This window comes from Pezoporus occidentalis, unplaced genomic scaffold (genome assembly GCF_034315485.1).
Source record: "Pezoporus occidentalis ecotype Australia unplaced genomic scaffold, CSIRO_AGI_Poc_V1 ctg173, whole genome shotgun sequence".
NCBI classification, from domain to species: domain Eukaryota; kingdom Metazoa; phylum Chordata; class Aves; order Psittaciformes; family Psittacidae; genus Pezoporus; species Pezoporus occidentalis.
In genome coordinates this window covers 370,572-505,995 of record NW_026913565.1, presented here as the reverse complement: position 1 = coordinate 505,995, position 135,424 = coordinate 370,572, and the positions used below count along the sequence as shown (strand labels likewise).

Below are 135,424 nucleotides of genomic sequence, written 5' to 3'. Positions count from 1 at the left end.
AAGTGTTGACTATTGGGAAATAAAGTGTTTTGATTTTTTTTTCCAGAAGTTTTGTGAAAAATCTCCTTTAATAGTCTTATGTTTTATTTATAGTAACAAAAAAAATGTTGTATCTCAAAGGTTACTATTGAGTGAAGAATATTTTAGACTTTTGATCTTGGTAAAGAACAGTTTTAGCTTGGGTTTGGATGCTTTGAATTTGAATGATATTTTGGAGAAAGGATTGAGGTGGTAAAATGTAGCTCCTCTTCTGATGCTAAAACCCTAATTATTTTTACAACTGTGTCCCTTAGCATCTAAGTTACAGTTAAGATTCTCCTGTACATGGCTGGTTGTCAGGATACAATTGCGTGGATGATGACTCATTGGTGCACTGCAACTCATGTTTCCCTCTGGGATCAACAAAGAGGCTAGCTAGGAAGAGAAATAGGATTAATAAACATTTTGATTTGTAATGCAAATATTGCAGTACTGTGCTATTGTTTCCTTGTAATTTTGTACATATTCCATTGTAAATTATGTTTAAGTCCTATATAAAAAAGTGTTTGCAATCTAGACATTCTAGGCCAAATCACTGGTAAACAAAAGGTACCTCACAAGCTAATGATACAATCTACAAAGTGTATCCAGGGCTTGGTTTGTTTTGTTCTTCCTTGTAATACTAAAAAGCATTTTTGTTCTATCTTGGGACTTTTTCAAGAGTAGAAACATGTATGAAATTATATTTTTATTTGCATAAAGATTTGAAATGTACTTCTCTCAGAGTCTTAATATATATAATATGTGTATTTTTATATATGAAAAACATTTGGTTAAGTTTTAGTGTTGCTTTGGTTTCTTAACACAAAAGGGAAGTGAATAATCATGAGTTTTTGAATCATGATCTCAAAAAGTAATACTTGTCTAGCTGTGTATAGTTTGTAGAATTGCACAGAATACTCTTTAATTAACACTGAGACAATATATAGTGGGTAAAAGAATGCTGTCTTGTGATGAAATCAAAGAACTTGATTTAAAACTCCTGTGTTAGATATCTGACTCTGACTCTTTGTTAGACCTAGGACAAGCTATGTAAGTTCTCGCTGCCAAAGTCAGAGCATGTCTGAAAGCTACTAGCTTTCATAAATTAACACTTTTGATAGCCAGGTAAAAGCACGCATATGAAATAGAGTGTAGGAGGCTCGGTGACACAGAATAGCTGAGTAATAAGGGAGACTTTAAATTGTCTGGCTTTTTTATAATGGCTAACATGCACAGTATTACTTTAACTGCCCTGGTGATCCATTGCTATAAGAGGTACTGTCTCAAACAGATGCAATTAAATATTATCTAGAAACCAGCTCACTACATATTTTCCATGACTTTGTTTCAAATATGTTTCTATTTTTGCTGAAATGTTGTTGTTCTTGATTATGAGTTAAAGGCGCACTCCACTAGGCAGCTAAATTCACTTTGGCAATATGAACTTTTAAAAAGCTAAAAACTGTAATAAAAGCTTACTAGTAGAGCACAACCCAAGCTCAAAGAATGTCTGGAATTAACATTATAAGCCAGAAGAACTTGCCTTTTCAAAAAAAAAAACAAAAACAAAACCCAACTTTGGCTATAAAGGAAATTATACCCAATTGTAATGCCCCACACTGCACAAAAAAAGTATTATGTACAGAGTAGTTATTTCTGAGTAAAAGTTTTTTCCTCTTTTACCAGTTCTAAAACATGGTAACTTTTCTATACCCAAGTCCACCCGAAATCCCTTTGGTAGTTTTTTAGGGGAAGGAAAAAACAAAAACCACAAGGCAAAAAAGCAACAACCACTGAACCAATCCCATATGAAACCTTGACTCACTGGAGCCTGAGGCATAGTTTAGGATCCAGGTTTTTGGAAAGACAAGTTCTTCCTGTTGCTGGGGAAGGGAGGGGAGAGATGAAAGTCTGTGTCACGGATTTCAGATGCAACTTGATTTGCAACATTGAGAGTTGTTTGCAGTTCTGTGTACTTTCAAGAGTGGTTTTAAGTGCTGGGTTGGTTTGTTATTTTTTTTTCCTTAGGTTATGAACTTCTGATATGTCTCAAAGTGGGTGAATTTTGAGAAATTGCTATCAGTTCAAATCAGAAAGACCTTTCCTAAAATTTCTCTCAAATAATTGGGGACAAAGGAAAAACATAAGTCACCTGGGTTCACTTTTACCTGACCTAACTTCAGACACCTACCTTGTAAACTACTCCCACTATGTTCTTTTATATCAATGAATACATATTGGCATGCTCATGGTGCAGTGATAGTCTTTGAAAGCCAAATTAAACTCTGAAAGTGTGTGTTGCTTTCCATTGTGTACAACTACTGTCTTGTAGGGTAACTAACATGCAAGACTCTGCTGCTCAGTCAATTTTATTCTCTCTGTGCCATTTCAGTCCACAGCTCTTGTAGCATTAGCTGTGTCTTGAGATAAACAGTGTCCGTTGTTACTGTCACTGTCCCAGCTTTATTCCGAGTCTTGTATTTTTTCACTAAAATCCTGCATTGAATGATAATCTCACTTTCATTTAAAGAAATGACCTCAAAACACTATAAGCATTGAGAAAGTTTATTCTTGTGATCTGTAATCTAATGCCCCAGTAATTTACTGAAAATGAACTTGTACTTTTTGTGCTTTTTGGTCAGCCACACTGCTGGTCAATTTAAACTAAATTCCTATTTGTTTTAGTTCAGTTCCTCCCAGGGAGAGGTTGCACCTGTCCATCAGGGTTTAGCTGTTGCTGTGTCTCATAGCTAATTTCATTTCCACTGTCAGATGGAGAAAACTAAGAAGCAGGTCTTTGAAGTGTAAAGATGTCATGATCAGGGGACTGGAGCACCTCCCATAAGATGATAGGCTGAGAAAGTTGGGGCTGTTCAGCCTGGAGAAGAGAAGGCTGCGTGGAGACCTCATAGCAGCCTTCCAGTATCTGAAGGGGGCCTGTAGGGATGCTGGAGAGGGACTCTTCATTAGGGACTGTAGTGACAGGACAAGGGGTAACAGGTTAAAACTTAAGCATGGGAAGTTTAGATTGGATATAAGGAGGAAGTTTTTTACTGTTAGGGTGGTGAGGCACTGGAATGGGTTGCCCAGGGAGGTTGTGAGTGCTCCATCGCTGGCGGTGTTCAATGCCAGGTTGGACAGAGCCTTGGGCGAGATGGTTTAGTGTGAGGTGTCCCTGCCCATGGCAGGGGGGTTGGAACTTGATGATCTTAAGGTCCTTTCCAACCCTAACTATTCTATTATTCTATGATTCTATGACTGTATGGTTGAGTAGGTTTCGAGTAGTACAGAACAGTCGCTATCAGCCTGTACATCCTCAATCCTTATAAAGTTTCCAGCATTATGTTGAGCAGGACCCAACTGTATCACAGATAAGTGAACAGTATGGGTTGTGCATTATATGTTGCAAGAAAAGCAACGTAACAAAGAAAAGTAAAAAATAATATTCCTATTAACTCTGTAAAAATATTCCTAATAACCCTGCAAATTGTCTGGAAGATGATTTTTGTAAAGAAACCTGCATGAGATTTCTGAAGCTTGTACAGTTGTGATAATGATGAGGTAGTTAGCATATGACATGCATAAATTCTCAGTGTACAGGTTAGTAATGTTATTGCAGTATTGAAAATTGTGATACGTGAAAAAACAGAAGGGTTTTTATGAAACCTAATTAACCCAATTAAAAAAAAAAAAAAGAAAATAAATATTTGCCAGCAGCAGTAAAATATCCAGTAAAATAACCCTTGGTGTTGTGTTCACTATCACTAGGACTGATACTCACTGATCCTTCTAGATTACGTAACTACCCATTTCCTAGTGCTTTGCAGCAGCTGTGTGAATACCTTTAAAAATCCAGACATGCCGCAACTAGGAAATGATTGGGAATTTCTAAGAAACTCTGGTTTAGGATCCTCTGGCCAGATTGCAGTAGAAGAGATTTGTCAAAAGTAATTTGGTATGTAACTGTAACTAATGATGGAATCCTAATCAATGTGAAGACAAAACTCTCATGGATAACTGAGGTCAGTCTGAATTCAAGGTTGATGGGATTCCCTTTTCTTTCAATCCAGAATTTTCTCACAACGTCACAAAAAGCAAAGTTCACATACAAAAATCCCCAGAAAATACCAGGTCAAGTGTAAGCAATTAAACCTAAACAATTAAAACCTAAGCACTTTAGGAGGTCAAGGATGTCTGACCCAGCAAAAAGGCCAGCCAATGGGTAATGTGAGAGGTCTGTCTCCATCTTGGCAGAGCACTGCATAAAATGTAGGAGTAAGGACTGTGAGGGGTCTGTTTTCAAAAGGTGCTGACAAACAGAAATTCTCTCTAAGCTTTTCCTGCCCTACCAACATAGTCAGTCTCAAACATAATTAATTGTAATAGTTTGGTTGGAAAATACCTACATTTTTTCTCAAGTTCTTGAAGGGAAAATATAAAAGAAATCCTGTTCTACTGCTCCTCTTTTAAAGTATGTTTTTTCTTGCTGGAAGGTAGATAGAGAAACAAATAAAGATGTGGTGTATATCCATTATATGCTATTTATTGTGTACAAAGGTGAAGATGAATTTGCTTCAATTTAAAAAGAAAAAAAAAGAATCGATAAAGAAAATTACATGAAGAAGAGAATCTGGCCTGAATTCCAGTTTAAAGGAATCAGAAAGTTTCTCATCATTAGCTACCCTTGCAATGTATAGTGAACTTATTACAAGATTTATTTATTTTTTTTTCCCAAGCATCCACTTTTGGTTATGATTCTTTGATAATTTTAACTTCAATTTGAAAGAGTACATTTCTGTTTCTCAAATGTGATTTGTGTGTTGGTGTTAGTTTTCTCCTGCGTACTGTTCTGCTCAAAGAATATACCAGTTAACCAGTGCATTAGGCAAACGGCAAGGAGTCTGACTCATGGCAGTACACCAGGGGTTCTGCTCTCTGAACTAATTTGATTGTTTGTTATTTTATGAGCCCCAAGAAGCAGCTCTGATGTATTTGAAGCTGTTGATGGTAGATTGCTCAAACTGTTTTTGCCAAGCCCATAGGGGAATATAATTAGCTTGATGTTTTTATTGGTTCAGAAATTAAGTCATTGCAGGATTTTGTCATACTTCTTTATGTCAGTACAGTTGTGGAAAACTTGTGTTTCTTTTAGAAAGAAGGAAGGATTCAGACATCCTGTGCCATGTGCTTCATCACGGTTTCTGAATTTTAATTTAAATAAATGTGGTCTACAGTGATGAATCTGCCAGTTGTCTATCTAATGGTAGGACATAATGCATTATCAGCAAAAACAGTAAACATTATTTCTCTGAGTTCTTATAGTACTAGGTCTTTACTAAAGTAGGAGCCTGATAAAGGACCCAAGCATTGCAAGGCCCCCAAGATAAGTAAAATTACTGGATAAAACTTGAAACAGCACCCAGTAACATGGATTAAAGGATTTGTCTCTACCATTTTAGGAGAAGAGGGATTGGCAGTTGCAAAAGCACCAGCTGAGGTGTGCCTTTCATAGTGGAACTTGAGTTTTTCCTTTCATTGCTGGGAGCGGAATGCAGTACATGGATACAGTCCCACACAGGTAGATTTTGGTGGAGTATCTCTCCACTCATTTCCTTTCCTGGGTACTTTCAGAATTGTAAATGTACAGTGAAAAAAAATCATAGAGTAATGATACTTCTCTAGCAATGGTCCCATAGGCTTCTTGTATCTAATAAACCCCACACTCATTTAGGTTACATAACGTAATTTTATTTGCAATATATTTTTCACTCACTAGATGTCTTGGTGGTCTGTAATGGTCTGGATATGGTATAATTCTTGGTAAACCGAGCTTTGAAAAAGAACCTGAGAGATAACTAAATTATTGGAAGTTTTTGAAGCCATACTTGTTAGCACAGGTCCCACTCATTTGAGAACATTTTCTGGATTTTAGTATCTAGAATATGCATTTCTCATTGCCTGCTGTGACATGAGGTTAGGATTACACAATTTTACCATATGGCACCAGTTTTGCTTTCTTAAGAATGAATGAGTACTTTTTCAATTTGAAAACAATTCTGTCAAACCAAACAATCCTTGTATCAAAGAAAGGTCTGCAATGTTTGTCCAGTTCTTAATCCAGAGGAAAATTAACATTAGCCTTAGTTTTTTATAATATGTAATTGTTCAACTTGGTTTAAATGATAAAAAGACTGCAAAGCAAATAAATCAAAGAATAGATCAGTTAATCAGTGCATTAGGCAAATGGCAAGGAGTCTGACTCAAAAGACATTTTAAATCTATTCTGTTTAGATGGAAATGCTGATAGAAATGAGTGGGGTTTTTCTTTCATCTAATTGAACTCTAGGTTCTGATGTATCTCTGGGTTCACTTGTTGGAAGCTTATTCTCATCAACTGCTTTGAAAAGCAAGTGTTTTAGGACACAGCACATTGCTTGTTTTCCAGGCCTTCTGTCATGGAGTTGACTTCTTAACCCCCTAACCATTATTATTTGTTTTTTAATCTCTTAATTCTCCTCCTTGAAGTAAGTCTTGATAGCACAGGCAGGTTACGGGAAGGTTACGGGAATCTTTTCTCCTTGCATTGCCAAACCAACATAAGGAAGGGGTACGACAGTTAATGTACAGTCAGTCATGAGATATGAACTATTTTGGCCTGGTTTTAACTACATATATAACTAATACAACTATGGGTTTCCTTTTGATTTATTCAGGGAGGTACTGTGCTTCTTGAAGATGTTATATATAATTTTTTATGTTGTTATATGTGCTTTCAACAAAAAAAGAACTAATCTGCACATGGGTTCCAAAAACTAAAAGCAGTTGAGCAAAGCAGTTCAATATCTGGCAAAGAATCTGGCTGTATTTTCCAAAGTATATCTCACATATATGATATACATGTGAAATATGAGAACCTGTATTCTATGCATTAGATCTATGTGATTAAGATAAAATGTCACATTCCACATTTAAGTTTTTACATGTGTCATTAGATTACAAATGTTCAGGTTCCGGCTTGTCAAAATACATTAACATAGGTGTTATTAGTTCAACCTGTTTTTAAAATGTAAAAACCTCATCTTGCATTGGCATCATTTGGAAGGTTGCTTGCTATATCTAAGAATGAAAGTCACGCTGTGGAGTTAGGTACCTTATCTCTGGTGCACATGTTCAGGTAGCAGAGGGTAGGAGACTTTAATACCAAACAGGATTTTTAGGGTTAGATAATGCCCTGCAACATCCTCTGCTAGTATAGCTGTATGGTGGAGCTCCCTGGAAGAGCTCAATGGTTGTGATGCTCAGAAAACCCAGGTTAACGGAAACATTTGGAAATGTTCTTTGGGTGCTTGTTTACTTGGCAGAACAAGCAAGAGTGAGCTATGAACATGTAGCTTTTTTGTGCTTCCCAAATTCTTGGGATGCTGTCAGCCCTCAGCATTTCCTGTGCCTTGCTTTGGGCTTTTCTCACTCTCTTTTCCAAATGTTGTCATGAGCTAGTTACAAAAATCCATCAAAGAGCATGCTATTACTAAGAAGATTAATTATGAGAGTGAAAGGAAGGTTTTTCATCTTCAACATCTATGCTGTCAGCACATCTTTATATTTGATATACAAAGAATTAAAGTGCATTTCTGAGATCCAAGTACCTCAGTGAAAGAGCAACTTTTGTAAGGGACTGCAGGAATCTTTCTGTCAGTCTGCATTATAGGGAAACCAGATGCTCTGCAATGGGTTCTTTCATTGCAGTTCTGCATTGAAGGTTCCCACTTGGGCCTGTTCTTGACAAGCTGATTAAAATGTTACAGGGAAAAGTAGCCTCATTCTGGGTGCTTTGGGTTTGAACAGCCAGACAATTCTACCAATCTATGTGAAAACAGGCATACTAGTGGAACAAAAGTAAGCCACCTGTGGAAGAAGAGGACTGAGGTACTATTGTACATATGAGCCAATATTATTCCAGCATAGTTTCTTTAATCTCAAAGCTGTCTTCAAATACAGTTAACAAAGCCACATGCTGACATAATATCATGCGTTTCTGTTCTGGGAAGTGCTGTATCTATTAGAAAAAAGCATAACTGCTGCCCAGTTTCAGGAAGTGTTTCTTGACCAGGTTAAGCCTGAGTTGTCTTTACTTCCCTGACCCATCTTATTTAGTGACACCCCATCCTGGAGAAGTATAAAGGTAGCGCGTTTTGTTTGTTGATAAGGTATATTGTATGACTCTGAACTGCATTATTATTAATTTTCATTCACAGGATACTGATATAATTAAAATTATTATGAAGAGTGGCACTATTATTTTTGCCCTGTAGCACGTATGAAAGTATCAGATGAACAGACGGAAATTTTTCCAAATCTTCCTCTTTCTGTGATGGAAGACAGACAGATTTTTGAGACAGGAAACTAAGATTATTTTTAGAAAGAGGGCAAAGTATACAAAAGAAACAAAATCTTTTGCTGAAATCAGAAATTGCAGCTTCTAAAATCTTGTGTAGATAACAGTTCAAGTTCTGGACTAAGACCCCTTTGCTCAAGCTATGAATTAAACCTGAATGTTAAGAATTAAGGTTAAGCAGAGCTGTCGTGTGTTGTTATGCTTTGTACTTCATCAGGACTCAGAAGGGAGCAAATGATACAGCACAATGGAGCTATGTCATTTATGAAGATGGGGATCTTAGTAGCAGTTCAGTTTCCTCTTGCTGTTTGTACAAGTGTTGGAGAATAGCTCTGTGGTTTGATGGAAGGGAAGAGGAAGCAGATGAAGAGGCGTTTTTGGAAAGATCAGGATCATCCTTCATTTCATAGGACTGGGTAAATGTCAGAGCTGGATGATTTCTGTCTTGATCACATTAAATAATTGGACTTTTTAATATAATGATTGACTTCATAAGAAAGATATTGCAATAACTGTTCTTTTTTTGTTGTTGCTGTTACAAAGTTGCATTTCTGCAAAACAGCATTTTGCAGTGTTAATATCAAAAGCATTATGAACGCTGCCAGCAGAAGATACAGTTCAAGATGGTGGAATGACAGATCGGTACTTTCGTTATCTGGGGTCAGCCTGCTGTAAGTCCTTCTTGTATGTCCATCTTGTAACTTTCTTGTGTGAGTCACTGATAGCTCTGTGCATTCATCTTCTCTCTTGAGGTTGCAACAAACAGAAGAAAGAAATCAGTGTTCTGGACAGGTGATACTGGAACACAAAACGAAAACACAGAAGCATCCCTGTTAACAGTTAGAAGTATCCAGTTTACTAACTTCCATGGATTTTAAATAAGGTCCTACAAAGAAGGTATGTCTTTATTGTGATCCCGATTTCTGAGACCTGTAGGAAGTTGTGGTTTATAATTTTAACCCCTTCTCTACAGTTCAGTTTCAGTGGTCTCCGCTCATGCCCAGTGATTCTGGTCAGATGAAAGTTTGGGTTCTGCCCAGCAATATTTCTGGCAGGAGTTCACCTGAAGGATGTAATACAGTGAAGTATGATCCTGTGCCAAAATCAACTGTTGTAACAGTTCATCCTCTGGTCACTCAACCCTATCTGTGTACAGCAAGTGCTTCCATCTTTGTGATTGAATTCTTCATGCATTAAGAGACATTTGACTGCTCTCCTTTCCTCTGTGGTCTGGCTACCACATATGTTATGGGCCACAGAAATGGTCAGAGGGCTGGAGCACGTCTTCTACGAGGACAAGCTGATAGAGTTGGGGTTGTTCAGCCTTGAGAAGAGAAGACTCTGGGGAGACCTTATTGGAGCCTTTCAGTACCTAAAAGGGGCCTGTAAGAAAGACAAGGAGAGACTTTTTAGCAGGGACTGTTGCGATAGGATGAGGCGTGATGGTTTTAAACTAAAAGAGTGGAGATTTGGGCTGAATGTGAGGAAGAAATTATTTACAATGAGGGGGGTGAAACACTGGCACAGATTGCCCAGAAAGGTGGTGGATGTGCCATCCCTGGGGACATTCAAGGCCAGGGCTCTATGCAGTTCTGAGCAACCTGGTCCAGTTGAAGATGACCCTGCTCATGAACTTTGAAGGTTCCTTCAACCCAAACTATTCTATGATTCTATGATCTCATCTTTACTGTCAACATTTTTATTTCAGATAGCTACCTATGACGCAGAGCAAGGCAAATTGCATACAGTATCTTTTACCTATTGATTTGCCCACCTCTGCCAGGCAGCTTCTGCTGCAAGTCCTGTAAGCAGAAGCATGGATATGCAGATATACTCAAGATCTAGAAGGAGAGATAAAACTATCTTACATAGTGCTTGTGATGTTTTTCTCTTTATTCATATGAAACTTTTTTGGTATGCTTAAAAAGAAAATGTTGTCTGTGTTGCTGCCAGCAGTAGAAGGACTTTCAACTAGAATGGGATCAGGAATTTACTCTATGTGTGTAGCATAAAGGCTGTAAGTAGCAGAAGCAGTGCTATTTGGCAGCTAAGTTTACTCTTCTGACTGGGTGCCTGTCTGGAAGGCGAAGGGCCAAGTTTTCCCTGCAGGGTAGAAAGCATGACTGTAGATTGAGGAGTCTCTAACATAATCCTGTTCATTTACAATGAAAGTAGGACAATCAGTTGCCCTGAAAACAGACTAGGAATAATAACAAAAGGTTTCCCTTTTTATTCTCACTACCAAGACTTCAGCACCTCCCTAGATGTCATCTTCTTTGATGCATTTGCCCTTTTTCCTTTCCTGATGTCACAGCTGCACATCCTGTTAAAAATATTTCCCAGGAAACATTAATTCCCTCTTAATTCCTGAGCAAACCCAAATATGCTTTCTTTGGGGTGTAGGTGACCTGTCCGTGGTTTGCTTTTGTGTCTGGCCACCTCAATCATTTGGGTTGGATAGAGGGCAGAGTTTACAGTCGCGGTTTGTACAGAGATTTAACTCAGCTCCTAACAGTAACAGATACTGAACAACCTGACTGACTGTATATGTAACTTGGGTAGTCCTGGCTGTTAGCCCCACACTGCCATGGCTTGCTTGCCATAAGTTTCTATTTATTGATGTATCTATGTACTGATGTGTTTATTGGTGTTTATCTTCACAAAGATTACTATTTCTTGTCATTAAGTATCCTGGTAGTATTATGGCCTGCATATGGATGTATTTGAAGGGCTCCACTCATCTTTGTCAGCAGTAACTTAATGTGTATTTTAAATTACTGGGATTTCATATGCTGAGTTTCTACAGGGATAATCTAAGTGCAATTATCACTTGAGTTAAGGGCTGGGTACAGATCTGAACAAGCTGATAACATCTGTGTAAGAAAGGTCTTGTTGAAGCTGTCTTGCCTGTATACTTTAAATGAAAGTTTTTGAACTGCTAGTTTCAGGCCAACCAGAATAACTTCAAATTAAAAAATGTTTAGGACATAAAATCTGCTAGAGCACCTTCCTGCAACCATTAAATTGCCTGCTGAACTGATTTTGACCATATAAGCTAATAAAGTTCAACTGTGACATTTTTTAAGTTTATTCCAAAAAATGAAGTCATTTCTGGCATCTGAAGCAAATCCTTGAAGCTTTAAAGTCATGGCTCTGTAAACTGGGTTCTATTGCATTACAAATAAACTAGTAGTATGCACCATTTCAGACGTGAGTATGGGCTGTTTTGCTTCAACCCATATGCACAGTTCAGAAGGTCAGGCATGACCACAGTATCTCTCCTGTTATTTTAGGGCTCTCGTGTGTTATGGTTGGCCCTGATCATATGGCATTTGGTTTCAGTTATTTTTCCATGGGTTTGGCTTTTAAGAATAGACACATTTCAAGAAAAATCCAACAAATTGTAAAGTTCACAAAGGCTGAGGACTGTGACTGCTTTTAAACTGGAGCAGTAGGAAGGAGATAAGCATCATGTTCTCAGGACTGTGACTGTTTAATCTAAATATGGTGTATCTAAGTTACAAGTAATGGAGAGCAAAACTTGGTGTGGGTTTTGGGGAAAGGCAGAGGCAAAAAGAAAATAGAGGCAGTTAGTGTTATAGTAGCTCTTAGCAGGTTTCTTAGACTGACAGTTGCTAAATTACTTGAAATTTAGAGGCAAACAGAGCCAAAAGTGGAGAAGCAGTCCTCTTTATTGAAGTAAAGTCCAGTAATTTAGTTTGATAAATAATACAAGGAGTGGAACAGGAATTCCCTTCTAGTGAAAATGCTGACCCTTTGATCCCCAGCTGTGGCTCATCATTTAAACTGGTGTGTTTCTTGTTTCTGTGGCTTTTACTGTAAGAAGTTTTTCCTAACCTCCGTGTAAAGACCTATATAGCAAATGTAGGCACCTTTTGTTTAAAGAGTGCCTGGGGGCTAGAGTAAAAATTCCAAGGACTGCATTTCAAAATGTATGTGGCTGTTTACATGATCAAATACTGGTAGAATTAAAAAGAGTGTGTCTCCTCTGCTGTCTCAGTACTGAAAATTTGCCTCAGGGCTTATAGACTGACCCTCTAAACGATGTGGTAAGATTTTCAAAACCAGGAGCTGCATAATACTTCAGAAAATTTGTTTGACTCCTTCCTAAAAATGCTTTTGAAAATAGAATGAAATAGGAGTGTGAAAGAAGTGCATTTTGTTTAGCTGTGGATTGGTAAAGACAGACTGCTGATGCAGAAGTATTAGAAGGCAAGGGAGACCTGACGGAATGTGTGCTTAGATCTTTCAGTCATCAAGAATAATGTAATATACATCTAAACCCAAAGAACATGCAGTGTGTAAGGAACTGAGGATGTGGAATCCTGAAAGACTGGTAAACATGGCAGGGTTCATTTAAGTTTTTCAAACGGTAAACAAACCACTCAGCAGAAGTTTGGTGCCGTGATCCCAACACTTGTGGTTGGTTTGTACCTCACAGGAACATGCCCGAAGGTTGATGAAAGTTCTTTTCATAAGAAGCTACAGAATTAGATGATAGGAAAGATTTCTCTCTCCGCTATCTCCCACACCTCCTAGGCTGCTTGTTGCTCATACTACAGGAGAGGTGTGTTCTTAACTCACTTTGACTGTTTTGGTGTAACTGATTTTGTTTAAATACATGAGACAATATCAAGAGCTGAGATTTGGGTTTGTTGCAAAATCTACCTCTTTTGTCACTTACTCTAATCCAAGTTAAAATTTAATTCAGGAATGCATTATTTTGGTAATGTAGAGTTATCGTCCTTGCAAGAGTGTGAAGTTGGGGTTTACATTACTAATAACATAAGTTTTTGAAGACGTCTGACATCTTCTATATCTTTTCTATGTACTTGTCTTAAAATTGCTAGAGTATATAACTTCTACTCCATAGAAGATCATGACAGAGATGAAGTAATGCATCTACTGTAGTATCTCTGGCTTCCCTCATTGCAGCATCAGGCTGTCTTCCCTCATTGCAGCATCATCTCAGTTTTAAGAGCTGCTCTCTCGACTTGTGTCACCATCAGAGGGAATTATTGAGTGAAAATCAGAAGCATACATTGGAGAGTTTAGTGGAGAACCAGGACCTCATCTCCTGTGGCACTGCCTTAAAACTGTGTTCACTGCTATTTAATGAACAGTAGCTGCACTATTTGAATAGTCCTGGTTAGCTCTACAATGAAGTGAGGATTAAAACTGGAAACATAACTCTTTCCTTGCCTTCTAAGGAAAAGAAAGTAAGAACCAAGACTCCAAAAAAGAAACAAGAATGTCTTTTTCTAATTATTTTTATTTCTGTATAGTGTTGCCTAGTTCAACAAGGACTCAGTTGATGGATTTAACTGAGGCCCCATTAAAATGGGTTTCACTCTGGGTCATCAAGAGTTTAAGAAATTCAGGAAGAGAGCAGAAGAAATATTTTTCCGTGTGCTTTCAGCATGCTTCTGCAGGGGCTCTGCAGCAAATGAACTATCGTGTGTGAAGGGCCAGATCTCTTGGACAGACCCAGTTAAACTAGGAGGGGGGAGGTGAACCATGTTGTTAGTGGCAGGAAACCTATTATGTTTTATCAGCCAAAACTAAAAAGTATGTACAAATCTACAGAGACAACAGGGATGTAAAAGTAGCATCGCGTTTGTTACGAAGTATCTATATGCTTCTTTCCTGCTTAAACAGTATGGAAGTACTAAGACACTTTCTCTTGTTTTCTCCAGTGTATTTTGCTAACCCACACAGCTTCCAAATGATTTTTTTTCCCCTCTTTCCTCATAATTCTTCTTCATCTTAAGAAAACACCACTAAAAAATCAAGCAAAAAAAGACACAAGGAAAAAAGAAATATCACCCTATCTTCTTACAGCCTTCTTCAGTTTCTGCAAGAATATGTCCCTGTGTAACTAGCTTCCTTAAACTGGAGGGAACTTCTATTTTTTAGTGCATATTTGCAGTGGATGAGGAGTCTGGCTACATGTCTCCAAAATGAAATAAAATGAATAAAAGCAACTTGAAGTCATTGAAGTCATTGAGTTTTAGACTTCATTCTTGTCTGGGATCCAATTGGACTGAGACGTTGTCCTTTTTAATATGGTTGAGGTACAAGGTTTTTTGATGGAGGTTTTAGTTAAGCTTCAGTAAGGCAGTGAGTTTACCCAAACTGAAATAAGCATTGGTCACAATTATACAGCACCAGCTGATCTTGGAAAATCTGGGATTTGAATAACTAATAGATATTCTCAGCTCTGATTTCCTTCAGGATGGTGGTTGTAGATATTGCTGGAGAGATGGAATGTGTGAAATACTTGAATATTGGTGATTTTAAAGTTCTCTTTTGCTGTAGGTATTGAATCGAAAGTTTCAGGTTTTCAAGCATTCAAGATTGTAGCTGTTTTAAGATCTAGTGTGAGGTGTTCTATAGACACAATCATCTTGATTTGTGTTCAGAAGAGAGTTTTCCCTTTTCTCTGTACTAGAGAAAAAAAAAACCATTAGGGCTAAATATAATCAGCCAGATTATGAAATAAGTTTAAACTTCTGGTGCCCCGGGATTCTCAGGTTAACAAGGGGCCAGGAGGCACAATGCCTTCTGGAGTAACTTTCAAATGTCTCTGAAATATGCTGAAAAAGGACAAGTTCAGTGTTAACATTTGGAATGACTCATTTCTATAAATTGCTCAAATGGGGTTACTTTGAGGATTTGTCTAGTATTAGAACTGGTGCTCAGAGTGATCACCTTACATGACTCAAGCTTTGTTTAGGTCTAGTATGGCAAAGGATATAAAAATGCTACAGCAGAGCACGGTGCCTGCCAGCCTTGAACCGAGTCCCCTGTGCTAGAAATAGACTCATGGGAATGACTGTTGTTTTATTCTTTTGTCTCATATGAACCATGGACTGTTGCTGGTCAGAAGTTCTCTGAAATTATGAGTCAATTCACTGAAGGGGAATAGTTGCCAAAAAAGATTCAGCTAGCTGCGCCTCCTGCTTAGAGGATTTTTGGGTTAAAAAAAAACAACAGGGTCCTTTGACATTTCCATTCTGACATTTTTCTCTTTTTTCTATTCCACTGTTGAAATGCTGCTATCGCTCAGATAAAGGTGGTCAAAATCTGAAGGAATGTTTTAGAAGCATGGAAAGCAAAGCTGCTCTCTCCAGCCAATCTGATCTTCTGCATAAGCTTAGTCTGTGCACATTTTCCCCTCCAAATTTTCAAGTCCTTTTGTGGTAAGGAAAAATGTTTGAGTTCTTCAATGCTGACAGGTTAGGAAAATTGTTTCCCTTGCTGCTCCCCCTGTAACTGTGCAGTCCTTGTTTGGGGGCTGATCACACTGGGACCACAGCCAGGACCGAGGCAATTCACTGGGGCTCTAGCTGGCAGCAGTGCTGACAAAGGAGCTGCTCTGAGATGCCTTTGTTTTGTTGTCATCAGTGTCCCGTTGTTTACCAAGATAATTGTCCAGTGAATCCTAACCAGTAGGATAATTATATAAAGCTCATGTCCGGTGTGAACATACACTTTCCTAACCTTTGCTAGGCATGCAGTTCTCTCAACTCCTATCAGCCTTCCAAGATTGGCCTTTAATTGTTTACTGCCAGGCAATACAGGGTAACAAATTAACATCAGGGACATGGGATCATAGACTAATCTCCTTTATTACTCAGGTGAAATCCCTGGGTTTAGGGTTTAATTTTACTGGATGTAATGATTACTCCTAGTTAGACTGTGTCCGGCACCTATAGTCGTCCAGCTGGTTTTTCAAGTAATCCTGAAAATTCATGCTTTAACAAACTTTTTCTCAATTCCAATAGTAGTTCTGCTACTGTGAAAAGTTAAAATGTAGTTGTTTTAATACCCACAGTAAAAAGGACAATTACTAAGTAGTAATACAACTTACTGTATAAAAATCTCACTGTAACTGTAGCACATTCTTGAACACTTGCTTTAATAATGATTTTAAACCAATCGCTTAACTGATTCCAATTGTGAGAAGCAATTGTATCTCATGGTAGCTGAAAAATCATGTTCAGTTTTTCTCCTATTTTAACCCTTGAGATTTAGGAACAGGTTTTGCTGTGTCCTCATGTTGAATATTGGAGCCTTGCAGCACGACTGGGAACGTTTGCTTCAGTGGGACTGTTTGTACTGGTGAGCACACCAACATGTGGCTTGTAATAATAACTGTTTCAACAGTTACTGTGTGCATGCTGGTACAATACTGGGAAAAAGTTGGACTGGGAAGACAAACAAGTCTCACTTCTGATTTCAAAGTCATGAGTAGTACAGAACAGCATGAGTACGTATTGTACGGTCAGATACTGGCCTAAATCTTATGAGCTGAGGGGATGCAGCGAATGATGCCTGTGTTGCTTTCTTGTTGCCAGTTGCTTTGCTCCATAAAACCTCCTGTATTTCCTAGGCTTGCTAACCCCCAGGTAACCATGCTGGAATTCCTAGTGGTAAATCAGGCTCTGGATAACATTTCACCACTGGGCTTTATAGCCTTGAGCAGCAGACCCTTGCATATTCTGATTTAGGTGCTTGTAGTATGCACAAGGTCACTTGATACTTTACTTCAGTTCTTCCACTGCAGAAGTAGGTAAGCTTTGTGGTAGGTGGAACTGAGGCAATGGTGGAAGTGGCAGGAACATTCCCTATGGTAGCCCGAGGGGACCATCTTAATTTTCTTGTACTTCCCAATTATGCTAATGGAAAACGCACATCAAAAATAGCTGAACAAAAGGCAGTTTTAAAGGGTTCAGTGAAACTTCATGAATGACCTGGTATGTTAGGAAAGACTGTTGTGAACAGTGTAAAAATGGATCCCTTTGACCTGAAACACCGTTTCCCTTCCAGGTGGCATCTTGTGGGTCCATAGAGAGTACTCCACTATTTTAACATTTATTAGTTCTGATTTTTGTTAACAGTGTCATCCCCTGTTTTATCTGAACCCCTAGCTGGAAGTTCGGCATGCTGTTTCATACAGCGCAGCTTGTTTGTTCATGTAAATCTTTCACTTCACAAAATTCCAGAAGTGCTTCCAAGAGAATCAGTAAGTCTGCATTCTTCTTCCTCATGGCATTCTGGGAAAGAACAAGTAATTTCTGAAGACCCTGTTTAGGGCTTCTCAACGAGAACAAAGATACTAGCTCTGGCCAGGGAACCAGTAGAGATGTTGACCAATATCCTGGGCTACGTCCAGCACTTCCTGCCAGTTGGGGTAGGTCTGAATTTGCATCCCCTGGCACTGTGTTCGCCCCTACACAGCACAATGATACAGCACAAAAACCAGCTTTGCGTTTTCTGTTGTGGATGGCTTTCAAACTTGTCTCAATAGATGCCTCCTAGAGCATGTATTGTGGAGCCTTATAAATAGAGCTAGATTGTGTCTGACTGTGGACATCGCTGGAGTTTTTGACTGCCCATTGCTGATGGAGTTGCTTCCTCAGTGCAATAGGTTAAGGCTTGTTTTCCATGCTGGTGTTTTTCAGTTCAAGCTCACAAATAAAAGTCAGGCATCACACGTTTGAGAGGAAGGAAGGACCTGTTGCATTAGTGCTGTAATTGCATGCAGAAGATGTAGGTTCAAATTCTGGCTTTATTGCAGATTTTCTATGTGACCCTGCACAAATATCCTGGTGTGTCAGTTGCCGTAGCAAAGCAGAGATATTGTTTCCTTCCTTCCACTGCCTGTCTCCCACACAAGCTTTTGAGAGCAAACACTTTTACTTAGGATTTTACAGAGCAGTGCTTGATGCAGTACAAACCTGACTTTTGGCTGGGGCCATTAGCTCCCTCCATGTGACCAATAACAAATGAAAACAAAGCAGCCTTGTTCTGTAGCGATGACAGCACTGGACTGCTGTCCAGGCAAGCCTGATCAGAAGCATATGCACTGTTTAAAAAGTATTTTATCTCTTATTACAAATTCCCTGGTTCATGTAGCCTTCCAGCTATTCTCCTCTAAAGAGACAGCCAGTGCCAAAAGCCAACAAGTGAAGCTGTAGCTTCCTCCCTTCACTTCTTGAACGGGACACGGAGAAGTAGCAGCTGCTCCTCATGTTCTGGCATCATGTTGATGCCTAGAGTTCCCCTAGTGGGAGTGGTCCCCAAGGGGTGTGAGCGGGACCAGAAGGCAGACCTCTTCCCTCAGTGTGTGTTAACAGATGTGACAGGAGGTTCATCCTGACCTGTGTCTCCGGTGGAAGATGCACAGAACCAGCCACATGCTGGGGGCCATCTGTGAGGCAGGGACTAGGAATGGGATCATCGCATGATGCTGCCCTGAACGCTGCTTTGGGCATCAGCCCCAAGTGCATTTCCCAGGAGGCAGGTGTCAGAGTTTGTAATGTTTTAAACTGCTGCAGGAAAACAGTTTTAACAATATGATCGTGTATTTATCCAGAAAAGAGCTTTAAAAACAGGTTTGTTATGGGCAAGTCTCTCCAGCCACCAGTCTCTGAGAGTAGAAAGTGGCGACTGACCCATTAGTCCAAATAAGTAGCTTTGGCCTGGAAGTGGATGAAGATGCCCCCCAGTCTGAGGAAACTCTGTAGAAACAACTTAAGAAACAAGTTAGCAATGTCTATACTGGGCGTGGGCTCTCTTGTTAACCTGCTCACTTCTATATGAGACTGCAGGAGTCTCTGGGCCTTCTGTGGTGTGTAATGCCAAGCTTTGAGAGATCTATAGTAGTTGGGGAGTAGAAAGGGAGTAGTTATGGTGGTTTGGTGATGCTTTGGCAAATAGGCTCCATTGTAAACAAGCCCTAGGACAACTACCACTACTATCAGAGTGGTGTCTCGTGATGGCATGGTGGGATGCAAACAGAACAGTAATTCACAGGGAGGAGTGCTCTCTACAAAATTATAATGTCTCCGTTTTAAGCTCCTGGTATGTTTCTGGAGGTTTTCATCAGCCAGACATTGGCACAACACTGTTTATCCTAACTGAGGAGACCACAGCTTGAAGTGATTGTAGGCCATTAGAGTTATAGCAAAGGGGAGTATTTTAGGCACATTTGAGGACTTTAAGAAATATATCAACTAAGGAGGCAGCACTTTGATCAGGTTCCAAGAACAGCATGTAAAACTGCCTTTTTAATTAAAATGAATTTCAATTCTGCAGTAAGGTGATAAAGGGAGGAAAAAAATGCTTACTAAAGTAGTTCTTGCTAGATATCTCTACTTCCTCCCCAACCTGCCCATTTCCTTGTGTTTTCCAATAGGTAAAAGGTATTTTGCCCCTGTTGCCTGCCTGTGAACTCATCATGTCAGTGACATTCCCTCTAAACTTTCACCTATTTTCCTCCATTTTCAGTCCTTGCCTTCCTTTTTCTTTCTGGTTGCTCTGTTTCTTGTCCCTGCCTGCCTCACCCTCTATATCCATCATCACATTGTTTATCTTTTATTCTCTTTTCCCAAATGCAGGGGAATTCTTTGCACTCTGGTTATTTTGAAGCTGTGTATGAATGAGTGGTGCTCTCTTAAAGGAGGAAAAGTGTCTTCTGTGCTGTCATTGCTTCTGTTACTTAGGGTTTCTGTAAAGGTCAGTTCAGTGTCTGAATATCTGTGACTTTTGTACAATAGGTTCTCAATTGGTCAAGCTCATATGACTCTAAAAAATGTGTTGTTAAAGGTCTTTCTAGGATACCTGTGGACTCCATGTCAAATATATGCTTTCCACAATCAGATCCCATGTTCTGTTCAAGAAGTGAAGGAAGGAAGCTATCGCTTCACTTGTTGGCTTTTGGCACTGGCTGTTTCTTAGAGGAGTATAGCTGGAAGGCTACATGAACCAGGGAACTGGTAATAAGAGATAAAGTATCTTTTACACAGCACATATGTTTCTGATCAGCCTTGCTTGGACAGCATTCCAGCGCTGTCATTGCTGCAGAACAAGGCTGCTTTGTTTTTATTTGTTATTGGTCACATGGAGGCAGCTAATGGCCCCAGATCTTAGAGCTGTGGTTGTCAAACATGCCAAAGAGCAAGTGCACAAGGCCAGATCTCTGACGGTCTGTTTAGCTGTCTAACCATCTCTGAAGTTGGAGTTTGCCCTCAGTGCTTGTTGCCTTGCAGTGCAGTTGAGTTTGTTTGCCTAGTTTTTCCAAGTTCTGTTGAGAACCTCTGCTTCTGTGTTTGTTGCAGAATCCAAGCTTTACTATGCATTAATGTGGAGGCCAGAAAATGCAGGAAAAGCAGATAAGAATGTAGTCACATGATAGCAAAGCAGGAAGGTAGTGTGTGCAACTTGGTTCTTAGTTGATCTTGACCATCAGCCAACCATATGGGTTGTCTGGGGCTATTCCATCGTCTTTCATGAGCAGAAGCTGAGTTTGTGTTTGAATGGTAGATAAATAATTGGAGGAGAATATGCACATTTGTGTGTCCTAATAAATGCTAACCAGCTTCCTGAGAAAGAGGTCTTGCACCTGAACAAACACCAAGGACAGCTTTCCTTATTCCCAAGAAAAGATGTTTAACAATAAATTGATATTTACAAGATGGTAATCACTCTGAAGTGAAAACAATTATATTTGTTGCCCATTCACGGGAGGATATTTTTCAGCTTTGCATGTGTTTTGCTATAAGATGAAATATATTTTTAACAAGAAAAGTTGTCAGTTAACACTGGATCAGTGGTAATTTTACTAGCCCCAGAATCATCCAGTGTGTTTGGAAGAATCTGCTTCATTTTCTATATACACATCTGCGTAGCAGCTGCAGGCACATACTTCCCAGGGGCTCCGTCTAATCTGTAGTATTGCAGGGATTGTGCCTGGCTAGAGAAAAGGTCTGTTAGTGTTGCTCATGTTGAAAATTTAGGTTTAATGCCTTCCACATGTTTGTTTTGATTTGTTTTGTTTTTTTCTAGGCCTGTAATTAACCCTTTGGAGAAATTTCTCTTAAAACAAGCTAACTATAGTGTTGTCTAAATCCTGATTAACTGTTTTCAGGAGGCCACGGGATTGTTTTGTGTCCTCTCTGAGTTCTAACAACAACGTCAGATGAACCGTGAAGCCAGTTAGATTTTTTTTTCTCTCTTTCTCTCTCTTTTAATTGCATACAGAAATCAATTTCTCCATTCCTGGAAAGCAGCCACTCTCACACAAATAGCAGTTGACGGAGGATGTATGTACAAAGCATGCAGAGAAGAAAGTATCAGCCAAATTAAACCTTGAAGATACTTTTGGATGGCAGGGTAACGTTGACCAGATTTGAATTTGGTCAAAATGCCAAACACAAGGCTTTACTACAATATTTACCCACCTCAAGCAGCTGCCTGCACCTCCTGCTGCAGCAGGGCACAAGGCTGTATTCTCTGACCACAGTAAATCAGTAGTGGCGGGTCAGTTCTGTAGACAGCTCTGTGCAGATGGAATTCTTGCATGTCTATTTTAGTCCAGCTGAAATCTACCATATGTTTATACTCTGCAAGTGAAAAGCATCAGGAAAAAAACCCAACACTTTTCCATTTCTGAACCTTTGGACAATATATCTGCTGTCTGGGGTCTGACTGACCAGGACTTCTTGCCAGACTGGAACCTCATAGAGAAAAGTGCCACCTACTGAATAACAACTACCACATCCTGCCCTCTTCCTTTATTGTCTGCTTTCTAAACACTGCAACAACTCAGCTCATCCACTCCAACAAAACTGACAGCTTCATGTGAGACACATTCTGTGCTTGGAGCAGCTTTCAAGCTGAATTTTCAAGTGGGAAAATCATTGCCCTTTTGTTTGAGCTGGGGGGTATTGCTCTGTTGTCTTGTGGAAAGTGAAATGAAGTGGTTTTAAAACTATTTTGCTGAAGTTTTGGATTTGTTACTGGAAAAGAAATTGCAGCTGAGAAGAAGAGGCACATACTTTTTGTCAGGCTAGCTCTGAAAACATCAATTTGTAAACCTAAGCCATTTCTTTTCCTTTTAGATTTGCTTCTCATTGATCTCTGTTGAGCTCTGTTGTCATCTTCACAGTGCCTTGTTTCATTTCTGCTGCTGCAGGGCCTGGGCTCACTGGAAGAGCCAGGTCTTTCATGCCAGATTATGGCCACACAACACACTTTGCATCACAGAAATCCTATCACAATGGAAGGCTTAGTCTGTGGAGAAGTTTGGCACAAAGTAAAAAGAAGTGTGATTCAGGCAGACTTCATGAGATGTGAAAACTGATTGGAAAACAGACCAAAGAAAAGATTTTAACATTTCCCAGTGTTTTGGGTGGTAAATGTCTTTGCAGGGAATAAATCCCAGTATTTTAATAGTTCTTCTTTTGTTTGAAAAGTTAATAGTATATGTATTCTTTACCCACAAGATCAGATTTATAACATCTGAAAGCTGCCTATATGGATAGGTTATTGAATGGAGTATTGTAAGGAGGCCATTTAAAGTACGTTGTCCTTAGGTGTTAACTCTGTTGAAGGGAAAAAGGTGTTAAGGCATAGGATCAGCAGGTAAACATTGTTGAACTTAGTATTATATCCAGCTCTTTGGTTACCATTCCCCATACAGGATCGCTTCCTGTAATGAATACAGCAAAATCTGTGTGTTTTGTAGTTAAAAGGAACTTTGTAACCTTTAAATCTACCTAACCTGACTCTTGGTCCATATTTTCATATCCCCTGCATTACTTTTGCTTTCATTCTTGAACCACATGGACATACTCATAAAAGATTTAACGATTTTATTTTAATATCATTGATCTTGTGGTAACCATTTGAAGAGATAACTACTCAATCCCAGCAATTTGTTTCTGGCATGATCATAGAAACTTTTAATGAAGGAAGGACGAAGCTATTTTTTTTTTTTATTTTAGCAGAAAATTAATTATTTCCAGTCAGTTTTCTACTCAATGTGCTATAGCTAGTGAATTGTTCAAGAGATTATTAAGATGATTTACCTTCTTTTTGTATTGGAACAGGGTTTATAATTTGATAGTCTAAGCAATTTGATAATGATTTCTAAGTACAATCTAAGGCAATTTCAGGATAAGTACTGTTCATTAACTGTATGTGGACTACTGATACCTGATGTTCATCTGAAATCTGTTGTGTGAGATCCAAGTGCACTTTAGCCGCAATTACCATACTTATCCTGTTGAAATAATTGATTAAGCCCCCATAATCTTCAGTGGAGCCAAGAATTCATCCTTGCTTGAGGCCTTTAAGCTATCTTTCTCTCTTTAACATCTGCCCTCTCCCTTTCTCTCAGCCTAAATTCCCCAATCTATGTTTATGGGCTTGGGCTTACTACCGCCATCATTAAAATGCAGCTATTCCTGTTCAGCAGCTTGCAGCTGTGTTACATAAACAAATGAACAGAACCATAGGAGTGGGGTATCAAATATCGTAGGCAGCCTAGAAACTTTGTTTTTAACGTTTAAAATACTATTAGACCATATTTTGACATTTCAAACCACACCACTTTGTCTTTGCATTTGCTCTTTCTTCATTTCTGACAAATTGGGCTAATTCTGTAAGAATTGCTCAAGTGCTTGAAAGCACATATTGGCAGGTGCAGCTAGAAGCTTGCCACAACATAAGGAGGCACATACAGTGGATTCAAGACTTTCTTGCCTTCAGTTAAGGATAGTTTTACCATTGATTTAGGCAACAAAAATATCAGGTCCGGTGAAATAAATGACAGATGACTAATCACATTTTCCCATTTGTTGTTTACCTTTCATTCATCATCTGTTCTTTAACAGCGAGCTCATTATTTTATATTTCTTCAGCTAATCTCTGCAAAAGAAATATATTCTTATATGCTGTATAATCACCTGTTTGCTCTGGCAAGTTACAGAGTTTTGCCTTTCAGGAGTCTGCCACGATGTTATGCAAACAGGTCTGCTCATTTGCAGCACCAGCTCGGTGACCTCTTTGGCCGTGTTCTCTGTTCCAGCTTTCACATGTATATTTCTTACTGTGTAATGCCCAGACTTAAGCCAACTCCATCACTATTTGGAGAGCTTCAAAACTAAAGGAAAAGATTAATGGTCATTTAATAACCTGTAAGCAAAATTCTCTGCTTTGGTTGTCTTCATTGTTTAACATTAGTTGATGTATGTGCAAAAGAAAAAAGTTAACTAATGGGAGCGAACTTGACTAAGTCAGGAGGTGTTTGGAAGTCAGATGCATTTTTAGCTTAGTGAAAGCCTGAAAAAAGCAGCAGCTCTGTGGGAAGCATGTAAAAATGTGCATTAAAGCAAAGTGAGTCTGAATTGGTTGGCTTCATTGCTAGACTGTGCCATACTACTATTGTGGTCTGAAAACCAAACAAACATTGGGTCACATTCTTAGTACACGCCTGTGAGCATAGGTCCTTGAAGTCAATGAGGTTATGCCAGTATATTTTAGCTACAATCTGTCCCTGCATGCAAATAAAACCAGTGATGATAGGCCATTTTTTATGACTGCATAGGTCAAATTCAGGTTCCTGAAAGCTGTGCTCTCACTAATAAGTACAACAGACTGTATAAAGGAATACAGGTTGCATATATTATTAAGCTATGGATATTTTTTCCTACTATCATATTGATAGTAATATTGCTTAGCTTTTTTTTCCTGTTTTCTTTTTTCTTTTTGTTTTTTTTTTTTTTTTTCCCTGCTAACAGCAAACTAGATAAATTGATGGCTTCTGGTAGGCTGGAACTGCTGCACAACTCTGCTCCTGGAATGGACTGCCCCGATCCCAGCGGTGAGTGTGAGTACTGTTTCTCGAACTCTCTCCAGCAATGGGATCTGTAAGAATGTTAGCAAGGCAAAGTACTATCACTCTTAGGCATACAACAGAAATTGAAGAAAAGGTTACTGGCTGTCTTTGTGCCAACACAGCGCAAACTACTGTAGTACTTCAAGATGCTTTTAAGGAAGTTATCTTTTTCTAGCTGATTTTGAAAGCAGAATGTTTAGGAGCTTAAGGCTCGCTGGGGCAAATTTTTTGTTGGCCACATTCCTAGCGTAACCCAGGAAAAACTCAACTGAAGAAAACAGGGCCATAGTAGGAAGTACTTCAAGTTTTGTTTTTGCAATATCATATGTGCTAATATAAAACACATACTTAAATTTTACAGTAGCTTTACTTCTATTAAGAAGTATTAGAACATGAATTTTCCATGGTTTCTTTTTTGAGTACTTTACTGTAGGGCAATCCATAAAGTTTCTCAAACTGCAAAAGTGCTCAGGGAATTCTAACAAGCCCCACTGGATGGCTATACCAGTATGCTGGGGAAGGAGTAAGAGCACCTGCATTTGAGGTAAACATTTATGACATCAGGAAACGTTAGTTGAAAATTCTGTCAAGTTATTTAAACTGCATGGCCTCATGAACTAAATGTAGTTGAAGAAATGAGAACTAAAAAGAAGAATATAGTGTGCTGGGGGAAAGTACTGATAGGCATTTGGGTTTTTTTAACACTGGATCAAGATATTCCCTTTTTGTTGTCACTGATGAGTCCAGACCTGGAATGCTATTGTCTCACCAGTGGGCTTCAGAAAAATGCTTGTAATTCAAAGGAAATGCAGGCAAAACCAACATGTTTTATTTCAAAAGGAAAGTCCTCCTCTTGTAAATGCAGTAGGAAGTCTGTATTAATATTTTGGCTAAAACACAGTTAATGCTTTCCAGGTACCTGTGCACATATATATATATCAGGGAGAGTGACTGTTTATTTTTGTCTTGTTCATAATTATTTCCCTTTACATTCTCCCAGACAGAGGACAGTTTCTGCAAACTATCAAGAAACTGATATTAAAGTTTCTTGCTTAGGATGGTGTCTCCTCATGGATTTAGATATGGTCAGTCTTGTGTTCCTTGCAGTTCTTGCAGTTCCTGAGACAGTTGTTAGGCAAACGTTGCCCTCCACTGGGAGATGGATAGATAACTTTAGCAAAAAGCTCTCCAGTTCTCTGCTCTGCATGTCCTAAAGCAGTTCCTCCCTTATGAGGAATTTTGGGAAGCCCAGGGATCTTGACACCCCTCTGGAGGGCAACCCTCCAGGTTGTTCCTAGGAGGTTTTGTGCTTGTTTGGTACAAAAGAGGCCGTAAGTCTGTTCTTAAAAACAAAGCAATCTCTCAGTCGCTGCATGCAATTTGTTCGCAAATCGCTATGCCACCAGGACAAATTTGCTGCAATCGGCGTGCAAAGCTCCATGGCAAATCTCCAGACTTACTGAAAGTTTCCTTCTCATGTAATTCACAGCAATTCTTGAAATCTTCCCTACTTTTTCCTATGTTGCTGTTTTTATTTTGAATGGGAAGGGGGGAAAGAGCATATGAGCAGTACCAGATGTAGACACCTTTAATGTGAAATTATATTCTGCTGTTTTAAGAGCACACAGAGCTGGATTCATGATATGCGCTGGCATCAATACATGGTCTGCATTCACAAGCACTTTGTGAAATTGATTCCAAAGCAAACATTGCTCTTTCATCTGGGAGAAAATGCCTTAGCTAACTGCCTATGTACAGACTGCATGTTTAGAATAATGATGGCATTGCCTTGCCTGGCATGTTCACTTCCAAAAACTAAGATCAGTTCCTATGTTTCTTAAACCCATTTTGGGAAGCAGCAGTTCTTGTGTCTTCAAGAATTCGCGCTAGCAGGGAACTTCATTGGCTCATTAGAAAGACTAATTTGGCAAATCAGATAATAATGTTTTATCCAAGCTTTACAGTTTAATTTAATTCTGAGTAATTTTCAAGACACTTGGGATGCCAGCTGTGAGCAAGGATGTTGTGAATGGCAGCTCCAGATGTGCTGGGGAGCTGGCTGCACCGCAAGCAAAGGGTTTGGGGATGCTTCTTCCTCCATTGTTTGTGGAACAGCAAGTGGAGTCCAGAGGCTAGTGGATAAGTCCTTCTCCAGAGAAAGACTCTTCAGTAGCAAAGTATGCAACTCCTTTATGATAGCTGGATACAAGGGCTCTCCAAATAGTATGAGAACACCTTAAACAGGTGAAGGTGATTGCTTAATTGTTGACATGTTGACACAAATGCTCTCCTTTCCCTTTACAGCTCACCCTGAGTTGAGACTGGGTGTTTTGTAATTTAAATTGTAGGTATTTACTGACTATAACCGCACCGTCCTTTGAGAAGTGTACAGTGAACCCTGTTGTTTCAGACACTTACAACTATCAGTTTCTAAACCATTTAAAATAACAAGATTGAGACTTCAGTGTTTGTCATAGACAGTGGAGTTGAAGTTAATGAGTATGCCTGGTTTGAGTGGTTTCCAAATATGCCATTTAGCTTATATGCTACTGTATTCATCGCTTACCATCACTTACCTAAATTGTAACTACCTTTGTACCTGTTACATTTACACACATGCACACATATGCACACACTGAGTCATTCTCTGTTGTGTAAGCCAAGAGCTTGTGTGTTTCTATCTGTTCCAAACTCTTACGAGTCTAAAGCACTTGTTAGTTAAAAGATACTTAGAAATTCTTGATTCTTAGACTCTTTCTCTCTCCCCCTGTTTTCTTGGAGGGATATTTCTACATTACATGCCATGTTGGCCCAGGAGTGCTCCAGTGACATAAATGATGTGGAAAGTCTGTTTCAAAGTAACTCTATTACAGCTTAGTTAATATTGGAGTTTTAGTTAACAGGCAAGATAACAAAAGAATGGTGGTCACGCAGAGCAAAAGAAATAATGGTTTTATTTAGTTTAATTTTTTTCTTGAGGAAAAAGTTTCAAAACCAGAGCTGGCAGATTAAGAGCAGGAGGTGCAAAGCCTGAGCTTGCAAAACTGGTGGTGTCCTTTAAGGGTACACATATCCTCTCCAGAAGACTATGCTGTGAATACTTGTTTCCCTCTTGGGATGATGGGAGGAGGAAGACACACTCCACCTCAGCTTTTCAAGGTATAGGAACACATGATGCAGGTGCGTGTCATTTTTCCGCTCCTAGTTTCTTACTTGATGGTGATGCCACCTTCCCACTGTGGGCTCAAGGCTTTTGCTGCATTTGCAAAGCATGAGAAGTGATTCCAAAGAATAGACTACTTCTCTAATTAGAAGACGTATATCCACATGGCTTTTCAGCTAATTCCTGTTCAGTCATGTGGTTCTTAAGAGCTTTTATTGACTTACTACGTGATAACTCCCATGTGAGCAAGCTCAGTCTGCTTGATGGTACAATACAGTATCACAATGACCCTGTTATATTATCAAAACCAAACATAGGCATTGGCAATTATGCAGCTACTGATTTAACAAAGGAGCTAGACATAAAAAAGCACATCATTCAGCTTTATGAGGGGAGAGGGGAACATAGCAGGCTCCATTTAGTACCTGGCCATTGTAATGCATCTAGCTCCTGGTTGCACAGATTGTGTATGATGTATTTGCTCTAATCAGCACAGGATTTTGGGGGAGTTTAGGTCTACATGCGCTCAAGGCACTTGGTTTTCTTCTATAAGCCAGATAACAATCTCCAATGGGGGGGCATTGAGCTTCAGCAAAAGAAAAGCAGGCAATTTGAGATGCAGGATCACTCAGACAGAGGGAGATGGAGTGCAGGCACTACAGAGCCCTGGGCAGGTTTCATCAATCAGAAAGTTTACACCAACATGGAGGAGGAGACATTCACTCCTGAAGTTCTTCAGTACATGTGTTAGAAAGAATGTAGTAAGATCTGAGGAAAATGATGAGTGATGTGGGCATGGCAAGTTTGTGGCTTGATACTGGGTCCTGCCTAAGGTCAATATTTAGTTAGGTGAATAGAGCATTTGTATATATGCAGCTTCCTCATCCCAAATGCTACATGTGTTTGTAAAGAACTGGGAAAGGATATTTAAAGTACTTAGAGTTATTCAGTTATTCACAAGTCCCTGCAATAACAAGTAGTTTGCATCTACAATTACCATGTGGAGGTGAACCAAAGACTAAGCAAGGCTTTCCTCACCTGTAAAGGTTTGTGATTGTACTTCCTTCTTATTTTAACAGGATTTTATATAGTAGATGGTGCGTGCACTGTGTATTTTGGAAAAAGCAATGCTTTAATAAATATTCAGCAGAGTGTGATTGCTTCAGCCCACCTGCAGCTGATTTTTTTACATCCATAAAATACTCTGATCACCTGCAGGAAGAGCAAAACAAAGACCCAGCAGGAAAAGCCTATGTCTAAATAAGCCCATGCAACTAAGACTATCCAAAGAAGGCTGTGTGACGTAACAGAAATGGGAAGGTCCAATGCTAGGTTAGCCTCAGGAAAGTTACTGGAGTTTACAAGTTGATTTAGATCCAATATGCTCTTTGTTAACAACCTGCTCCAGGATTCTCAGCGGTAAGAAAAGTAGCCTCCTAATTGCATATGGGACTAGATGCCATGCTATCTGTTTCATTAACCCTGATCTGAGTGGAGTCAGGATTTCATCCTTGTAACAATATGCAGATCCCAGAATTTTAGCCATTTTGATCTCACCACGTCTTCTCCTTTTTTCGTTCTCTAGTATTGCAACTTTGAAACAACTTATGTGTCTCTAAAGTAATGGCTTGTGCAGCAGCCTCTGAAATAGGTGACTGTGTGGTCCCATACAAATCGAGAAACTGCAATTTGCCTGCTCTGTAACGTTTCCTGGGCTAAAGAAGGAACACCTCAAACAGCGTGGGAAGGTGGTCCATATTGTTTTTGCCAATCTATGTGTTTCTTCAGAATTTACATTTGCATCTCACTACATAGATCTACAATGGTACCCACTATGCTGCTAATGATGGCGTTTCCCTTTAGGACTATGTGATTAACTTATTGCATAAAATAGTGTTGCTAGGGCAGTCTGAGCCATACTCATAGCTAGCAAAAGCCTTATTTTACTCTTCCTATGTGGTTTTGGTTCTTCTTTAAATCATACGTTTCAATTTGCATGTCTTTTCACTGCGATGTTGCCAAAGCTTAGAATAGGTATTTATGCACTGATTTAGTCTGCTCTCGCAAAAGGTCTGCACTTAACTTTGATTCAGCATTTGTTAGTTTTATGCACGCTATTGTCTACACATCCCTAAAGCTACCCTAAAGTTTAGATGAGTTTAAATTTAAGAAGAATTTTACAGGACATGTCCAGTTTGTACAAAATAGGAGCTTGGTATTAGCTAGCCTTTCTTACTAACAAACAGCTAGTTCAAATATAATTTGAAGTCATAAAGCAAAATTTATTCATTACATTCTGAATGGTAGTTGCTACTCAAATAATGTGGGTCTGCTTGGTCGTAGTCAGTAGTCTCTTACCTGGAAACATAGGTTGCTGTCTTACTATAGAGCACCTCTTCAAGCTTCATGACCTAGCTAGCAGTGTTGCCATATTTTTCTTAGACTTTGTCTGCTGTTTTGTTGCTCTGTTAAACATGTGGGAAGCTGTCTTCCTTTTCAGACTGCTCAGACATGCTGCAGTGCAACCTCCCTTGCTGTAACAGCAGCTCAGAGGTCCAGAAGACCTATGTATTCCTACACTGTTATTGCCATGTGGTCATACATAAGGAACAATATTGTTCCGGCATGGTGCTCAATGATTTTTGAAAGAAGAAGGAAGTCTTTTTTTCTGTGGTGTCTTTACTTTCAGTATGTCTTGGACAATATAGTTGAACTGGAAGCCTTATTTGTATATCTACGTGCAGGGAGAGACACTTCTCTTCCTATAAGCAGTCAATGTTTGAGAGCCGTGCTGCTCAAGTGGTAAGCCAGGCACAAACCAAGACTGTCCTAAGTCACAGGAAGCTCAACAACAGGCTGAGACTGGCACCCCAACACTTTTCGGTTTTCTTTGTTTTCTCTCACATGGCTTGCAAAAGCCACTGTGCCAGCATGTTCCATTCAAAATCCGAAGCACCAAGTCACGGCTTTCTAAGTGGCAACATCCCTGCTCGCTCCCTGAAATGCCTGTACACCAGTGCACGCAGCATGGGGAATAAACAGGAGGAGTTAGAAGTCTGTGTGCGGTCTAAAGGTTATGACCTGGTGGCAGTTACAGAGACATGGTGGGACAGCTCACATGACTGGAATGTGGTTATGGATGGCTATGTCCTTTTTAGGAAAGATAGATCAGCAAAGCCAGGTGGTGGAGTTGCTCTTTATGTGAAAGAGCGACTAGAATGTATTGAGTTCTGTCCAGGGGCAGATGAGGACCAAGTGGAAAGTCTGTGGGTGCGAATTAAGGGACAGGCTGGTACGGGTGGCACAGTTGTGGGGGTCTATTGTAGACCTCCTGGTCAGGACGAAGGAGTTGATGAGGCTTTCTACAGGCAATTGAAAGGAGCCTCACGACTACATGCCTTGGTCCTTATGGGGGATTTTAACTACCCCGATATCTGCTGGAAGACTTACACAGCCAATCATTCACAGTCTAGGAGGTTCCTCCAGTGCATTGATGATAACTCCTTAATGCAAATGGTGGATGAACCAACTAGGAGAGGAGCGCTGCTGGATCTGGTACTCACCAACAAGGAGGGTCTGGTTGAGGTAGGGACGGCCAATGGCAGCCTGGGCTGCAGTGACCATGAGATGGTGGAGTTTAGGATCTTGTGTGGGAGGAATAGAATACCTAGCAAGGCCACATTTCAGGATTTCCGAAGGGCAAACTTTGGCTTCTTCAATCAATTGCTAAGGGAAGTATCATGGCAAAGGCTACTAGGTGGTAAAGGGGCTCAAGATAGTTGGTCAGCATTCAAGGACCACTTCTTCAAAGCTCAGGATCAGAGTGTCCCAATGAGTAGGAAGTCAAGTAGGGGAGCCAGGAGACCAGCATGGTTAAACAAGGAACTGCTGGGCAAACTCATACGGAAAAAGAGAATCTATGGATTATGGAAGGAGGGGCTGGCCACTTGGGAGGAATATAGGACAGCTGTTAGAGGATGTAGGGAAACAGTTAGGACAGCTAAGGCCTCCTTGGAACTTAATCTGGCAAGTTGGGTCAAGGACAATAGAAAGGGCTTCTTCAAATACATAGCGAATAAAACTAACACAAGAAGCAGTGTAGGCCCACTGCTGAATGAGGTGGGTGCCTTGGAGACAGAGGATATAAAGAAGGCAGAGGTGTTGAATGCCTTCTTTGCCTCTGTCTTTACTCCTGCAGACTCTCCCTGGGGGACCCAGATTCCTATAGCCCCGGAAGGAGTCAGGATAAAGGAGGTGTTTGCTTTGGTAGATGAGGATTGGGTTAGGGATCAGTTAAGTAATCTGGGCATCTATAAATCGATGGGTCTGGATGGAATACACCCGCGGGTGCTGAGGGAGCTGGCGGAGGTCATTGCTGAGCCACTCTCCATCATCTTTGGTAAGTCGTGGGAAACAGGTGAGGTGCCTGAGGATTGGAGAATGGCAAATGTCATGCCCGTCTATAAGAAGGGCAAGAAGGAGGACCTGGGTAATTATAGACCAGTCAGCCTTACCTCCATCCCTGGAAAGGTGATGGAACAACTTATCCTTGACACCATCTCTGGACATATCAAGGATGAGGGGGTCATTAAGAGCAGCCAACATGGCTTTACTAAGGGGAAGTCATGTTTGACCAACCTTATAGCCTCCTATGAGCAAGTAACTAGGTGGATGGATGATGGTAGAATGGTAGATGTGTTTTTTCTTGATTTCAGTAAGGCATTTGATACTGTCTCCCACAGCATCCTCACAGATAAGCTAAGGAAGTGTGGGCTTGATGATCAGGTAGTGAGGTGGATCAAGAACTGGTTGAAAGGAAGAAGGCAGAGAGTTGTGGTCAATGGGGCAGAATCTAGCTGGAGGTCTGTGACTAGTGGAGTCCCTCAGGGGTCGGTGCTGGGACCAGTGCTGTTTAATATTTTTATCAACGACCTGGATGAGGGAACTGAATGTACCCTCAGCAAGTTTGCTGATGACACTAAACAGGGAGGAGTGGCTGACACACCAGAGGGCTGTGTTGCCATTCAGCGAGACCTGGACAGGCTGGAGAGTTGGGCGCAGAGGAACTTGATGAAATTCAACAAGGGCAAGTGTAGAGTCTTGCATCTGGGGAAGAACAACCCCATGTACCAGTACAGGTTGGGGGCTGACCTGCTGGACAGTAGTGAAGGGGAAAGGGACCTGGGGTCCTGGTGGATAGGAGGATGACCATGAGCCAGCAATGTGCCCTTGTGGCCAAGAAGGCCAACGGCATCCTAGGGTGCATTAGAAAGGGTGTGGTTAGTAGGTCAAGAGAGGTTCTCCTCCCCCTCTACTCTGCCTTGGTGAGGCTGCATCTGGAATATTGTGTCCAGTTCTGGGCCCCACAGTTCAAGAAGGACAGGGACCTGCTGGAGAGAGTCCAGCACAGAGCTACAAAGATGATTAAGGGAATGGAACTCTTATGAGGAAAGACTGAGGGAGCTGGGACTCTTTAGCTTGGAGAAAAGGAGACTGAGGGGTGACCTCATCAATGTTTACAAATATGTAAAGGGTGAGTGTCAGGATGATGGAGCTAGGTTTTTTCAGTGATGTCCAGTGACAGGACAAGGGGCAATGGGTGTAAACTGGAGCATAGGAGGTTCCATGTGAACATCAGGAAAAGCTTCTTTACTGTGAGAGTGACAGATCACTGGAACAGGTTGCCCAGGGGTGTTGGGGAGTCTCCCATGTTGGAGATATTCAAGGCCCGCCTGGACAAGATCCTGTGTGATGTACTCTAGGTTACCCTGCTCTTACAGGAGGGTTGGACTAGATGATCTTTTGAGGTCCCTTCCAACCCTTAGGATTCTGTGATTCTGTGATCCCTTAGCACCTCCATTCTAGCCACAAGCATAAAATTGAGACCCCTGGTAGATTCCAGTACTTGATCACATGAATCAGTGAGCTGCCAAACCAAGACGTAATGTGTGTATGATCCATCATATCATTTTCTCCCAGTGCCCAACATGTTACATAAACACTGATCACTTTATCACTAAAGCAAGGGCTTCAGCAAAAGATGGGAAGCCATAACTGCGTAGGGTCATAAAAAAAGACTGCAGGATGGATCAAAAACCATGGTTTTCTTGGAGCATCTTAGGTCCATGGGTATTTGCTCATCATATCTGAGAGTGGGAGTTGGGGCCTCATGCCCTCTCTGATATGGAGGAAAAATTTTACATGAGCCTGGATTTGGTGCTCAGTAAAGCTTTGTACTGTGCTGTAGAGCACACTGTGTACTGGTTGTGTGTACTTTAAGCAAAAAAATACTGAGCTTATTTAACAAGCAAGAAGGGGTTAATATTTAGTAGCACACATTCTTTGGGGAAAAAAATGTAGGGAGGAGAGTCTTGGTACCTGATTTGTTTATTTTTGCAGCTGAGGTTTTTTCCTCTTAGGATGCCAGCGTGTTGGAGCAGTGCTCCGTATACAGAAGGCTCATTTACAGTGGCAGGCAGGCAGCTGCTCAAAGTTCTATTTAGTTTATGTTGTGGTGGATGACTTGAGTGGGAGATGTGAGGAGTGAATTAACAGCTTTAGTAAAAACACATTATTTGTTTTCTCCTTGACTTTCCACTTCACATTACCTTGCTGTCTTCCCTCCTTTGGTTTGCTGTTCTTGTCTGTCTTGCTCACTCCTTGTGTCTCCTGTCTTTCAGGACTGCTTTCCTGCCTTGGTTTTGTTGCTGGGTTTGTTTTTTTTTCTTTCCTTTTCTTCTCCCAGGCTAGTTTGCTGAAGAAATTATAAATCATTGCTTCTGCTGCTTGTGGGTGGAGGCCTGCTTCCCAGCCAGGACACTGTTCTCAGTGTGAAGACCTCAGGAATCCAGTAATGCCCTGTTGATGAATAATTCATATCTGGAGGAAAAGATGCCTTCAAACACCTTTTCCAGCTGTGTTTGTCCTAAAAGGTGGCTGAAGGAGGCTGCCAGTTGCTGCTTCTTGCTTTCCAGTGAGAACTGGTTTAGCTCACTGGTCACAGAAATGGTTTAGGATGTCCTTACCAAGCCCCACTCCAACTTACAGCCAGCCACCAAAATATGCCAGTGGAGTTGAGGCAAGGCAGACCTGTCTCTGTAGGAGATAGTTTTGAAGGGGAGTTGAGGTAGTCAAGCTGTTAGGATTGTCTCCAGGAATTTGGAGGGCCAATATGAAGGCTTTTTATTCTTTTTGTGGTGGCTTACCACTGCAGCAGAAAAATGTCACTGTTCTACAAAGAAATGTCCTGTTGGGTTTTGTATCTGCCTTTTTGTTTCCTTGCATACCTAGACATCCACTATCCAACTCAGTGCATAAGAAGGTGAATTATATCACCCCTAACTTGAGATTTACAGAACTAGAAGTTTTGAGTTCTTGTTTTGTCTTTGGTTTGTTTTGGGTTTCTTGTTCAAATGTTGAATGCCACAGAAAGACAAGGCTAAATGGGACCTTGACAGATCCTGTAATTTCTTCCCCAATGCAAGGCCAGACAGTCCATGTTTATGAAAGTCCCCACAGATGTTTTCCCGCTTATCCTCAGACATCTGCAATGATGAACAGTGTAGTCTGATACATTCTTGACTTCTATAAGACTTTTTTTTTTCTCAATTTTCTTAATTCTTGAGTTCTCTGTGATGAAATATAATCCCCATGACTTTCATTCATCACACATCTTGAGAATAGATTTCCTTTCCTTCCTGAAGCATCCTTTATTTAGTATTTTACCCACTTCCTGAACTCTCATCTACAAGCTAAGCAGTCCAAGTTATGCCCTCATTCTCATCCAACTTTCATCTAGTTCCAGTAACTCCTCTTCTTTGCTGAAATTCAGCATCCTGAAATTAGGCATTAAGCTCTGAGTAGGCTGGAAGTGACACTTCCCACCTGAGCCCAATGGATTGTATACTGATTATACATCCCAGTGTGACATTCACCTCTCCCAGGGGATGGCCCACTGACTCAGGCTGGTGGCATTACTGTGTCCCTTTATCCAGCCCATAGTTGTTATTAATAAAACCATTTATTCCCATGGACAGATAGTACCTTGCACTTGTCCTTATGGAGCAGCATCCTCTTCTTTACAGTCTGCCCTCCAACTTTTTGGATGACCCTCCTTATCTATCTTCATGTCATTTATCAGTTAATAACCTCATTCTTCCACTGTCCTGACTCTTGGCTATGTGCTCCTAATCATATAGTCACATGTATAGCAATCCCTGGCAGAATCCTAGTTTACACTTACATTAAACTTTGAGAAGTAATCTCTTTTCCTACCAGTTTGTACCTGACCTATTACATTTTAATCTGGGAAAGACATGGTTGGTTGGTGTAATTACAAGAAAATACTAAAAGTAGTACTACAGTACAACTGTGTGATTATTCTCTTATGTGTACCCACAAGACCTGGTACCATACCAAACTAGAATAGTTTGGTATTATTTGCTCTTAGCATAGCTTCATGCTGACTGCCACTCATGCAGCTCTTTTCAGTGCTTGCAAATAGATTGTTTAATTATACATGCCGTTGGTTTCTTTGGTAAATGAAGTATTCTCTCAGGCCTGCAAATTCTCAGCTGCTGAGGTTTTTTTGATCCTTTGTGAGAATAATCACCATTTTCACCCTTCTGCAGTTTTCTGGTATGTTATTAACCTTTCTTAGATTTCCATAGATAAACAATTTCTAGGGGACTCTGAGATTTCCCAAGTCTTCCTCAGGTTTCTGTGTATCTTATCCTGAGTTAAGTGTTTAACTTGCCTAAGTACTCTCTAACCTGTTCTTTCCATGTTCTTGCCTCTTAGTATTATCTACATTTGCTATTTAATTGTGTTTTTTCTTTTGAATTTTAGTGTATAAAAAAGCTTTAAATACTTTGGTCTTCTCTCAACATATCTTTATTGGTTTAGTAGAAAAGCATCTTTCTTATAATTTCTTAGGCTACTTTTGTACTTAATGTGATGTGCAATGCTGCTTTATAGTGATTCCTTTGCATCCTTTAGGATAGGAAAATATTGCTTTTTCTTATTGAAAGTTGAATTAATAATGTATTTAGGAGCCAAGCCTTAAAATATCAAATATCAGTAAGCATGAGGAAAAAAAAAGAGATAATTTGTAGCATCTTCCACATGATATGGGAAAGTAGCTAAATATGTGTAGGCCAACTTAATATCTGGGAAACTATTGTGTAGCAGCACACTATTTGCTTATTGTCCTTCATTCAGTGATTGTGGGTGACTGTGTCATATTGTATTACTTAGAAAATCTGTATGGTGAGCCAGTTTTGAAATCTAGTGGGATTCAATTCCCCTAAGTAAGATTTAGGCTGAAGCAGAGGTGGACTTTGATATTGTTAATTTCTTGGGTAGACATCGACTTGCAGTACAGAATACTAGAAGATGAGAATAGCAGTGAATCATATCCTTTGCCACCAGGCATAAGAGTGTATCTGAGACTATAGCCAATGAAACATTGGTTAAATTTTATTCTTGCCTAGTGGGGCTTTCGTGTCAATTTAATAATGATGCACTGAACTAAATAGAAGCGACGAGTAATATCTGTGGGGGGAAAGTACAGCCCCTGAATGTTCCATGACTACTCTTGTGTTTTATTGAATCATTTTTGCTTCAGTTATGTGATGTGCCTCTACATGCACATGAAGTTAGGCTGGAAAGAGCAAATACATCATTAACAGACCTGAACCGAGAAGATTACTTTTGGCAGTAACCTGTGGAGTGACCAATTCTGATGATGGCGTCACCTTGCATATGCAAGATGAGTCAAAATAGTAGTTGAAATGTATGTATATTAGGAATGAACTGGTTTTCTTCGATTTTTTTTTTTTTTAATGATAAATCTCATGTGAGACAATAGTCAAATTAATTCAGAGTTAGTTCTACCATTTTCAAATTAACTGGAGTTAAGGCAAAAAGATATTTAGAGATGAAGTTTTGGGTCATGCTTTTTTTTTGCCAGTTTTTAAGAAGCAGAATAGATAGATGGTTTATATTTATAACAGATTACATGGCTGATTCATGCTCAGCTGGTGATCTGTTACAACCTCCAAGATCTGTTTGAAAAAACCCTGGCTAACCACCCTGTTTTGAGTTTGTGCAGCTAATTAATTCTACCTAAGTGCAGTACCTTTGCTCTGCCAAGAGAGACTTTGGGTGCATTTTCCAGCCTGGCAGAGGGTTGAGGTAGGGAAAAATGAAATCTCTTAGACAAGATCACACAGGGAGTTTGGGGAAGAGCCAGGAATTGTTTCTGACTGACCTCTGGAGGCCTCATCTGCAGTCTCTCCTCCCTGGCTTTAGTGAAAAATCGTTGAATTGAACACTGAAAACATGGCAGGCTCTAATAAAATTTCCGTCTGACTCATTTTCACTCACTGTCTTTATGGCCCTCACTAATGAGACCCAACAAGACGAATCTTTGCTAGCTGCCTATCAGAATTCCCTGCATGCTCTCTCTACACGTGGCATTATTTATAACTTCATGCTAACAGCAAAAATTGTTAATGTGCAACATGTAAATGATGTATGAATTAGTAGCTTTTGCAGGCAGACAGACTGCCAGCCTATTGGACAGCAGCAGCTTTGTTTTTCATCTTCCCCTCAGAATAAGAGCTGTTCCACTCTATTTTTCTTAATGAGAAAATCAGACAGGCACGTAGAGCCAGCCATTGGTATTCATCATGCTCCTCTCCAGCTACGTACTGAAGAAAAGATAAGAAAGGTGGGAATACCATGAAACAGCTAAATTGCCTCTTCTTTAACAATGCTGATTAGGCACAGAATGTTCAGATTTAATTTTCTCAAATGATATTTCAGAAGGAGTTATCTGATGTTAGCTTCAGAAGAGCTGGCTTTTTCACTGAGTACTCTAATAAGAACAAAATCCTTTAGGTAATCTGAGCAGTTATCTAAATGTGAGTTGCTGAGTGATTTTAAAAATAGTGTTTAAAACAAAAGTTTAAAACAAGTAGAAGGTGCTGGTAACAAGAAAGTTGGTGTGGCAACTGACAAGGTGGGCATAAAGCACTAATACAGTCTGCTGGGCAGGACACATTAGCATTTACAATTTTATTGTCTTTGATGGTGTGGTTTGAAATGTTTAGTTTGACTCTAATGCTGGTGATTAGAAACATGCTGTTATAAAGAGAACCAAATGCATTCTATTGTATTCCATTTTGGTTTTTAAACTGCACCCATCATTGTGGTCACCAACTTCTTTAAACATTTAGATATTTTTCCAGCAAAACATTTTTCTAAATGTTTCCTAGCTTTATCTGTACAGTTACAAGTGGTTGAAGTCATATTGCAGCTGTCTTTTCCCAGAGTGCATAGCTACTGGGTTTACAAGGTTTTATTTGGGTTTTGGTCTGGAAAAGAGTTTCTTTTGCAAGTAAATCATTATTTTAAATGCTGCTTGGGTTGCATATGGCCTTTTGGGTAGGTGTGCTTCCTCAGCTCAACTACAGGCAAAGGTCTGCATTAGGATTAGAGGGCAAGAGAAAATGGCTCTGCAGGCACATTGCAGTTTCATTTCTTCTATGCTAATATAAGGCTTAGCCTTGGCTCTCGTTACAAGTTCAAGTTTCTTTTTGGGATGCTAAAAAATGTCCCTGGTGTATTACATATAGTTGGGTAAATGAGCAGATCTACCCCAGAATTAGAAGGATGAATCTTGACATTGTTCCATTCTTCTAGTAAAAAAGAATATATGTTTGTGTTGTATTTGTCCTCACTGACCATCACAATTCTTGCTAGACTTTATTCTCTCCACACTTTCTCAGCTGTAGCACTTCCATTACTATGGCTGCCCTAGCTATGGGTCAGGCAGTGGTTGTGTCCCACTCACCTTCCTGTATTGCTTCTGTACCTTTTGGCTAGGGAGCTTCCACAATGCCCTTGAAACAAGCAAAAAGAAGGAGAAAAGAGACATCCATTAAACTGATTTATGTGCTACTTAATGATGCTTGCATTGTTCTGCAACTCATGTATAATAATTAAATACCCCAATGTGCTTATGTGATTTAAACTTGGAGTCTATGAGGAAAATCCTGTTGATTTTAGCGGTCTCAAAATATAGCTCACTGGGTAACAAAAGCCTGATGTTCCCATTCACAGTATGGCTGTAAAACTTGGATAAAAAAGAAACAGAACCTCAAACTGCAACATACCCTTCTAATTATCTGTTTTTCAGAGCCTATTTAATCCCCTCCTAGATGAGCACTAGATGGTAATCTCAGCACTAGAAAATAATTTTAGCACTACAAAATTATTTTTTTTGCCTCCAATTAGAGGCCACATTTAGAAGACAAAAAAAAAACCCAAACCAACCCCAAACAAAAAAACAAACAAAACCCTGCAATTTTGTACTTCCAATCTGCTGGAGAGTGCAAATAACAATTTAGATTCCTTTGTTCTTGACAATGCAGTCATGCTTTCCTTTCGATAACTCAAGATATACTGCTAAAATAACTATGGAGATAATGAGAGGCATGCTTTGGTGCCAATGCTTTTGTCCATTAATGAGGAAGGAGTTGTGCTTTTTGTCAGTTTCCAGTTTTCTAGTTTGTCCTTGGCCTTGTCAATTGAAGCAGATAAGTGAAGCAGATGAAGCCTCAGCATCCCCTGTGCTGCTGCATCTCTGGGCTGCTCACACCATACAGCCCTAGAGCTCCTTGATCCCTCTTTGTTCCCTGCTTCCACAGTTTTCACATCTGCCGCAGTCTGGAGAGGTTCTGGGTGATGTTTGATTTATTTTCTTCTCCTTTGTTCTCTCTCTCCATTTTCACTTCTTTCTCCTCCTGAATACCAAACTATGAACCTTCATTTTCTACCTCACCTTGACTTCACCTCCCTCTTCTCCATGTCCAACAGTATCTGACTGTTCTTTCTTTCCTCAGATTAGGGCCTGCTGTAGCCTTCTCTAAAAGGCAGCTGTGTGAACCTTCTCCTACTTGGTCACCTCTGTTTTCTTACTGTCTGGCAAACAATTCTTTTGGTGTGTCAGCAAGTTATTCCTGTGTTAGAAGGAAAGGACAACCATACATGGTAGATGAGACTAAGATGGAAGTAATTAGTGGCTGACAGTTTCTAGATCCATTGCATGTTTAATAGAGTGCTAGTTGACAGTATTGGAGGTGTACTTGTTTAGACACACTGAGCTGATTTTCTCCTTAGCATTTTCTGAATTGTATTTTCTTGTTGATTATGAGCATATCCCGATATTTGACACGGAACCTATGCCATGTTCAAAAACAAAGACCAGATTGCTGACTGCAAGGCTGAGACTTGGCTGATAGGTGCACAACCATTAGCAGACTGCTGAATTGCTGTTGATATAGTTTTAGAAGTGTAATTTTAATCCAAGTAAATTCTTCTGCACATTTTGACCTAGAACTAGAACCTTCCCTGGATTTTTCATTTTGGTGTTTTTGAGAGAAGCAAAGAAAGAGAAATTTTAAATGTTGGCTTGCTTGGCCAGTTCCTAAACTGTAGAGACAATATGCACCTGACTTTCAGAATATTAGTTAAAAAAGAAAGTAAAAATAACGCTGCACAAACTAAAACCTTGCAGTCTTAAGCTAATCCTGTGTTCTCTATATAAATACATATAAACTTCTGACCTCTCTAATTTTTTTTTCCTTCAACCACACACTCAAATTTCCAAACATGATCGAAACTCACAAAAGTTTATACTCATACTTGGCTCTAAAAGAGTCAAAGTTTAAAGGCTGATCCACTGGAAATCAATAAAACCCCTACATGCATTTGCATTTTTATGTTGAAGGCATTAATGTGTGTCTTATTGATGGGTATGCCTTTCATCATGCTGATAACAAAAGAAGGTAGTGCAATGATGCCTTGCTATATTGTAATAATAAGCACTTCAAAACAGCTTAACAGGTTGTGATGACTGTAAATGGGAAGAGTTGGCTAAGAGAGCACTCTGTAGCGACCTGGTCTCATGAAGAGACCAGGATCTGACCCTAGAGGCTGCAGAATGTGGTTTGCAAGACCCTGAGACTTTGGACCTCCTCCTTATTGGGGAGTACAAGCACAACAGTTCTGCTGGGCAGAGCAAGGTATGGTGCTGTCTTGGTCATGGAGAGAGGATGAAGTGTGGTCTGTTTTCTCACTTTCTGCTACTTTACTCCTGAAGCAGAGAGGCTATCCAGGTAACCCTGCACACTTTCCTAGGGAGAAAAGGCAGTGGAGGTTAGTGGTGAGGCTGCTCAGATGGGATGGGGCACAGGTTAGCACTGCAGATACTGTATTTCCTGAGGGTACTGGAGCTGGCTGTTTCAGTAGTGCTGAGTGTCTCGCACATGTGGTGTTGCAGTCACACTGCAGCACCATTATGCTGCCCTTTGATAACATGTTTGTGTGTATATGAAGAGTAGAGAGAAAATTGTTTGGAAACATGTTAGTGTTAGGGACCTTCCCGAATTCAGATCCGAGCTGTTGCTATCAGATTCTGCAGCTAGAAGTGTGGAACTAGCTAAATCTGCTGAAAATTCTGCTATCTTCACTAGAAGTCCAGTGAGACCACCTAATCTTGAGAGCCTGCCATCACCCTGTGATTATATCTTACATATTTGGCTGCTTCTGCGTGGAAGAAATACCTCCTGTCAGATTTGGCTTCAGTTCAGCTGCCGGTTCTCGCAAGGGCTAAATTTACATTTGAGTTCGAACATGCATGCAATGGGACAGAACCCCTGCCCATCCTTAATGCTGATTCAAAAGCAGGCTGCAAATCGCATGGCTTCGAGGGACCTCATGGCCAGCAAGAAGAAAGGGATAGCAATAAGGAGCAAAATACTAGTAAAAGAATAAAGCAAGCCATTTCTGCCTTGGAGTACAGCTGGTGATTATGAGGACTGAAGTGGTGCTGGTGAGAAGATCAGTTGCACCTCCTGGTGGCAAATTAAAAGAATAAATAAATAACAAAATGTCCAGCTCTGATGTTCATACATTTACTGTGCTATAATGAGTCTGGTCAGAATGACCTATAATAAGACAGCAGGATATCTTGGAGGAAAGAAAAATAAATACAACAAAAGCAAAATATTCAAGACTTAGAGCTCTGCACATAACTTCTGAATCAAAAATAGAGCCACCAGAAGTGGGAAGTTCCTTTTAAAAGCCACATTTCTAATTAAACCGTCTGAATACTCGTATTTTCAATGTATATGTTGCAAACCAAACCCAGGAAAATGCTTGTAGAAATGTGCTACACAATGGGCAGTATACGTTGTCCACCGTTTCACTCATGCTGAGGCATGTGCAAATATACCTGGAAATATTTAAGGCCAAGTTAGATGGAGCTTGGAGCAACCTGGTGTAGTGGAAGGTGTCCCTGCCTGTGGCAGGGGGTGGAACTGGATGAGCCTTAAGGTCTCTTCCAACCCAAACCATTCTAAGAAATAGAAGAGAGCAGGAAAACACTGGTTGCATTAGAAAATAATATGGCCCAGCAGCCCTGACATCCAAATTCCATGGATGGTGTTTAGCTCTCTGTTAGCTGCAGGCTTCCCATTTGTTTCTGGCTCCTGTGACTCAGTTTTACCAGGCACTTTGAAGCTGCAAGATGCCACTGTATGGAGTGCCATATAAGGTAATAGGTACCTCTGGAGCATGAATAACTCTAGGGACTCGTTGGAGTGTAGAGTCATATTCCTCTCACTGTGGGTGGCTTAATACTAACATGAAAGTACTTCGCTAATTTTGAAGCTATCACCTCAAAATGAAGTATGTGACTTGATTTTTTACAGATACTGCAGTCACTTTAAGAGCTGCACTGTTGAAACTCCCTTTGCTGACAGTTCTACTGAAAAGTGTTCTAATAAAATACCCTCCCCCCACACTGTTTTGGTCTTCCTAAACTTTTATGGGTCTCCAAGAAGTCAGAATGGGCTGGTAACTGTAATTTGGAAGTGTGACTTGGAAAACGTTTAATCCTAATTGTATAAAGCTTGTGTAGAGTGGGAAGGAATAGGCTGTAAGTTTTTCAATTGGATCATAGCTCATCAGTCAACTCAGTAGTGACCTTGCAAGCTCTGTAAGAAATTGTCTTACAGGATGCAAGCCTTTGTAAATGTAAATGAGACAAATGATTATGTAGATTTCTCTCTGGGTTTCACAGCTTGGGCTCACAAGTGTGATCAACTGAAACGTTAGTTGAATTATGTTGGTCCAGGGGCTTGATTCTCAGGATGTTTTAACCATGCTTGTAAACATGGTTACATTGGTAAGAGAAAAAGGGTTTTCCTATTATAACTTTATTTTGGGCACTGCCCTAAGCTCCATCTCATGCACAGCATTGTTTTATAAGCATATCTTTCAAGTAGAGACAAGGTCTTAAAGTCATTAACAAAGGAAAAGGGCGAGGTGGGCAAAATCTTATCTAATCCTGCCTGGAGAGTGTTGCTAAGGACTCCAGCAGTGGCACACACATGATGCTGGGCAGGGGCCTGGGAGTGTCTGTAAGTGCTTGGTAAAAGCCTGCTTAACTTGTGAACATAAAAGGGACAACTGAGTTGAAATTCCAGCTCAGTGCAAGGTCAGTTGGAATCTACTGAGAAGCAATAGGTCAACAAATGTGAGAGGTAGCTCAAAACTGGCTGGAGCACGCGGCTTGTTTTAAGCTTGATAACAAACCTTGGTTTCTGGAAGGTAAGTACAGCTTCTGCAAGCTTCTGGAAGCTGGGGTACACAGGGGATATTCTCATAAGGAGGGAACATGCATGCTTTAGAGAAAAGAAAAAGGTTCATGAGCCTCCACTGTGTGGAACATTCCAAGCTGTGTTCAAAGTCTTTGTGCCTGGTCCCTTGACCCCAGTGCAGCTGCCCTGACCACTATCTGCTGTGCGCAGTCCTGGGGTTGTGCACATACTGAGCACCACACACCCCAGCAGGCAGAGCTCAGCTTTCTTCAGCATAATGCAGGAAGGCTGTGCTAGTCCAACTCCATCCTGGTTAGCACTATTCATGACTTTTACTTTGGAAACTCCAGATACAAAATATGAAGACTTGCAGCGAGGATTTGGAGTCTCTCTGGTCCTTTACTTGATGCCGTGTGTACTCAGGGCAACCCCTGCCCAGAAGCAGCAGTAGTGCCGGAGTGACCTGTGTCAGAATGCTGTCGAAATCTTTGTCTGTGATCTTATGGTGAATGCACACCAGAAATATCCTTGAGGAAATTAATAATATTTTTCACCCATGATTTGTACTGTGTGCGGTGTAAAAATTGAATGAAAAAATTGTTGCATTCAACAGCTCCAGATATGTCCACCATGAAATGGAGAGAGGTTCTGCAGGAAAAAAAAAAGACTGCTTTTATTATGTATGAGCACAAGGTCACCTTCTCCAGTCTTCCCAGACAAACTTCATGCAGTTTATAGCTTCCAAGTGCCTGATTTTATAACGTTTATATTATTTTAGAGTACGTTTTGGGAATGCACTGCATTTGGAAAGTAGAAAACATATCTATATAGCTATATACTCTAGGGCGTATATATAGAAATTCAGTTGTTATGTTCTGGTAGTGAGAACTTGCATTTGTAATAGCACCCATGGTGGTCATAACAACTTATGCAGTTTTGATTCAGCCATGATATCGATACTAACATGCAGCCAACATGTCCCAGCTTCACTCTCCTAAGAAGGACTGCTCTCTCTGCACCATGCTCTTTATACAGCGCATGGTGTACTCACCGTGCTGTTTGTAGAGCATGGTGAGTACAAGGTCATGTAGGGACAGTACAAGGGGGAGTGGCTTTAAACTGGAAGAGGGAAGACTGAGATTAGACATTAAGCAGAAGTTCTTCCTTGTTACCTTGTGGCACTGGCACAGGTTACCCAGAGAAGCTGTGGCTGCCCCATCCCTGGAAGTGTTCGAGGCCAGGTTGGACAGGACTTGAAGCAGCCTGGTCTAGTGGTAGGTGTTCTTGCCTGTGGCAGAGGGTTGGAACTGGATGAGCTTTAAGGTCACTTCCAACCCAAACCAGTCTGGGATTCTGTTTTGCATACTCCGTGCCATCCACTACAAGCACAATAACTGATAATGTGAATATCAGTCTTAAATACAGCATATGCTGAAAAAAATAACTCTTTGCAGACTAATTAGCAGGAGAATTGAATAGCAAGGCTTTTGCAGTAAAAATCAGTTTCTGCGTTTACAGCTGATAATTAAATTTGCCAAATTAAGAGTGATAATTACATGTGTCTAGCATCATGCTAATTTCCCAAATACCCTAAGTCAGCTTCTCTGAAACCTTACAAGCCAATCATACTTATAAAACAGCAGGACTGGCTGATGCCTTATATAGTCTATTTAAGGTCATTGTTATGCTCTGATGTTTTTGTTTTGTTCTTTTTGAACAAATTGCACAGGCTGAAAGGAAACCTAGGGGTTCATTTCTATAATTGGTGACTGTTCTCTTCAACAGCATCACACTGACAGATGAGCAAGCTCTACAGGAGCCAAATCTTCTTAAATAATCAGTCAATTGGAAGTTACTAATTAAGATCTGAATTGATCCTGTCAAAGAAAGGTTGCTTTATGAGGTGGGCAGTTAGGATAAGTGGGACATAAAAAGGAAGGAGGGAACTCAGCAAGTTGGGAAAGGTTTTCTCCTGGGATTTGAATGAGTCAACAAAGTCACACTCTTATGAAAAAGATGGAGTGCAATGCTGAATACCAAAATGCATGAGGAAGAATGTAGCCCTCTTGATATATACAGTAATTTTCTGCTATTTTTAGCATGGAAAAACCTCAGCTGGACACCTCTGGCATTGCAGTTCAAGAGGATGTGGCCCAGTTGGAAAGAGCCCGAAGAGGAGCATTGAGCATAATTAGAGGTCTTGAATATGACCAAGGAGGTAAGAGCTAAGCGAGTTACATGGTTCAGCTTTTAGAAGAAAAAAATTAGGGCAATGCAGGGATAATCTTCAAGTATGCAGGGGATAGAATCAAGCTATAAAAAAGACAGAAATAGTCTTTCCAAAGAGCCCATGTTTTATTTGATAGGATGTTTTGGTCTTGCACTACAGGAAGAAAGATGTAGGTTAAAGAGTGGGGAAAGGCTTTCTAACAGTGCAGATAGTGAAATATTGGAGTTTCTGTCTTTGAAGGTCTTTAAAAACACATTAGATATATATGCATCACAAATGAAATAGGTATAGGTCATCCTGCCTGGAGCAGGTGGATAAACCAGATCATGAGGTATTTTCTTTCCCTGTTTTTCCATGATTCCACATTGAGGATATGCTCCCTTATGCATGTTTGGATCTGATCCATTAGTCTAATCTGAGAGTCAAATTCCAGGATAAGATTTTAAAATAAGGTTTGAAAAAAATTGGTGTGGTTTGGATTCCTACCTCCTTTCTTTGCCTTTTGGGAAGCTTGGCCTGTAAAAGTATTTCTCATTCAGACAAAGCCAGATGATTTTCTGTATGTTGGTATTTAAATCCTCTGGTTAAATCTGTGTTTCCCTGAAATGTTTCTGCCTGCTTCAACATGCCCTTGTACATTAAATTGCTATTTTACTGAATGAATCATGCTAAGAATATTCAACATATCAAGCTGGGTATAAAAAAGCCCAGTCAGAATGTGAACTAATCAACAGCAGCTTTTGCATTTCTTCTTTACACGCAAAAAGGACCATTTCCAGATCTCTCCACTGGCTATGGGTAACCCAGATATCTGAGTGAACAATAAACTGACCCAGCTAGCAGACAGCACCATGGGAAGCAGAGGTTTGGCAAAGACTGGCTGATGTAGCATGAAAACAACATAACATATTTTAAATGAATAAGGTAAAAAACATTGTAAATTCTGTTGATTCTTTCTTTTGACCCATGCATAGTGTCTCTTCTGTTTACTTCATCCATGCTCTCTGTTGTCTACACTTTTGGATCTCCCTGTTGGCTACTTCAACTGTTTCTCTGTTGGCTTTTTATGTCTCAGCAGTACTTGTGCCCTCTTGCTCAACTGGTTTCTTCAAAGAGCCTTTCCATCTTTCCTCTTGTTTTACCTCAAGAACAAGGAGCAAGTTAAATTGGGGTTAGGAAGTCAAGCAACTACACTTGAATGTGAGCCAAAAGTCTCCACAGCTGAAATGTGCCTGTCTTCTGTGTAGCAGCCAAGGGAGCAGGGCATTAACACAGGAGCCTGGTGTACTATTACTTAGTCTAAAGGACTGAAGCTCACATTACTTGGAGGTGTACCTTCTGCACAAGAAAAGAAAGAGAGCGGAGTTTTCCCCCTTGCCCTTCTTCAAGAGAATTTAATTGCAGGTGTCTTGATTCACTGTGTAAAGAACATCTGGGGAATGCCTTGAGACCACATAGCCCTGGAGGCAGGTGTGCTTTGCTAAGACCCACCCTGTAGAAGCCCCTCTGTGATTTTTTGCCCAGTCACTTTCAGTGCTCTCTGCAATTCCATAAAGCTGGTTTGCTTGCTTTTATTCTGTCCTTTGCAGACATCCCTGTGCTATAAATGCTTCCCTTTCCTCTTTTATCATTCTATACTCCTTGCTTGCAACAGCTTTTCATTTCCTTATCCGTTATTATTCCAGTTTGTGAAATCCCCTTTTTCCTGTTAGCAGTTGCCTTGTATATTCCTCCTGTGGGGTGTTCTGGTGACACACACCTCAAAGCTGAGAGATGTACCTACCAGCACCTATGTGGTGTTCAGGTATCTCCTTTGGCTTTTGCATCTAGGGAGCATGGAGCATACCTCTCACTCTTTCAGGGCTTGGGACAAGGCATTCTTCCATCCCTTGCCTGCTGATTCCTTCACACAGGTGTGCTTGTTTTCTGACCACTTGTTTTTCCCTTAAGCCTCTGCACTCTTGGGGTGGTATGTCAGTGCTGCTGCTATCTGTGACTAAGAGTCAGGCCCTGTTTGGTCACGGCAAGGCGAGCAGATAGAACTAGCTGCCTGATCACAGCCACTCTGCCTAAACACAAAGGCTGGCCTGTGAGCCTGTCTGACTGCCTGTCACTGACTGACTAGAACCTCACCAGCTGCTTGGGGCTATTGGGTGGTGCTTTGAACCCTCACTGTGGAGGAGTGCCCAGGTCCTGCTTCCTGATGGTTCTTGCTCCAGCTTGTCCTACACCTGTAGCACAGGATTCCTGGCCTCAGAGAGTACTTCTGTCCTCCATCAGCCTGCTGTCCCTCCAGCCATAGCCTGTTCTGATCTTAATAGAACTGGGTTCTGTACATGGATGGCACCCAACTACCTACAGGGTGGTTAAGTTCTCCTGATGTTCAGCAGGGAGACATCAGCTTAAAGAGTGAACTTCCTTGGCACTGTGACATGTCAGAAAACACACTGGGGTGTGCTTCTCCTCTGCCAGCAATGCAGAGACAAAGCACCTCGGGAGCCATGACTGTCTTCATTCTTGCAGCGCTCAGTATTGACATCAGCAGCATGACCTATGCTAAAGTTGGCATGAAAAATATTTGTCTGTCTTTTCAAATTAAGTGTCTCTGGCCTGTTTTCTGTTGCAGCAGTAACACGTGACATTGGCATGGCCAGTTCTGCCACTTCCCTGTGGGACTGGAGCCTCTGCCAGCATCCCAAAATCAGCCACCACGCTGCCAGTGCTCCAACCTGCAGGGCCTCCAGAGCACAGTGGAGGGACTGCCTGGCTCTGTACAAGGTTTTCAGTGCTCCCCAGGACAGTCTCTTGGTAGCTGGAGGAAAGATGAGGACACCTTGGAAAAGTGTCTGGGATGTCTCCTGAAGACTATGTCTCCAAGTCATGAAGTCCAGGTTGCTGTTTGGTTCCAGGGCAGTACTGGACTGCTACACTTGGGTCCTGGAAATCCCGATCTCATCCTTTAGCCTCAGTTCTCACTAATGAAATATCTATTTAACCCACTATTAGATATTCCATTATCAGTATTATTTTATCTCTTTTAAAAAGTCTCTTTCCACTTTGTAATTTAAATCCATTCAAAACAACATTTTCAGTATGAAATATCCTGACATTTCAGGACAAAATATTTTGACTTCTGTGGTAAAATTATTTCTCAAAAATTTGTGAAGGATTTTCCTTGCTCAAAACTTGCTGTTGAACAGCCTTTCTGTTCAACAGTTCTCCTTCTCTACTGCTGGGCAAACAAACTAGACATGGTCAAGCTTTAAGTCTGGGTGGGTTCTAGCGTCTTGACTTCTGCAGATGTTTGCCTAAAGCTGTAAGTGATTCAAGAAAAGCACCTGTCTTTGTGAAGCAGAGTGTGTCTTCACCTGCTTATTGACCCACAGTCTTCCAGAATATAGCTCCTTTCTCATTTTTCTTTAGGTGTCTTCCAGCCCTACTGTGTTTTTCATTTAATCTCCTTCAGCAGTGTGACTAAGGACGTCTTGAGGGTTAGTCTGCAACATGGCCAGTTCGAGTTGATAATTTCTGGGAATCATACAGCTGGCCTCATATTTTTAAGTTTCCCTTTACCCCATAATATTTTTCCCTTCGAATGGCTTAAGGAAATGCACACAAACTAAAATCTGCATGTGATTTTACTTGGAAGGCTTAGCAAGTGACATTGATCTGGTTTTAGTCTGTTTCTACAACAAGAAGGTTATTCTGAATTCTGTACGTAACTTCACTTACATATGCAAAAGGAAAGATATTGGACAATTAATATTTCAGCTAGAAAGCAATATGTTCTAAGCAGAACATCACATTTATGGACTTTTCCCTTGCTTCCATCCAGATCCTCCTTTAATGAAGGAATGGCCTTGGTGGTCACTGCTTCAGCTTGGGCTGCGCAGTTCAGGCAACTCTAACTCTGATCTTGGACTCCCATGGTTGCTCAACTTTACTCACATACTGATGTCAATAGGATTATATATGAGGTTAAATTAGATTAATAAGTGTTTGCTAAATTTAGCTTTGGATTATGCACACTACTGGAAAGTACATGAACAATATTGTTGTGGGTAGCTGGAGTCACAACTGAGTCACCGCGCTAGATGAAATAGGAGGAGCATCTGTTAATAGAAGGTGCTCTAACTTGGAATAAAATAAAACATAAAGGTCTAGTTTTTCATCTCTTCAGCGTATCCAGGCCCACTGGCTTCTAATTAAACTTAATTTTCTTCACACAGCTGCAGGTATCAGTCACAGTTCCATGGGCACCTGGGTGTTAATGCTCGTCATGTGTGCTGGCCTCTACCTGACAGATCGTAGGGGAGTCATGTGCCTGTTTGCTAACTCCCAGCTCTGCAGCCAGGGAAATCAAAGCTTTCCTTTCATCAGGAAGTAAGTATACTTTGCTTATCCATATCTATAAATCTAAGAATTTTAAGTAGTTGCTCTGTTTCTTAGTTGATCAGGTTTGTGCTGCTCTGTGAATCTGAACCAAAACTTGCAACTGCTTTTTGTTTTCATCCACAGAGACACTCAGCTTGGCTATTCCTCTTACAGATAACAGAGAAAAACTCTGCCTATTTAAAGTCAGCATTAAAGGCTTGTTGGCTTCAATGAATCAAGAAAGTTTGTGTATTAAAGGATTTTCCAGGCTGTTCAGGGCCTTCAGAAGTGTTTTTAGTTATCATGTAACTAAGTTGGCTTTTAATGTAGGCTGTTGTAAGATGAGGGAGGAGGTTGAGCAATGTGTGAAATGTGGTTTATTTGTACTCTCAGAAAAGCCTCAAAATAGCAATTTGTGGTGTGGATGTGAAGTGTGAAGAGGTTATCTGGCTGACCTGGGGTAACACAGGGCATCTGCAGCACGACTAAGAAACAGTCCCCTGTTTTCCGGTGCAATGCTGCCCCTAGTGAAACCACAGTGAACCCTTAAGTGATCAAATTTTTATGTACCTTTCTCTCCTTTTTGTCTGAGTTCTTGCAGGCTACTGTCACCTTATTCAAGGGGTATTCACTACCTCTTGACCAGTGATTTATTAAGATGGCATTAACTAATCCAAGAGCTACAGAGAACTGCTCAAACTAGCAACTACTTTCTTTTTGAATGTAAGTTAATTGGAGTCATGCAAGACTATGGTAACAATGTGAGGGTCTATGGCTTAATCGTGTAGATGTTGTGCCTCTACTACCTTTTTCTAGGTTTGCTATACCTTATTGCTTGAAAGACTGGTAGGAAGCTGAGTTCCCAAAATGGCAGGGTTGGGTTGTTGTTGCACACAGATCTGAATGTGCCCTATAGGCAATACCATTTTGTACCTTCTGAGAATGTAGACAGCAAGACTTGTGGAAAGAAAACTGTAGGACAGAGAGAAAACGGATAATCTTCAGCTGAGTAAACAAAGTGCATGTCTGGGATACAAACTCAAATTTCTTCCCTCTTTCATTGTGAACTTTCATTGTAATGTGGTCTGAGAAACTTGGCTGATGGCTCTGTCATGGACTGTATTGGTCATCTTGCCTTTCTACTGCTCTTTATTAGTCTTCCAAGTGGGAGCTATAGCACCCTGAAATATGATCTCCACATGGTAGGACAGAAATTAATGGTAAAAATGAGTCTCCAAGTGATTTGCACCATTTTGTGTTTTTTTTCTTTTTCCCCCATAGGAATTCATACACTCAAAAGTGATGCGTTTGATTTTAAATGCTAATTAATGCAAAAAGCAGACTCTGAATCTCAGGTGTAAAAGGTATCCAAATGAGTATATTCAACAAGAACTTTACCACCTTTCTCCTCAGTATGGTTTCAGACTAGCCTTAAATTGAAAGAGAGGCCCTGTAACTTGCCTACAGAAGCATCACAAGGAGGCAGCCACAGAAGGGATGGAGGTGCGAACCCTGGGATGGTCTGTAATATAGTTGTCAGATTCTGGTTTCCCTCATTAACCTTTGAGCTCCAAATAGCTGGGTTGCAAGTCCCTCTGAGACATGGCAATGTTGTTTGGTAAGAGAAGACAGCACAAGGGAAGTTAAAACTGCGCTCTCAGTTGTCACCACCTCTTTTGCAAAAGGTGTGTGATGATGGTCAAGGGGCAGGCATTGAAAACACTATGGGATATTTTTCCCAAGGAAAAGCTAAGCATGAGAAGAAGAAGAATGTGTCTGAAGATCAGTTTTGTTTTGCACATGTTAGTGGTGCGCTATAGAAGACAGAAGTTGAAAATGAGACTGTTTGGCTGTCTAAATATCTGAGGAAATACAAGATTTACTATTTTCTGACCTATACTTCTGGTAAGATTTTTTTTTGTGAGCAAATTGAGACTTTTTTGTTGTTGTTAGTGAAAGCAGTGAAATTCACACCAAGTTGCTGTCATGATAAATCAGCAGAGTAGCAGTATCTCCATCACTAATCTCAGTTCTTCAATAGTGGTATTTTTATAGCTTTCCCTCTACCTTCCCCCCTTCCCCTTCATATTTGGGGATATGGTTATCCCTCATCTCTGCATTACCAGTTTTGGCCTGCTGCACTGAGGCAGCTGGATGGGGAGATTCAGCTTATTTTGCTGCCTACTAGGATAACTGTCTCAAGTCGGGCAGTCCCCAGGCAGGATGGAACAAACATGGCAGCTCCATGGTCTATGGCTCTTGGTCACTTATTTTGGATAATGGGGATGTCCAGTACTCTGCTTATTTTGGCTAACTGTAGAGTCCCCTTTGGCCTTATGACACATGGTGCAGAGTAGATTGCTCTGTAGACTGCTCATTTTCATGCCGACTGCTGGATCAGTGCCTGAAAGCAAATCAAGACTGGGAATCACAGTTGAAATTCAGCATTTGGATATTTCGGAGATACTTTCTTCTGACTTTTATAAGCTTTGTTTGATAATTCTCATCCTTGTGACCTGAGTGAGGTGAGAACACAGATCTGGGTAGTCTGTTTTCCAGGATTTTTCTTAAGTAGTCAGCACTGAAGTGATACTCTTCAGAAAGCATTAATGATCTGTAGTGGCTGTTTTGGAGAGGATGTGTCAGGCAAAAATCTTGAGAACTTCTTTCATGTTACTACTCTTTCATCAAAGCTTCTCATTATCCTACCACTCAGATTAACATACTGTCAACCTAATTTTCTTCTGTTTTTTTAAATGCTGCTGCTTTTCATCCTGGAACTAATGGCAGTAAAACTCTCTTAATTTATGTTACATTTGACAGAGCGGCTCTGAGTTTTGGATGAAGATGTTCTTGCAGTTATGTCAAGGTCTGTAAAGGGTTTACAGCAATCACAAAAGCAGTGACATCTGACAGGCCAGACACCTCAGAAGATGCAGTGAAAACTTGTTGAAGTTTAAGGGGGGGTTTCTGGTGACATATTTATCTCCTCATCTGCCCCAGGGTACATGCGAGTTTGGGGTCTGAAGAATGGTGCCCTGCGTCAGGAATGAATAGCATGAGGTCTTGACAATGTGTTTAGCCTCCTCCACATGAAGGACTGAGAGCACAAGTACCTTGTCCCTTATCTTAGGTTTTTGTCCCTTACTTGTCACTGTGTCAATTGTCAGCACTGCTGGTCTGGCTCATATTTTAGATGGCCTCTTGACCTTTGACTGCTTAGTTGACATCTGCAAATACGATGCTTTTGGTAGAGTTCCACATACTTATGATCTGAAACAGAAGAAGAACCTGGGGACTGAATGAAAGGTACTGAAAATTTTTTCTTAATCAAAAGTTCTTATATTACATGAAAATGAGTAAAATTATATATTTAAGCTTTAGCTCTTGGAAAAAACCTGCTCAAGAAGCCTGTAATAAAGATTTCATCAGAATAAGTTGAACTTTTGTTCTCTTGATCTTTCTTTAAGCACCGAACTAATTTTGGGGCTTTTATTTGTCTGTGTGAGGATTGATAGTTGCTTTAGTTTAGAGGTAGGTGTGATCATTGCCTTTCAAGTGTAACCAGATCTGCACCTCTGGATAGCATATACTTCTCCAAGTCATAGAATCATAGAATCTTAGAATCATAGAATAGTTAGGGTTGGAAAAGACCTTAAGGCCATCAAGTTCCAACCCCCTGCCATGGGCAGGGACACCTCACCCTGGACCACGTCGCCCAAGGCTCTGTCCAACCTGGCCTTGAACACTGCCAGGGATGGAGCATTCACAGCTTCCCTGGGCAACCTATTCCAGTGCCTCACCACCCTACCAGGAAAGAATTTCCTCCTTATATCCAATCTAAACTTCCCCTGTTTAAGTTTGAACCCGTTACCCCTTGTCCTATCACTACAGTCCCTAACAAAGAGTCCCTCTCCAGCATCCCTATAGGCCCCCTTCAGATACTGGAAGGCTGCTATGAGATCTCCACGCAGCCTTCTCTTCTGCAGGCTGAACAGCCCCAACTTCCTCAGCCTGTCTTCATATGGGAGGTGCTCCAGTCCCCTGATCATCCTCGTGGCCCTCCTCTGCCCTTGTTCCAACAGTTCCATGTCCTTTTTATGTTGAGGACACCAGAACTGCACACACTACTCCAGGTGAGGTCTCACAAGAGCAGAGTAGAGGGGCAGGATCATCTCCTTCGACCTGCTGGTCACGCTCCTTTTGATGCAGCCCAGGATACGGTTGGCTTTCTGGGCTGCGAGCACGCACTGAAGCCGGCTCATGTTCATTTTCTCATCGACCAGCACCCCCAAGTCCTTCTCTGCAGGGCTGCTCTGAATCTCTTCTCTGCCCAACCTGTAGCTGTGCCTGGGATTGCTCTGACCCAGGTGTAGGACCTTGCACTTGTCATGGTTAAACTTCATGAGGTTGGCATCAGCCCACCTCACAAGTGTGTCGAGGTCCCTCTGGATGGCATTCCTTTCTTCCTATGTTTAGCCAAACAAACAGAGCTGAACAAAGTCTTTCTAGGAAATAAGTAACATAGAATCATAGAATAGTTAGGGTTGGAAAGGACCTTAAGATCACCTAGTTCCAACTCCCCCGCCTTTGGCAGGGACACCTCACATTAATCCATGCCACCCAAGGCTCTGTCCAACCTGGCCTTGAACACTGCCAGGGATGGAGCATTTATAATTTCTCTGGGCAGCCTGTTCTAGTGTCCCACCATGCCCACAGTAAAGAACTTCCCTCTTATATCTAACCTGAACTGCCCCTGTCTTAGTTTGAACCCGTTATCTCTTGTCTTATCACTACAGTCCCTAATGAAGAGTCCCTCCCCAGCCTCCTTGTAAGGTCCCTTCAGATACTGGAAGGCTGCTGTGAGGTCTCCACGCAGCTTCTCCAGGCTGAACTGAACATGATTAACTAATATACAGTTCACAGTTAGTTTACAGAGTTATTGAACTCTGGGAATGGAACAGAAAAGTGAGAGAAAACACAAGCCACAATGTCTTTCTGCCAGCTGTTGTGCTTCTTGCTTTCCAGGTTAGTCTAGTGCTTTGCAAGCTGCAGCCCTTAGCTTTTTTTGAGACTTTCTAGTCTAATGTAACATTTGGAGTTCCACATTAGGAGCCTCCTCATCTACACCCAAAACCTGAGGATAACATGGATTGTTTGTTCTTTCTTCGTCTGACTATTGATGAAAGGCTGTCTTTTACACTTCTGTGCTTTGCTCTTCAGTTAAGGGAAAAAGAGTTTGCACTTGAGTCCAAGTAAGGTTTTTTGAATTCATTCTTTGGTTGAAAAAAGGAATTACTATAATTTGTGAACCTGTTAAAGCCCCAACTGGTTGGGGTTTTGTTTGTTTGCTTGTTTATTTGTTTTATAAGAAAACATTATGCAATTTATCAAGCAGAAAAGTCCATTTTAAGAAAACACAATAATAAAAAAACATCTCTTCTGCTATGACGAAGACTGTCACTTGATGCCAACATGATTTTCCAGTGATCATTGAATACAAAGAGTGAGGGAACACTGAGCAGGAGACTGTCTCAACAAATGCTCATGAAATATCCCCTGCCCAGTCAAAAGCTCACACTATTCACACACCCTTTGGGCAATTAATTGAATGGATACTTGGCTCTCCCTGTAATCCTCATCAGTGCATGTGTCTGTAGCTGGGGCAGTTGTGGGAAGGGTGCAGCAATGCTGAGAGTGACTTGCTTTAAGTTTTATGCCCTCCTAGGGTGAGCAGAGCTATGGCAGAGCTGTATATGTTAAGCATCTGCAGTGGTCAGTGTAATGAGAGAGACAGGCTGCTAATAAATACATGAAACCCAGTGCAGTGATGAGAAGCTGTGCTGGTCATTTCATGCGTCCTCACTCTCATGCCTACCTGCAGAAACTCCAGGCCTGCCCAAGATGCCAACAGACCAGTTTTATATCTTGAACTGATACGCAGGTGTCTTCCTTCTGCATATACACTGGGTGGAAATCACTAAGCTTATTTATAGTTGGATCACCCCCACCCCAATTGTTTTACCCTTACCAAGATTTCACCCTGGAGACTAGAAGCCTTTCATGAACCTTAGAAAACAAAAGCTTTGCCCTGAAACTCATGGTGTTACTGGTAAGCTTACTTTGCTCCTGGCAAGAACCTTGGTGTGGGGAAAGTCTCAATTTCCGGCAGTGCTGAAGCCTAGTGCTTCTGTTACACTAAATGTAATCCTGGTATGTTAAAGGACCAGCTTCTCTGCTTTGAGCCTGAGGAAATTTTCTTACGATAAAGAACTCCTCAGAGAGGTGACACTGGCCTGAGTAACTTGGAGAGAAATCGGGTTTCTGCTGCTCCCTTAAATGTGGGAACACTGGCACTCATCCACCTTGGTGATGTCAGCTGTGCAGAGGCTTATCTGAGCTTTCCCCAGTGGAAAAAATGCTCTTCTTTGCTCCCACTTAATCAAATATATGATGTGAGATGTTCAACAACACTGTTGGCTTGGGTTAAATGCAAGTGAAATAATGCCGTGTATGGGTGATAAGGTTGTGCAGCTGCTGGGCTAGAGCTTTGGAAACAGAAGTGCCAGGAGACTGACCCTATCTCCTCCCAGGACAGCAGCCGAACACTGCTCTCCAACCACACGGCACCATGCCTCTTGAGCCTGTGTCTGTTTTTAAACTGTTGAATAAGCCTCCTGACTCCAGTGAGATGCAGATGAAATGGATGCTCATACACGCTGATGCAGAATAGTCCTGATTTCCTTGGGAGCTCCCACTGGGGAAATGCTGGAGAACATGTGCACTACACAGGCTAAGGTAGAACAACACAGACCCCCAGGTGTTCCTTTCTGCAGCGGCTCTGCTGCTTGCAACCTGCAGTAAGGAAGTTTGTAAGGGCAGTGAATGCCCTCCAGTGGCAGAAAACAGGGAAAATGATTGGTTCCGTTTGTTTTCTACAGTTGTTACAGAACGGGTGTATGTAGTTCAATTTCAATTTGTACACGCGTCCAGTTGTGGTGTAGGGGTGCAGTATTAAGTGGGCATGCTTGTCTCTGGTCTTGCAGTTCACAACAGTGCACAGCAAAGAGCTAAACCTTTGTCAAACAGTTACTTTTATATAAAGTAATAGACCTCATGATGCTCTGACAAACTTGTGTCTGACTGTCCAGCTTCATCAGCTGCCTGTTGATACAGTTGTGTTTGCTGGAAGCTGTAGCAGAGAGGGGACATCCAGCATGCTGCAACCACCAGGGAGAGATGGAGAGAAAGGCAAATGCGGGGCCTGAGTGTGTGAACCTCTTGCATAGTGAGGTTTTATGCAAGTGGTGGGTTTTTTTTCTCTGTTGTTCTTGGTTTTTAAACAATGCTGTCATAATATGGCCAAGCAGATTTGTGGGTCAGAGAGATTAAGGTGATTATTGCTGATTTATAATGTGAAAACGTCCTTTAGAGGGCACCAAATAGGCTGCAGCCTATTTCCATGTTTGTCACAGAATAATCCTCTCATAATGGAGGTGAGGTGGGATGGAAATGTGCTTGATCCACGCTGCTTTCCAAATTCAGAACAGGTTTATATATAGTTAAGAAGCTTTTATAACTTTCATAACAAAAACCCCAACAAGGGCTCAAATATCACCCCAGTGTGCCTGTTTGCTGAAGTGGCTTCTCCAGCTTGCAGAAACCTTCTGATGTCCCAGCACTGAGGAACTGCAGGGCAGGTGCAGGAGGGCCAAACAGCCATATCTGTGTCAAAAAGTCTGCAATAATTCAGTGTTTCCTTAAGACAAACAGTTATCTATGGGTTCATTAGAGATGTGGACCTGCAAGCTGTTAGCTCCATTGTTCCCACATCCTAGGATCACCATCTGATCATTCTGCTTGCTGCTGGGGGCTTTTTCTTGTGCCATGTTTTAGCTTGTTTTCGTAGTTAGGTATGAAGTGCCCTGCCTACACAGTGTAGGCCAGTAGCCTGGAAATTAAAAACTGGCGTCAAAGACAGAGTCCTGCCCAACATGTTTTCACCGTGAGTTGCCCCAGAGTTTAAACAACTAGAAATTACATTGCCATGAGCATCTTTAAAAATGAAATTAAGCAGCGCTTTTTTTTTTTTTTACTATTTTTCTCCGTATTTTTTTGCCATGTAAAGCACACCCCTTAAGATACTCTGGAAATATTCACCTCAGGGCTGAAGCTGATGTGTCTGTTCTCTCCAGTTGCCCGCTGCCATGCCCAAACTGTCCCTGTCTTTGATCTTTCTGTAGCAGGAAGACAGTGGTCTTGACCAAGACTTTTTCAGTTGTCTTTGCTAATGTTACCTTGATATTTGCAACACTTAAAGTAAGTCTTCCTTCCAAACAGAAAGGTACCCTGAGCTCTAAAGTGAGCTCTGAAGTGTATTTTTGGGTGACACAGAGGCTGCCCTCTTGGAAAAGATATCAAGCTGTGCTGCACATGCTATGTGAATATAGACACAGGTAAAAGAAGTAATTTGTAAGTTAAATGACTCTGGATGTTGTCTCTGGAAATATTGCTTTTGCCGAAAGAGTTTTCTGGGTTCATCACCATTTGGTGATGGCCCAGGCAGAAACTGATGGAAGCATTAGCATGTGTCTTTTGTAAGCTGTGGCTGGTTTGTTATATAAGTTTAGGTACAAGTTATTTAGCATTTCTGTCATCTCTTTAGGTGTCTCCTATATATATATATATATATATATATATATATATAAAGCCAACTCCTCAGAGGGTTGCTATTTAACAATTCTTTGCTCATGAGGGATACGCCTGAAGTAGCTATAGAAAAGGGACTAATAGCGTTCCTATTATTTATGTTAGTTCTCAAGTGTGCTAAGAGATCTGCTTTCCTTCCTGATCTGGGCAGATTGTTGGTTTTACACTTCTTCAAATAGTTTCCTCAGTTCAACAAGAAAATGTAAAGAGATATTTTGTATTTTATTTTAGGAAATGCAATAATCTATGGGATTAAATACAAGAATTACCAGAGATATTCATTAAAAGCACTGATTATCCTTCTTTTGATTTAAATAGCTTAGTAAAGTTGATAAAAGTACTAGGAGTTGTATAGCTCCAATCAGAGCCAAAGAAATTTTGTTTGTTTTTTTTTTCTCGATATCATTTGTTATTACTTTGCCATTTTTCTTTGAGTCTGGCATTATGAACACTTACAACACAGAAAAATGTAGATGAAGACAATATTATTAGTGATTCAAGAGCAAAAAGCATCCTCAGTTAAAGAAAAACACATTTTTCTGCTTTCCTCAGATTGATTTCCAAAGGCATTTTCCACCTTGATCCAAATGAGATTTTCTGCTGTTCAGGGCTATTACATTGGAAGCAAAAATGGTCTTCAAAGGATGTTTTGATGGAGCTGATTCCATGCTTATAGATTGCAGGTGAATGTTAAGTTTTCAAACTGAATTGTAACAGCATGTTCATTCTGCACAACTCAAATAATACAAGTGTCCAAAAAGTAATTCCTGTTGACTTTCCTGTTGAAAACTCATGTTCTCAAACTCCATCAGTCAATATTGCCTTGTGTGCTTGTGTGCTTTTGTGTGCATTGATAGGGTGTGGGAGGAAAATGAGAGCTTGTGTTGACACAGTGTTACTTGGAGGAAAACGTACATATCTACTGGGAGAGTCATGTCTAACCAGCCAAGTGGCGTCCAACACCATTACTCAGTTGAAATCAAGCACCACATTTCATGTGTTCAAGCAGCAGATGCGAAGCCTTGTTTGAAGTCTTGCTGTGCTATCAGCCCTGATCTGCTGGGCTGGGTGGAATAGTAAAACCAGAAGTCTCTGCCTTGTTTGATCCTAACAGCCCTGTGCAGGGCCTGGCTTGGTGGAGACATAGTGCAAAGCTTTCAGATGTTGGCACCCCTGGAGGTTGCTTTGTTTATCCTTAGTACTGCTGTCTCTGCTCCCTGCAGCCAGAGAGGGAGGATGTGAGCTCTGAGCACTGGCTGGCCCAAGGGCAAACCACCCTTTGGCTTTAACCCTCCTGAGGCTCTGTTCTTGGAGTTAAGGACTCCTCTGTAGCATTGACCTCCTGGTGGGAGGGGTGTCCTCTCACAGGTATGCCTATTGCTCAGACAGCAACAGAGCTGCTACGGCTGCCCTGTCCTCAAGTGTGCCATACACTTGTGTTCTCTGCAGTGGCGATCATTGGAATTAGTGAAGTCTAAGAAAGTTTTAATTAGCCCTTCTCTGCATATCTAGCCAGCTTTGCTCTGTGCTGGTACCCTGATGCCAAAGGTTATTTTGACCCAGAAAGGAACTGGAGCTCACTCAAGCTCCTCCACTCTCAGTTCAGCAATATATTCACATTAACGGAGCAGTTGCAGCAGTGCTGGGTTTTGAACATGGTGTTTTGCATTCCTGGTTTGATGTCTGTGCTTAGCACTGTGGTAGCCATCTCTCACACACATTTGTGGTTTATGTTTCCCTTGCCCTTAGCTGAGCAGAGTGGTGGCCCTTGCACAAGTCCTTGGGTCAGTGTCCTTGGGTGGTCTTCTTGTGGGCAGGGGCTCTCAGGGGATCATGAGGGGTGAGAGGAGGCGTCGCTGTCTCACTTTTTCCTTGTCCTTTTATTTTTATTTTTTCAATTTTTCTGAATCTTGCCCTGTGAAGGGAAGGAGCCCATGAGCTCAAGCCACTTGTATGCTCAACAACTCTTCTTGAGAGACCATTTTTTCCCTCTCCACAAGGACCAGCGAGGGATGTGCTTATGAGTGAGGATGGTTGTTCACAGCAGCAGAAAATCTGAGGTCATCCCATCTTTCTTTTCCTAAAAAAGAGACTAAAAATACTGCCAAAATCGCTAGCTACAAAGCATAGAATATGGCTCCTTGGTCACATAAAGCTGACTGGAGCTATGCCTCTGTCCAAGACACTTTCAGATTTATAGGCCATGTGGACTAAACAAAAATGCTTGGAAGGAAAAAGGAGTCTTTCAAGGATTATTGATTCTTCACTTTATTCTGGTCAAATAAACCTCTGAGTAAAAAATAGAATGGAAATATGTTTACTTAGATGGGACATTTGATCTGATAAGGAGAGGCAGTTGTAGAGCCAAGCTTGCCCTACGTGCTGTTTAACTTCCAGGAGATCTGGGCTGCAGATCAGACCCATTAGTCCATAACCCTGACAAAGCCTCCTGTAGAAGGTAACAAATGTCAGTGGAGACTGTGGCAATGCTTACTAATCCTTAGCCTGCACTATGGTGATTTTTTCAAGTTGGATCCATGACTTGGAAACCTAATTTCTATCCTATGTAAGACAGTGTACACATCATATCACCACTGTCCTCAGCAGCTCTGGGGTTTTATGTGCCTTGCAGTGGGGATTCGAGCTTTGCACGATTGAAAGTCATCAAGAGCAGAGCAATGCAGAGGTCCTCCCTGTTTTAATGAGAGACTGTTAGTGCCTAACATGGGTTTCTTCTGCTTGGTGGGCAGGCAGCAGCAGGTGTGAATGATGCTTGGAACATCTGCATGGGTGTCTGGTGCAGCACCTGAGCTGCTGGGGAGGTGTCCTCTGGTTTTGGTCCCTGAGGTTGTGCTGGTACTGCTCGGCTCGGCTCAGCTCAGGTGAGTCAGGTGGGATGTGCTGCCAGGGGTGCAAGCATGCTGGGAGCTGAACTGAAGTCAGAGTGGGATGGCTGTATGCTGAGTCTTGGTAGGCTTACCTCCTGGATAGACAGAGTGAGGTGGCTGTTAACCAAAGCTCTGGAGTGAGATGCTGAAGGTCTCTAGTGCGTCCAGCTCTGGATGACACCTCGCAGCCTGTCCCCTGGTGTGTGTGTCCTGCAACTTCATATACGTGTGGCTGTGCCACTCTGGGTGCTGGGCGGCAGCCCTCTGGCATTTCTAACTGCACTGCATAAAGGCATGCTTTCCGCCACTGAACCAGGACTGCTGGCTGTTTGAATTTATACCTCACTTTGACAGCATAAATAATGTTAAAAGTGGATAGTCTGATGAGGGAAATGTACATCCATAATGTAGATTATTCCTGGGGTACCTAGCATTAGGTTTCAAAGGGAATATTCATAGAGGAGACATTATAGCAGCCTTCCGATACTTAAAGGGGGCCTACAAAAAATATGGAGAGTGCTTTTTCCAAGGGCATGTAGGGGTAGGACAAGGGGTAATGGCTTTAAGCTGACAGAGGGGAAGTTTAGATTAGATATAGGGAAGAAATTCTTCCCTGTGAGGGGGTGAGGCACACTGACACTGATGGTGAGGTTGTCCAGAGAAGCTGTGGCTGCCCCATTCCCTGGCAGTGTTCATGGCCAGGTTGGACAGGGATTGGAGCAACCTGGTCTAGTGGAAGTTATCCCTGGCCATGGCAGGAGGTGGAACTGGATGAGCTTTAGGGTCCCTTCCAACCCAAACCAGCCTGGGATTCTATGTACCCATGTAATTATATCATTACCTATTGGTACTGGATTTTATGATATTTTTAATGATATTACCTATCATTACCTAATGGCACTGGATTTAGGCTCCAGTCATTTCAATGACCACCCTGAAAACACCCGATCTCGTCTGATCCCGTGCCAAAAGTACAGGTTCTGCCTGACTAGGGACTGGGAGGAGCTGCAGCACATCAGTTCTGTTACAAGCATGAAAAATGACTGCTACTGCTGAACCCAGGACACCTATGTAGCATATTTCTTAGTGGCTACATGCTTTTCATTCTTTAGCTGTTTTTAAGTGTTCTGCCATGAGGTCATCAATAGCACTTGTTATTAATTTCTGCAGAAGGTACTAGAGGTTTGTCCTTGGTAGGCAGCTCTGGTTTCCCTGTGGATTGAGGGAGTGTTCCTGCTGCCCAAGAAGCTGTTGGGAGCCGCAGCCTCTCCCCAGGACTCCCTGTTCAGTGAGTGATCATGTGAAGAGCTGTTGGTACTGATCTGCTTAAATATCACAATGCTATGACCCTGTCTCTTCCTAACTTGGGCATTTGCCATTTCTGGGCTCCCTCCACTGTCGCATTATGCCCTGCACTGGGGACCGGAGCTCTGCACGGTTGAAAGTCACAAAGAGCAGAGCAATGCAGAGGTGGATGCAGACCTCCCCAGCTTTTAATGAGAGACTGTTAGTGCCTAACATGGGTTTCTTCTCCTTAGTGGGTAGCACTGCTGGCAAGCCAGGGGACCGTCAAAGTTCCCTCCCTGCCCCAAGAACTGCTTTGAGCAGTAATGTAGAAAATGTCAGGGAGGATCACATTAGTATTAAATGGAAAACTTTCAGGGGGCTCTTCAGCTCTATTGGCACAGCAATGTGATAAATCATCTGCAAAGTGCTTTTCCAGCACGTGGCTGGGCTGTACAGAGTGTGATGCATCTGACAGCAAACATCTGTCTGGGCTGCAGCAACATGCTCTGTTTTTCTTATCATGTTGATTTACCTTACTCGTGTGGTGGAGATTAAATTCTCCTGAGCCTTGGCATCCCCTTGTCTGCTATGCTTCCCAGCTGTGTGCTCTCCATCCTGTACACCACGGCAGGGATGGTGAGCAGGCTGAGGGATGGGGGAAGGCAGGGCTGGTGCAAGGCTTCCAGCTATGGTTTGATGGTTAAACTTCACTTAGGAGAATTTAACACAGCTTGCCTTGTATTAGGTTGCAGGATGTATCCAGAAATGGAACAGGACTTAACTGTCTTCCTCTGGCTAGGGTAAGGCTGTAACTTCACCAGCCACACTTATTCTCACTGGCCCTTAATGGCTTATCTCCCACAAGATGTTGATCTCATTATGTTTCCACAAATTTCATCTGAATTCCCAGAAAATTCCCAGAAAAGTGACTGAACACTCGATACCCAAGGTCCTAGTTTAACCACAGGCATAATCCTGAACATTAGCTTTTGGCCTTCACTTAGTTCCCATATAAAGAAGATGGCTTTATGCTGCAGCTTGTGTTTGTATTGCTGCCGCTATGAGGCTGCGAACACTGAGTCCAGGGAAAGAAAGTCAAATAACCAAGTGGAAATCTGCTAGGCTGGTTAAATCCCACAGTGGGAAAGGAGCTGTTCCCACAGCACATGTAGCCAGAAGCAGACTCTGAAGTACCCCAGAGGTTACGCCTTTGCTGCAGCTTCTTACTCAAGAAGAATTAACCTGACTAGGAAAAAAAAGTCAGAAGTAAATGCTTAGCTCTGGAGGTGAGTGAAGCACATTATAAGAGACAATGTTTTGCCCTCTGACACTGCTGGTTCCTTTAGCTTTGACAGTTACTCATTATGAGAAACCAATTAAATTATGCTTTTTCAATTCATAATGATGAAAAGAATGGCAATGGATGAAAACTGAGAGTTAAACCAGCTTGTCCATCACAAGCAGCGTTTCAGAGGTATGCTACTACAGAGCTCGCTGCAGCACCCTGCTCCTCACCCGCTTCCTTTCAAGGGCATTATATGGCACATTTTCCTAATGACATGCCAGTTTGATTAAAGAAAAAACAGCAGGCCAAGATTTCAGAATCTGAGTATGACATACTCTGAGAATTGCTGCGTCTTCTCCATGTCCGTTGCTCTGTGTTCTTTGCTGCTTTTAATGCTTCCAGAAATAACTTGAAAGAGATACATAGCTTGATTACTGCCAACACGAGTAGTTATTGATCTAAATGGCTGCTTGAAAAGAAAGTATGACAGAGAAACCACGCTCTGCTATCCACATGTTAGACCTCCTGCCTTATTTTGCTTGAGTAAATGACAAAAAGACATGTATCGTGGCATGGCAACAAAGAAAATCCTCTGCCTGCTTTAAAGTTATTGGCCACAGACACATATTTAAAAATGCTATTAAAAATACATGAGACATTCGACTTTAAATATATTCTGCTAACTAAATCAGCTCATATCCTACCAAAGATCCCAAAAGCAGCTCCTAACCCTTTCACTGACCAGATGCCCTTGACAAAATGCGGAGCAGCCTTGTGGCCACTGAATTGCCATGGCTCTGCTGAAGATCCTTGTAAGTAGCCAGAGAAAACAGTAATTTTTTTTTGCTCCAGGTGTGTTCTGTTCCCCAGCACCATCCTGCAGGAGATGTTGAAGGAGACTGGGAGGTACCCTCTCTTCTCCCTGTTCCTCCAGGAGGAGTGGTACCACCATCCTGCCCACACCTTGGTCCTCACAGCAGCAGCACCAGGGCAGGAAGGGTGGCTGTAAAATGCCCTCATCCACTTCTCTTAGATCTCATCCTGTGTCCAATAATGAGAATGGTTTTAGTTGGAAACATCCCATATAGCTGCTATGTCTGCGCTATAGTTAAAGTCTAATCCTATGGCTATTTTCTATAGCTGATGTAGTTAGTTCCCTGGCTTTGATAATTTCCTTTCCTAGACTTTAATCAGATGTTGCATAGACAAATAGGTTTTGTGTGAGCAGTTGTGAGTTATTTTCCTTTTCGTTTATATGTGGGGTGGACTGCCGCAGAATATATATGGACTCAGTCAGAGATCAATATGATCAGACAAAAAGCCGTTTATTACAAAGCCTTAACCCCTTAAATACTGTTTCTTACATGCCCTTACAGTGATTTGGCATATTATGATTGGATACATGTCTTGAAGACCCTTAGTGATTAACATATAATTGGTTAAGCACAGGTGTGAGAACTTGACCTCGAAAGCTTGCCAACAGTCCACAGTTCTCATTAACTCGGTGAATTCCAGCCTCTTATCTTGCTTGCTTAAGCTTCCTTGGGCTTCTCATGGCCTTGCTGTATCTTTCAGGATTTTCAGAGTTTATGTACCAATTATCCATTCTCCTGTGAGAACACTGCCTCCACAGTGGACTTTTTGTCTATATTTGTTTTTTAAAGGGGATTTTTGTGCTCTTTCTGTGTTTCAGTCTGTTGTGTGCTACTGGACTGGCACAACAGGGTGGGGGGATTTTTGCTGACAGTTTAAAATGTGTGTATAAATATATTTATTATGTTAGCTTTTACTAAAAGTGATTTCAGATTTCCAGCATGAATCTTTCAAATACGGACTTGCCCTGAGGTGACGGTTAGCTTTATGTATGTGTAGATAGAATAAAAACTTATTTGTCTTAGGGAGAATTTGAGACAAGATTGCAAAGCACTTTCTCTGATTTGTTTCAGAGGAAAACACAGTGAAGAATAAATACATATTTTCCAGCCAAAACCAGCACACAGAAGTAATATATTTGCATTTGTGATGAAAGGGTGCATTTAATTTGCTGTGAAATTACAGAAGTGTGAATTTTAAGCAGCAGCATGTGCTCTTGTAAAAGTAACGTAGAAGCTGATGGTATTTTGGAGTAAGGAAGAATCAGTCACAAAGTGATTGTTATTTTAATGACTGAAACTACTTCTCCAACCTACAGTAAAAATGAATAAAGCAAATGAACCTGAAAGTACCAAAGGAGTGTGAGCTTAATTGCCAAATGCCTTTTTACGTACCTGAAGAGCATTAAGGAGCAGCTAGTGCCTACTGTACATACATGGTGTACATATATATATACAAATAACATTTTAAATAACTCTGGACTTATATGTAGCAATATATTTCAACTTGCAAAGCTGAGCAGCTAGTCCAGTTTTCTTCCCACAGCAAGTGCTTGGAAATCTCTCTGCACTCAGGTTTACTGTCCACCCAGCCAAAGCAAGTTGGCACATGCTGCGGGTAGCTCAGCAGTGGCTAAAGCAGACCTGTGTTGAAGTAAGCCATGGAGGTGTGAGTGTACCGATATGCCCCAAACACTACTTGCTTTCCTCAAGCTTTAAAAACTACCTGGAAATCTGATATATAAAAATATATTTAAAAATGTACATGGAAACAGTGCCATGGGGTTGGATCCAACTTCAATTGCTACAAAATGCAATGGCAGGAGAAGAAAGCTAAGACAAAAGAGAACAAGCATTTGCAAATAGCAAAATGGATACGTGTTTTTTTTTGTTTCTCCACCCGTGCTGTGAGCCCACTAGATGCAGTGTCTGACCACAGGCTGGGTTATTGATGTATCATGACTGGCACAAGGGTAACAAGGCATTCTTGTTCCTGGACTACTGGCTAAGTGAAATCATGTCCATTAGAACCCTCTGTATATAGCCCCAAGCTTCTTCAGAATTGTCTTGCAAACACCTAAAACCAACTAATTTTTCTTGCTGCTGTAAAATGGTAGAGGCTGTTGGGCCTGTTAGCCATGGCTGGGGTAACCTGCACATGTCAGTATTGCAGGCAGGGCAGAAGCTAGACCTGTCTGAAAGCTTTGCAATCACATTCTTCAGTGTGGATTTGGAGAGGAAGGGGAAATAAACCCATGTGGGGCTTCCTCCATTACTTAGCCTGACTAGGAATCAGTAAACTCAGTAGGAAATCTACTTTGCAGACAGTTACAGAAATATTCTCTTTCGTTGTGCAACTATGGTAATATGGAAAGATGTTTAGGATTAAGTTGTGATGTAGATAGTAGCTGGATCCTAGAAGTTGAGCAGCAGGTTTGCAGCCAGAAACCTGTGTTTTGGTTGTGCATCAGGTTAATATGGGTAGTCTGACCCTTCCCCCGTTATACTGTGTATAGTGCCCCACAGTGGTGCAGCAGAGGTTAGATTTGGTTTGCACAGGTCTTCACATTTCCACTCATGAACAGTTTTGACCATTATTTGTACTTCATTCTATACGCAGTACTTTATTGAATATACATTAGCTTGAATTATATTTATATATAATTGTGAAGGATTTATATGCTGCACATTGCATGCAGGCAGGGTGATTCTGCTGCTGTAGCACTCCTACACCTGCCTCTCTTCCCTGTGTATGTGGTGTATGCCTGCTACGTGCAAAACTGCCTTTTAAATAATTATTATCTTATTTATATAACATTGGTATTTTTGGAAAATGTAGACAGTTCAAGAAAGTGAGGGTGTATAAAGCACACCTTTCAGGCATATCTCAGGCATAAAGTTATGAACTTCAGGGTTTTCCTGGGTGAGCTTTTAACAGGGAAATGTTAAAAGCTTCACTGACAAATCCCAGCAGTGCAAAATTAGAGCCATTGAAAGCCTTGATTAATTATTATCATTGAGTAGTTAAGGTTGGAAAGGACCTGAAGATCATCTAGTTCCAACCGCCTGCCATGGGCAGGGATGCCTCACCCTGGACCACGTCGCCCAAGGCTCTGTTCAGCCTGGCATTGAACGCCGCCAGGGATGGGGCATTTACCACTTCTTTGGGCAGCCTGTGCCAGTGCCTCACCACCCTCACAGTAAAGAACTTCTTCCTTATATCTAACCTGAACTTCCCCTGTTTAAGTTTGAACCCATCACTCCTTGTCCTGTCACTACAGTCCCTGATGAAGAGTCCCTCCCCAGCATCCTTATAGGCCCCCTTCAGATACTGGAAGGCTGCTAGGAGGTCTCCACACAGCCTTCTCTTCTCCAGCCTGAACAGCCCCAACTTCCTCAGCCTGTCTTCATATAGGAGGTGCTCCAGTCCCCTGATCATCCTCGTGGCCTTCCTCTGGGCTTGTTCCAGCAGTTCCATGTCCTTTTTATTTTGAGGACACCGGAACTGCACACAATACTCCAGGTGGGGTTTCATGAGAGCAGAAAGAGTGGCAAGATCCCCTCCTTTGACCTGCTGGTCATGCTCCTTTTGATGTAGCCCAACACACTGGTGGTTTCTGGGCTGAAGCTAGCTCATGTTCATTTTCTCATCAACTAACACCCCCAAGTCCTTCTCTGCAGGGCTGTGGCTGGTTGGACAGTTGGGTTTGGTTTTGACTTTTTGTTTTATTTTCCCAGCAGCTGTTCAAAGCTGTGGGTTTTGCTGTATTTTAACTGTATGTTAAGTATACAGAACAAACCTGAGTGGATGCAGGTCTAATCACACAATCACAGACTAGTTTGGGTTGGAAGGGACCTTAAAGCTCATCCAGTTCCAACCCCCTGCCATGGGCAGGGACACCTTCCACTAGACCAGTTTTCTCCAAGTCCTGCCCAAACTGGCCTTAATGTAGTCCCTAATCCATATATTTTAAGTGGTGGGAAAATATGAGGCAGATGGATGGTAGGAAGCAGTCAGGTAATTGTATTTACAAACACTTTTAAATAACAATAATGTCTTCACATCTTTGTACAAGTTGTTATCTATGAGATTAGATATGAACCCAAAACAGTAATCAGTTCCACAGTAGTTTTTAATAAGCAGAAATGTCAATAAATGTGAATAAAACAGTTTTTAGAAAAGTACAGAATAAAAGCAGAAAATATCTCTTCCCTCCTAACCACCAGTATAAAGCCCAAGATGTCTTGTTTTGAAGTTACAAACTGCAGTCTTCCTTCTATTGTTGTATGGAAAATATCACAGTGAAACACAGTAGTGCTGGTGTCTTGCAGAATACAGGCGTTAACCTTTCCTCATCTTTTCCCCGTTTTATAGCAAAGGCAAAAAATACTTTTCTCATGTTTCCAAAATTAGTTATTAAACAAATTTCCATTAAAAGCCAGCATTGTTATGCCATGTCTTAATGCCATAACTTTGATAAAAACATTTCACTATTCACTATAAAGGGGAATGGATTTGAATGCCCTGTGCTAGGTCATGATCAAAGCCTTATTTAGTTTTATTTGTTTATTCGGCTGGGATATCTGTTGCCTGTAAATGATGAGTAGAAGCTATGGAAGTGTTTGCAGGCTGATGTTAGGGTATCACTTATGTGAGGTTTTACAATCCTATTGTTTTAGCCTCCTAGGAATAAACTAGTATTTATTTGACTTTCAAGGAAGAGTTTGAAAATGGTTGAACAGAGCAGTTTTGAGGGTGGAGGTGTGGTTATCTTATTAGGCTCTCAGCACAGTGAGAGGCTGTCCTGTTAACTCCACAGCTATAGAGACAGTGACAAATAAACTCAGGGACATATTCTTTTGTATAAAAACAAGTGAGGTTTAATAATTTCTCTTTCAATTTGGCATCTGAATATTGGAAAAAAACACTCAACGAAAAACAAACCTACTACTTCAGCTGCAGCAATTCTTACATAGTGTCATCTCTCCTCAAAATACAACCAAAAGGAAAACATCCTGCAGACCAAGTCTGTCAGAGGCATGCTCATGTTTTTGGTGTAACAAAAATGGGTCTGAGTTCAGTCACCACTTCTCTGTCAGGTACTGAGTCAATAACCACCTCTTGTGCTCTGTGGTTTATAGCTGCTAAGCAGTATCAGCATTCCTCCTCTTGAATTTACTCCAAAGTCTGTCTGCCCTGCAGATCTTAATTATGTCTGTGCACAGTGCCTGATGGGATTTCTGACCCTATCTGTGACCTCCACACTGAGATTTATTTGTATTCCTAATGCAGAGGAAAATTAATACGACACGTTCTCTGGTAGATCAATCATTTCTGAGCTTGTGGACTTTGAAATGTAGGAGCAATGATTTGTGGCTGTGATAATCATCACATACACAGCAGGATATGTGGAATATAACATTTGTTGAATGAGATCTTGTATTAAAGTGGAGTTCTGCCTAGAAAAGTGTGTATATGGAATTCATTCCACAGCAAAGGTTGTTAATTTTGATAATGAATTCTAGTTATGATTTATGCAATAAAGAATGCCTCTCTGAAATAAAGGAAGGTGCTGTTGATAACAAACCTTTAATAGATAACAATTTAAGCTCTTTTTTGATGCTGCCTTCCAAGCTTCCTGGGGAGGGCAGGTATATTTGTAGAGGCCACAGAAGGCATTGGGATACTCAGTCAGTCCAGTAAAGTGATAATCTTTCAAACCATTTTGTACACTGATTTTAAAAAGCAATTAAACTGGCAGAGGTAGCAATGCATTTTATGGATTCAGAGACATAGAAAAATCTTAAATTGTTATGAATGACAGGTTTCTTATGGAATTTAAAAATACACTTGTGTTGTTAGCATCTGAAAACAAACTTTTTATTGTTTTTTTTTAATTGTTTTTTGTCATTATTAAAGTTAGACAATCTACGTTTTGCTTATTCTAGTTAGAAGAAAGCTCAGTCCCTCTTCAGTACCCTTTTCCTTAGGAGCCGGAGTCTTGACATGACCACATCCCAGTCTGCATAGGCACCTTCTAGGTGACGAGTCACTTCTGAACCCGATGGGTAGCTTTGGCGACCATGAAGCACACGCCAGTTATCAAATGTCAGTATGTCTCCTGTAAAGAGATGATTAATATTCGGTGTGTTACAGTTGATTCCTTCAGACAGATAACATGGAGATAGACTTCTATCATCAGTTAGGTAGCAATAATTTAAAGCAGCTCGGCTGGAGATACACAGCAACGACACAGTAATTTTAATTTAGCTGGTCATTCTCAACTAGAGAAAGGAGGTCGCTTTCGACCTCCGCTCCTTGTCTGGCATAACCAGGAGTGGTAGGGGAGTCCACTCTGAGAAAAGCAGGCCTTGAAGGGAAAGGCAACTGCAGCCAATCCACAGGAAGAAAAAAAAGGGTGAAAGCTGATCTGGTATTAATTATCAGTCTGGTATTATTCATACTATACATATCCTTCATTGCTGTCCTCCTCAAGAGACCTCTGTGAGAACAAAGTCAAGCCATTGAAAGTTAGGAACTCGCATCATGAAGGCGAGCATGCCATTTTAATTTTTCTCCCTTGTGTTCCACTGTTACGATAAATCTCTAGTTAAATATCCTTAGAGTATGTCTTCCCTTCTCCCGCTCACCTCTACCACCATTTTGGTGCATTAAATGATGGGGTAGATGGTACTAATGTAATGTGATGTACTTTTGTTTATTATTTATTATGTGATCTTATAAATTATCTCATGTTTGCAATACAGGAGATTTATTTCCTCATCAACATTTTAAAGACGCTGTCATCGTAGTACATGAAGCAGTCAGATACACTAATGAATTTACTTTTGTAGCATCTTTTGAGAGATGAGGGACTATTCATATCTTTATTTTATAGCTGGGGAATGAAAGAACAGAGAGTAAGGCCAAAGTAGTTAAATAGATGCACAGACTTTAAAGAGTAAGGGGCATTTTCACAGCATGTTTTATGTTCAAAACACAGCCCTGTACAACTAGAGCTGAAGTTTAGAGCACTAAACACATCTGCAAATCTGCCTCCAAATGTCTTGCATGGGCCACCCAGAAGAAGCAGCACAGCAGCAAAGGCCTTCAGTAATTCGTCCTGCATTAATTACACTGGCGTTGGGTGGCTAAGCAAAGACTGGTGCTGCTCAGCTTCCTTGGGCATTATGCACATTGTGCATCTGTATCATCTTCCAAATATTCTGCAGTTCCTGCAGCCATTGGGAAGGTGCCCCACTAATAAAGTGTCATAACCACCACAACCACCTCCATATCATTTGGCTTAATGTCCATACTCTGCATCAAGTGGAGCAGAGGAAAAAGTATGTGATTGTGTATCATTTAATGAACAGGCACCGAACTGGGGTGGCACAGCAGTCTTAAACCTGGTATTTCCCATCTGTGGTACTACTGATATGGCAAGTTGCAATTTCCTATGGATATTGGTTTTTGATGTAGTATAAAGATGCATTGGACTCATCAATAGACAGACTGTCATCTCGTGTGTCCCCTTCCTCGGCTCTTTTTTTTCTTTTACTTTATAGTGTAGCAATGGCAAAAGAAATCTGTGAGATGAATGTAAAGACATGGTATGAAATACCATGGGTACTGGAAGGACTGAAGTCTCCTCTCAGTACCAGTGCTAACAGTGCTCAAGTGTTTTGACTGCTAGGAAAAACATTTGCAGAATCATTGCAAGGAGAAGCAACTTGCTGACCTGGTTTCAGCTTGTGAGTAAACTTGAGCTCTGCACTGTTTAATAAATCATTGAATTCCTTTAGAGCTGCATAAAATGGCCTCACTTTTTCAGCTGGTATGTCAAACACTGTGTCTCTTGTTGCATTATTATAATTGATGCGAACTGCTTGGCCTCTGGAATCCACACTAGGAAACAGAGAAGGAAAGGAAAAGGCGTGTATTATGCTACTGAAACACTTTAAGATGGTTAAACAACATCTGCACTCTCCTGCTGGAATTTCAGTATGTTTCTATAGTGAAATTCAGATTATTATTGCACTGGATTTTATAATTAAGCCTAATTAAGGATAATCAGGAGAAAATGTAGACATTTAATTAACTTAAAATTATATTTTCTATAATCTTTAATTGTAGAATCATAAGCTTTTTAAATTCAGAAGAGATTATAAACATTTGCATTTGATCTTTTTCTAGCATATAGTTCTTAATCTAATTGCTTCAAAGCCAAAACCACGTAAATCTCGCCCCCCCCCCCCCCCCCCCCCCGAAAATAACTACAGATCAAGTTAAACCAGTGTTTCCCCACAAGGTGGCAGGAGCAGACAAAACTCGCCGTACAAAAGGGATTTTATTTTCCCATGTTGAAACTGCTCACTCTATAATCCTTTGTTTACATTGCACAGCAAAATCACAGTAGTCCCTCCCAACATCTGTATAATCTACAGCAGTAGAGGACAGGATCTGATATGCCTGAGGATTTTGTTGCTTCAGCTTATTGCATGCATGAAATCCATCTACAACTTCAGTTTCACCTCCAGTGGCTGTTTGCTTTATACAGTGGAGAAACTGAACCTGGAAAAAATTAACATCTCATTATAAGCAAGAATTAGCTTGCATATTTAACAGTTCATTAGTATCAGTTTCTTTATATTTGTGGTTCTGGCTTTTTGGCCGAGTTTGCTTTTTGGTGAAAGACAGTTCCCATTGCTGCAGCTTCACTGCACTCTGCCACCACTATCACAAAGGCAGAAAATTAAAGCAGCATGTTCATAAATCCATCCCATGTGGCTTGTCTTCTAATGCTTGCAACCTGCGAGTCAACTGCAAAGCTCTGTTCTCACTTCTGTCCTTTGAGTCCCTCTTTGTGGCAGTCATGTAATTTTAAATGCAGTTTTAGCTCAACAAGGAGGATTAGCTTTCTCTTGCAGAAACAAAACCTGCTGTGAGTTATCTGCTCACAGCAGGGGAAAGGTGGCTGTCACAGAAGGCAACAGGCTCAGTACCTCTATGATAAAATAGGATTAAGACAGTTTCATTTAATTTTGTAGTGAAATTGCCAAGGTGTAAGACAGAACAGAAAGCCTAAATTGGGCTCTGGGTGGCATCACTGTAAATCTGAGTGAGCTACAGACACAAGCAGTAAAACTCCCAGTGGTGTTAGAAAGTCCAGCTCACACAAAGTGCAGCCGTTCATCTTGGCCAAACCGCACAAAACACATCTGTCCTACCAGTGGTAGCAGCTCCACCTTTCCTTTCCATGATGGTGAACTATTTCTGAGATGATTAGGAGAAAAAAAAAAACAACTAAACAAACAAACAAAAAAACCCCCCAGAAAAGCAATAAAAACACTACCCTTCCCCCGTCACCCAAGAAACCCAATACAAAACCAACCCAAAACAAACAAAGTGGGAGGAGAAAAAGGAGCAGAGAACAGGCTTCATCCCAGAATCACCTCACCAGCTAGACCTGCAGACCTTGGTGATGGTGATGATGGGGGAAATTGAAATAACTGACAGCACAGAAGGAGGACTTGTTGGAAAGGACATATCTAGTTAAATCATGCGATGAAGCAGCATTCTGCCCTCCTGCCATGCTCCTTTTGGCCAACAAGCCTGGGGCATGGGGTCTCAGGGCTCCCCCTGAAGAGAGCACAAGGCAACAAGCTCTTTTCTTTTGTGGCTTCAGCTGCCCTTGCATCGGACGAGCACAGTTTGGCAGTGCTAAGGAGAGCTGCAGTAACGTACTTCATGGAAAATAACTCTGGAAAAGTTCAAAAGGATAATTCAGTTTACATTCTAGAGAGCTAATATTTGTGCTAGATCTAATCATCGGTTGTTTGTTGTTTTGATTTGGTTTTAATCAGAATCTCTCATGGAAAAATAGTTGCCAGATCAAAATCTAGGAAATCCTAAAACCATTTTTATGGGACAGTTCTGAAGCTAATCGTCATCCATTTAAAACCATTTCTTCAAATATTTGTAAGAAGTACATCTTAAGAGCTCAGAATAATGTTCAAAATAACTCGATGTACTTTAATACTTTCATTTCTTACAAGCACGTTTGAATGAGAAAGGTTATGTTCTAATATTTCATAGCAGAGTGTGGGCTTTGGCACAGATAATACAATGAGGTAATTCACATCTGCTCTCTATTAATAAAGCCCTGTTCCATTCTTACTTCACATTAATGAACCAGTATCTGAATGATTTTAAAAGGTGATGTTAGTGTGAAGTATTTGGTACTTGTGGATAAATGACTATAGAAACAACAGATACAAAGTATTCCACAAGACTAGAAGGGGAAGTTTTACAGATGCAGACTTTTCCAGGATTATCTTTGTTCCTTTGTACCTGTTCCTACTCCTTTGCAGATTTACGATGAATGTGCATTAGACTTTAATGCGACAGGGACTAGGTGAAAGCATATTGTCTGTGGTTGTTGTCCAGCTTTACAGAATGCCCCTTTTTTTGTCTGCTATGAAATGGCAAATAAATGTCTAATGTCAATCAATTCACAGAAAAGAGAATATAAAATCTTAATCATATGTCTTCTAATACAGTCCCATCCTGAGGTGAACAGATGAATCCTGAAATGTCACAACTTGACTATAGCATTTAGACAATTTTTTAAATATAATGAAAACATTATCAAAGGCACATATAGGACACTAGTGTTTTCTCATATGGTGGTAATCTCAATAATCCATGAATTTCATTTAAAAATTGTGGGATACATAGTGGTTTTGTTTTGCAGAACTTGCACCATAATGTATATTGGATGGGGCTTTGAGCATCCTGGTCTAGTGGAGGTTGTCCCTGCCCGTGCCAGGAAGTTGGAATTGGATGAGCTTTAAGGTCCCTTCCAATCCAAATCATTCCATCATTCTATGATATAGTGCATACCCATGTGTATATAAATTGTTGTATGATTAATATATTGTTATGTTTACATTGCTCTTTTAAGACAAAATTCAGAGTTACTGAACGCTAACCATATTTCATGCTATAGGAACATTTCCCTTTCCCTTTTGTGTTGTGAAGAAGTCGGTAGATTCGCCTTACCCCAGGTGGATGCTGCAGAACAGGGTAATCAGTGTGAAAACATAGTTTCCCGGTTGTATAAGCTACATTGTTAGCAGCTGCTTTGTCTTGCACTTGCCAAGTTGGTCTTTATAATGAAAGGGAAAAGAGATAACAGGTTAAAACAGCCAGCCAACATGCCAGACAGTACACACTGAGACTGTAAAATCACAGTATAAAAGAGTCATTACACCTCTGAACATGAAAATATTGTACAACTAGAAGGAAACAATTATTTAGCAGTGTTTCCCCATTCCATCAGAGAAGGCTTATTTCGGCAGTCCTAGGTTCAAGCTAGAAACCTAAATGTGCCAAGAGACATCTGGCCCCAGTGTAGTATCTAGAAGAATGATGGCTTTCTACTGGCAGTACTTTGCTGAATGCAGGAATCAGCTGAAGACTCTAACCAAAAGGTCTGTCTGCTAGGTTAAATCACCATCTTATTACTGATGCTTCAGAAATAAGAGAGTGGAAGTTGGCCCATTTCCTTTAATTAATGTTCCATTTTTCCCTGCCATGTGGAGCAATTTATCAATGAAATATGAAATTGTAAAAGGCTACGTAAATTTTTTTTTTAAATATTTTAAAAGCTTTATATATATATTTATGTATACATATATAGAGAGAGACAGATTGTCCTTTGCAGGGGGATCTTCCCTGTAGTTTCAAGACTTGCCGCTAAAGGAAAAAGAACTTCATAGAAATCGTAGAATCCCAGACTGGTTTGGGTTGGAAAGGACCTTACAGCTTATCCAGTTCCAGCCCCCTGTCACAGACAGGGACCCCTTCCACTAGACCAGGTTGCTCCAAGCTCTATCCAACCTGGCCTTGAACACTGCCAGGGATGGGGCAGCCACAGCTTCTCTGGGTAACCTGTGCCAGGGCCTCAGCACCCTCATGGGGAAGAACTTCTTCCCAATATATAATCCAGGCCTTGTCAGTTTAAAGTCATTCCCCCTTATCCTGTCACTACAGGCCCTTGTCAGAAGTACTGATGAAAAAGTGTTAATGAAAGACTTTGTAGTTTCTTCTCTTTCTCTGATGCTCTTTCAAAGAACTACCCCCCTTTATTTTGTTACGTAGCTTCTGTCTTGAAATTTGACCAAATCAATTAAGGCAGTTTACTGACAACTACAGGGGAAACAAACAAAAAAAACTCTTAGTTTTATGACAAAAACATGAATACGTCGCATTGTAGTGCAATCAAAATCTGTTTTGAATGACAACCCTGCAGGAGAATATAAGACCAAGAAACACATGTTTTGCTTGTACAGAGTTCACATGATTGAAGACAGTCTTCAGCAGATGCATGTTATAGGTACAGACATTTGTCTGGAAAAGTGTAAGTCACCATATGCAGCCCATGTCATCACAGGAGAATAGTGGTTTAAAAGAAAATACAGAGCTATAGACCAAATATATTATGTTTTGGATGGTGTATGTCTAGCATGACTTCTAAACAATAGTTTAGGAAGAAAATAGGCTAAAGAACATTCAGACCAAAATGATTTTATGCAATACAGAAACACTTTTGTTCTTGGAGTTCTATTTAGTATAGAAACAATGCAATATGCTAAAACTAAATTTTTTAAATTGCCAGGGGAAAAATAACATTGAATATTTGCAGATATGTTTTACTGACTGGGAAAAAGAATTTGTATTATTTGGTACAGCACATACTCATCAGTACATGACATCAGTACTCAGGCATGATAATTTCAACCACACTTCCATAGTCCCCTGTTTTACAGCCAAAGCCCAGCCTGCTATATCATCCTTGTTGTTAGTGTTGAAGGCAGCTAAGTTCACTATATCTTTAATTTAAAAGGCTCCAGTGTAACTTGATGGTTCTAAAACAAATTAACACATTTTAATTGTCCCATTTATATGCAATTTATGCAATTGCTAGAATGGTAGTACTTTATAATATCACTGTCAGGTTTTGCAAAAGCAATCAGTACTTTCATGCTGTTACTCTTTGCGAGAGGAGCTGGTCCCTGGTGGCTTTCCTTACACACAAGGAGTTTTGGACAAAGCTCAAGTTACTGACTTGAAGTTAGAGATGTTAATAGGGAGCTCAGCACTGAATGTGAAAAAAATCAACCCGACTTTGTCAGACTCAGCTCTCCCTCAGTCATGGGCAGAGCACACAAGAAGTAATGGAAGTAAAGAAGGAAGAAAATGTGGTTAATGTCAGAGGACTCTTGGCACTTCGAGAGAGCAAAGTGGGGTAGAATGGTTTATGGTTTAGTAATTAGGGTCAGAGTCTAACAGCAGTTGCTCAGGCTGATTGACAGAGGAGAAAATTTGGCACCAGGTAGGTGTAGTAATTTTTTGCATTAAGTGGCAATGCGGAATCAGTCTCCCTGAGCAGAACACTGGTCTGCTTGGTACATCCTTAGCCTTGCAGCACCACTGCGCTAGAAACTTGAGTCACATGTGAGTCATCTGGTCTTGCATGTTATTAAAAATCTAAGTCTCATTCATAAGAGATTCAGATTTCGGGACCCATGTTCTCCTCTTGCAGCTGAAACACTTTGAGAGGTGCAGATGTTTCAGCTATTTCAGTGGGGGTGCTGCACCCCAAAAGAAGCCCTTCATGCCACCCCAAGCCCTGGAGAGAGCTTCAGAACAGGGCAGGAGCACAAGGTCTAGGGCATGAGAAGTTAGAGAAATTAATTGTGATACAGCTGGAGATCTTGTTAACAGAGTTGTGCCTCTGTAACATAAAGAAAAAGGTTAATTTAAATCATGGAACCCGTTGTGGTGTTATATGGCTGAAACAGAGAGTGTTTCCACTTTTTACAGTAATGACATTTTAGGTAGCATGTACCAAACAGGCATTTAGGCAGGAAAAATGTCTTTTGTTTTCCCATGTGTCAGGATTATATTCATGGCTGTTACATTTCAGCTTAAAATTCGTGGTCCTGTTGAGGTGATGTTTTATTTGGCAAGCTTGCCAATTCCAAATGTATCCTTTTATTTATCCTTTTATTTTTTTTTTTTATCCTTTTTGGTTAGCCTTGTGTTTGGCTGCTAGAGGAACAGCAAGGGAATTACCTAGAGTTATTATTTATTACAGTTGTAAAAACCACCTCAGAGTTGGATGTAAGAAATGCATTTCTGTTTTAGAGGTGAAGAGATGGACTGTAAAATGCTGCTCTAAGTCTGTTAAGACTGAAACCTCAGTGGAGTTTTGCTACTGTGAGAAATGTAAAACCAAGACCAGGCACTATAATAACTAAAACTGAAAATGAAACAGGTTAAATCAGGAAAAAAGAAAGAAGTCTTTTCTTCTTGCTAAAATTTTTAGGCTGGGTTCCAGCTATACATGGTGAAAAAAATAAGCAATTTTTTCCTTATAAAAGACTTACCCTCTCCAAATATCCAAAAATAAAGCAAAACCATTAAAGGCTTTTTCAAGACTTCATGTAATGAATTACACATTTAACAGCACTGGTTTGTTAAGCTGTTTGAATACATTTCTCTAAGTGATTTCTGATATGTTTAGCATGTTACCACTTCATACACATTTGTGCTCAAACATTTGAAGCTAGTTTTGTGACTTTTATTTTTTAAAAAATACTTTATGGATGGTTTCTTGAACCACTACACATAACAACACAAAGTTTATGCACCATCCTGCTTGTATTTTCCAGTATTTTAGGATTTCCTCCCTCTTTCTTTTCCCAGGGTCTAAAGAGTCATGCAAGCAGACGATACTAGCAAGATGTTTCCCATAGACTTCATCCAAGGCCAGGAGACCTCAAGGGCACTGGTAGGCAGTGTCCTTCTAAGGACTCAAGAAAGCTTTCGGTCAAGGCTCATCTATTGATTTATGAAACTCATCTTGTACATCTCCTTGACAGGATAATAGTGCTGTGCAGTTCTGGCAGCTTGAATAGGTGTGCCTTTGTACAGTCTTAACAAAAGCATCCTTGCAGTGCATCTTGGAGACAGTTAAACGATGTCTGAACTGGAGATGCAAAAGCCAAGATGTAAAGAATATCACACTTGCCCCAAATAAGCTCATAGGTCTGGCTCCAAACTTCAAAGCAGGCTGCCTTTGTATGTACAGTTAATTTCTCTCCTTGCGAGTTAGAAAGGTAGTCTGAAAAAAACTGTTCTGGTTCCTTCCCCAAAAGTCTTGGCTCTGCTAATATGTGCATTGTATTGTACACATCCTATCCCTTTTATAACTGCTCTTCCTTTAGCACCGGCAGAGACACTCTTGTTTTCAGATCTGGACCTTGGCCTGTACATAGCTTGTTGACTTCACCCTGTGGCAGAGCCAGTTTTTGTTACTTGAAATCCAGACTAGTCTGCAAAACTGGTCTTTAGATGTCAGGCTCTCTTTGTTCTTAAGCTCTTCAGATTTTAATTTAATATTGCAAAATCAACCTAATCATACATGGAAACATAATTAGCAACTGTCTAACCATGGTGACTTAATAGGGATGATGTAAACCAGACTTCAAGACTTTCCAAAACTACAGCTGTGTTTAAAAAGCAAAAAAGAAAAAAAACCCGAATTCAACTAACCTAAATATTCCTACTAAGTATATTTTCTTTTAAACACAGAATTCACAGGTAATTGGAAAACTTCCACAACATTGAAGCCCTCTTTCTGCAGCCTAATAAATACATGAACTAGCAAATAGGTTTTGGAAAAACAAGGAGACTTGCAGCCTTTCATCATTCATTTATTGTGAACCCTAATAGCTAAGGAAACATAAAATTAAGGTTTAATCAACATCAAGAGTAAAGCTGATTTAAACAGTGAAATGAGCCCTAACCATTACTTGCTCAAATGGTTTAGGCCAAGGTCACATTTCAACCTTGACCTTGTATGAAACATTAACGGACAGAGGCTCTTTGTAGGATATAAAGACTTTTAAATGTATATGTGTATATATAGATATCAAGACTCAGAACTCATCCTGGCAAATTACTTCTATTGAAAACATCTATTAAGAGATTAAACATTCATTCAAGCTGACTTCAAACAAAGCGAAGTATTTATTAACCATTCCTATTTATAATTGTGCTAGGGAAGAGGCAGTGAGGGGCAAGAATAACTTTTTTTCAATTGGAAAATATCCCATTTTGAAGCCTCCCTAGGACAGCCTTGGGAGCTGAACTTAGATTAGGAAAGTGTGTGCTAACAGTTTATGTGCATTTATACAGTAAAGGACTTTTCAGTCTCTCTTATAGCAGAGTTATCACAAGCTGGATGTTGCAGACAGCTTCTAACAGACACTTGGCAGTCATTTTAAACAGCGAGGATGATGAAGGGCTGAGGCAGAGTACCAGGCAGAATGTAGATTTTGTGTTAATCTTACAATGCTGCTGAGTTAAATAGCAAAACCTTTTGAATACCTTATTGAAAAGCAAGTTACAGCACTCAGCAGATGGACAATAGGTGTAACACAGTGGGCTGCCACATCGAGAAAGTTAGTCTAGAAGATTTAAAGATCTTTTCCAGTTTTAGGATTGAGGAACTTCTTTTAGATTGAGTTCCTCATCCCTGAAACCCAGGCAAACAACTAAAGGTTTTGTTGTAACCCAAGCACAAACCTGTGGTATGTGTTGAAGGGGCTGTATGGGGGGGTTTGGTTGTTATTTAGGTTTTGGGGGTTTTTCCCCTCTCCCCTGAGCTATTATGGAGATGTATAGTATTTTCGTTTAGTGGTATGCTTCAACAAAGAACCAACATTTTTTCATCTTATCTGGGGTTTGCTATATTTGTTCCTAATTCAAAATGCTTGTGCAGCTGTTTGGGTACAAACAGGACAAATGTTTCACCCTTCAGGTATTTAGGAAGGCTGTGAAACATCCTCAGATATGGTCAGGATTGGTTACCCCTAAGAATCATCTTGTATCTGTAATTAGGATCACATCAAAACAGAAATTGAAAGCAGTAGTGTTTTCATAATGATGCAAGTTTTAAATTGAGACCATAGTAGACTGCCAAAGGCAGAAGTGCTTGACATTAGGAATGCTTTTAGTGGTAGAAAATGTTGTGTAGCACTGGATGAGGTTTCTGAGTTGAGCAGGGGACTCTGCTCCCATGTATTTCAGCATCATTAACATGATTGAACCCCAGTTGACTTTTCCTTCTGGCACAGTAAGCAGAAAGAAGAAGCCACACCTTAATAAAAATACATTATCTTAACTAGCCTGGTACATTTATAGATTACTCAAGCATCCTAACTTGGAGAAGGGACCTTTTTTATCACCTTCCTCCCCTTCACCTCACAATTAACATACTGAGTTAATGTAATTTTCCTGGTACCACAGTGCGCTTTTACCACCCTCACCTGCATCGCATATTGCAGCAGGGCCCATATATGCCTTCACACAGGAGTTTTAAGGGGAGAAAATCTTTCCTCCTAACTTGAGGGAATGTGGTCTTTCTGGCAAAGGGTGAAGGTTTTTCACCCACTTCTGTTTGTTTAACTGTTGGCTTTTGGGTTTCAGACAAAGGAGGAGACACTGGTTATGTGAATAAGGAAACATAGTTTGTTTTCTTATTCTCTGAACTAGAGGTAAATCCAGTTTGCCATCTTTTATTCTATTATAGGGGAGAAGGGACCTTTTCATATCTGAAATCATGAATGTTCTGGGTCTGCTAGCTCTTCAGGCATCAAGGAATTGCAATTATGTTTAAATGTTCTACCTAGTTTGTTTAAGTGTTACTGGCCATTTTTATAACTTTCTTTTTCTCTTTTTCGGGACAAAGTGCACATCCAAGTAATCAGGTTTTTTTTTATATACACTGTAAAAAATCATCCCAAAAGCTGGGGGTGAGAGGCAGGGCAATATGTCAGCTAGTAACACCGCTCCTTCACTTAGCTACATGGAGGTCACTGACTCAGCTCAGCAAGACCTGAGCTACCATGGTCATTTTTTTACTCAGGTAGTAGATTCTTGAGGAAGTGAGGTTCAGTTTACCACCTCTTAGCATCAGAAGGATGATTTACAAGTTCCTCCTTGCTCTCCTGCAGGCTGAGCAATTACTTCTGGGTAAAAAGCAGTCTTAAAAATGCATGCTGGGACTGGCTGGGGCTTTCCAGAGCAGACTCAGTTGGAAGCAGGGAATGGGTACCCTGCCCACCTCCTCTGTGATGGGAGGCTCAATAACATCATCTGTGTCTTACCTATTTCCATGACTTGAAATCAGGCTAAGAAGAAGTTTCAGTACAGATAACTTCCTTTTTTTCAAAAGGGCACTGGATTAAGGGATTTTTGATTTTGTTCCATGGTATAGATAAGTACTGCTATCTTGTCGTTATCTTTTATTTGACATCATCTCTTTTTAGGCATTTTTCCTTCTCTCAGAAGTTATAGTTGTTGTTCTTTATATACCCTGCCTGTCACAGCAAAACAGTCTTCTCATACAGACCCTTGACACCACATTTGGTAATATGCAGAGAAAAAAAAAAGAAAAATCAGCTTTTCTTAATTTAAGCCACAAAACAGGTCCAGCAAGCTGAAGTGAAGGACATTAAAGGTGGTTACATAGCCAGCAAAGCAGGGATATTAGAAAAAACAAACTCACCCATAAAAAGTGAGACGCAGAAACCCAATCCTGTGGCCAAGTTTAATCAACTCGCCCTGCCTAGCAGCAGCTCCTGTTAGTATCACGATTCCTACTTTCTTTAAGGTGCACAGCCACCTGTAGGCACTTTCATCATTGTATATGATTTCTTCAAAAGGCATTTTGGGAAGTTGCAGGTCGGAGCCCCAGTACTGATGCTCTGAAAGGGAAGAAATAGAGAAGCAAGTGCTTAGCTATTGTAGCATCACAGCTCAGGACATAGCTGAAGTATGAAGTTAATGGGATTTGTATGCGTTTGTGAATATGCCCTCAATCCTGCAGTCAACCACCTGAAACTGGGTCCCTAAGTCTGCATGGATGACAAGAAAGATTTTGATATAGGGATAGACTCCACAACTCGTTAAAGTTGTAAAGTAGGTATGCTTTTATTCAGCGCTGAGACGCATGGGGGATAGCTCCTCCAAAGGCATGCGTGCCTGTGTTGTTTCCCTCTACATTTATTCTCTAAAGTTATAGATATTCATAAGGTTGCACAATACGCCTATGCATATTGATGTCTTATCCTATCCTCTCCTGCGCAGTGCCCCCCCATGTCATGGGCGAGGGTCTCAAGATGAAGTAAATGAGTCTTCCTCTTGTGAGTAGGGGTCTTCAAGATGAAGTAAATGAGTCTTCCTGGAGCCTGAACTTTTCACCTCTAGCAGTCACGCATGCTCTTTAGGAGTCTGGTCAAAGTCCAAACCACAAAGCTGGTCTTCACTGGAACTAAGTAACTGTTCCTCCCCCTTATCAGTCTGTTTCTTCCCCTTATCAGACTGTTTCTCCCCCTTACCAATAGCTTATTGCCCTGGTACTACATGGCAAGCTTGACAGGTATTTGCAAACAATACTTTCTGTTAAACAGGCAAAATTCCTTTATCCCCTCTTGCACAACCCCCTTGTAGAAACCCCTTGTACGACCCCCTTGTACAACCCCCTGTACATCAAGTGGAGATGTCAAGACTGGGATTTTTGCTCTTTCATATGATCTTGACTGCAAAGGTAAGAAGGAATTCATGTCTGTGAGTCTGATGAAAAGTGGGCTGTCTTAGCCTGTGTTGGAGGCACTCTCAGCTCCAGTGTGAGCCATAGGAATAGCCTAAATGTTCATAGAGCTAGGCAGTCTCTTCATGCTTACCCAAAAATAGGTTTTCATTTCCTGCCTCCTTTCTGTCCCAGGGCAGAAATCCCATGGCTTTCACTTCATTCTTTCCTGTATCAGGCAACATTCACATTTCTCCAGATGAGATAGATACTGACACAAAAAGATGAAGAACTTCTTAGAACTTGCCTCTTACTGTTCTTCATTTTCAGGACTCCAGATAGCTCATGGCAAATGATAAGGGGATGTGCACACTGCAGCCAGGAGAGCAGCACAGGCAACGTGTTCCCCAGCCAATGCCTTGCCAGCTCCTGTGGCAGAGGTGTTTGGACGCTGGATCAGGTAGAAGCAGTGTCAAACAGGAGAGCAGCCCTTCACCTGACAGTGCTGCTGGAGCCCTCCTTTCAGCAAAGTCTCAAGATAAGGCAGCAGCTGCTCTCTGCTTCTTGTGATCTACAACAGCAGATGGCAGCTGATGAGGAAAAACCTGTGGGATTATTCGTGAGGTACTTTGTCCCTTGCACCATAAGAGCTGTACAAAGCCCAGCGCCAAGTCCAAGGCATAACCACTAACCCAGCATATGCGCTCTCTGCTGCATTATACTCATGGCTGATTTAGGACAAGCGTGTTAAAGGCTGATTGTTATGGTGATGATTAAAGGCTAAACCTCAGCAATGTGTACTGTTAATAATGTCGCTGCAGTAGAGTGTTGTTTTGAAGTTTCAAACTGTGTTGATGTCAGATGACATGATACACAGAGGCTCTGGCATAAGTAGGATGTGGGTAAACCTGAGGTGCAGGGGTGGGCCCAAGGATGGCCTGAGAGAGGGGTGGCCCTGAAGAAGACAGGACACCAAGACCACTGGTGGTCTTAGGGGAGATGCGGTGCTACACTACAGATGCCTCCAGTGAACAGACTCATTTCGATCTGTGAGGACCCCCCACTGGGATTACTTGAGGTGAACCAATTAGCCTCTAGGGGTTACTTGAGGTCATAGGGGTCACTTGAGGTCAAGATCACCTTCTGAGGACCCCACTGGAATTACTTGAGGTCAAACAATTAGCTTGTGGGGGTTACTTGGGGTTATAGGGCTTACTTGAGGTCAAACTCAATCCCTGCAGACCCCACTGGGGTTACTTAAACTCATAGGGTTTAGCTGAGGTCAGACTCACTCTGAGGACCCCACTGGTTACCTGAGGTTACACTTTACTTGTGGACCAGGATCGTGTTAGGGGTCATCACTGTACAGACCTGCTGATGCCAAGTATATTGAGCCAGCTCAGGCATCTCTATCTCCAAAGCAATGAGGTGTATGGTCGGAAGATGTTCCACCACCCCAGCCAGTGCCACCCCTTCTCAATCACCTGTTTTCTGATCCGTATGAATGTTTTATTTTTTTATATTGAAATGCTTTATGATTTACTATTTTAATTCTTTTTAACACAAGTATATAAGTTTTCCTCTCTGCATGAAGCTTTCCTCAGCCATACAGCTATAACATGTAGGGTTTGTGACAAACTCTGGTTGACTTACTCAGATTTTTTTTCCCCTCAGCTCTCAGAGCTCCACTGCTGAGCATGAACAGCAGCCCCCCTGAGGAAAGCCACTCATTTTGTTGGCAAGTGTACCAGTGTCAAGAACTATAAAAGAATCTTGGTGTACTCTACTGATACGAAGAACAAAGGACTCAGATTTAAAATACTTTTCTATGAGAGCTTTAAATTATGTGAACCCTTTTTTCTGCTGAAACTGATTTTTATCTCTTACCAAAAGGTTGTCCCATCTGAAATCCAAGGCCAGTGTATTTTAAGGGCCGAAGACTGATGTGTACAGAGAAGAATGAAGGTCACGGCTCTCTACATGACTGAGATACAAATGGTTCTCTCCAAGACTGTGATTGCAGACAGGCAGGACTTCCTCAGTGGATAATCTTGGATTTTTCCCCTGCCACCTTTCCATAGCCACATCCTGCATCTTACTCACACAGCTCAAAAACGTGCATCAAACAAACCGGAAACATCATTAGATGAAAATAATGTACTATTTTTGTATTATGGGCAGAGCTTCTGTGAAGCAGCTTTCTGTGCTTTCAGTTTCCCTTGTGGGATCCATGTTGTTGATATCCTCCCAGAGAGGAGCTGGAGGAATCCTCCGCAGCCATGAGTGGTTCACCTGCTCATAACTTTGGTAAACCTTAACCATTCGGGCTGAGGTTTTCCATGGTCTCATAGCTGCTGGTGGTAATACCTCATATCTGCCAGAAATAATTTTGTGAGAGCTTCAACAACAACAAAAAGGGATCAAAAGCCTTGACCAGAGGCAAATGAGTAGTGCAGCCAAGTCACAACTTCTACACTGGCTTAGTTTTAGTGCTTTCTGATGTATAGCTGAGCATCAGGTCAAAACTCAGACTTTCCATTACTAGACACATAACTGTGCACAAACTATATCATGTTCCCATCATACCAAAGCACATAAGAGATTTAGAAAAAAACAAAAAACCTACTGTCTCTGTGGAGAAGCAGGACAAATGGGGATACTGCAGAAAGAAGCTCTTTCTTTGTTAACCATCAGCTTAAATACTCCAAATCAAATCAAGTATATTTTTAAGAATTTTCAGACACACCTGCAAAATCCAATTAATTTTCTTCAATCAGAGGCAGTGCTGCAGCCACTCATAACTGCAGGCAAAATCACACATTAACAACTAAACCCCATGATTCTTTATGTTGGCCTCAATATTTACAGGCCAAAATAATTTAAAATATTTAAAATAATCAAGATTTTTTTTCCTTCCCTCTTTTTTTTTTTTTTTTTTCCCCCAGACTAATCCTGCCAGCACCAATTTTGCTGGACAACACTGAAACAGATATCACCCAAGTTTTAACAGCTCTGATGCATGAAGCCAAGAACTCAAGGAGTCGGTAATGTAGATAGACAGCAGAAAGGCAGGAAACGAATCATGGAGCCTGAAGCACAGCTTCCCACAGGACACTTTCTGGAGCCTGCCAGTTGTTAATACACTTCAATTTAATTTGTCTCTGCTAGTGGCAGACAACTGGAAGCCAACAGTTGTGGCTCACATTGGGTACTTTACAACTAATAGTAATTTTCTTCCACAGCTCAAAATATTCCAGAAAAGAACAGCCTGAAATACCACATGGTGTCCCTGGACCACTGAACCCACCCTGGGCTTTTGCTTGTTATACGTATGGGGATTTTAAAATAGTACAGGGAGTTTGAACTAGTACAGGGTTTAAAGCCAAGTGCAGTGGTTGCCAGTGCAACTGAAAGCTGTTGCAGAGACTTGATACTGATTTTATTGTTACGAATTGCATTTGTAAGCACTGTTAGTATACATTAAAGCTGAAACAAGTACAGGTTTACTGGTGTAAATGGATCTTAGATCAAGATACAACTTTTATTAAGCTACATGGCTAGAAAGCATCATTGGTAATTTGTTTTCTCGCCTGTAGCACAATACACACACTGCATATACCAGTTGCTATTCAAGGAGTTGTTAATAATAAGTGGTACTAAGATTTCCTCACAAAGTGTGAAAATGTTTTATTGGTTCCATAGAATAATTCTTTTATTTAAAGCACACGTAGCTTACTTGGTATTTGAGCTACCAGTCATTCAGCCTGCCCAATCATCAATCACATAGATTACATACTGGAAATGAGAACATAAGCATATGAAAAAAGGAGATGGCATCATGTATAAAACACCTATTTCTCTCATTATCCCAATATCCCTTCAATGGACAGGACCAATAAAGACTATTACATAAACCAAGCAGCTTCCAGAATGGAAGCTGGGGGGGATTTCACCTGGTGACTGAAGGACTTACTGTACTGAAAGAGAGGTACAGCGCCAGGTTTTTGTGCCTTTCTCCCCACATATAGGTAGCAAGCACAAAATATCCCATCCATACAAAAGTAGTGAGCCCAGACACTACATTGTTACAATATTTTTCAACAGTTGCAAAGTCTGCAAATTTCCAGCCACCAGTATTCCTCCCTCCTTGGCTAAGGCTGGGGCGAGGCTGTCCAAGAAACACAGTGCACGTACCCAAATAGAAGCTATTCACATAGACAATCTTTTATACCCTACCCAGTGTTTCAAAGAAGCTGTAGTGCGATTGACAAGCTGTTGAATTTCATAACGTGTTCACAAAATGAAAAAAGCACAATCCATGAGGAGAGATGTCATCTCACCTCATTAAATTCCTTTTTGAGGCCACCCCGTGACCTGCTACTCACTGCTCCAGTGTGTTTAACTCAATATCCATACTTTCGCATAATTGAAAGATGGGGAAAAAATAAAATATGAATATTTCCTTTTCCTCTATTAAAATTTATGAAATTAAAAAGCTTCAGGTATGCTGTGTGAGCTGCCAAGAATATCCTTTGAAAGACAAAGGTTCAGTGTTGGTGCAGGTAAATAACCATGTGAAAACTAGTGGAACTATTTAAGTTTCAGCTTCTCCTTCCTAGTCTTTGTTGCTGTCTTGCTATTAAATATTTTCCTAAATTTCCTTGTATAAAATAAGGAGTAGAACAATATTAGTATTTCAAGGAATATACCAACAGATTTTTCCCCACATTGGGAAATAAACATACACACCTGGGACTTAAGTGCAGCTCCTGGAGCCCCAGACTTTCCTGATTAGAGGGACTGTAAAGTCCTCTTGTTCCAATTCCCATTTCCTACTGTGCTTGCTTGATGTTTCACGTAATATGGGATGCCCTTTCTGTAGAATTATAGAATCACAGAATGGTTTGGGTTGGAAATACAGAAATTCAAGGAAACTGAACTGTTCACTGATATTTTTCAAGCAGCTACTGAAACTGAGAAGGGGTTCAAACGAAGCGGCTTCTTAGACTCTGTTCAATATTTAGCTACTTAGTATTAACAAAGAAACAAAACACCCAACCCAAACACAATAAAATAACTCAGAAAACAAAGTCCGAAAGTGCTAATAAATGCAGCTAAATCCTGCCTGGCAAGGCTAGAAACTCTGTCCTCAAAATTCCAGCTCTATCACAGAAATTAACTCCTAGTGACAAGTGCAGCCAGCGTCCTTAGCGGACTGGGTTCTTTCTAAAAGCACAGGCTGGTACACAAATGCTTACAAAGCCTACCTCATGTTTCAGAGCAGAAAGGCTCCAAGTTCATAGCCTTTCAGTGTCATCTTGATGCAGCCAAGAGCTTAGTCTCTGAGCAGGAATAACTTTTCCTCCTTGACATTTGCCAAAGTACTCTACAATGACACTGTGGTAAATACACCAAAAGCTGAAAATGCCTCATGTACAGCTCCAAGCATTACTAATCTTGGGAATTGCATGGAACACAGCAACTGCTGGTATCGGGGGGGGGGGGGGGGGGGGGGAATCCAGTGAAGCTTGTAAGGTTATTGCTATTAAAAACATGCCCTCGCTTCATGTCTTACAATCTTCCTTTTAATTGGAAACTCTTTATAGTTTGTCTGAGCTCAAATTCTTACTTATTCTGACCAGCATTAAGAAAATCTGTTTACATATGCACACGTGTTTGTATAGCGATGCATCTACCACGCACATGGAAGACAAACGGCTCCTTCTCTCTCCTCCCTCTCTCCCCCCCCACTCCCCTTGATTTGTTCAGTGTTTCTAGACCACTGATCATGTACAGTGCTTTTGAATAGGCACTTTGCAGTCTTTCTTGATATATGGTGCCCAAAATTCATACTAGCTACAGAATCTTTACTCAATCAGATAGAGCAGGAGGACTACTTCATCTCTTCTGCAGAATAGACTTCTCTTTGGACTCAGTGGAAAGCAATGTTTGCCTTGATCCCAAACCAGTCTACCATATTCAGCCTGTGAGAAGTACCAACCCCACCCAACACAGGTGGTTATTTCTCTGCCTTGCACTTGAACTGCTGCCGAGATGCAGTGTCCTGCAGGAAACCCTGATGCAAAGACTGTGGATGCTGAAGAAATATGAAGGAAATGGACTGCAGAGAGTGGCTTGGCTCACATGCTTCTACTACAGTGCTGCTGAGTGTCAGGCTAGATGAACTGATCACCTGACCCATTAAAGCATTTTGTATATTTTTACCATTTTGCCTATTTTACAAAGTAATTTAGAATTGTAACCTGGTCCTTTCACACATTTTCAGGTTGGCATCACCTGCAAATTTAATGTGGCTATTTCTTTCCATCATACTCATAGATGAAACCAAGAAAGAGTACTGCATAAATCACAGACCTTTGCAAAGCCTATCTTGCACGATCATTCTGTCTCGATGGCAAACCATTACAGCTACTCTTGGCTTCTTTTTTTAAGCATGACACATTTCCTTAGCACATTCATGGGAGTTTCATGTTCAACAGGGTCAAATGCTTTATGCCAAGGATATGAATGTGAACACTTTGTTTAATACTAAACACTCCAAGGAAAGTGATGAAAACCAATCAAAGAACAAACTTGCATACTTAGAGCACAAGCCAAACCACTGTCTTTCCTGCACTGCATAAACCTTTCAGAATATTAGAAAGGCACAAGCTCCATGTACAGAAAGAGGAAAAAATAATTAGAACCAGGGAGGTCTTACAGCTTAATTCAAATATACCAGTGCCAGTTTTAATACTTATACTAGCTGCAATAGGTTTGAGGTCTAATTTCTAACACTTCAGTCTGACATACACATGAACTACTTTTAAACACCTTGTATTTGTATGAAAACCAGGGGAGGACTTCTCCTGACTGGTCAAAAAGACCGTCTCAGAGAAGTAAGTACAATGTAGTAGGAGAGAGACAAGTATTAGGTCTATACTAAAATAAGCAGTAGTTATAAAGAAAGACTTCCTTCTCCTCAGTCCCAGACAAAAATGTTATATGCCAACAATTACAATTATCAGGCCCATAACTCTTCGGAAAAGGGACATAAAAGCACACATCATAACCCCCCCAAAATATTCTATCAATCATGTGAAGATATTTAAGTTCTTCCACTTCACAATATTTTTTTAAATGTCTGTATGAAAGTCTTGGAAAACTGTGCCCACAGGGCATGTCACTCTCCCAAATGCTGAACAACAGGAACTTTATTCCCACTTTTATTCACAAAACCCCTTCAGCCTGAAAATCTATCAAGCAGCTGCACTGAACAGGGACTGTACTATTTGCCACTATTTCCTGGTGGTAACTGATCCCACTCATGTTCTTCATTATTTTATCATGGCAGCATAGCACGGGTTTTCCCACTGTGTAACCACAGTTAACATAGTTTCCATTGTACTATAATAGAAATCTAAGAACATACTCTTTGAAAGCTGAAAGCTGAAAGATAAGAATGAGCCGTTAGTGCCTGCACAGCCTTAGGTCTCACTTGCACGGCACAATTGCAGTTGCCAAATTATAAATCTTTATGTTTACAAAGGTAAGTGAACAATTGCTAAGGGATAAAAATAAAAGTCTTTCAGAACTACTTTGTGGTTTTATTGATAATTTGCATCATGAACACTAAACCCCCAGAACTATGTGCTTTTCAAAATGGTAAGAATTAAATACTTTTGAAAGAATTAATGAGTCGCCACCTCTTTCAATTTTGGGATAGTAATTTAGGGGGTGGGAGAGAAAAAGAATCCCATTTCTTGGGCATACCAAGCTAGTCATAAAAAGCCACTTGCACAAAATAAGGAGTCAGCCTTACCCCAGTTCCTGCAGATGCATTAACAAACCCTTGGAATTATTCAGCATTTACTGTGCAGGTTGGGACAGTGCTGCTCAAAACATTCTATATTGAAGTCAGGTGGGAAAGAAAGTCTAGGCATCATAGATTCTCCAACTCCACCTAAAATTATTTTGTCTACAATGTGTGTTTTAATGTTTGTTGAAGGCCAAGTGTATTTTTGCTGTATTGCGAATTCTGCATGTGGCAGCCTAAGTCATGGGGGTAGCTCTTATTAATTATTGCTACAGGATAAATTCAAATGACCAAACTCTTTTAGTAAAAAGCAAACTTTTAACTTTTCCTCTTAAAATTATCATCTAGTAGAGAGGCTGAAAGCACCACCGACGCTGCTAACATCCTGATTCAAACAAATATACATCCAATATCATATTACTGCACTTAAAAGGACAAGCATCATCTGAAACCTTTAATTTTAGGTTAAAAACTTAATATAGCAGCCTTTGAGAATCTGAAGGGGGCCTACAAAGATGCCAGAGAAGGGCTTTTCATCAAGGACTGTAGTGACAGGATAAGTGGGTATGGGTTCAAACTTAAACAGGGGAAGTTCGGATTAGATATTGGGAGAAGCTCTTCCCTGTGAGGGTGGTGAGGGTCTGGCACAGGTTGCCCAGAGAAGCTGGGGCTGCCCCATCCTTGGCAGTGTTCAAGGCCAGGTTGGACAGGGCTTGGTGCAACCTGGTCTAGTGGAAGGTGTCCCTGCCTGTGGCAAGAGGTTGGAACTGGATGAGCTTTAAGGTCCCTTCCAACCCAAACCATTCTAAGATTCTACGATTAAGTAGCACTAGGGACTGCCTCTGATGCACTTTCTTCTCCTCCACCCAATAAGAAAGTATCATTGTGATATTATATTTTCCCCTCTACATCCTATTGTTGGGATGCTGGTGTCTTGGAAAATGCAACCCTATGCAGTGAGAGGCTGAATGCTGGAAAGCACCTCGTGTACTTGTTTTCTCTTACTGGGTGTGTGTGTCTACCACACACAAAATCTGAGTTACAGAGAGACTGCATGAGGTGATAAATGACTCCTGTGACATTCACTGGGGATGGCACAAGTAAACAGGAGGGAAAAAAAAAGTATGTTAAGACACCATAGCTGAAGAAGTAGAAGATTGCTCTTTTGATGCTTTTTGAGAAGTATCTTGTAAGCTGGGCTGAAATGAGCCTTGGTATACACAAATAGCAGAGTTTGCATACCACATGGATAGGATCTGGCAGTGTTTTCGAAACGGGAATCTTAACATATTGCCATAGAGCTATTTATAGTCACCTCCAACATGCAGTAGAAATCTGACCTACTCTTTGGGTTTGACACACACCTGACACCTAGTTTTTTGAATCAGAAATTATGATGAAAGAAACATCATAAAAACAACAGGAAAAGCAAAAAAAAAGTGAAAAAAAAAAGAAAAGAAAGAAATAAGCCTCCACAGCTGTGATAGTGTCAGCAGTGAAGGTTAACTTCTAACTACAGTAGTCTGACGAGCTTGCTGTTATATTTGTTGAACCAGCATGCAGAGCTGGCATTCCATATCGTCTGTAATACTATACTGATGGGATATGATTAGCTACTTAAAGGCATGTAATTTGCAGTGTGTAACTAACTCCACTGGACAGAAGGAAGCAAATTCTAAATGTACCCATATATGATGAGAAACATATCTTAAAGAGCCAGCAAACAAACCCACATGATTTCTGCAAACCCACAGCCTTTTCTGCAAATGAATTCTGAGAAAAGCTGGGAGAAGCTGACTATCACAATGAGCCAGGTCTTCTCTGAGGAAGAGCAGAATGACACTACTAAAACAAAGCCAAAGTTAACACAGGCCTTTATTTAGTGTAACTTTTATAAACCTATTTCTTCAGATCTAGCATGGAAAACAGAATTTGCAAAAGCATTGCCCAAAGAATAACATGGATCTTTGGTGTATGTTTTACCTGGACGGTTCCACTGGAGAAGAGCAGTGGCAGAGGGAAAAACTGGCTTCCAAAACAAACACTGCATTTAGATGCTGAGAATAAGCACTGTGTAAATATGTGCATACAAAGGCAAATCAGAGCCATTTAGACTTCATAATGGGGAATAAAAGTAGTATTATATCTAAAATACTGAAACCTCAGTTACTGATACCTTTGCTAATAATAAACATAACCACAGAGCTAGACTAATTTGCCTGGGCATTTATTAAAGCAACTTTTGATTTACATGGATCCCCTCAAAGGCTACAAAACATCTCGCTATCTTCCGCAGCATCTCCATTTTTCCAAATAAAAAAATCTTACTACCCAAGAAATTTAGTCTGTTTTCCCCAAATGAGGTCTGCATCTTCCCCCTGTTCATTCTGGGAGCATGCCAAATAGTGTAGTTTATTCTTGCCAAAGCTAAAGTAGACATGAACTTTCGTATCACTGGGGAAAAAAGGATCCACTAAAATGAATGGAAACATTACTCATCGTTAGTTTTAAGCCAGATATAAAAGGCTGAATCTTAAGAACTGCCTTTTGTTTAGAGCAGGGGCTAGGAGTTAAGCAATATTTGACCTGCAGAAATTGGGGAAGATAATTGACCCTTCAGCTGTCCCTCAAGTGTCGAGCAAAGCTCAGATGCAGGAGATACCCAGGGCCACGCGTTTTCCCATTTCTTATCTTTCAGGGAAAAAAAAACAAACCAACCGGCCAACCAAACCTTCCTTTCTTTTTTAGAATAAAACACATGCAAAAATGGAGTATAAACCAATTGGGTGAATTTGCCTTTTAGTTTTGAGGAAACTGATACTTGGATCTGAGTTTCACACCATCAGTCTGCCTCTAGTTTCTTTATTTCTAAAGTAATCCTGTTTCAAGGGATATCATCTTAACTCTGAATACAGATCCATAACTTTCTGCAGCAGCAGATCTCACAGGAACACTGTCAAGAGCAACAGTAGAAATCTCTCAAGTTTTCATACGTTTCATGCTCACAATCTGAAAGGCTGCCAAAGAAATGATTATTCACTCAAAAGGGTGAGGGATTTGTACTGGATAAATGTTACACTGCCTGTTGCACTACACACTTCATGACCAAAATACAGTCAACCACAGCAACAAGTATGGGACATAGAGCAAACACAACCTGAACTTCAGTACTAGGCACTGCTATGCTATAGTTACTTTTTAACAGAAGGCCACGGCAAGGGATTGTTTCATCATTATTTCAGTTGTAAGACCCTTGCAATCCTAAATGATCTTTCTGAAAACTAAAAATCTAGATAATTAAGATGGCACACACACACTTCCATTGTCACATAGGCCACTGATGGTCTGCAAGGCTCATCTTTGAGACCTGCTAAACTTTTCTGGAAAGAAAAGGCTTTTAGGAAAGTAAACACAACCCAACCAATTGAATTCCTCTGAGGTTCAGGGGTTAGCAGAGGGAAAGAGTAACCACAGGCTCCTGCTGTGCATGTGCAGCCTGCCGCTGAGCACCAAGAGTGGTTGCAACCAGTCCAATTGTGTAGGCCTGGTCCTCACACAGAGACTGCCAGTGTCAGACCCCCAGACCCCTTGCATTTGAAACAAGCATGACAGATGTGGGTTTAATTCTTACCTGGTAAAAATAAAGTTTCTCGCATTTCTGCCCTGGCTTCTTCAGAGAAGCATCGTTTTTTCAACCACTCAGCTTCATATTCACTTGCATGTTCATCAGGCCACATAATAGAGATCTTCCATCATAAAATAAAAGATAATTTTAGAACAAAAAACACTTGGAAATTGCAGAACAACACCACCAAAACCCCAACCCCCCCTCCCCAAAACCCAATGAACCCTTAGAAACTGCAAAAATTGTCATATTTAGATCAATAGTATTAGAGTTAAGCTTTCCCTGGAGCAGAATGACAAGCAAGCGCTGAAAACCCAACCTGAACATCATCCAAATTCTGACACCTTTTAGAAATGCTCATTTTCACATGAACCCATGCCCTAATTTGCTGTTTTGTGTGGGCTGCTTTCACTGCGGGAGATGCATTTAGTAGAAAGAGGAGAATCACAGAAGCTGGCACATGTCACTGGGGACAGCACTTCACCACAACTCAGGAGAGAGCAAAAATATCTTCCAAAACACTGACTGCTTGTTAAAATAGAAAAAGGACAAGATGAATGGGCAGAAAAGAAATGCCAGGAGAGAAATCCCCTAGGTTTGTAGTCTTCCCTCTTTCAAATAAATGTTTAAAAGGTGTTGGATTTTTAATTCCAGAAAAAAAAAAAAAAATAAGGGAAAGCAACCATGTGGCTTTGCCTGCCATGAACTGAAAGAGCTCTGTGCGGCACACGCTGTGCAACTGAATTCTCAAGGATGTTGAGTAGGTATCAATTCCCATTTCCCATAATTCCCGTTGTACACATGATGGTGAAAAACCACTATCAGTTTAGGATTAGAGCTGTGTTTCATCAGTTCCTGAGTAAAAGTGGAAGCAGACTATCCCTTTACTATAATAATACATTTGTATACTCAAATAATGAATTTACACGGCACTAATTTTGGCAACAAACAGTTAATCTGGGAGATCAGAATTCCTCATTACAGACCCTAACCCAATGCCTGAGCCCCTGCAAACTCATCCTGCAGTAATGCTGCTCCAGTTGCTCCAGGGTTGACTGATGCATCTTTAACATGCTTAAAACATCTTTAAGTGTAAAATGAAGGAAATGAGTTTGCTTATCAAAGGACCCATGTACTGCTTTTAATAAAACCTATACAATCTAAATGATACATTAGTTTTTTATATGGCAGGAAGATTAAAATTCATAGGGAGGACAGTTCCTGTCCTCCTCTGCCCAATAGCCTCCTTTTTTATCACAAACAAATGCTAATGTAGGTAGGTAGATACAGATACAGACACTAGGCCAACTCTGAATATCTGGTCCAACTTTGTTTTGAGTGCTTGCTCTATGATGAAATCTTTTGCACATTGGAAATTATCTAATAAACTGATAACTTTGTTATGGATTAAGATCATCACTTTGCTGTGTGTTTTTCTGATTTTTAAGCCATTTACTTACAGAATAAAGTGGGGGGAAAGGTGTAAGTGTAATAGAATGTGTGGGGAATGTCTATATTTTCTTTTCAACCTCTGGTGATGAAGAAATATAGAACAGACCTTTAAAAAGCACAGTTACTGTCTAAAAACTAAAGCCTGTGTTTCTGCAGCCTCTGCATAGCATCTATAAAGAGAAGTTTCATATAAAGGTGGGAAGACCTGAGTTCCCCAAATTGCAGTTATTCCTAAAAGCTTTGCGAATAGACGGTAGCGTTTGCAGACAAGTAGATTGTGATCACAGTATAACCTGGGATTGGCTGCGATTTAACAAGCACTGCTGGACAAGTCTCATGGGAGGGTGAGTGCGGGTTTCTCCAAATACCTTTTTCCTATCTGCCAGAGTGACTTCCTTCACCACGATGTTCACGTCCAGGTCCTCGAAGAGCAGCTTGCGTGCCCTGGCTGAGTGCAGGAAGCAGTGGGGACACTGGCAGTTGTCCCTCAGCCACACACAGGGGTACCGGCTCTCGCTCCCATCCTCCCACTCCACACGGACCAAGTGACCCGCATCCAAAGCTTCCACCTTCAGTATCCCTGGATTCATGATGAGCGGCCCGGCAGCGTGGGACCCCTGAGCCGCGCAATGCCAAGTGGGCCCAATGAACAGGGTCCTGCTCTTGTGTGCCGGTGGCAGGCAGCATGTCCTGCCCCTGGGGACTTTGGTCCTCAGCAGGACGTTAGCCACCGCCCTCCACATTCCAGGTTCTTGAATGAAACTGTCAGAGGAAGAATGCCTTGGAGCAGTTCCTAAAGCACCATGAGGAGCCATTTGTTAGTGAAGGAGAAAGTATAGCCAAAAAGACCATTTTAGGATGATTTTACTCTCCCTTCCTGCTACCTAGACCTTTAGGAATATTCATTATCTGTTGCTTACACTTTCTGAGGCACAGGGGGTGTACTCAGACCCATCTACTCAAAAATCCCTTAGTTTAGCAGGGCTTCAATTTGCTTCATCATCTCAGCCATCTTTTGTTTCTGAAGGCAGTTCATTGTGTGTTACACAAATACTGTCTTTCAGAAAGACACCTCAGGATGATTCCTACAAACCAAAAGTAGGAGCTATTACCAGCTGTGATCAAAAGCTAAAGCCTTAATGTACACATACCTTAATTCCTGCTATGGGTACTACAGAAAGGAGAACACAGAATCCACCTCCTTGCAAGGAAAAGCTTTGTAATCATGACTTTAGCTAAAGCAAGAAAGTTCTGCAAGAGTTCCTTTCTCCTTGCGCAGCCAGACTGCTTTCTATAGATACAGTCTTTTATTTAAAGCTAGCTGCACACTGTATTGCAGACAGATGATGTATCCAAATTTTAAATTAGAAAAGAACTTCTAGTTAATTATTGTTTTCTTATTCAGAAAAATACTTGGCCTCCCCCTGAATTAGTTAAGTCATTATGTGTATCTTTTTCTGTTGTTCTTAGGCTCACAGGGCAAAATATTGATCCCTTGCTAGGATCAATGTCTCCCCACTTGTCTTTGCATAGGGAAAACATCAGTGGCTTCAGTATTTTGACTCACAAATACCTACTGGAGTTATCAGTATCTAATATTTAACTTTACTAAAGTTAGAACAATGTTATACAGGACCCTGGGGTCTGCTTTTATTTTCATTCAATTTCATTAAGTATAGCAAAGTTTTCTTTTGTTTGTGTGTATAGTACTATTGGAACCCAGTAATTATCACCTTTCTCTTGCAATGCAGCCCAAGACACAGATACAGTTTTGTGTTACAGACTTAAACACCTTCTATCCAAAAATGAGTTCATATCCAGGCTGTCTTTCCTTTTATATAGATATATAAATACATACACAGACACAGATATGCATATATGTATGCATAGCTCCACCTTAATTCTAAAGCATTTTTCAAGTACTGCAATTTTCCTCCTATCTGTAAAAATATTTACACTGCAAGGTCAGCTGCAACATACTCCTGAGATTTCTTGGATAAAGGTTTATTATGTATGACTGCAAAGATGTATTCTGTTTTGGGTTTTGGACATGTGATAATAGGATACTTACTCTAATCTCTAATCTCGCTAAACCAAAAGACAACAGCTAGAACACAATGAAAGTTTCCAATAGACTGAAACTTCAGAATATCTGGTTTAAAGAAAAAAGAAGAGGATAACAATTTTAACATGTCCTAAACTTCTGCTACATCTGTGCTGGTTTCAGGATAGTTCTCTGTTCAAGGCAGTGAGTTTCCTGATGAGAAATGCGTCAGATCCACAAATAGACTTAAGAAACTAAAATATAGTTTAGATTAAATTAGAACAGTTAAAATGCAAAAACCATTGCCTAATTGCTTAGGCAACTCAGAGGTTGTTGACTGCTGTCCTTCTGCATACAAGACTATCTGAATCCCTTAAATGCTAATACTACCCATATCCAAGGTTATGCAGACAGAACTGAGTATCCTTGCATGTACTCCTTACCCAGCTCACTGATTGGTGCTCCTCTGCTTATTAGAGGGGGCAGGGGAAATTCTGAGAACTGGATATACATAATATACACCCAGTAAAGTCGTTCATTACCAAATTTGTCCATAATGTATTTCATATATTCATAACATTCATCTATATCTAATAGCTCAGGTACCAGGTTTGTACAGAATTTTCTCATCTTAAGTGGCTTGCAAAATAATTTCAATATTATTCACATGCTTAGTGCTTAACCTAAGCAAAGGCTCTTCTTTAGCTTCAGCATGGAGTTTATAACTACCTGGATGTTGTATTTGATCTTACTATAAATATTTTTATACAAAATGGCAAAAGAAAAAGGGACAGGAAATAATATTTAAGCATTTACTTTCTGAATGTCCTTGGGGAAAATTCGTCACTAAGTTTAAAGTCTTACGTGAAGCCTGCCAGATTCCAAGGGCTTCTAATTTTTCCCTATTTTACCATTCAATTAAGAAATCTGAATTTGCTTCTGAGAGCTTCCTCATAGCACTAGTGGTAATAGAAAACCACATTTTTTTTATGGCAAGAAACTGAGGTGAGTTTGCTGTCTTCCTATCACAGATGTTGTTTAACTAATATTTGTTCACTTGGTAATGGGTAACTCAGTCATGCAGAAATGCATGTCAAGCAGAATCACTTCTAAACCCATGGCAGTAAGTTTTGTAAATGCTTTTGAACAAAAGGTCAAAAAACCTCACAAATGCAACCAATATTGCTAGATGTGATTTCTAGGTAAAATAAGAGAAAAGCAAAACTTCTGGAAGCTACTGAGGTGAGATACATGTAATTTTTGTTACAATGGAGAAAGCTGTAAGCTGAATGGGAATTTTCACCCTTGCTTGGACGTGAGAAGAAGCTTGTGCAGCAGGGCTCAACTTCAGACATGTACCAGTGACCTACACCTGAACATCATATGCACAATCCCCAACATCCCTAACTAATAGGTGCCTGTGGATCACAATTCGGCTGACCTCAGAAACTGTTTTAGGATGAGATAAAATGAACTCTTTCATCTGTCCACTGACCACAGAATGAGCCCCAGTGACTAGCTCCAACGTGGATGTTACGCCATTGCTTTTCATATTCAGTAAGAATGCTTGCCATGGCATTAATTTTAAGATTAGGTAATGCTTTTGTTTACAGACAATCAGTGCTATGTACAATTCAGTAAACACTGTACTGCTGTAAGAACTGTGGATGGTGGCAGTCCTAAACTTTACTGCCACAAGAAGAAAGTCTACACTGCTGTCAGTGGAACCCCTCTTTCAAAAGATGGCAGGTTTTGGTGTAATCATTCAAACTTATTGTTAATCACGAAGTACTCTTTTGAAACACTTCCAGTCCTATTACCCAGAATCTCAAAGAGCCACTGTCTCCCACAGAGAGGGAGCTGCAGCAGGAGCTTTCAATAAGTTTAGGATAGGTGAAGATTCCTCTGGACACTAAATGTTAATAAAAATCACTACATGTGGCTTTTTTAATATGCAGGTCTACTTGGTCTACAGTTACTCTGCCCCAAGACATAGTCAGCTCTTTCATTTATGTGTGATTATTGAAGTCAGTGAACTTGCACCTACATAGCACTGCTATTAATTAGGAAAGAATCAGCTCCAGTATTATTCAGTCTGCTGGTTATGCAAGAGGAAGCATCAAAATTATTATAACAAAAATATTTCCCTCTGAAGCATTTACTATGCAAATACAATGCAGTGTTTTCATTAAACGTCTGTTTCTGTCCTCTCTGTAAAGCAATGATTTGGCTTAACCACCTACCAAGAGAAATCTCATAACAAAAAAAGAGGCTGTTTATTTTTTTTTCCTTGAGTTAATCATATCATAGTGTCATTATTAAAATGAAAACCCGGATGAAAATGATTATCCACTACACAAATAGCTGCTACAGCATGCCCTCTAGATTGTTTTATTCTTAGATACATAAATTAGATAGATCTGCAAGTCTGGTTTTTGTCCCTTACATACAGCATCACAGCAGAAACTTCTCCCTTCAGTAGGATTTTTCTCAGTCTGCATCAGTGGGGTGGTAGAGACCACCCCAGGGACCACCAGCCTCCAGCTCTCCAAACCAACACGGGGGAAGAGAGTAATCAACAGATCCTACTGGAACAACAAAGGCAGCCTAGTGCTGGCATTCATTCTTCCTGGAGCAATGAATGACAATACATACAGCTGGGATGAAATGTTCCTCAAGCAGCACTAGCAAGCCCCTAGCTGCCACACAAACAAGAAAACCCTGTCTGATAGTTCTGCCCATTGCCAGCATGCTGTAGGGAAAGGAAAGGTGTCCATGAGCCAGATGGATTTGTCTTGAAATTGTGTGCTATTGCTGATTTCTAATTAACTAATCTTTCTTTATGAATATGCATTGGACGTAAAGGTGAGCCTTCGAATGGCAGTGAAGAATTCAAAGTGATCCAGAAAATCCTGCAATTGCACACTTAAAAGCTAACTACTACCTTACACAACATCAAAGAAAACATTGCTCCCCCTGTACTAGAAAGTGTAGCTATAAATGGCAGAACTGGGCAAAATGATCATTTCCATTCCTGATCATGTGTGCAACTATAACTACTGGGTTATAGTGATGTTTTCCCAAAACCTTTAGGTTAAGACATGATATTAAATGCTAGAGAAATGCAGTTTTATGCCTCAATCCCCCCGGCATCCAAGACAGCTGAGCTGCTGGTAAAGAACAAAGCTGTTTAGAGGTATGCCTTGTTATTCCTGTTTTGATTTTTACATAACAGTAGGATGCACATCTCAAATCAGTGGATACTAAATTACCACCAAGAGTTCCAGGAGGTTTCAGCCCTTTTCCCCTCAAAATTTCCAGGCAGACACTTATCACCGTGCTGCTATTTTACTCTTGAATTTCAGTCTGTACTAAATTACAAGGAGACTCACTGGTTTGCCTGAAGTTAGCATGTTCATAATCATGGTCAAATTGGCAAGCAACTAATAGTGCAAACCAAATTCTCTGCGTTCTTGTCTCTAAACTACTGTCATCTGCATGAATCTGGAAGACACCATCCGTAAGTCTGCTCTCAGTTATCAGACCTTGGATTTGCATAGTTTAAAACAAATACTACCAATAGCTCCTGTGAGTCCCACTGGCCCTTGTGAATACCATCCCAGGCTCAGGATCATGGATTTTCTGTCCACATTCTTATTATTCACTCAGAATCAGCAGCACGATGAGGGCAAGCCCGGACGCTGACTAGCAGTTTGGGTTTAAGACCATCCCCACTACCTGAGGGCTGCTGCTTTCAGTCCTCCCGAGCCCTCCAGTTACAAGGTAACTGGTTACAAGTTCTCCATTCTCTTTCTCAAAAATCTGTCTCCTCCAGTTTTCTCAGACCTCACGCCACCAGACTTCATCCAGACTCCCTTGTTTGCAGACACCAGAACTATGTTTACTAGCTTTGCCTGCACAGCTACTTCAAATTTAACTGTGGTTAATGGTACTTTCAGACAGCTGAGGTGCTCTGGATAACACATGTTCTCCTCACACATGGTCAAGAAGCTGCAGAAAAATGAAGGGTGTAATTTTGTGTCATAACCAAGTTTTAGCCTTAAAAGTAACTTGCTTGTCAGTGTAACCAACTCCATGTAACAGAATTACATGCTGCACTGGCACCATGGATATATAAAAACCTGGATAACTGCAGGAAGAACCCGTACTAGCCTCTGTTTGAACTGAGATTTCGTATCTTTTGTATTTTTGTAAGTATTGCCTTCTTAGTAAAAAAAATCAATGCAAACTTTAGAAGAATAGACTAAACAGAGGACACGTAGTGCCTTGGATTGAGAGGCTGAACGATACCCCCTTGCGTAGAGGCGTAGCAAAGCGCCCCTGCAGGAAAACATTGCCGGGTGTTATCTCGGATTACAACAGATACACAGCAGCGAGTATGCAGCAGAAAGGGAAAATCCAGCACGTTTACAGCTCTTCGAGACAGCCCAGGAGGAGACACTGCCAGGGAATTCCTGGCTGGGAGCAGGGCTGCGGCCCTGCTCTCCCTCTGCGAAACCACCCTGACGGGAGCGCGCAACAAGGAAGCTCGCCCACGCAGGCGGCTGCAACGCGGTCCAAGCTCCCTGAGACGCGCTTCCCCTGGGACAGCGGGAGGGACGCGATGCCTGCGGCCACGCCTGGCGCCGGGAACGACTTTACGGCCCGGGGCGCTGCCGGCGTCCGCCCTGCACCCCACAGGTCCCACTCCCCAGCTCTGCCCCCCCTTACCTCGGCCCGGCCCGGCCCGGCCCTGCCCCGGCTCGGCACCGCCGCAGCGCCCTCCCGGGCAGCGGCGCCGCAGTGTTTTTTTTCCCAGGGAAGGCGGTTCGGGATCTCCTTCGGGATAAGGGGGGGTCTTTCCCATAGAGACACACCGGGGAGAACAGGGATCCGTTACTTCCTCGTTACCACCGCACCGACCTTGTGCTTAGCGGAAAAATGGATTAAAACGGCGTTTGGCTTTGATTTGGAGATGAATGGCTTTTCCCAGCTGTCATTCCCCATGGCTGCCTCTCCCCGGTGTGAAACACTTTCCAGCAACTCCAGCCTCCCCTTTTTTGGTGAGGAGGGGGATCAGGCTAAGAAGAACCTTTTTCAGACCACAGGGCCAAAGCAAGGGCATAGAAAGAAATATCCCACAGAGTGTCCTGGCTGCTGTCTCTGGGTGTGATGAGCCCCATGCCCTCACAACAGGAGGGAAAAAAATATAAATAAGAAAAAACCCCAAGCCAAACCAGGGTCTTTATATGCCAGATACAGCTCACATTAAACATCACTGAATACTGAAGACAGCCTTTACAGGCAAGATCTAGAGGGAATATGGCCAGATGGAGTCTATGTTGTTGCACAGAACATCCGTGTTGTTTCAGATGGAGCAGCCATCTGAGTTATGGTGCAGATTTGGATCAGCACTATTGTGGCCAGCAGGACAGGGCAGTTCTCAGCACTGGAAAGGCCACATCTTGAACCCTGTGTTCAGTTCTGGGCCCCTCACTACAAGACATTGAGGTGCTGGAGTGGGTCCAGAGAAGGGCAATGGAGCTGGTGAAGGGCCTGGAGCAGAAGTGTGATGAAGAACGGCTGAGGGAACTGTGGGGGGGTTAGTGCAGAGAAGAGATGGCTCGGGAGGACCTTATAACTCTCTACAGCTACCTGAAAGGAGGATGGAGTGAGGTGGGGATTAGTCTCCCGAATAACAAGGGATAGGAAAAGAGGAAATAATCTCAAACTGCACCAAGAGAGATTTACATTGGAGATTATGAAAACTTGCTTCACCAAAGCACTAGCATAGGCTGCCCAGGGAAGTGGTAGAGTCACCATCCCTGGAGGTATTTAAAACCCATGTAGATGTGACATTTAGCGATGTGGTTTAGTGGTGGACCTGGCAGTGTTAGGTTAAGAATTAGACTCGATGACCTTAAAGGTCTTCTCTAACCTAATCTCTGTGATTCAATGAGATGAATTTACTGTCAGAGAAATCTTCTGAGCAATAAGCTTCAGGCAGAGAAGCTTCCTGGGAATAAATCTAAAACCAGCATACCCCTGTTATTTAGTACCTGTTACCTGCTGGTTGGCAAATATGTTAGTGCAGCATGTTTCTCATGGTTGAAGGGAGGGAGGTTCTAACAGACGCATGGTTTGTGTATTTGAAGGCAATGGTGGAATGTAGCACGTTAAAGTTTTTGGCTGGAGCAGGCCATCTTGGTGTTCAAGTTTTCAGCTTCTACTGGACTGGACTCCCCATCTTCTTCAGTACACATAAGCTGGTGGCATGACATAGAAAAGAAGATCTGAATTAAAAAGAACAAGGGAATCCTTTGTCTTTCTCCTGATGGCAAACTTTTTCCCAGCTATGCAAGAGGCGTCTGCTCCACTGGACACTCTGTGGCCATTCTGCTGTCTGCAAGAGCATCCAGAGAAATCCTGGTGCCTCAGTATAACCAATAAAGTGGAAACCTTCAGCATAAATGTTGCCTAAGCAGCACTTTTCACAGACAGTAAAGCCTTCACAAAGATAAAAAGTTGGCTAGTCGAATGGAAACAAATACATGCAGAAATACATACAGAAGTGAAAACATTCGATGAGTGTTCAGAGACTGTCTAAGCATTTTGGCAGTGAAAAAGGTCTAAGACTGAGTCTGCAACTTATAGGAAATGAAATATTTTTGTTGGTAGTTATCATTCAACATCTTCAATAAAAAGCAATCTTCATGTGCCAAAGCAGTGCTGTAATGCATGGAGCTGGATGCTCTACTTTCTTTTAAGGAAGCAGTGGTAGGAATTAGTTGCTTTCAAATTAGATCCCAAATCCATTTTCTACCTTTCACATTCTTGCCTTGTTTCTTTCCCATACGCTCTATAGAACAGACACATTCTTAATTGTCATGGCTGTCTTCCTGTTTATTTTTTTTATTTTGCAGTCTTCCTGTTAATTTCAGAGAATCATAGAACAGTTAGGGTTGGAAAGGACCTTAAGATCATCAAATTTCAACCCCCTTGTCATGAGTAGGGACACCTCACACTAGACCATGTAACCCAAGGCTCTGTCCAACCTGGCCTTGAACACTGCCAGGGATGGAACATTTGCAGCTTCCTTGGGCAAACCATTCCAGTGCCTCACCAGCCTCACAGTAAAGAACTTCTTCCTTATATCCAATCTAAACTTCCCATGCTTAAGTTTGAACCCATTACCCCTTGTCCTATCACTACAGTCCTTAATGAAGAGTCCCTCCCCAGCATTCTTGTAGCCCCCCTTCAGATACTGGAAGGCTGCTATGAGGTCTCCACACAGCCTTCTCTTCTCCAGGCTGAACAGCCCCAACTTTCTCAGCCTGTCTTCATACGGGAGGTGCTCCAGTCCCCTGATCATCCTCGTGGCCCTTCTCTGGACTTGTTCCAACAGTTCCATGTCCTTTTTATGTTGAGGACACCAGAACTGCACACAGTACTCCAGGTGAGGTCTCACAAGAGCAGAGTAGAGGGGCAGGATCACCTCCTTCGACCTGCTGGTCACACTCCTTTTGATGCAGCCCAGGACACAGTTGGCTTTCTGGGCTGCAAGTGCACACTGAAGCCAGCTCATGTTCATTTTCTCATCAACCAACACCCCCAGGTCAGGGCTGCTCTGAATCTCTTCTCTGCTCAACCTGTAGCTGTGCCTGGGATTGCTCCGACCCAGGTGTAGGACCTTGCACTTGGCATGGTCAAACTTCATAAGGTTGGCATCAGCCCACCTCACAAGTGTGTCAAGGTCCCTCTGGATGGCATTCCTTCCCTCCAGGGTATCAACCGAACCACACAGCTTGGTGTCATCAGCAAACTTGCTGAGGGTGCACTCAATCCCACTGTCCAGGTCAGTGACAAAGATGTTAAACAAGACCAGTCCCAACACCGATCCCTGAGGGACACCAGTCGTTACTGGTCTCCAGCCAGACATTGGGCCATTGACCGCAACTCTTTGTGTGTGGCCATCCAGCCAGTTCTTTATCCACGGAGTGGTCCATCCATCAAATTGATGTCTCTCCAATTTAGAGACAACGATGTTGTGTGGGACAGTGTCGAATGCTTTGCACAAGTCCAGGTAGATGATGTCAACAGCTCTACTCCTGTCCATCAATTCTGTAGCCCCATCATAGAAGGCCAATAAGGCCTAAAGAAATCATTTGTTTGGTTTCTTTAAATAACTAATATATATCACCCCCTCCATACAAATACCTTATTTGAAATGAGGAGCTTGAACATTCTAAATTATATTCAAGGTGTGATAGATTGGATGTCTGGCAGACAAATTAACTTCATATATATTGTTTAGGAAATATATACTGTTTACAAATTGCTTTATTTACTTATTCCATAGTTTTAGTTACTCTCTGTTAAAGAAAAAGGAAAAAGGAATTTTAAAGGAGTACAAACCTTAGTCCTTGTGTCAATCACTAATCTGCAAGTAGTAGCTCATAGGAAAGGGCTGTGCTGAATGTAGATTGTTGCTTGAGCAGCCGCGGTTTTTAGTTTCCTGACTCTTACGCTGTTGGCTTTGCAACCCGTTACGTAAAAGCTAGGTTTCTCAAGTATTTTTGCTTTTTTGTTTTCTTTTAGAACCAGTGCATGTTAATATATGCACACAATTATGCTATTAGTTGCATATTGACTGAAAGAAAATATTTATATTACATACATTTATAATTCACTTATTTTCGCTAATTAAAGGGAAAATCAAGAGAATCAATTTGTTTCAAGTACAGAGAAATCACATTGTGTCTAAATATATTTAGGGGTTATTGATGAGTGAAATCTGTTATTAACATGAATTAGGTATATAAGCATGCTTACAATTCCCCATCAAACTATGAAAAAGAAACAGAAACAATTTTGTTTAGACCTTAGGAAAGGAAGCTGTACATATATAGGACAAGGAGTAATGACCTTAAACTAGAAGAGGGTAGATTTAGATGAGATCTTAGGAAGAAGTTCTTCCCTGTGAGAATGATGAGGTGCTAGCACAGATTGCCCAGAGAAGCTGTGTCTGCCCCATCCCTGGCAGTGTTCAAGGCCAGATTGGATGGGGCATGGAGCAGCCTGGTCTAGTGGAAGGTGTCCCTGCCTGTGGCAGGGGATTGAAGTGATTTTTAAGGTCCTTTCCAACCCAAACCATTCCATGACTCTATATACCAACAATGGAGATTTTTTCCAAGCCAAAAGGGGAGCATTTTGAAGTATTATAACAAGAATAAGGAGGGTGTGAAAACTGAAATGGTCACAAATCTCATTTGGTAACAGCAGCACTCTGAGGACTGGGTCTCTATTTTTATAAGGAGCATTACATAACACACAAATGGAAAAGTATCCTGTCCAAGTGGAAATAAAAACAAACTGCCTTCAAGATGACGTAACTCAGCTAAACATGAACCATTAGTGTTGTGCTTGTATTTGCAGTATATCTATAAAAGAAAGAATTTTAAGAGAGGTACGCCAGAAGTGCTATATAATGAAAATCTGGACCTTATTGATTTTACAGTATATTTATATGCCTTTTTGCTGCCACAACATCATTTTGCTGGGTCCTGTAGCACAAGATTTATTTGTTGATATCGTTTGGGCTTTACTCTGATTCTATCATTCATACAGGGTGGTATGAAGCTGTGGGGGTTATGCAGTGGGTTTCCATGTGAATACTGGTCTATACAGTAATAAAAGTCAAGGTTGGCAGCAGTTAGTAGGTAAAAGGCATTGTAAAATTTAAAGTCACAGGCTAAAATGCAAAGAGCATAAGAAGCAGAACATTATTAGGAAGAACTCTAATGTTTGTCCAATAGATTTGTTATCCTGACATTACAGTAAAAGGCTATGAACTAGAGAATATTCTCAGTGCAGTCAGACATACCAACGACAAAGATGTTTTCCTGGCCCTTTGAGTGTCAGCTATGCATGCCTGCTGAGGAGGCATAAGCAGCTACTTGGAGCAAGCTCAAGATGCCTTTGTGGCAGGACAGACTGAAATATAGCTTAGAAATGTAGAGAAATTAATATTAAATTCAGTAAGACTATGTAAGTAAATAAATACCATGCAGCCTGCAGACAGTTTTGGAACCAGAAACAATGGAAAAGGATTAGGATAGGTGTTATAAATCAATATATAGGTAGCACAGGGGGATGCCTGACTTTCTGAAAACCCTAATTGCCACAGAAATAGAAATGTTGCAAATTAGTTTCTAAGGTAAAGGGTCACAGGGTGAACTTCAGTTCATTTTGATGTACATGGTCAGATTTATTCATCTGCACTAGTATTAGGAAAAATACCTGAGCGTGCTTTCCCTCTTGTTCATTCACTCTGTTTTTCCTAGGGTTACTCTTCTGAAATTAGAGGATGTGCAAGATACTAGTGAAAATGAGAAACCTAACAGCATCCTGACTCGTGCTGACCTGTTTATGAACTAGCTTGTGTTTTATTGTGTTTCTGTTAGAATCTAGAGTTAATAAGTAGAAAGAAAGAAAAACTTTGTAAGAAAGCATCAAAATTTAGAAATAATTTGCAAGACATTTGACATAGGCACTCATATTACTCTGAATTTTCATGCAAATCTCAGTTAGATCACATGGAATTAGACACAAATTAATATCCATTAAAAAAGGACAAAGCCCGCTATTAAGAAAAGTTGATTGCTCTTGATTAACCAAAGAGCTGTCAACACAAAAAGTGTATGGGAAATAATTCTTTATCATTACCCAGGTAATGGCATAAGAAGATCTTAGACAAATTTAAGTGAAAAAGTAGAGAACCTAAGGCCTACTGAATTGTCTCAGACGTAGCACTAAGCTGAAAATCTTGGTCACATTATTTTTGAGAAGAGGTAATAAATAGAATAAAAAACATCTTGCAGTTTGGACAGCCTGTCCATAGTAAAGTCTCTGTTATTTGCATGAAACCTAATTTATGTTGGTAACTCTTGTTGCAGTAGAAATGTTTGCAGTGTGGAGAAAGTATGGAAAATACAGGGCCAGTACATTGCTTTTTTGGTCATCATGCACTTTCCAATACCTAGCACTGGATAATGAATCTCTCCCTAAGCCAACCTTCTCCAAGGGCTTTCTTCCCCCCTCGCAAAGAAAGTTCAGACACAATCACTACTACATAGGCAGTTTCTAAGTACTTCAGACAGTTATACAGACAGCCTGATGAAGGTTGTCATCTGAGAAAATATAATACACCTGGCATTGTGTTTTCTTATGAAAGAATGTTAATGGCATGTTGGAGACCATCAGAAATACCTCCCCAAGGTAAGGCAGGTTTCAAGGACGAACAACTACAAGCCATGAACGACTCTGTCCAAGCCACATCATTAAGAAGGTAATGATTATGGAGACCATATGTTTTTCTTGTTACAGAATTAGTCATTAAATTCTGCCTTTTCCAGTTGTAAACTGATCCTGTAGGCAGGATGACAACTTTATGAAGAAAATAAAATAAGCACAGCTATAGTCTTTTTATATGTATATATTCTAATAAAAGCTTTATAAAAAAAGCTTTTTATTGGGGTATTTTTGCCAGTTTCACATACTTCAGGAATGAAATATGGACCCACAAGTTGTTCAATTTTTGCTAATGGCTTGCCAAAAAAATTAAAGTAACAGAAAATAAATTCCCCAGTGGGCTGTAAGTAAAAAAACTTTTTAAAAGACAGAAAAAAACCCAGATACTGAATGTACAGGTTTACTTCAGGAATAATGGCCATCAAATACATTTGACTCAACAGCACTTCAGTGTTAGCTGAAAAATTCTTTACCAATTACAAAAGTGATACATGAGCAAGAAGCTGGTAAAGTAACATGAAGCCCATCTAAATAAACTGCTGCACCAGCAGCAACAGAAGCACCCCATAAAATTTCCTCCCAAAATTCACATTTTCTAGATAAGATTATAACCATAGTAATTATAATCAGAGAAAGCTTATGCTTTCTCTGTAGTTCACCAGATTGTTTCTATTGAATAGCACAAGTGCATTTCTTGCTTCTGAGGTATACTTCTTGGCAACCTGCATGTAAGCACATGACAACTTTCAAGAGCAACAAATTCAGATAATTCATATACCCAGCCTGAGGCACACAGGGTTTTTGGAAGGCTTACCATGTTTTTGAAAGATTCCCTTGACTTCTCTGTTTCTCGGTGTGGTTCTGGTTAGGTCAACCTGAGACACTTTGGAAGCTGCAATTTAGAATGCCACAATTTACCACCACCATCATGATCTCCTAGCCATTGACTTCTCACAAGGCCAGCACTTGCCTTCCCCAAGCTTTTATTTGCTCTGTATTCATACTCGAAGCCTCTTCCTCTCCATGTGTGTATCAGTAGATGTGAGAACATGCACAGCAGAGCACTGCCTTCAAAAGTAAGCTACCTGGAGAGGAGTGGAGATGTGTCTCTTTAATGGCTTGCTTTGACTCTTGATGAATTAAATTGCAGGCTGAGTCACAAAGAAAACTTAAGTATTAAGTAAGCTTTCTCTGACTCTTCCAGCTTCATTACTTATTCTTTTCTTTTTCTTTTTCCAGAAAACACTGTCATCTCCTCTTCAGTATCATCAACTCTTTAATAAATTCAGATGTGTGTTTTGAAAATTTCCAGAACACCACAAAAAAATAAAAAAGACCATGTCAGCTGAATCTTAGTTTTAACTTTGATGCAATATTTAAATACAACAGGAGGAGCTATTGGGTCAGAATAGCTGCTACATTCACCCTTTTAAAGCTCTCTGGTTAAAAAAACCTTACTGAGTTTTTGACAATAAGAAAGCCTTTACTGTTTGAAATAGGCTGTATAAAACTAGAGGTTCTTCATCTTTTCTAATTAAATAAGTTTTATCAGCTAAAAAATTACAAGATTGCAGAGAGGATTGCAATGTAGTTTTAAAAGAACTATTTTGAATTTCAAACTTTAAACTGCTGGATATCACTAAACAGCCAGTTCTTGCAAATTTATAAAGGCCATTTAGCTTATCAGCTCTGACTCAACATCAATACATTTAATGCATTCATTTGCTTTGGCCAGCCAAAATGGTGCAAATCCAATTCTGGTAGATTTAAGTGTCCTAAAAGAGTTTTGTATTGGCTTCCAAATTCACACAAGATGGTCCATTTTTACTGACCAGGTGAACTTACACATAGACCATGCTCAGATGTATGCATATTCTTTTAAAAGAGAACATTTAAAGCCTCTTGTAGCCATTACGGAGCAGAATTATGATTTTGTTTCAATTCCAAAGATAAACAATGTTTATATTTTGCTGAAACCTAAATCAACAGAGTTATTTATCAAAATGTGATTATTTTAAAAAATTATGTATGAAACATTAGTGTGGATTTTAAAGAACCATGGTTTTGTTTCATTAGATGACCAACTTAAATACAGCGGTATTGAGCAGAATGAATTACACTATATATCTCCATGGGTCATGTAATCTCCTGCTTTGGAAAGTAAGCCCTCTGCAAATATGTACTCTTTCGGTATGCCATGTATGTTGGGATAGTTTGAGCTTGACTGAAATTAGACTAGCCAAGCTGCTTAAAGTCGTGTTTCACACTACTACTGCCATTTTTCCATTAGGATTATGAATATTGCTGTCATGGCTAAAAACCCTAGCACCTCCTGACATTTTAGTTTCTTTACTGATGTTTACAATTCATGTTATAACCAATGTCTCTGAAAGTGAGCAGAGTCTAAAACGCCTTTTAAGAAGCATCTGGGCACAAATGGCATGACATCTTTGGCACCTACTTCTAAGCAGGCAAGACTCAGAGAGAAAGTTGAAACTGGATGCCAGTGAAACCCGCAGGTACTTCTAGAGCTTGGTCCATCCCAGAAATCCTGTATGATCTGCTGTGATAGCAGACAGATAGGACTTGGTGACTCAGCTGGCCCCGTTTGGTAGTGTTGTTACAGCTAACCCTAGCGAGAAAGAAAGAATCACAAAGTAATGTTATTTTTTAAGAGCTAGAACCTGCTATACCTTCTAGCTCGGCAAGAGACTTGAACGTAACATTGAGTAATTACATCAAAGACAGTCAATAAAATGTTTCATTTTCTTTTTTCCAGGTAGATCTTTACAGACATTCGGGGTCTTAAGGTGCAAATTAACGCCTAAGGTATCCTGCTAGGAGCTACACCTCCCAGCTTCTGGTGAAAGCAAGCTGCCTGGATGGTCCAGCAGTTCTGTAAGCACATACCTTCACCAGACACTTCGCAGTGCTTCAGCACTCTGGTCCCAGATGACTTATGTTGACCCAGTACACTGCGGAGTAACTTACCAACTGGATGGTTTGCAGATCAAAGTATCACTGAACTCAAAGAGGGTTAAGAAGATCAAACCTAAATCATGCATCATGCAGCCTTTCTTCCAGTGCCATGAGGTGGCTAAGTTTCTGAAAAAGGCTTACAAACTCAAATAAATCTTCCCTACAATTTTTTTGTAACACTGCTTGTAAGGAAACTTGCTTACCTCTTGTGTCTACACATTTTTATTTGTTCTTACTAAAAAGCAAGTTATTTCATTTGGCAGGATCTACACACTCATAATTTTTTTTTGCTGAAAAGACATATTACAACAGCATGGTTTAAATCAAGAGCATCCCAAGCAGAACAATAAAAGAAAAAAAATGTGGCCTTTAACATGGTTTTTAAATATTTATTAAAACAACATATGAACTTTTTTTCACCCAGTGATTCCCCCTGCAGTATCTGTAACCTAGTAGCCATATTACCCCAAATTGACAATTAAATAGCAAATTAAAAACCCAAACAGCCTTCCCCCTCCTACCCACTAGGCACTTTTGCTATTGTCTAGGAACAGAAATAATGTTATTAATAGCTTAGCTAGCAAAAGTACAAAGGCACCAACAAGATATGTCACTGTGCTGGTACAGACAAAACCTTTTTGTCTGCTTTAGAAACATGCTCTAAGAAACCTGGCTCTCATATTTGGGATCTGAAACTACAATCACTGCTAGGGCTCCTTCTTACTACAAAGACATGCATCAGCATTCTTGGGATCTGACATCAGCCTTTTTGGCTGGCTTTTGGGGTTGTGATAGCTTAAAGTCACAGATAAGCAAGCCTGGAAGAGTACAAATCCTGTCAGAATAGTTTCCATCTTTCAGAACACAAATAGAAATCACAGCTTTAAGTTATGTAAGAGAACAACGTTTAACGTGTGTAGGGTACATACCATTACAACAGATTAAGAAAATTAATAGACAGCCAGAGGTTTCACCGCGAAGGAGAGTACAAAAACAAGTTAAGCATCATTAACGTGAGTTTGGGAGCGGCAGGCAAGCACCTCGCCTTATCCACATTTGCAGCAGGTGAGCTGCAGTAGAACAGGCGATACATAAACCAACGGCGGGGAATTGGAGACGAAAAAGCTCACTTTGCTTTGTAACCAAAGATGAAGGACATAACACAAGGCGATATTTTTAAATACGGGATATTAACTTAAACATACCTCTACCCTCCTGGCTTATAGAAAAGCGAGATTTGTTTAGGGAGTCAAACATAATAAATAAGTTCTTTTTCCGGGCCCGGCGGTGCTCCTGCCGGGCAGAGCCCGGTGCGGGAGGCTGGAGGCCGGCTGGGTGTCCGCCTCAGGCGCGGAGATAGTCGTTCTTGAGGCGGCTGAGGCGTGCGCCGTGGCTGCGGACGGTGAGGGCGAGGAGGTCGTGCTTGTCCCGCAGCCCGCTGGAGATGTGTCGGGTCTCCCGGAGCAGGGCGCGGGCGTGCAGCAGCAGCCCCAGGAAGCTGTCGCCCAGGCGAGCCTCCTCCCGAGCCCCCTGCTCCTGGCCCTGACGGAACTTGCCCTCCAGCTCGCTCAGCGACCGGTCTGAGCTAGAGTAGGCGTCGCTGATCTGAGCGGATTCTCGGCGCAGGTAGGTGCTGTAGCTCTCCTCACCGTCCAGGTCGTAGGAGATGCTCTTGCCGATGCCCTCCAGCACCCGGCCCGCGTCCTCCACCTGCCGGCCCAGCACCGTCAGCTCCTCCCGCAGGCTGAGCCCGCCGCCAGCCACCGCCGCTGTGCCGCACCGCCGCTGCTCGCTCACCCTGAACAGCAACTGGCACCGCTCGGGGTCGTCGTTCTCCTCGTAGTCCCCATCGGGGACGAAGTAGTGGTGCAGGGTCCCATTGGACATCTCGGGGTACAGCGGCCCCTCAAAGTACCCGCGGCAGAAACTGCACAGGCACCACAGGAACAGCAGGCGCAGCGCTGCCGGCATGCTGTGTCCGGCGCCGGGCAGCCTAGGGCAGTGCCCCGCCACGCTGTCCCCGACTGATACCCATGGGGAGGTCCCCAGGCACAGCCGCTGCCGCCCCGTGGGCACGGGGGCTCCGCGGCAGCCGAACTGGGTCGGGCCGGGTTGGGGTGGCCGCCGGACGGACTGCAGCTCAGAAGCCCGGCGGCGCTCTAGGGCCGGGAGCGGGCGCACCGCCTTTAAAAGCCGGGCAGACGGCGCGAAAAGGAAACGGCCCCAGCGCCGAGCAGGGCCGGGCGGCTTCCACCCCCAGCCCGCCCCGGGCACCAGCTGCCGGCCCCGGTGGGCACCGCCCCTCGTCATCTCCCCCTAGGGGCTGTCCAGCGCCGGGGGCTGCCGGAAGACACGTACACCTTTATCCCCTTAATAAACAAAACCTCCAAACCTGGAACGGCTCGGCTTTCCTCACTTTCTTGCTAGAAACGACTGGTGTGCTCATTGCCTCATTTTCACCGCAGCTTCCCAGCAAACGCATGGGGACGCGGCAAAGCTGCAAACATGCTTAGTCCCTCACCGGTCAAAAAGGTGAGAAGGAAAAAGGTGTGGGTTCACAGAATCACAGAATGGTTTGGGTTGGAAAGGACCTTAAGATCATTCAGTTCCAATTCCCCTGCCATGGGCAGGGACACCTCCCAGTAGACCAGGTTCAAGTATAAAGTGCAATGCGACACACCTTGATACAGAAATGAAATATAAAATCTGATCTTCTAATGTCAGATATGATTGGGGAAAGTCTAAACACAGTTTGCCCTACAGGGCTGACCGTATAAAATTTTGAGCATTTCATGAAACATCATTCTGCATCAGTCTAGTAGCTGGATTATGTCAGAGATGAACCTTGCATGTAGCTCATATGAATCTATCTTTGCTATATTTTGAGTTGTTAAATCAAAGTGAGATAGCAAAAAGAAGGTCTGTAAAGTTACCAGCTCCTTTCACATTGTCATCTTCCCTCCTTCATGGATAATATCACCAGTGAGCAGAGATTATACCAGATCCTGTAGTCATCCAAAGTTAAAACTCCCACTGCTGTTGGTGAAGGCTTTGCATGCATGCATATTTATATTCCCTCCTTAATGTAAGTAACTATCATCCTGATACTTTCTGCATGTTGTAAATAATTAGGATGCTTATGGTTACCTTTCTTGGAAAACAGGCCAGACACTTCTGTTGTACCTCTGCTTTTTTCATGCTGGGCACTGCAGACAAAATCTTCATGTGGCCTAGGAGACTTTGGCTCTACCATTTCTTACACTGGCATGACTCTGAACATCTAAGTTTTAAACAGTCTCAAGCCCCTTCCTTCACGGCATCTTCGTTCTTTATAATCACAAGCCTATCCTGTCTCTGGGTGCATGTGTGAAGCTGTAGACTAGCTTCTCAAGTGTGCTGAGTTCCACAAGCTCCTCCTTTCCTTGCTTGCAGTTCCTCGAGAGGCTCGAGCGAGGTCCCTCTCTCGATGTAACCAGCTCTGGTGGCTGGCTTCTGACTCTGTTGCCAGGTGTCCCACTATCAATGGGTAGGTCAGGAGGTTCCTGGGAGCTCAGTGATGGGCTAACTACATGGCCAGGCCCTTTAAGGTATGACACAGCAGCACTGAATGCAAGCTCTCACCTCAGTGTGGCCTTTAACACTTCACAACAAACTGTGATAATCAGCATTCCTGAGTATTGACTTTAGAGCCTACTGAAAAGCTTTACATAAGTGCTGAAGGTCAGAAAACTAACAAACACCAAGAAAAAAGAGCAAAAATTAGACCAGCCAGTCAGCCAACCAACAAAAACCTAACCCAGAGACAGCAAAGGTAGTAGCTGAACCCTTTACTTAATGAATGACTTTAAAGTAGTCTCCCCAGAATCAGTTAAGATCATGCATACGCACACCTCAGGATGAGCAACGTTTGCCGAGTTCAGACAACTTCTTGCACACTGCTGAGAAGCCAGGACAGATTAGCTATGCAAACAGAAACACTCCACACATTTGGAAACATTTTTAATTCGTAATTAAGTTCAGCAAGCACTCATATAAATAGGTTGGATTAGGCTAAACTTTTGTGCTTCAGCTTTCTATAAAAGGCTTAAAGCTTATACAACTGAGCCTGCTTGGCATTTGTCCTCTGTCTGTGTTTGACAACAAGGGCTCTTTCAATCAGTTTTATTCCCAGGATGCTCTTGTTTCGCCTAATATGTTAGTTGGTTCACAATTCTTTGCCAGCCATGGTACTTTATCTACAGAAGTTTCCACCCAGGTGGGCATTACTGCCAGTTGATGGTTTGGCTAATACTTGAGTTGTGATGGACTCCACTTCTGAGGTCTCTTCATGGAAATACCATACTGTAAATCACTCAACTCTAGCTTTGTCATAGAATCATAGAATAATTAGGGTTGGAAAGGACCTTAAGATCATCTAGTTCCAACCCCCCTGCCATGGGCAGGGACACCTCACGCTAAATCATATAACCCAAGGCCTCATCCAACCTGGTCTTGAACACTGCCAGGGATGGAGCATTCACAACCTCCCTGGGCAACCCATTCCAGTGCCTCACCACCCTAACAGGAAAGAATTTCCTTCTTATATCCAATCTAAACTTCCCATGCTTAAGTTTGAACCCGTTACCCCTTGTCCTATCACTACAGTCCCTAACAAAGAGTCCCTCTCCAGCATCCCTATAGGCCCCCTTCAGATACTGGAAGGCTGCTATGAGGTCTCCACGCAGCCTTCTCTTCTCCAGGCTGAACAGCCCCAACTTCCTCAGCCTGTCTTCACACAGGAGGTGCTCCAGTCCCCTGATCATCCTCGTGGCCCTTCTCTGGACTTGTTCCAACAGTTCCATGTCCTTTTTATGTTGAGGACACCAGAACTGCACACAATACTCCAGGTGAGATCTCACAAGAGCAGAGTAGAGGGGCAGGATCACCTCCTTCAACCTGCTGGTCATGCTCCTTTTGATGCAGCCCAGGATACGGTTGGCTTTCTGGGCTGCAAGCGCACACTGCCAGCCCATGCTCATTTTCTCATCAACCAACACCCCCAAGTCCTTCTCCGCAGGGCTGCTCTGAATCTCTTCTCTGCTTAACCTGTAGCTGTGCCTGGGATTGGTCCGATCCAGGTGTAGGACCTTGCACTTGGCATGGTTAAACTTCATGAGGTTGGCATCAGCCCACCTCACAAGTGTGTCAAGGTCCCCCTGAATGGCATTCCTTCCCTCCAGGGTATCAACTGAACCGCACAACTTGGTGTCATCAGCAATCTTTCTGAGGGCGCACTCGATCCCACTGTCCATGTCACCAACAAAGATGTTAAACAAGACCAGTCCCAACACCGATCCCTGAGGGACGCCACTCGTTACTGGTCTCCAGCCAGACATTGAGCCATTGACCACAAAGAGTTGTGGTTGAGTTGTCAGAATGGTTATGCTTTCACCAGTGCCACTGATAAAAAATTCAGGCCCAGTAAATACTTTTTCTCCCTGTCTTCATACATTAAGAGATTAAGAGGTTTCTGTTGCTCCCTGCTGCAGCCGCCAGCTCCCCTCCACTACTGTTTTTAACCCAATGTGCATTATCCAAGTTTTATTTAAATTTCGCTTCAAAATAGTCTCTCCCCAAGTAACCCACTTGGAACATCTGCTTCTGAAGGAAGTCTGCAATAAGGGATCTGCAGCCTTGGTGTCTCAATGAACAAAGCTTTGGTAAAAGCTGGGACTTACTGAAAGATACACAACAGCCTGATCCAAGAAAATACCTATTAATGGTTCAGGATTACGACACAACAGATTCCTAAGTTTTAACTGAAAAGCATCAAACAATGGAAAAGATGTTTGCTCGCATTGACAGAACAATAATGTGCATGAGTAGTCATTATTCTTTCCAAAATCACATCTAAGGAGACAAAAGTCTTAAGACTGCTGTGAGATAACCTCACATGGATACACTTAAACTGCTTATAAAACCACGTGGCTTCAAGCGTCGGACATTTTCATCACAGTTCATTGGAGGAGGAACATCACAGCAATGGCTGAAATAACATTATAAATATCAGTGCCGGCCTAGAGTTCTCAAAGTAATTTCTGGCATTATGTGGAAGGCCCAAAGGGCAATCAAACTGAAAGAGGACAGAAGGGAATTTCTCAGGAATACCAGAAATGTGGGGTGGAGACAACCAGGGAAGAGAGCAAGGTGTTTTCTGATGAACATTCTGTTGGGAACCCATAGGGGTATATTTGTATGAGATCAGATATCTGGGGAGCTTTTGGGATGCATCCAAGAAATAGCTGCTTCTTGTGACATGCTCCCATGAAGGTTGTAATTGAAATCCTGCTATTGTCAAAATACCCCCTGATTTCAGGATGACAGTCTTTTACCTTCTGTGCCTGCCCAAGAATAAAACATGGAAAAAGTCCTGGAAATGAAAAGGAAGCAGCATTCTGATACTGTTGTTTTACAAATACTTGGCATGATACACTGTTCTGTGGTGAAGTCATTGTTTTTCCACTGAACAGCATTAGGTTTATAGTACTATAAAGAACTGCAGAATTTACTCTGCATAACCACTTATGCGACAGCACCAAAGTCAGCCTCCAGCCCAGAAACTGCCTATAAACAGATGGCAAATATTCAGCTCAGCACTGGATTTCAGTTGACGTTTGCTTCATCTCTCATTCTTGGCTCACATGTGCTTGCTATTTCTGTGGCAGATCACAGTAAACTCTGCAGCATCAGAATGTTTTAGATATATAAGGCCATTAATTTGGAGAATAGATATATGCTATGTGGTCCTAAAGGCCCCACAGGCTTTAGGGTATAAATGTTGTTTTCTGGCTATTGGCTTCTGTTTTCCAGCTGTGAACTGTTCTCTGGCTTTACATAACGATACCTTGTTTAAACATGAGACTAACAAACACGTGTGTGTAATTTCTAATTGTAGGGTGTAGCACTAAATGTTCAAATGGCAGCGAGGTGGGCATAAAATAGCCCATGAAAGAATAATGCCAGGGTTTAGGGTTTTCTGGTAGGAAAATTGACATAAGAATCTACCAGAAATTCTGCAGAATAAAGAAGGACTTGTAGAATGAAACTTGTATAACACATTTCATATTCAGTAAGTATAATTTTCAAATACAACAGAACTTTGGAATGAATATGCTGAAGCATGAACTGTACTGAACGTTTCAGGACCAGCATGCTTATCTGTTGTTGTACTGAAATTTTTAATTTTTCAGAAAATGTGTTTAATTCAGAATTCAAACAGCTGAACAAGAGATTTCTCAAATACACATTTGTAGAGAAACCACCTTCACTGCTACGTGAAGTTTAAGGCTGACAGAATCTGATAACCCTTTTCTTCTTCAGAGATTTGAGCCTGAAACCATAGCTGGTTCTGGGCATAGAATCCTCTGAGCCCTTTAGCACTGGCCATTCTTGGATAAGCAATACAGAAAACTGAATTCAAAACCCACAAGTAGTTTTAGGAAGCAATGGGTATGAGGTTGAACGTGAATACAACTAATAGAAAGGGTATGTCAAGCTGGTTGTCTCAGAAGAATATGCAATTAGTATTGAATCTACTCCAACTTTAGCCAACACCAAAATGAGCTCAAAGTTGGCAGAAAACCCAGAAGTTTTACCACAGCCTGTCTTTGTAGTAGGTGCTGGTTTACTTTATGTAAACATATTCTTCAAACAGAAAATTGAGGATGTGCTCAGGTTATTTTTGAAAAGAGAAGTGATGCATCTGGATGCCTCCTAAGAAGGGAAGAGGCTAAAGGACAGATGAAGCAAGCTGAGTATTTACTGGCGTTCTACTAGTGCAGTTTCTGCCTGTTGGTGAAAACCTTGAACCCCAAAAGGGATATCACTAGTATTTCTTCAGCAAGCTTCCTGATGTGGAAATAATAACACTTCCTCGGTGGAAATAAAAACACTTAAAAAAGCATCATTGGCCAGCACATGGGGAAATTCTCCCATTACTGTAAATGTGGTTTGTTACAGAGACAGTGGATTGTGCTGTTAAAATGTTGATTTGATTTTCAGTCCTTTCTACGTTATTTTTAATGCTCTATGTGAATGTGAAAAGGATGCACGTGAAAATATACTTTGCAGTTGTTACAGGTACATAGTTCAATAATTAGTTATGATAATGCATTCTCCTTGCCTGTAACCTGTTAGGATTAAAATAGGATTTATTTTAGGATTTAATCCGCCCCCCCACCCCCCAATTTTTCTCCTCTCTCTCTCATACAAAATAGAAGCAGCTTGCAATCTTGACATGTTCTGCTCAGCTGGGACTGGAAAAGAATTTGCATAAGAGCCTTGGAAGAAATCTAAGAGAGTCTGGTGGTGAAATACTGGTGTCATTTCCAATGGGATTAATGCACTGATACAATTGCTCAGGATTTGCAGCCCTGTGATTTTAGGTACTCATTTGAGACAGGATCTTAAAAATATCTACATTTTCTGAAAGCTGAATCTCACCAGGCCTATTCTCTAGGTCAGTTCACAGTATCACAGTATCACAGTATCACAGTATGCTAGAGATTGGAAGGGACCTCGAAAGATCATCTAGTCCAATCCCCCTGCCGGAGCAGGAGCACCTAGATAATTCCCCAACAACTGAAGTAGATTTACACTGTATAATTTCCAGTTTTTGCACCTTTGTAAAGGTGGCATTTTCTGATTTACACACATAATCTTATGTATTAGGATTGGGGATGGATTCCTGACTAAACGGTAGATCCTGACACTTTACACTGGTTAGTCATCAAATTTCCTCTTCTCAACAATGCTTTAAAATCCCTGCTCATGAATTTAGAGTGGGAGCCTACCTGTTCAGGCTAAGCAACTGCACACAGTTTTATTAAACATGTCTCCACAATGGTTTATCCCTTCTATTCTCTGCTTCAGATAAACCTGAAGTATTTATAAAGTATCCTTTCTGCATACAAAGGTGAGAAAGAAGATGGAAAATGACCAAAAAAAATATTAAATCCTAGGAGTTAACTGGTTTAATCTCCTCTCACCCATACCTTTCCTAATGTAGCAAATAAGGAATAAACCAAATATGCTTCTGTAGTAAAATTCACTTGTATTCCCAGATCTGGTTTTAAGGAGTTGGAAACATCCTTTTTGTATCCTAATACGTTCACTCAGATTTTTATTTAAGTTCTTTAACAGTGTATTAAATTTAAAACTAGGCTGACTATGTATTTAAGCAGCAGAAGTCCAAACATATGGTTTCAATTGAAATATACCAAAATCTTGCTGTTAAAAAAAAAAAAAAATCATTCCCTTTAACAAATATTCTTATAAAATTCTACTTGAAGAAGCAGGTGAAGGGGTACTATTTACCTTCAGCTCTATTTATTTTTGTGCAGTCGTGGTTGACTGTTCCACAGGTTTTTAATGACTCGGTGAACACAGAGCACTCATTCAGCAGTTCTAACACTGTGTTATTCTCCCATGCCTGAGGTTGGTGCAGAATATCGATTGGGAATTTATACCTCCTGCTACAATTTACGACTGTTATTCAGAATGGCACAGCTTAGGAACCAGCATTTGAGATGACTGGCTTGTGGCTCTGCAGGCCTTTAGAACCAAAGTGCATGGGGTGCTCTGCAGAGCTGCAGGAACACTACCTGCCTGTTTTCACATTTACAGTCAAGAAGCAAAGACATATGATCAGCTTTAATGGAAAGAAGCTGGACTGAATAAAGTTTGCAAGACAATTTAGGCTTAGGAAATATTACAGCTCTTCCAGGTTGGTTGCCTTGGATGAGAAAGCCCCAACCTTGCTGCTGGCATTCAGGGCCTCTGAACACCATGTTTGTTCTCACAAATCAGTCCATTTTGGTACATTAATCCCACTGGATTTTATGCTCCCAGAGCCTGTGCCAGTTGATCAACCTGATTTTCCCTACAGACTTTCTTGCTGGGGCACAAAACCTGACAACAGTACTGCAGTGACTTGGCAGACCTGGAAGGGTTTCCTCCAGGGTTAGACAGGGTATGTACGAGCATCAACTTGCTGAAGGGTCTCAGTGCCCAAACCTACGGAAGCACAAAGAAGAGCATCTTCCCTCTTGTAGCAGAATAAATGCTTCCATTTCACAGTGAGAAGTTTTGGGGGCATTTAGAGCACTTTAATATTCAGATCCCTAAGGAGGTTCAATCAAACCAAAGCAAAGCTGTGTCAACTCTTTGACATGAAAATTAAGAGGGCACATTCAAGTCTTGAAGGCAGGGTAGGTCAACCCATCCTCTATACAAGAGTAACCCACAGTCAGGACAACTCCCCGTGGGTTAAATGGCTGCAACGTACACCACTTATTCAGGGCCAGCAGCCTTCGGAGCAGAGGGAGCCTGTCCACAACTACAGGGTTGCCTCTGCATCCTCTCCCAGTCTTCTCCCAAGGAAGATCCTATGCAATTAAGTTTCCAGTGTTAAATCTGTAGGTGGCAGCAACAATGAACTAGAAAGGAATAGTGGGAGTGTGTGGCCTCTTTCACCCCATTTACCAAATAGCTTAAGGCAGGCACATTCAGAGCCACAAATATTGCTGTGAAACAAACAAACAAAAGGCAGTGAATATTCCCCTTTTTGTCTCCCCTGTTGCACAGTGTGATGGCCTAGCAATAACCTCTGGATAAAAGTTGGCCCCTGGCACTGTGCCGCACATTTGGTAGGAGGTGGGATTTCACCTTTGTTTTCAAACCTGTTAAGTCACTGCTTATTCTGTCATTTTACCATATATTTTGCAGGTTATGCTCCTGGAGTGGTATGGTACTGGACTTCAAAATCACTAATTTTTTATACATCTGCACATAGGATGATGGCAAGAGGTGGCATATCCTGTGTTTTGTTAACCTCTTATTGCACTGGAGTCATTTGAATGCAAATTTGATGAAGGAGTAGTTTACCAGAGATGAAAATGCTTGGAATAGCAGCAAAGATTTCTTTGAGAATTGAACCACACAGGTTCTTTCATTTTCTACTTAACCTTCACACTTGCCTCCCAAAGCACCTTGTGCGGAGTGTGATTTTGAGGTGTACTTGACCTTTGCTGCCCCAGGAAACTGCACTTTCAGAAGGGCTATGGGGTTGGGCTGCCATCCAGGATTTGTCAACCACACTGCAAGTAAGCGGCATTGCCATTGCAATTACTGACATATTTTTATGTATTTATCTTCAAAGAAACATGTTTTGCTCATCTTCTCCTACTACTGACACATTTGAACCGATCCACCCTGCAAAGCATCAGGTCAAGCTCTATAACATTAATTTCTGACAAACAAAACCCAAACCCCCACCATAGACAGAAGCGTGTAATCTTTTGATTAACTTGTAACACTGAAGAATTTGAACTAACAAGGAGGTCTGGTTGCTGAGAAGGATGCACTTATCAAAACACACTTAGACATCTATTAAAAATCACCTACCTTTCTTTCAAAGTAATCCAGCTGGGATCATGGATAAATGAGCTGCAAACTCAAGCTTGTTTTATGGTGGTTTCTTGCATTCCTGAAAATGTATGCATAGGCTTTTCAGAAGGGTTAAATTGAGCAATGAGCATTATACTACAGTATTTGAGAAGGCTTACAAGTTATATATCATAGCTAGGACCACTAGTTCTGGGGCAGTTATTTAAATAACATTATTTGCACATTATAAAATCTTTTGCTTGTCTTATTACATTTATCAGTGTTCTTTCCCCTCTTTTTTTCTACAAAGGATCACTTGAGTCTTAATTCACTGCCTAGAATGTGAGCACACCTCTGAGAATGGTATCTGCATGTTTGCTGCTGTTGCTTCTGCTGCAGTGACAAAAAAGATCAGGAGACCAAAGCAGCTCAGTGTAAATGGAGAAAATAACTACCTTAGTAACTAAGATACTCAGACGATGAGGACCCCAAACAAGGTTTCTTTAACTCGTGTTGAAAGTGTTGGGAAATTTACCCGTGCCTTCGACAGTGCAAAGTCAAAGATGAACCTTGGAGACACTTTGCTCTATATTGTAACTGGCTTGCTCACACTTTGCTTACTTGCAAATTACTTGCAGACAATAGCATTTTCTCTTCTTTATTTTTTTTTTATTTTTTGGGGGCTGCAAGTAGTCTGGGAACCAGCACAATGAATAATACAGGAACCATTAGCTGTTTCTGGAAACATAAGTTTCCACAAATGCTAGGCATTTCCAGATATGAGTTGCAATTCCTAAATTGTTCATTGTGTTAATTCCAGATGAATTACAAAAAAAGAATTTGCTATTGTTAATCAAATTAATACATTCTAACAGTTCTCATTGACCACCAGCTATTTGATATCATTATTGATATGTGATGGCTAGTCTGGGTACAAAGTTGTTGCATGAGAAAAAGCATCATGGCAAAGAATACTTCTGGTACAAATTTTCAGCAGTGTTATTTCTGCTGAGGTGCACAAAACTGTTGGCTTTTACAAATGGTTTTGGTTATCACACCTTTTCAGACAATTAGCTGTAGGATTTGATTAGGAACAGCTGAGTGATTAAAACCTTTCCTTGACTAATGCAAACAAAACAATCCATTGCCAGACATGATTAAAAAAATAAATCATATCCAATTTAGAGAATTTCTGTACTGTTGTTTTCCTACTTAAAATTCTATTTTAATCTTTTCATCAAATATATAAACCGTTTTGAACTCTAACTAACTGGATACATAGTCACACTGTGAGGGACTAACACAGTAACACAATAGCAATCCCCTGCAGACATCATAACTTTATTAAGTTGCTTCATCAGTTACCAAACATCTTTTTCTGTCCAACTGTTACAACAGTAAATATAGTGGAAGTGGAATGTATTAGCAAATAAAAATGTGTCTAATCTTCTCTGGAATGGCATGGAATATTCTCTTTCATCATGTTGTCAATGTCTATTAGAAACAGAAGGGTTTGTAGGTGATGTAAGACTGTATGAAGAAAACCATATCCTGCTTGTTGAAGCTAATACATAACAGGTAATAAACAGCATATACCAATGCCCAGGTTGGACAAAGCCTTGGGTGATATAGTCTAGTGTGTTGTATCCCTGCCTGTGGCAGGGAGGTTGGAACTAGATGATCTTAGAGTCTTTTCCAACCCCAACCATTCTATGAGTCTATGATAATGTCTTGAATGTGGATATTATTTCTGACATCATAAGCAGACAGGACTTTAAGTGCTCAAAGTAATGCCTCCAAAAGCAGCAAAATTTTACCAGTCCTCAGTGGTTTGCACAAATTCACACTTCTGGGCACTACTACCATCAGCATTAACAACTGTAGGATCTGTGAGAGACAGTACAGGCACAGGCAGCATACCCTTCCAGTCATATCTCCATTCCCCTCTTGGAACAGGTGTTGACAGGAGGCTCCAACATTGATGTCCAGGACTGTGGATCTTGAAGGTGACTCTTTGGAGAGAATTGGTTGGTTGGATATTTGAAAGCAGGCAGCCTTAGACACCAGATCCTTTGAGAGCAGCCGCTACATGTTTCTGTGATATTGTAACAAATATAAATGTTCCTCAGTACTTATCACCTGTAAATCAACCGTTGCAATGAAAACCAGCAAAAGACAGCTGGATGTCTAAAAATAAGAGTGTGTCAGAGACGAACCTGACAGGCAAGACAAGGGTGGAACTGTACCTTCTGAGTTTTTTGTTTTGTTTCTTTTTCTGTACAAGAATAAGCAATGTCTATCCAAGGTACTAGAAATATTAAAGGTTAAACCTTGGCTGTGTGGACTCCAAAGCAGAAGCTTGAACTGACTTTGGAAAGGACAGTATTGTACCTATGCAGATTGCCTTGTAAAAAGACTCTTTCAGTGACCTCTTGGTGGCTCCTGCACTGACACGGACAGGACACCTTTACAGCCCCAAGGGGCTCTTCTAAAGCTGTCATACTACCTTCCATTTGTTCTTTATGTATTTTATGTGCCTAATTAAAATTATGTTGATCCCCACATACCATGAGGTGATGGAACATGCTATGATGTAATTCCTGTAGATTCAAAAGAAGAAAAAAAATGGACTTGCTTCTCATAGAATCATTTAGGCTACAAAAGACCTTAAAGATCATCATGTTCAACCCTTAACCTGCCACTGCCCCAAGCCCACCACTAAACCATTCCTCTAAGTGTCACATCTACATGTCTTAAATACCCCCAGGAATGGTGATTCCACCACCGCCCTGGAAAGCCTGTGCCAATGCTTGGCAACCAGTTTGGTGAAGAATTTTTTCCTAATCTTTAATCTAAACCTTACCTGGCACAGCTCGAGGCCATTTCTATTTGTGCTTTTGGAAATATTGAGGCTGAAGGCCACATTCCTCTCTGTATTTAACTGTGCTTATGTACGCAGTCCTCAAACTGTACCAAATTCAGCAGGGTTAGTTATATTCAGAAAGCGAAGCATGTGCTGAGTCCTCACAAGACTAAGGGTCTAAGGAAACGGTCATTTTCTGTATGGTCATCCTCACCAGCGGGTCATGCAGGTGAGCTGACAAGTTTCAAACACCATAGGAGGAGGTCTGGAAAATGGCTTGACGACATCTCCCTTTCAGGAATCTCAGCCCTTTCTCCTTTTCCCACTAATTGCTTTATGCTTCTAAACCTCTACCAGTCAGTTTAAGGGTAACCCACAAAATAATCATAGAAATTTTGTTTTACCACCATGTATTTTCAGTTTAAACTACATGTAATATGAGAAGCTGACCATATCAGAACAAAACATAAACAAGTATGAGCCAGAAAAAACTTGAAAGCAACATTTTCTCACAATGACTATGAGTAGAGACAGAGGTGCTTGCAAATCAGTAAAAATCAAAGAGAATATATGATAGAATCATAGCGTAGTTTGTGTTGGAAGGGACTTTCAAAGGTCATCTCATCCAATCCCCCTGCAGTGAGCAGGGACATCCTGAAGACATCCAGCCTGGCCTTGAATGTCTCCAGGGATGGCAGGAAAGTGTATTTTTTCATTGATTTAATGGTATTAGCTAAATATTTTCTTTAAGGAAAAAAAAAATCCATGTAAAAGATCAGCAGTTCAAATTGCTGAACAACATCAGAGGCTGACAGCTATTTAATATAATCAAAACATTGTTTTTCAGTAATGTAATTTACTAAAAGCCGAATATCCAGGGTCGCTGCTACTTGCATCCCTCAGACATAAAAAAGAAACTGTCAAATCTTTTCTGGAAACTTTGCTGGATCCCGAGGCATGCTTGGATACAAGCTTGGATGCTCCCACACTGTCATAGGTCTGAAATGCCAAGGCTTTGTTCAGCTGCTTGCCTGATTTGTTCTTGCTGAACTTGGGCCAACCATAATAACCTCATAAAAGCCTGTATAAGCATGCAGAGTTAAAAGTAGGTGTAGGTAGGAATAGTAACATCTCTTTTCTCTCTCTCCACACTTCTCATCACTGCTGCTGTGTCATATCCCAGGCAGTGGTTGCCCTGAGGTAAGGAAAGAATGCAGGTTCTGCTCAGCACCCAGAGAGGTGGGGGGAAGGGCAAGCCTTGGCAGCCTGTGTCACTGGAGGGCATTTGAGCACTTGCTCTGGGTTTAAATCCAGGTTTTAAACAGTTTCTTTGATCAGACCAAGAGTGATTTCTACAATCTATTACACTCTGGAATCATCTTTCATTTGGCTCAATACCCAGACCTGTTGTGGTATGCTTTTGGGGATATTTAGCATAGAAATTTGGTTTGCCCTTAGTGAGTATGAGGCTAGTTACCTCCTTAAGAAAATATCAGGACATCCAAGGAAGCACTGAAAGTAGCAGTTCATAGATCTGGGACTTTAAGATTAGCTTACAAGTAATCACTGATGCATTCCATCTTTTTAGGCTCATCCCCTTGTAGAACACAGATAACAGTACATGTTTTACCTTCCTGGATTTTGCAAGGATTAGTTAGTGGGTCTTTTTACGTGTACACTTTGACTTCTGTGGACCATATTTAGCAATGTGATTGTGGCGGCGTAATTCCTTGTAACCACAGGGGAAGTAGGACTTTTGCACCAGTGGTGCATGGGTATATATGCTGCGTATTACAGCTCTGAAAGACAGACAGCTGTTCCCTGCAGCACACCACTTAGCAGCATAGCAGTAGCTGTACAGCTGAAATATTTTTTTACCCTTTCCATTAAGATTAAAAAAAAGATAAAAAAAAAAAAAGATTAAAAAAAAAAAAAAAGGGACTTCCTGCCTTCACATCACTATGGAATATTTAAACATACATGTCTCTCACTTTAAAGTCAAAGTCAACTTTCCCCTGATGTTTGAATGCAATCGCTTTTATTTTGCTAAACTATCTGAGGACAGGCAAATAAATGTTCAGACGGCAGTTGCTACTAATCTGTTCCTTGCAATTATTTTTAGCCATGTACACAGCTAGAAACACTCTACAGCAGAATCTCTTCTGTACATATATGTGTGCGCATATACATTTTTCTACGCTTACAGTGCCAGGTAAGAGGCTGTCAACATGAGTGCCTTGTAGCTCAGTGGGTAGCTGTCCCAGACTTCCAGTTCACCAGACTTTCGTATTTTAACCACATCTTTTTTTTTCCCCACCAGCAGACTCCTGTGCCCCTGTGCCAGCCTGGATGCTGCTCCTTATGAGCCTTGGGGCTGGCAGTGCTGCCTAGGTGCTCCTATGCTTGCCCTAAACCACCACTCCCACTGTGTGACCACTGGGCTGGCGCAGGAGGAAGCCTTCAGCAGTCCCATTGGCATTTGCAGCTCAAGCAGCTGTTCCTTGTCTCCTCCAGAAGGGCAGTGGGTCAGATCTGCCTGTGGTCAAGGCAGCTGACCTAAACCTCAAATCCCTTCATAGACCAGCCAAATTCTTAGCAGCCACATCCTGCTCTTAAACAGGACACAGAGCATGGGGAATGGTTGGAAACCTTTCGAGTTACTCTGTGGTTGATGTGTTTCAGCAGGGTGGGAGCTCAGAGGGCCTTTAAAGGTACACAGCACAGAGAGGAGCAGATTTGTTCTTATTGATACAAATTACAGTTGGCTCGTTCATTGCTTTGTTGAAGAAATTGAGGCCTGTATGAATAATCTTAGAGAGTGAGTTCCAGAGGTACTAAGAGTCCATTTTACAAAGAATGTAAACAAAACTAAACCTCAGCAGTAGTATGAATACTGTCACAGCAATAATCTGTGGCAAGGCGTGGAATGTGGCAAGGTCTGTAAAACTGAAATCATAATCAAAATATTCATTTTCCTAGATCTCCATCCATCTGCATAGAGGAGCCATTGAAGCACTCCACACGTAGCTCTGGGACCTCTCTAGGGGAAGGTCTGGGAGGGCAGAGAAATCCCCCCAAGCAGCACCTGCTGTGCAGACCCCAGGTACTAGTTGCATGCCTCAGCACGCAGAGTAACAGGTCAGGTGGGAAACCTACCTGTCCCAGCAGCTGCCCTGAGCCCTTCTGCCTGCAGAACTGACCAAACTGCGCACAGAGAATGACCGGTGTTCAGCAGAAACTGTTCCAACGCATGGTTCACATAGGACAGTCTTTTGTACATAGCTGATAGTTAGGAGGTGCTTAGTCCACAGTTTAAGGTGACAGAAATAGAGCATGTGCTTGCCAGAGTAGTCCCATGAGACCTCAACCCAGCTGTATGTATGTGTGCAGGAGAGCAATAGCCTGGAGAGTCTCACCTGATCCAGCTGAAGATGCTATTGCAAGGGCCATTGCAGTGGAGGCTCCCACCACCATTTGCGGAACAGCCGGCCATCCTGTTGGAGAGGTTTATTTTCCCACACCAGTGTCATCTGTGAAAGAGATCCCAATAAGTCAGGAGGTTTTTGTTCCAGCAAATGCTCTTTCTACAAGTACCTGTGCAACAGGCAGAAATCTAGGGCTGAGAGTTCAGGCTGAGAGCTGAGAGTCTAAAGTTTCAGAACGGAGCGTTAGGCACTCAAATGCAGCCTAGAAAGCACTTTCCTTCATGTCTGTTCCATGGCAGGTGGAGTTCAGGGCTGCAATCCTTCTCAGCACTGCTACAGGCTATGAAGAAATAAGCTTAACTGTTTTTCTCTCCCCTTTCACTTTTGCATTTATCTAGGTAAAAACCTCACAGGGGCTTCCAGTCAAGAGTCAGATGAGATTCATTATTTTTACCATCTAATATTTTCTCCTCTAAATTGCTAGGTCCTTTTCTCCCTGTACTACATTTAGCACACAAGAGTGCTCTCCTCAGAGTGGAAAACTACTTGCTTGTCTTTCTTAAGTGATTATTTTGTGATTCTCCTTAATAACAGGATCTGTTTCAGGACAGTTAGCATGTGCCTCTTAGAAGAAGGACAGACCTCAGTTTGCTGGATTTCCTCATTATTTAGGTGCAGCTCATTTCCTCATTATGTGCAGCTGTGTGCTGCGCATCAACCATGTGGGTCTTCCAAGATGCAAGCTAACAAAGATCAAACTGCACTATTCTTGCTGTGTTTTTCTTGGACACTGGCTCTTCCTAAGCAGCAGTGAGAAGCTGTCTTGGAATTGCTTATATATCTGTAAATACGGTAAATTTCTCTAAGTGCTGCCTGAAATGAAACATGCAGTGAATTTTAAAACGATGGACACAGTGGAATAAATGCAGTGATTTCTGAGAACCTGAAGGGAGTCAGGGAAGAAATACATCAGTTTAAAGAAAAAAAACCCCACTGCTGTCAGAAGTTCAGCTAGCCATGCCCTTCTAATTTCATGATGAAGGTATAAATTCTAGTCCTCAGGAGAGTTATCAGAATGATAACCTTGGAGACCAAAAGCCATTAGTTGGTGAGTCAAAGGTATGGGCTGCTTGCTGGGGAAGTCTGTGGGATTACTGTCATCTTTCCCAGCAGTCATAACATACTGGGTTGCCATGTACAGGTGCGGCATTTAGACTTGTGTTATCTTGAGTACTGATAACAGCTGTTTGTGGCCAGATCAATGTGCAGATATTTACCTGACTTCACTCATGTCACTGCAGAATGCAGTGAGTTCTGGTCCACAGAGGTTATACTGCTAGCAAACAGTTACCAAGCTGGCTGGTTCACAGCTAGATCCTGCAGCTGCACCAGCTACCACAGCAATATTTATATGAATACATCTAGAGACACCTTTTCAAACTTAAAGCAAAGTTCTGTCCTGATATGGGGCAAGAAGTGTAAAGCTAGCCTGAAAGTGGTGAAAGCATCCTCCCTGGAAGTACCCTGTGGGGATGATAACGAGGGCAAGGTTAAGCATTTTGTCTTCCATCTGTTACTATCTTTTTAATGACAGACACTATGGAAGAAAAAATATCTGAACAATTTGAATCACAACAGCACTGGTGGAGCAGAAGGACTTCAGTTTACATGGCGATTTCCTTCATTCAGCTGTTATCAGTGAACCAGGAGCAATGATGAGGTGATAAAATCCTAAGGCAGCCTTTATGGAGAGCACTGAGGAACCAGGTAGACTGAAGAAACCAGCTTGCCAAGTTTAAACTATAGGTGGTTTCCAAGGAACCCAGAAGAAAATTAAATCCCCACATAATTCACTGATCATGCTACTGAAAACCTGAAATCTCCCCCAAAACCTTTTTCAGTCAAACCCCCAGTTCTTTTGGCTTTTACGGTCTTTGAAACAAATTACCCAAGAGGAACAAGGCAATTGTTAGTAACTCTAGCAGGTAACAACTGAAAAAAATTTCTCCCTGCTTCAAACCAGCTGAGACAGCTTCTAAAAAGAGGCATGTGTGCTTTTTCCAGTACAGAGAAGGCTGAACAGCACTATTCCTCTGATACTTTCCACTTGTAGATGTGTAGGGAAAATGAGAAAAGAATCATTAAGCGTTATATATGCAGTAGTTTAAGAGGTCTTCACTTTAGTGTAACCCTGTGTGTTGGAATAAGGTGACTCAT

At 41.2% G+C, this 135,424-nt stretch overlaps 2 protein-coding genes and 2 long non-coding RNA genes across 4 annotated transcripts; 2 read left to right on the top strand and 2 right to left on the bottom strand.

Annotated features, from left to right (window-relative positions):
- The first annotated feature begins 20,265 nt into the window (after positions 1–20,265).
- On the top strand, positions 20,266–48,128 carry LOC134161421 (uncharacterized). Its single transcript, XR_009963967.1, has 3 exons — positions 20,266–28,304; positions 47,057–47,175; positions 47,955–48,128. It is a non-coding gene; the product is annotated as an uncharacterized LOC134161421 (long non-coding RNA).
- Positions 48,129–51,436: 3,308 nt separating this feature from the next.
- On the top strand, positions 51,437–81,032 carry LOC134161423 (uncharacterized). Its single transcript, XR_009963969.1, has 2 exons — positions 51,437–51,570; positions 80,820–81,032. It is a non-coding gene; the product is annotated as an uncharacterized LOC134161423 (long non-coding RNA).
- On the bottom strand, positions 70,718–99,992 carry BBOX1 (gamma-butyrobetaine hydroxylase 1). The gene is made up of 7 exons (XM_062614219.1): positions 99,531–99,992; positions 97,717–97,831; positions 85,247–85,445; positions 77,668–77,773; positions 74,981–75,177; positions 74,345–74,511; positions 70,718–72,724 (listed from the first exon to the last, which is right to left on the bottom strand). Exons 1-7 carry the CDS (start codon positions 99,975–99,977, stop codon positions 72,564–72,566), a joined length of 1,392 nt encoding a protein of 463 aa, XP_062470203.1. The 5' UTR covers positions 99,978–99,992; the 3' UTR covers positions 70,718–72,563.
- A 15,878-nt stretch (positions 99,993–115,870) lies between these two features.
- Positions 115,871–117,820, bottom strand: FIBIN (fin bud initiation factor homolog). The gene has a single exon (XM_062614203.1). It carries the CDS (start codon positions 117,803–117,805, stop codon positions 116,840–116,842), a length of 966 nt encoding a protein of 321 aa, XP_062470187.1. The 5' UTR covers positions 117,806–117,820; the 3' UTR covers positions 115,871–116,839.
- Positions 117,821–135,424: the final 17,604 nt, after the last annotated feature.

Excerpts from the sequence above, each read along its gene's own strand:
- BBOX1 (XM_062614219.1), bottom strand. The coding sequence starts at position 99,977 with ATGGCTCCTCATGGTGCTTTAGGAACTGCTCCAAGGCATTCTTCCTCT. Across the intron at positions 85,446-97,716 it reads AGAAACTTTATTTTTACCAG|AGCATCAGTACTGGGGCTCC; the intron begins GTAAGAATTAAA and ends CTTCCCTTTCAG. Across the intron at positions 75,178-77,667 it reads TTCTGCAGCATCCACCTGGG|GTTCAGTTTCTCCACTGTAT; the intron begins GTAAGGCGAATC and ends AATTTTTTCCAG.
- FIBIN (XM_062614203.1), bottom strand. The coding sequence starts at position 117,805 with ATGACGAGGGGCGGTGCCCACCGGGGCCGGCAGCTGGTGCCCGGGGCG.